Source organism: Glandiceps talaboti, chromosome 18 (assembly GCF_964340395.1).
Source record: "Glandiceps talaboti chromosome 18, keGlaTala1.1, whole genome shotgun sequence".
Taxonomy (NCBI): Eukaryota; Metazoa; Hemichordata; class Enteropneusta; family Spengelidae; genus Glandiceps; species Glandiceps talaboti.
In genome coordinates this window covers 7,289,537-7,417,500 of record NC_135566.1, presented here as the reverse complement: position 1 = coordinate 7,417,500, position 127,964 = coordinate 7,289,537, and the positions used below count along the sequence as shown (strand labels likewise).

The 127,964-nt window shown below is 35.7% G+C and overlaps 6 protein-coding genes across 8 annotated transcripts; 3 read left to right on the top strand and 3 right to left on the bottom strand.

The window, feature by feature from the left end:
- Positions 1-2,447: 2,447 nt before the first annotated feature.
- On the top strand, positions 2,448-21,128 carry LOC144449325 (5-taurinomethyluridine-[tRNA] synthase subunit MTO1, mitochondrial-like). Its single transcript, XM_078139845.1, has 16 exons — positions 2,448-2,646; positions 3,625-3,720; positions 4,823-4,878; positions 5,948-6,119; positions 6,452-6,628; positions 8,198-8,310; positions 9,846-9,958; positions 12,127-12,200; positions 13,693-13,809; positions 14,170-14,300; positions 14,910-15,114; positions 15,864-16,023; positions 16,883-16,998; positions 17,350-17,446; positions 18,304-18,358; positions 20,965-21,128. Exons 1-16 carry the CDS (start codon positions 2,448-2,450, stop codon positions 21,073-21,075), a joined length of 1,992 nt encoding a protein of 663 aa, XP_077995971.1. The 3' UTR covers positions 21,076-21,128.
- An 8,926-nt stretch (positions 21,129-30,054) lies between these two features.
- LOC144449565 (solute carrier family 35 member G2-like) lies at positions 30,055-48,016 on the bottom strand. 3 transcript variants are annotated; one of them, XM_078140118.1, is made up of 2 exons: positions 47,964-48,016; positions 30,055-31,334 (listed from the first exon to the last, which is right to left on the bottom strand). In XM_078140118.1, the coding sequence occupies exon 2, from the start codon at positions 31,325-31,327 to the stop codon at positions 30,272-30,274; it is 1,056 nt and encodes a 351-aa protein (XP_077996244.1). In that variant the 5' UTR covers positions 31,328-31,334; positions 47,964-48,016; the 3' UTR covers positions 30,055-30,271. The 3 variants fall into 3 exon arrangements, 2 of the variants coding, with proteins under 2 accessions (XP_077996244.1, XP_077996245.1); XM_078140119.1 differs by lacking the exon at positions 47,964-48,016 and adding an exon at positions 44,883-45,004; XR_013482171.1 differs by lacking the exons at positions 30,055-31,334; positions 47,964-48,016 and adding exons at positions 37,387-37,406; positions 44,883-44,994.
- Positions 48,017-53,665: 5,649 nt separating this feature from the next.
- Positions 53,666-81,472, top strand: LOC144449324 (atrial natriuretic peptide receptor 1-like). The gene is made up of 22 exons (XM_078139844.1): positions 53,666-53,990; positions 61,720-61,902; positions 64,411-64,575; positions 65,678-65,988; positions 66,633-66,768; positions 66,871-66,986; positions 67,754-67,850; positions 68,610-68,694; positions 69,604-69,751; positions 70,650-70,742; positions 72,097-72,174; positions 72,845-72,949; positions 73,771-73,842; positions 74,806-74,965; positions 75,650-75,802; positions 76,244-76,421; positions 77,222-77,362; positions 77,983-78,106; positions 78,876-79,218; positions 79,533-79,627; positions 80,300-80,382; positions 81,184-81,472. The coding sequence occupies exons 1-22, from the start codon at positions 53,666-53,668 to the stop codon at positions 81,470-81,472; spliced, it is 3,480 nt and encodes a 1,159-aa protein (XP_077995970.1).
- Positions 81,473-99,515: 18,043 nt separating this feature from the next.
- Positions 99,516-110,505, bottom strand: LOC144449323 (mitofusin-2-like). The gene is made up of 17 exons (XM_078139843.1): positions 110,403-110,505; positions 109,794-109,917; positions 109,026-109,185; positions 108,184-108,308; positions 107,401-107,509; positions 106,850-106,957; positions 106,294-106,447; positions 105,729-105,796; positions 104,183-104,304; positions 103,596-103,722; positions 102,746-102,850; positions 102,252-102,354; positions 101,701-101,927; positions 101,223-101,378; positions 100,749-100,945; positions 100,045-100,179; positions 99,516-99,609 (listed from the first exon to the last, which is right to left on the bottom strand). The coding sequence occupies exons 1-17, from the start codon at positions 110,503-110,505 to the stop codon at positions 99,516-99,518; spliced, it is 2,217 nt and encodes a 738-aa protein (XP_077995969.1).
- A 1,894-nt stretch (positions 110,506-112,399) lies between these two features.
- LOC144449545 (centromere protein S-like) lies at positions 112,400-114,688 on the top strand. The gene is made up of 5 exons (XM_078140092.1): positions 112,400-112,465; positions 112,812-112,935; positions 113,290-113,323; positions 113,594-113,660; positions 114,203-114,688. The coding sequence occupies exons 1-5, from the start codon at positions 112,418-112,420 to the stop codon at positions 114,326-114,328; spliced, it is 399 nt and encodes a 132-aa protein (XP_077996218.1). The 5' UTR covers positions 112,400-112,417; the 3' UTR covers positions 114,329-114,688.
- Positions 114,689-118,172: 3,484 nt separating this feature from the next.
- On the bottom strand, positions 118,173-120,416 carry LOC144449617 (CD2 antigen cytoplasmic tail-binding protein 2-like). Its single transcript, XM_078140189.1, has 3 exons — positions 120,251-120,416; positions 119,159-119,764; positions 118,173-118,408 (listed from the first exon to the last, which is right to left on the bottom strand). The coding sequence occupies exons 1-3, from the start codon at positions 120,414-120,416 to the stop codon at positions 118,173-118,175; spliced, it is 1,008 nt and encodes a 335-aa protein (XP_077996315.1).
- Positions 120,417-127,964: the final 7,548 nt, after the last annotated feature.

Sequence of the window (127,964 nt, the reverse complement as noted above, 5' to 3'; positions counted from 1 at the left end):
AGAGAAAGATGTCCTATCAGACATGCCATGAAAGATAGGATAAAGAACTGGACTTGTCAATTACAAAATTAACAGACAATGAACCTTGAACCTCAGACAACTATAGGTTTTAGTGGTCTGAACTCATATTAGTTTAGGGTCATATAAGTCTGGCCATTTGTTGAGACGTTTTCCAATATATATTTGAGTCGAACTATTACTATATTGATTACTTGTACATATTACTAACTACGATTACATACCTTGCTGTATACTATGAATACAAGACTTGGCATTTTAGACGATCTTATTCTAAACGGATACCTACAATAGGAAATTCCAATACCTAGTATTTTGAAAACAGCAACCTGCCTTCTAACGTGCCTAGCCACATTTTGGTAGAACGATCTCTTGAACTACATATGTTAATTCTACATATGTTCTCTCAATGTCTCATTCTACATTATGTTTCTATATGTACGAACGTACAAACCCCTTGACGGACGGACGGATCAACAGACAGACAGACAGACAGACAGACAGACAGACAGACAGACAGACAGACAGACAGACAGACAGGTAGACAGGTAGACATACAGAGAGACAGACAGACAGACAGACAGACAGACAGACAGACAGACAGACAGACAGACAGACAGACAGACAGACAGACGGACGGACGGACGGACGGACGAACAGACAGACAGACAGACAGACAGACAGACAGACAGGTAGACATACAGAGAGACAGAGAGACGGACGGACGGACGGACGGACGGACGAACAGATAGATATACAGACAGACAGACAGACAGACAGACAGACAGACAGACAGACAGGTAGACAAGTAGACATACAGAGAGACAGTCAGACAGACAGACAGACAGACAGGCAGACAGAGACAGACAGACAGACAGACAGACAGACAGACAGACAGACAGACAGACAGACAGACAGACAGACAGACAGACAGACAGACAGACAGACAGACAGACAGACAGACAGACAGACAGACAGACAGACAGATTATATGCTATTGTTCGAAATTCTATGTTTGATTTAGTCTTATATGTAGTTCCAATATGATCATTGTTACGATTTACACTACGTTTATCTTCACACATGTGTAATATCGTGAGTAACACTGATGGCATTGGCACTCCAACATGCAACACTTCAATTCACCCAACGTTGAGGATGCAACGTTCACACATTTAAATCGAATAATATTTGTGAATGTCAGTCTGACGCTGATTCTTAATCATTCTCAAAGTTAACACGAATTTGCGACAAAATTTTACAACGGCTAATCTACATTCTGAAAACACGAAAAAGTTGCCCTAATGAATGAATGCTTATATATACATTAAAGTGTGGTTGCACATTAGTACACGATCTGCCATATTCACATAGTTGGAAGAACACCAGTGCATTTCTTGTTCATACCTTTTTACGACATAAGTTCAGCGTGTCAAAGTTCATATGTCTACGTCTGCAGGCTTTGCACATGTAACGTCGGTACGTAGCTGTCTCACAGGCATTTGTTTCCCGAGTTATGTCTCAGAATATTTATATCAGAATACAATGAAATGTCGATAATATCGTTAATATTGACGTATTTAGCCAACTATATATGAAAGGGGTAAAATTACACTTGTTTCTGTGATCGCGCAGGTTCACTCACCGCGAAAGAAGACATAAGGTATGAAAGGCAGCCACCATTACCGTACATAAACATGAACTTTCAACCGGCCGTTGTACTGGGCAAACATTTCGAAAATTTTACCTTCTGTCCCTTCCCAGTTCCCAAATTTAACAATCTTCCGATAAATCGCGTCGTTGTTACAATCGGACCATGCATACCAAAGATATCAACCGATTTCTGACGCCATGTAGGGGAATTGAAGCAGATAAATTTTTTCTAACTACCTTCCGAGAACGTGATTGGATATCGATGTTTACATGGTAAATGGAGAGCCGTTATCGGCCGTAACATGTGCTGTTGTTACATAAAGGGCTAGGACAATATGCAAAATAGGTAGTTAGAAAAAATTTAAGTACATTCCTAGAGAGTGCTATTCGTTTTTTCTACTTCATAAATAAATCTAATAGAAGACTTGAGTCTGGTAATATGTGGTATGGTGTTTGAATATTTGCATCTAAAAATGAAATAGCGACCTATATATAAGGAAAATGAAATTAAACAAAATGTGAGTTATTTCGTAAATATTTACTGACAGGCAAAGATATGTTTCTGGGCAAGTAAAATATCTATGTCAATATACTAAGGGTAAAATAAATTATGCTTTCGATACCAACTTTGTGAATACACTGAATGAGTATTTACAGCCAGCCCACTGCAAATTTTAGTTAGATTTCAACTAAATGAACAATTTAGTCAGGAATCGACACCTGCGGTATTTGATATTCACCAGAAACTTTAATTTTACAGAAATCTCAAGAAGACTATGCTGCGAGCAATAAACCCAGTAAGACATTTGGTTGTGTTATCAAATTGTCAACGCCACTATTGTGTGAGTGTGCAGCAGAACTTGAGTTATGATGTCATAATTATTGGTGGAGGACATGCCGGATGCGAGGCTGCTGCTGCAGCTGCCAGAATTGGAGCCAGGACTCTGTTGCTTACTCACAAATTGCAAACTATTGGTAAGCTTAAACCCAGGGCTCGAAATTAACAGTAGTTCTATGTCCAAAGACTACCAATTCTGTCATGGAACTACAACAATTTGCAGGTGATAGCCCACTCGGGCTCTCACTGATTATGTATGGTTTTAAGGATGGAAGATTTACGGACATTATTTTAGTAACACACATACATGTATTTCCAATAGAGGAATTCTGTTTTCTGTTCAGGAATATGAGACTATTGGTCACTATCCTTGGACTGCCAATTTCTGGAATTGGTAGCCCACTGGGACTACCATATTGAGAAAAAAGTTCATTTCAAAACCTGCAAGGGGACTTGGAGGAAAAGGAGGGGCAGAGAAACATGAAGATTTTTTATTCTGTCACTTTTTTTTTTAAATCGACCGACCAATAGTTGCTATGTAAAAGTAATGAGAAACATTTTTTTTTTTAAAAATGGGGTTACTTTTAAGGGAATGCTGAATTCCTGTCTTCACAAATCTCACAGCTTCTTCTCTGTCATTTTTCAATCTTCAATGTAAACCAAATCTGGCTCGCATTGTGTGTCATTTTGCTGTCTTGCAGTATCAGATTGGAATTGGGAGATACAGTTTAAAGTTCACTTCGATGGTGTTTCCAAAGGTGTCCTAAATTTGACAACAGGTCATGGGACTGTGTGTGGTGTATTGTATGTAAAGGGGTGGGTTAGTTAATGACAGGTAATGTTTACATTATATCACCATAATCTGTATACTGTTAGTCAAAGGGATTATAGCTGGTTTGAGAATAATTTTAAACAAGGCTATTGTATAATATGAAAATATCTCTTGTATCAAGAATTGAAAACAAACAAGAAACAAGCATTTGTTATGTAAAGCACCAACTTGAATGTAATTAACATGTAACCCATTGTATCCACACTATCAAATAATAGCATAAAAACGTTTCTGACTTTTAGTTTATCTGGTCACTGAATTGTAGTTTTTATTTTTTTACTAGGAGAGATGTCTTGCAATCCATCCTTTGGTGGTATTGGTAAAGGACATTTAATGAAGGAAATAGATGCCTTAGATGGTGTGTGTGCAAGAATATGTGGTGAGTTCACGTTAATCAAAATCTATTAGGTATTAAGGCCCCCCCCAAAAAAATATATATGGTTCTGGTCAGCACACGCGTGCCCTGAATACCCTCGCCACGATCCTTTTTTTTTTTTGATAATTTTTGCTTTCCCGTTCCTTATTTATTCCTGATATCAGGAGAACAAGCAGCTGAAATCTACCCTACATGCCAAGACTGCTTAAATACAAAGCCTAAACTGCTTTGAAGAAAAAGGAATTTTTTCAAGAGATAAATATGATAGAACAGAGTATGCAAAGTGTCAAAAAAATGTGTATTTACTAATTTGCAAAAAAAAAAAAATTAGAGAAAAAAAAAATCCGCGTCGTCGCACCACTTTAGAAAGTTTACCCTGACCAGAACCAGATTTTTTTTTTTTTTTTTTTGGGGGGGGGGGCCTAATAAATGTAAAAGTAGGAGTTTGTATTAGGGTAAACTTAATCCTAATTCAATGAAAATATAGTCAAGAAGGAAGCAAGATGATATTGCAGATGGTATAATTATATCAACTTGTCAAATGACGTGAGGACCATTTCATTAAAGTGGCCATGTGGATGACAAATGGGTATTTATTTTGGATTATTTAATTCATAAAACTACTCTTGCTATGTTTTTATACTTAAAATCAATGTGAAATAACATAATTAAATCCTTGTGTTTAACTCAAAAAATTGCAAAAACATGAATTTTTTTTTGGAAATATATGTACAATAACAAACTTTTTTGAACATTTATTTCATTTTTTTTTTGTAATTTATTGAGTTACAAACATGGATTTGATCGATGCTGCTTCAGAGTGTCTTTTCCTTTAGGAAATCATAGTAGAATTGTCTAAAGACTTCAAGTCCCAGCAACGTCCCTCATACCAATAATATACAGTACTTTGCTGTGGTCATCTGACAATTCTACCTTCGATTTAACCTTGTACAATAACAGCTTAAGCAGGCGAAGTGTTTCAACTGGTAGATACTGGCTGTTACTAAACTATGCTCTGAGTTTTGAACTACTACACAACTGAATAAGGATATTTTTTATCTTTTAAATAACACTTTGTAATTTTTTTATTCTGAAATGTTTATAGATAAAGCCGGTATTCATTACAAGATTCTTAACAGAAGAAAAGGACCGGCTGTTTGGGTAAGCAATGTTATATATTAAGGAAGAGTCCAGTTGGACATATTTCTGCCTTTACTACACTTGTATTGATTACTGATTTCATTTGGAGTGTTAATCTTGTAAAGAAAGCCCTACTGCACTTGACATGCGTTCTACCATTTTGGTGATTTCCTGCATGGGTTTATGGGAAAATGCTTTGTGATGACCTCATAAAAATTACCCTAATTAATCTCTTTGTCTTGACAAATACAAACCTGACACAAAGGTAACATAGTAAAGTGGGCATATGCATATCACATACTTCTGACATCTTATCAAATTTGACCAAACATCAGCCATCTTACTTATCAGTGTCCACTATATATTATAGTTCACTGTACACATTTTGGAACAGAAGTCAAAATGATATCAAAATTAAGCCATTTGAGAATCCAATATGGCCACCGAATCCAATATGGCTGTAGAATCCAATATGGCCACCGAATCCAATATGGCTGTAGAATCCAATATGGCTGCCAAATACTGTGCACTAACTCTAAGTGGAAATAAAAGATTATCAGTTTTATTTCCTCAAAACAAGGAGCATGACCAGGCTTTCATATGCTGGCAAAATATGTAGAGATATTTTGAACCTTTGTTTTCAGAAAAGTTGATCCCAGAGGCATTATATTTCTGCATGAAGTTATATAATGTGAAGATATACTAGTATATTAAAATGCTGTTTATAATGCAGCACACTTTAGCAGACTTAATCACACAAACAATGAAATCTGCCTCTTCTGAAAGATTGGATTGTATAGATAGTACCTGTACAATCAGCTGTGAGCTTATTTAAATAGTAGAGTATGTGTAGAGCAGTGGCCATTTGTGGTCAATGATACTAAACATGGATGTGGTGGATGGGCCACTAAAAATGCCACAAAGTGTAAATCCTGGGTCACTTAAAAAATCTGGTAAATCCTGAGTCACTAAAAATGCCATGAAGAGTAAATTTAAGTCACTAGAGATAAGAGGTGGCTTAAGACAGACATCTGACCATCCACAGCTTGAAATGTTTGTTAAGATGTCCTATCTTTAACAACATTTGTAGGGTCCAAGAGCACAAATAGATCGTGAGCTATACAGACAGTATATGCAGGAAGAAATCTTGAATACACACAACCTAACTGTCAAAGCTCTACCTGTAGAAGACTTGATAGTGGAGGAAAGAAAACACACTAACAGTGATGTCATCACCAAGATTTGCAAGGGTGTTAGGACAGGTACATTTTTTATGACTATTTCAAATTGTTGTCTGCACTTTTTGTAATTTTTTGCTGCCATAGTAACACAGACAGAATCTATCCTTACATAGTTCTTAATTTGTGTTGGTTTTGAACTTGAAATTATATAATCTGGGGTAATGAAGAAGACATGTGCAGGAGTTTTATACCGTTATCAATTGCATGCACTTTTTCGTACTTTGGGTGAAAACGTGATTCATTTGAAGTTTTCCTTGTCTTTTATCTGTTTAAAGTGTTTCACATTTAGAAGTTGAAATACGTATACAGTTGCTGAAATAATCTTTAGCGTTGCATGTTTTTCATGCCCCTAGACGATGGTACATCTATTTTTGGACAAACAGTCGTCATAACAACAGGAACTTTCTTGAGGGGAGAAATCCACATCGGATTGGAAAGGCGACCAGCTGGTCGTCATGGTGACCAACCATCAGTCGGTCTTGCCAGAACATTAGAAGATGCGGGATTCAAAGTCGGAAGATTAAAAACAGGTAAGATTGAAGGAAGCCTTAGACACTTCCACCTTATGGAGATTGAAAACTATCTATTGATAACAAAGTACACTCTACTTTAACTTTGCTACTGTTATCTATAATTAGCCATTGACTTGTAAGGCCAAATAAAAAAAATTGTGTGGTTCTGGTTATGCTCAATTTTAGATTAGGTGGAGTAGGTAGATTTTTTAGTTTCTTTTATTATTTTTTTTTTCGTGTGAGTATCTAGTTCAGGTTTTCCATTGTTTTCCAAATGGTTTCTGTGTTGTTTGTTTCTTCCTATCAGATGTACAGCCATTACAGATTGGAAGAACAGTTTTATATTGTCATTTTAAGTTGATGTCAGTTTCCACATCCACTATTTCTTGTGAGACTTCATAATTTTTGCAATTATATTATTTTTTTCTCAAATACGTAAACAAAAGTTCAAGGTCAGCAGTGAAAAGCTAGGTGGGGTTGGCAAACTGGAACCAAAAAAATTATTTTTTTTAGGCCTAAGCTGCTAGGTGTAACCATGTTAAACTATTTAGTATGTGTTATGTGTGGTTCTGGTTACGCTCAATTTTAGAATAGGTGGGGTAGGTAGATTTTATATTTTATCATATTATTTTTTTTCTGTGTGAGTATCTAGTTCAGATTTTCCATTGTTTTCCAAATGGTCTCTTAATGGCTAAGTATATGGTTTTAAAAAATATTCCAGTTGCAGCTAGTGTAGCTCCAAGCATGTTTTCAATGGACAGAATTATATTCTTTAATTCTTCAGACGGAACAAAGTAAAAATTCAGAAAAAAAAATAGCCCACACCCCTTTAATTTGATCACCTGCAACCGGAGCATTTTTTAAAACTGTTTTGTTTGATATTATGACTAACTCTTGATATTGTACACCCTAATGTATATGAAATCACATGTAGGTAAAGGTATGTGTTAAACTGTACATACAACATAGAAAATGCTACCTGACAGATTGCTAAGGGCTGTATCTTGAAAGCGCCCCTAAAATATCCTCAAGTAAAATATAACAATTAAATCACAGTTTTACAAGCTGCAGTTTCCAAGTCGCAGTTGCTGTCCTCACTGGTCTTCCATAATTATTGAATTATTTGTGCATATTCATTGTTCTACCAAAATCTGATATTCACGCAAGACAGAATGTATGTTTTTTATGATCAAGTGATTAGTCGCCTGACTGAAATCAATAAGCCACCTAGTTGAAGATCAGGTGTTCACAAAAGGATTTCAATCTGCTGTTAAAATTGACAACTAATTAGCAGGTGATCAGTGTCTTGTTTTACTTAATAAAGCAATTTTCTATGGACATGCTGGTGTTTTTTTGATAAAAAAATATACTCCAGTTGCAACAAGTGCAGGTGTAACGAAAAGATGGATTTGTACATACCTTTTATTCTGTCTAGTCTTCTGTACAGTCAGCCGGATTATGTTTCTTGTCTGTGTCTGCAGAAGTCAACGACTCGACAGAATTGATCTGTATCAATGTACTTTACGTAATGTATGATTAAGTAAATTATTGAATAATTATATAGAACAACGCTCTTTTTACTGACAGGTACCCCACCGAGATTAGATGGTACATCTATTTCTTTTGATAAACTCCAAGGACATATTGCTGATACATTGCCAACACCCTTCTCCTTTGTTAATGATAAAGTCCAAATTGAGGTAAGTATATCGCAGGGCAAACATGATACATTCATGAATGTACTTTATTTTTTATAATATCAGGGAAAAAAAAGAATTTTGATTGTAAAACTATGTTTTGCTATGGTTCGGAAACTCAAGTAACAAGGGGGGGGGGGTTGATGGGTGATGTACTTTACTATATATATATAGAGAGTAAATACAGAGATGATATATACAGGCAAATGATTGACAACCAAATCCAGATGTGCTCTAGTTGGACTGGATTATTCTGATTTGTGATTTATTAATGAAATGAATGTGAAAACCAAGTAGCTCACAGATTCTCTCAGTGTAGTAGTTCAGGATAGGATATAGTAATTAAAGAGATTCACAGCGTGTTTGAAAGCAAGTTGAGGTCTAGATATGTTCTACTAAACTTTTACACCTCCACTTACATAGTCTAGTTCCTATATGGTATCATTACGATTTACACCTCCACTTACATAGTCTAGTTCCTATATGGTATCATTATGATTTACACCTCCACTCACATAATGGTATCATTACCATTTACACCTCCACTCACAAACCATGTTGGCATCCAGACTATCATTAGGGGCACTATTGAGATATTGAGAAACAAAAACTGTGGAGAGTCAATATCATTCAGCACAGCAAAAAAATAGCAATTTGTTTGCTTCAGTGAAAGAGTCAAGGGAACACTTAATGCAAAGACAGTGTTAGAAAAAAAAAAACCAATACAACTGATATACAAAAACAAAAGTTGGTATGTCTAATGTAGGTTTACATGACCCTTTTATCAGTTTGTTTATATCTGTGGAAGTTAAAATGTAACACTAACAGTTGGACCGGATCTTTATGATCAGTAACAGAGTTATGCTCATGTGGTGTTTGTACTTTGATAAGTTTAGTAATACTGACATTGTGTGTATTTGCATGAAACTTGTTGTCTCATTCCTGCTTACCACAAGCAAGCAAATGAATCAGTGGTTTTTTTTTCACAGGGTGTACATACATCCTACCAAAAGTGTATGATTATTTTGTTGGAAAACCACTGCCCTAGTACTTGTTCTGTATCCAGTAGTATATAGGTATTAGATTATCCCAGTACTGTATATATATATTAATTGCAAAATATAGGTAGTTATCCCATAACGTAACCATAGAAACCAGATGTTGTCAGGGTACAATAAGACTTTTTAGAAATTGCCTGAAATGTAAGAATGACATCAAGCATCATGTTTTTAAATGTTCTTTGTATATTTATTTGCATTCAAAATATGTCGAATCATACTACTGGAAGAAACCATCCATTTTCAACTCATCTTGTAAAATTAGTTTCTTTGAAATAATATGAAAGAACTTTATCAATGCGGTAAATTTCAAGACATGCAGAAAATGGAAGATCTATACAATACAGTTTCCATATACTTTTCTGTTGATTCTCCAATCTACTACTTGTATGATCTTTTTTTGTGTACATGTAATGTTTGTTTTGGTGATGAGTAACATTCATAATGTTTTCTTCATGCCCGTGTTTCCAACTCTATCAGCCAGAAGACCAAATTCCATGTTATTTAACCCACACTACTCCAGAAGTTGACAAAATAGTCATGGAAAACATGCATCTCAATACACATGTAAAGGAAGAAACAAGCGGACCACGGTCAGTGAACTTTTAAACTACCACTGAGGTGCAAAACTAGTCAGCAATTCAAAATTCAGGCTTTTTTTTATACTCATTTACTTCAGATATATGTTGCCTCTTTGTGCAAGTGTAGAATTTGAGAACAGATCGACATAAACATTTGAATGTTTTGAAACGTTGCTCTGGCAACTGATGCACTTTTTTGATTATTTAAGAAGAGCTCCTATTATATATTCTTCATTCTGTTCTGTACATACAGTACTTGTTATCATATCCATGAGGACTCACCACTATAATTCCAATTGTGCATGGTTTACACACGTACACACAGACAGACAGACAGACAGACACTTCTCCATGCTTATAACCGCAGTCTAGTCATGCTAAAAAAAAGTACACCCATTTGAACTAACAATAAATGCCATAAACTTTTGTTATGAATCACTGGGAAAGGAGGATATTAAAAGAACTACGCTTTAGTAGAGTACTGAATGATTTTGACCCCGACCTCCGAGAAACTAATCAATTTTTAGAAGCATGGGAGGTGAGCTTAGTGTTTCTGAATGAAGTTTGAATTGGGTTTTAAAGTCTGCAATATATGTCGAAATTCAACGTGAAAACTTATTGAAGATAGGATGACAATAAGTGACACTTCTTTTCTGGTTTTATGACTCCTAAGTCCTCATTGCCTTCAAATAAACAGTCATGAATATTCATTGCTCATCTAATTACACAAGCATATCTTCAAAGTCCCATGATGCAACAGTGGGCCATGGTTAGAACAATGGAGGTGAAAGAGAGTGACAATTTGCTATTTCTTGACAGTCACATGCAATTTATATGTGATGTGAAATCAAGAAATGACTCTACAGAACCCAAAGTTGATTGAAATACCATTGTTTCCCTGAGTGACTCATCCCCTGTAATGACAAAAGATAAACTTTTATCTTATCTCTTTTTGTACATGGCTAAAGGACAAAGAGGGCAAATAAACTGATAGAGGCACTCACGTCAAAGCTACATAAAAAAACTATGTCAGTGTAACACAGATTAATCTTGAACACAGACTGACCAAGTGAAAAAGTCAAAACTATATCAGACTACATCAAGACTATGTCACTGTAACCCAGATTAACCTAGTTAAAGAGTCAAACTTGCATCAAAACTATATCAGACTACATCAAGACTATGTCACTGTAACCCAGATTAACCAAGTTAAGAGTCAAACTTGCATCAAAACTATATCAGACTACATCAAGACTATGTCACTGTAACCCAGATTAACCTAGTTAAAGAGTCAAACTTGCATCAAAACTATATCAGACTACATCAAAACTATATCACTAACCCAGATTAACCAAGTTAAAGAGTCAAACTTGCATCAAAACAATATCAGACTACATCAAAACAATATCAGACTACATCAAGACTATGTCACTGTAACCCAGATTAACCTCGTCGATTTAGGCAAATTTAACCTGAAGACACAAATAGATGTTATCTTGGTGACATACATGTATATGATGTGTGATGCAACTATTACCAGATAGTGTTTACACTTCTCTGTTAGCACTTCATTGGAATTTCTTAAGTTAACAAGCATAATATATAAGTCATAGTTACGTAAGCTTTGTATGAAATCAAAGACAATATGCCATGTTGAAAATTGAGAAAAGGTAAAAGGTTGTCTGGTTTAGTATTTTGATATCCGGTGATCCATTACAATAGTTCATGGCATTTGCTATTACTAATAGTTCAAATAGTTATGCTTTTTAAGTATGACTGCATGAGGTTCAATAGTGCTGTAGGCATGGAGAAGTGTGTGTGTGTGTGTGTGTGTGTGTGTGTGTGTGTGTATGTGTGTGTGTGTGTGTGTGTGTGTGTGTGTGTGTGTGTGTGTGTGTGTGTGTGTGTGTTTGAGTGTCAAAAATCTAAAACTGCCAATTATCTCAATATTTAATGGAGACATTATGTAGAGTCTCTGTTTGGAAATTATTCAAATATTAAAAATGATCGCATCAAATGTGTGTTTGTGATTTGTTCAAAAAAGTGTGATGATTCACACATCCGCAGAGACACAAACAAACAAACACCTTTAGCACCACTAAATCCTACTTCCATTCTAGAATCGTGCAGTCTTTTAGTATATGTTGAATTGTTTTTTGTTTTTTTAAATATACTTGTAGGTATTGTCCTTCTATTGAATCTAAAGTAGTCAGATTTCAACACAGATCTCATCAAGTGTGGCTAGAACCTGAAGGTAAATCAATGTTTATCCTTGTATGTATGTATGTATGTCTGTGTATATGTGTCTGTGTTAAATGGTTTGTATGTTTGTTTGTTGTATGTTTGCATCTGTGTATCTACGTATGTGTTAAATGGTTTGTTTGTTTGTATCTGTGTCTGTGTCAAATGGTTTGATTGTTTGTTTGTTTGTTTACATCTGTGTATATGTGCATGTGTTAAATGGTTTGTGTTTGTTTGCATCACGTATTTTACAGTGTCCAACTTCTATCAATTTCTGTCTTTCGTGAACTCAACATATTTACTATATATGAACTTGGTGCATGTCTATCTTTGTGTATGTGTGTGTTCAGCTGCCTGTCTGTCTGTCTGTCTGTCTGTCTGTCTGTCTGTCTGTCTTGTCTGCCTGGCTAGACTGCATACATGTGTATGTCTGTATACCTTTATATTGTAATCTGGTTTGTAACTTTGCAAATTGTACAGATTCCCAATTCCTTCTGTCTCTCCCTCTGTGAACCTGTCTACTCATGTATGCTATATATGGTTCAAAGTGAGGGCGCCCTCAGTGGCCACATTTGAGAGGGAAAGTGGTAATATTACTGTCATGCCAGTGTAAAAAACAAAACAAAACAGGCTAAATTGAAAACCATTGATTACAGATTTATTGATATCTATCAAAATCATAAATTTCACATTTTTACCTACTGTCTGATCACAAAGCATTACTGGGACAAGCCATTACCCAAGCAAGTTGACTTGTTATCAAAGAGTACCAATATTTACACATGTGATGATGGGCTCTTACATAACACAAGTAAACAGCTGTAAAACCTCTATTCGGCCGTCTGCATGGACTGCAATTGAGGCAAACCTTATCTCCGTCTTATATCAGTTGTTATCAATTTATTAGGCTATTATAAGTAACGCTACAAACAGCTTTAGAGATGCATACAACTTTTATGACACCCGTTTTCGCCAGGCAAGCCCACGGGTTTGTTGCACTTGGACCGCTAATGGCTTGTGAATGTCATGGTCTAGTCAACAATCACATTTGTTATTTTATGCAAACTCTATCTTCTGCTTTGCTCAACTTTAATATTGTATGAAAATGATGTAGTACCCAATTAAAAAGCAGACAAATAATGTTATTTTAAAAAGCAAAAGAGATTTTATTCGGAAATAGTGTTTATTCAAAGTGGAGTGCTACAATCATTTGCATATTCAAAATGGAGGGCTGGTGTAATTTGCATATCCAAAGTGGAATGCTGGAGTCATTTGCATATTCAAAGTTGACTGCTGGAGTCATTTGCATATTCAAAGTTGACTGTTGGAGTCATTTGCATATTCAAAGTGGAATGCTGGAGTCATTTGCATATTCATGAAAAGGTACAGTTACTGTGCCTTAATACCTAATTTAGTGTGACCTGCATTGAAATTTCAAAAAAAAAATGATGGCCATGGGATTTTATAGCTAATCGTTCAAATCTTTGACTGATTGGATATTTCAGGTTTGAATTCTGATGTGATTTATCCACAAGGCCTATCTTGTACTTTACCTGAACATTTACAGAGAGAGTTAGTACGTAAAGTGACTGGTTTGGAAAATGCCACCTTGTTCAGACCAGGTATGTCTATTTTGTTGTGTGTGTGAACATTTACAAAGAGATTTAGTATGTCAAGTGACAGGTTTGGAAAATTTCTTTGCCGTTTCATTTGTGAAAGATTAATCCATGACAAAACTTACAGAATCATGCTGTATAAACTTCTTTCCACTTTAATATAAACTCTTCCATTCACGTATTTGTCAAATGCTGAAATTACAAGAACAATTTTCAAATGTGAAAAAGAGACATTTTATTCCTATAAACGAACAGATCATGAAATTTCCAAGTGTAAAGGCAAAGAAATTAGCACTATGAAAAGCTAGTAAACTAGAGCTATGTCAACCCACTAAAATTCTTACATTCATCTATCTGTTTTGTTAGGTTATGGCGTGGAATATGACTTCATTGACCCAAGACAATTGAAAAACTCATTGGAAACTCATCTTATTTCAAATTTATTTTTGGCGGGACAAATTAATGGTACTACAGGATATGAAGAAGCAGCAGCTCAGGTATTGAACTTACTGTTGTCTGCTTGTAGTGATTGATAGTCAGTTGTACCACAGTACATGTATATCAATCAACTAACCAGATAATAGTGTTAGTAGCTTCTGTTTGTTCTTAGCATTGTGGGGCCAATGTATTTGTTGCAAAAGGTGTGAAGTTCCTAGCAGTGTTTGTTTCCCAGAATGCCTCCCCCCCAGTGTACAGCATGCCTCACCTAACATTATTTGTTTCCCAGAATGCCTCTCTCCAGTGTACAGCATGCCTCACCTAAACCAGATACTAGTATACCAATTTTTATAACCGTATTTCTAGTGAAGTCATGCAATACAGTGAAATAGTGATGTACATTGCAAAAATACCAACATGGATGGTTAGGCAAGTGGATAAACTTTCAAAAAATTGACCCAATTGACCCATCAATGCAGTTACTGCCCATACAGTAAAATGTTGACATATAATGATAAATAACACATAAAATCTACAGTTGTGCTACAGTGCCATGGGCGCTATTTCAACTGAGGATGGGCTTGAGTTTTTTTGAGCAAAGTAACAGCAAAAGTGAAGACTTTTATTTCCCAGGTGCATTGTTTAACTATTCATGTTTGATAACACAGGGCATTGTAGCTGGCATAAATGCAGCATTGAAAGTACAAGAGAAGCCATCATTTACAGTAGGAAGAACAGAAGGTTATATCGGCGTCATGATTGATGATTTGACAACACAGGGAGTAACCGAACCATATCGGATGTTCACAAGTCGCGCTGAGTTCCGATTACTCCTTAGACCTGATAATGCTGACCAAAGACTCACAGCAAAGGGTAAAGTTACTGAAAATTTTATACACTGACAACTCCTAGATGCTGACTGGTCTTCAAATGAAATAATCATGAATATTGATATGTTCTGTTGTTGCACTGATATGCATGTCTGTCACTCCTGTGAGATGATATGTGTCCATGGTAAGGACCTCCACTGAACAATGAATGAGGAACAAGTTTCAGCTGTGTTTCTCAGCAGTTGCCTGCAATTCAAGTGATGTAAAATGATGAAATGAATTTGTCGAAACCAAAATTTGTTATGAAAATGCTTTTATTTCATGAGATGGTAGTTTCCTTGTACACTATTTTTTGAAGGACTCCATTCTTAGTTTCTGCATTTGCAATTCAGTAGTTGGAAAGTTATACAACTGCCAACTTCAGACCGTGAATGAACAGAACCTGTTACAAAGAGGCAAAGTAAACAATTGAATTGGATTAATAATACTTGGCACAGCAGAGATTTGTATTACATTCCATCCTTTGATAAGAACAATGTTATAGCCACTTTACATAATAGTTTATGTTTGCATAACATATTTCCAGTTCCCCAGGCATTTCATGTACATGTAAAGAGGCCATAAAACTCTTCTTATTAAACCATGGTGTGTAGTACAAGTCTCTGATGTTCAAACATGCTGAGCCAGGTGTTATTAGTCCAATTTTATTTGTTCCCTGTTTGTAACAGGTTCTGTTCGTTCATGGTCTGATGTCGGCAGTTGTATGACTTCTGAGACTTTCGTTGTTTTCAGGATTCCAGGCTGGCTGTGTTAGCAATGACAGGTATCAGATTGCTGATTCCATGACAACCAAATTAAGCTCAGGAATTGATTTATTAAAGTCCATAGTGATGTCAGCAGCAAAGTGGTCAAACAAACTGAATGTATATATGTCCAAGAAAGAGAAAATAAGGTGAGTTCATATTTACTGGATACTTTTTTTACTTTTTTAATATATTTTCTGAGAAATTTAATCATCATATGTCAGGTTATAAAGGTTACAAAGGTTATATAACACAGAAAGCAGTTCAAAGTTTTTAACATTCCATAGTTACAACTGACCACTAGGTGGCAGTGTGATCTGTCTTGGTTGAAGATCCTCATCAGAATGACAATTCCATAGTTACAACTGACCACTAGGTGGCAGTATGATCTGTCTTGGTTGACAATCCTCCTCAGAATGACTAATTCCATAGTTACAACTGACCACTAGGTGGCAGTATGATCTATCTTGGTTGACGATCCTCATTATTACGTTGTCCGCCATCTTGTAATCACGGCAATCATGGTTTGGGGCATGATTGTGATTGGTATTTATCAAACGCAAAATCATGATTATGATTGTATAAATCGTGATCATGATTGTGCAAATCGAACGTGCCCCTGATGAGGATCGTCAACCAAGACAGATCATACTGCCACCTAGTGGTCAGTTGTAACTATGGAATTAGTCATTCTGAGGAGGATTGTGGATCAAGACAGATCATACTGCCACCTAGTGGTCAGCTGTTCTATGGAATTGTCATTCTGATGAGGATCATTGACCAAACAGATCAAAAGCTCAATGCTAAAAAACTTTAAACTGCAACGTGCATTATAACCTTTGTAAATCAACTAACCTACCAAGCTGATGAACCTTTTTCATCAAAAACATATATTATTCAACAGTCAAACTAAACAGCGCCCTCTGGGTCTTGTGTATTTCTTAGTTGTTGTCTTATTAAAGAAACAGATTTTTTGGTTCTTTTTAAATTCATCTTTTCGTTTTTCAGCGCCTTTGAGGCCCTACATTACAGGGACGTGACAGTAGAAGGTTTGGCAAAAGTTTGTCCGCAGTTACAACACTTAGCCGAAGATACAGAGCTTGCAAATAGATTAAAAATTGAAGGTAAGAAATCTTACTTAGACAAACAAACAGACATTTATTTTTGAAAAAATAGTAAAGAAATTATGGATGTTTGTAGTGATTATCGAATCACTCAAATATTATGTTCAGACTTTAAAGTGGCCATATGGATTATAATTCAGTATGAAATTTTAATTTGTAAAAATCTTTACTATCTTTTTCTACTTGAAAAAAACGATGTGAAATAACATATACCAAGTCCTTGTTTGTAACTCAATAAAGTGCAAATCATTAAAATGTCCATTTGTATCACTACACACACTTCACTTTGTGTCACCACACACTCTTCAGTAGGGGGAAATTCATCTGCCTTTTATTGCATTATTCCAAAAGGGCATTATGCACCATTGATGTGGCATATTGAAGCTGATATGGAAGAAGTCAAAAAAGATGAAGAATTGATACTGCCAGAAGATTTAGATTATAGAAGGTAACGTTTATTGTATTACATTACATTACATTACAGTACAGTACATGACATTACATAACATTACATTACATTACATTACAGTACATTACAGTACATAAGGGGTCATAGGTGCAGAGACAGTTGTACCTATGACCATTTTTTTAAGCTCACTTGTAAGTAAGCTCACTTGTAGGTAAGCTCACTTGTTGGTAAGCTCACTTGTTGGTAAGCTCACTTGTTGGTAAGTTCACAGAGACTGAAGTATGAAGTTGAAAGTTTCAGGCCACTATTTTCAAGTTTGATACCAGCTTTGAGTTCAGTTAATTGCAAATGGTGGCTAAGTGTACTCCAGTAAGTGCAATAGTGCGAGTACCTTATACATATGCAGCATTAATACGCTCAAACAAGTGTAAACTTAACTTGTAGTTTGCATATTAATAGTAATAATAATAATAATGTTAATTTTCATACAGCGCTTTCCCACACTGTCCAAAGCTCTTTACAATTATTAAGTCTGGCACGGATTTACAGTGGCACAACAGCACTTTATACTTCCTCAACTCCCTGGGGAGCATACAATCCATTGCAGCCTTTATAAGCACATAGGATTAAAGCATTCATATTGCAACCTCTATCCTACCAGGTCCCCATTTATATAGCAGGGTTGACTGATGCGAAATCATGGTTCCAACCTTGCCCAAGGAGTTTAGCCATTCAGAGACAAATGGAGCAATGAGGCACATACCTGCAATCTGCAGATTCCAAGCCAGCCACTCTAACCATTAAACCATAATGGCTACACATATTGATGAGTTGTACAGTGCATTCTAAATTTTAGTTTTTAGTGTGTCAAATATATATTGTATGCTTGATTTCAGTATTAACGTGTCTGAAGAAATGCGAGAGAGGTTAGCACAAGTACGACCATCAACAGTATGTATTTTTATACCTTATACACAAAAACTTGACATGTTACCATCATTATGCTAGAATAGGTTTCATTACAGTGCCATCTGAGTCCCTTTATTTTTATGTGGATCAGCAGAGATATGTTGTAGTTGGCAAGACTGTATATTGTTGTCAGTGGCCGAGTGGTTAGCTCGTATGCCTACTACCTCTGCAGTCTGGGTTCAAACCCACCAATCGTCGGCTAGATTTGATTTAAAATTTAACCAGGTCTGTATGTAAGAAGGGTGATGCTCAGTTTGATCTGGCTTCCTCCTCCTCCTTCTTCAACACTAGGGCACTGCTCTCGTGGCGACCATTGAACAAAAATTTCCTAATTTGGATGGATAAAGATTATTATTATATTGCATGACTAGCAGTGTTTGATGATATGCTTGAATGTACGCAAACAAGAGATTGTGGGTTATAAAAAGAAAAGGGATGTGTTCCTGTAAGTCTCTCTGGTATGCTTATCAGTTTACAAGTGTTCTATACAAGCACTAATGTACACATTCTTAGATTGTGGATCAAAACACCAATGTTATTTTGTCTGTCTAATGGTATTTACTTGTTAAACACGCAATGTTTTTTTCATGCTGGCAGTTTGTGTAGAGCTACCGTTCATAGTTGTCATAGTTGTCGGTCTGGTGGTCCCCAATGACCCTTTTCAACAAAGTGTGTGCAGTCATGCATAAAACCCAGTTTGCTGTAAATACAACCAACTCACCTGTTTCATGCTTGTTTTGATCCTTCAAACATGTTATTTCAATTTCAAAGTTTCTTTGGACATTTCCTTTTCTGGTAAATAATTAAAACCAAATCCATTGATACTTTTCAATCAAGCTGTTCTTTGGCTCAGGATTTCTCAGATTTACTACGGCGGAAAGTAATCTATCGACAAACTTTGATAAACACAAACTAGAACTATCATTGTAGCTTGTAGTAGATGACATAGTAGTGGTGACTTGAATATGTCAATATAATCACCCTGTAATCAAGATAGTATAAAAAGTTTGGGTGTATGGCCACTTGAGGAAGACCTGCTATGAAAGACTTTACACCCTAGTACTGAGGATGTAATTACATCAATGTCCATAGATAGCTTATATCAACATGTTTCTACATTAGTTTTAGTTTGTGTCTGTCATAGTTTGCCTATAGCTTAATTTCCATAGTGGTACTAACCATGTTGATATTGATCACCTGACTGGATTTGAGGACAGGGTTTTGTAAACTGATTTTAAAATGGTCATTTTCTGCCTGACTGGATAGTGTAGGGCAGAGTTTCTCTAACATAACTGTAATGGGTTCACAAACTTTCTCACCTTGGATAATATGATTTTAAGAGTGGATCCTACATTTCACTTTTGTCTGGAATAAAAAAAAACTGTTGCCAGGTACCATTTGATTTTAAGACGGCTCAAAGGTTATGTTTTATTTGGGGGGTCATTGTATTAACTGTTTCAACACGATCCATTTGATTTTAAGATGGGGTGGGTCAAAGTGTCATCTTTAGTTGGGGTCATTGTACTAACTGTTTCAACACAATCCATTTGATTAAAAAAAATTTTAAACCTTCATCTTTTGTGTAAAGGTTAATTACACGTACTATGACCCAATTTTCCATCCCTTTGTCATCCAGCATACCTTCAAAACACACCCATTTATTAAACTCGCAGACAATTTGGGTCAAATTCCATGTCCCAGATACTATTTGACTTTTGAGAAGGGGTGGGTAAAATGGGTGTATTTTGTCCAGCAATGAATCACACTCTGGTCCAGTGTTTATCCCCATGTCACGCCATACATCATGTCTTCAACATACCAGGTCTACTGTCCTGTATTGCTTAATGAGGATGCCAGTGTTGTTGGTATTTTAGACACATGCACCAAGACATACTTATTTTAGCAAACAAGGTATGCAAGTCATGGAAATATATATCCAGGAGAACTGACTAGCTGTGATCATTCATACAAACTATGTGACTCTGTTTATGGTGCTTTCATTTAGAAAAGCGTAGTACATATCATTGTTTGCAATCTGTAGAATTGTATGTTTCTTAGCATAACTGAACTGTGTGTTTGTTTTGTTAATTTGTTGTGTATACATGTGTGTGAGAGTGAACACCACACCAAGGTTCAGTCGTGCTATAGGCATGAAGTGTGTTTGTGTGTGTGTGTGTGTGTGTGTGTGTGTGTGTGTGTGTGTGAGTGTGTGTATGTATGTATGTATATGTGTGTGTGTGTGTGTGAGTGCACACCAAGTTTTAGTAGTGCTATAGGCATGAAGTGTGTTTGTGTGTGTGTATGTGTGAGTGTGTGTATGTATGTATGTGTGTGTGTGTGTGTGTGTGAGAATATAAGGTTCAATAGTGGTAAAGGCAAGACGAAGTGTGTGTACAAGACTGCAATATACATTCAAGTTCATGATCAGATTCATAAATAAATAGCATTCCTACAGTACAGCATAAAAGAAATCATAAGTCAGCCACAGATTCAGAATGTCATCTGTATTGCAATGCCATTGTATTCCAGCAATGACCCAGGAGTGAATTTGCACCTACAGAACTATTCTTTGTTTCTTTGTGTTGTAGATTGGCGCTGCAAGTCGTATTCCTGGTATAACACCGGCTGCAGTTGTGTTATTACTACGCCAAGTCAGAAAAAGAATCTCAAGACAAAGGACACATGTATCGGTGTCATGACATCATGAACTTTGACATACAACAGAACATTTTAATTAGCAATATGTTTTCAGTTTATGCCTCACATGTTACTATTTATAAATGTATATTTATGTTTTCAATGCAATAGAATATTAAAGTTTCAAATTTTCTATTTACAGATTAATGTATTTGTAGCCACAGTGCCTTTTCATTTCAGATGTTTAGTTCAGTTGATGGAAGTCTGTGTGTGTGTGTGTGTACAGGTGTATGTTTTTTGTGCATGTGTGTGTATGTTTGCATATGTAATGTGCGTATGTATGTATGTTTGTGTGTGTTGTATGCATGCATGTATGTATGTATGCGTGTGTGTGCAAGTTTGCATGTGGTGTGTGTGTATGTATGTGTGTGTGTATGTATGAATGAATGTATGTATGTATGTATGTATGTATGTAATAAATGCCGGAGTACAAGTATGTATGTGCATGTATGTTTGCATGTATGTGTGTGTGTACGTGTGTATATGTTTGCATGTGATGTGTGTATGTGTAAGTGTATGTTTGCCAGTGATGTGTATTTGTGTGTCTTTACATGTGTTGTGTGCATGTACATATGGTTGTGTATGTGTGTATTGTAGAATAGTTAAAGGTTGTTGGGGTTTTTTTTAAATTGATAGTATACTACTTGTTAACTATGTCAAATTGAATTAATTAATTAATTTAATTAATTCAATTTGACATAGTTAACAAGTTAAATTAATTAATTCAATTAATAAATAAATAAATAAATATATATAGATATAAATCCAGCTCACTACTGGTATTTAATATTTTGAACTGTGACTCACAACGTCTCTAGAGGTCTTCAGATCTGTATGATATAAATGCATAGTAAGCTCACCTTGTACACGTTCATTACATAAAACAGAACGGTACATGTCTGAATCTATAGGTAATTACTCATTTTCATTCTAAACAGCTGTTGAAACTTCTATCAGACTTTAGAGTTAATATTTGTCAAAAACATTCATATGCAAAACTGTACACACTTATCAACCTCCTTGCTATGTCGACACCTGTCTAGCTTCGGATGTTTAACTGTCAGCACTACCTTACTTATTTCGCTGTTTCTCAATTGTGACTTGATGGATGATTGGTGCCGCTTTAAAAACAAGAAAACAAAATATTGTGTATGTGTTGGTGATGTTTTCAATGCATAAATGTTGCACAGCTCTGTCTGGTGTGATCGGGTGGGGGAATAGACGGGGATTGTGACGTCATATGTATAATAAGTATCAGTGTTATGAACTTGTCTGAACTATTTGCTCGTTTTATGTAGGATTTTATAAACGAACAGAGATATTTTAGCAAACGTATTCCTTCCCGTGGAATCTGAGTCTGGGCGTCTTAGAAATGACTTAGAGTAAAGAAGGACAGTATGGACCGTGTAATTTCTTAAAGGTCTTTATTCTCGGCAAAAAACATACTTTTGCCCAGATATACTTGCAGTGTCGCTATCCTACCACCAGTGACATTGCGGTCTCCTCGCATCAGACCGTAGAGGGTGTCAATTTTATTTGTTTTATGGGTCGATCAGGTTCAAGAAATATAGGATAGGTCGCCCCCCCCCCCCCCCCCTGGGTCTTCAAAGATTTAGAAATAAAAAGGGACGCCCAACAGAATTTATTACAAATGTCGTAATTTTATCGGCTTATTACATCGGCAACTATGACAATATGTCGGTTGTACAACACCCTCATACATTACACTTTCACACGAATAATCATGTGTGAAGCTCGGCAATGCAAACTTCCAATTTCATTCGAACAAGACTTTCAATTGGCATTTCCCGCCAATTTTGTTTGAAGAAGACATCTGTTTTCAATGTCACTTTTGTGGATAGTTCATTTTTTGTTGTTTTCAACCGGAGACGTAAAGTGTTCCTTCTATAGTTTACGTCGACGGTATTTTTTAGTGCAAATAAAAACGTGTGTCGTTTTTTAAGGTACCATATACTTTTTCTTCACATCTCTGGTCGTTCGTTGCAATCTCAGTGGAGCAAACATGTTCATTTGTAAAATTTCGCTGCAGTTACTTCGTGTATGTGTATGTTTACTGGGAAGTTCTGTGCTCATTCACATATAAAATTTTCATTCATTCCCATGCTGTATGCATGCCTATGACAATCTCTTCATGTGCAGAGTGTTTGATATAGTCTTATAATGTACATATTGTGTGAGAAGTGAAAGAAGAAATATCACATCGCACTAATTTATTCATATATCCATTAATCAAAATGTTAGTTTTCCCATAGAGTTTTATCTCAACTTACGGAGCATATTGAATAAAACGCGAATTTCAGACGGTTTTTTAGTCGGGTTGTCTTGTTGAAAGAATCGCGCCGTGTTCGAAATAAAAACAATTTAGTACCTTTTATTTTTATAAAAGTCCAGAGTTCAATAAATAAATAAATAAATAAATAAATAAATAAATAAATACAAACATTTTACATATTGATAAGCTGATTTGCATAATCATGGTGATATATCATATATTCAATCGGTACATTTAAACATTGAAATGACTTCAAGGACTTTTTAGCTCCGCTGTCAGCGAAAGCTGAAAGCGTAGCTTTAGGTATAGGTGGGTATTGAGGTATAGAGAGTAGAGTGAATCATAGGTGTCCGTCAAACTTTTATATTTTTACTATCTACTCCATAAGTGACAGTCGGAATTCTTCGATATTTGGTGTGCATGTTCCCTGGGGGGAGGCTATTCAGATTTGTTCATGCCAAGTTGATCTGTGCCATTTTCAATTTTTTATGATTTTTTTTCATAAAATGTCATTTTCATCAACTCCTTGAAAACCTCTTATTAGATTGCTTTGATATCTGGCGTGTTGATGCGCAGGGGGTAGCTTACTCAGATTTGTTAATTTCAAGTCAGCACATCCTCATTTTTATTTTTTATGATTTTTTTTTTGTAATTTGAAAAAAAAAATGAATATGTTAATGAGCATAATGACCGACGCCATATTGGAAATCAGTCGACGAGACTTTAAGTAAACTGCCACTTTTCAAAAGACACTATTGACGTCAAACAAGCAATGTAATATGTGCTTTAGTCATAATTCTACGCATTGGGCGCCCAAATGACAAGCGTTTGTTCGAAACAGGGTTGTAAACTTCAAATCCAATTCTGCATCCTAAGTTCTACATAATCAGCCAGTCCGCAACATCCTCATTTGCATACTCTATCCTGATTCGACCAGAAGCTGTAGGTGACCTCATTTGACCGAGCGATTTTCCACAGCAAGTATCTTGAGTATCAAAACAGGACGTTCTTGGTACTCACTAAAATCACACTTCAGACCCACTATAAAAGTGTGATGTTTTCAGATAACATGTAACTTGTGGTTAATTCTATATTGTCGTGCAATTTGGAATGACAGTGAACCAGAATTCAGACAACTTGCGTAAGGAAGGGCATGCCAGGCATGCGGTTAACGGTTGAAGTTATGGCAGACAGTTTACATGTAAAGTTAAACGACATGAACGTGTCTTGCCTTTCCAAAATGCAAATATTTGGCAAGTAAAAATAATTAAAATAATTACAACTTTAATTTGGCTTCAGACTTTGCATTATGTTTTGCGTATCTTTCCCCGTTTTACATGTAAATCCGAAAAGGTTCTCTCTCATCATGTCATGAGTGTCAGTGATCATACCGCGCGGGGCTGCTTTGAGTACGAGCGAAGTGAGGCATGTTGAGGTATTTTGTTGAGAATTATAAATATTGCGAAATGTCAAGTACAAGGTTTAAATACAATGGAATGATGAAAAAAATGGCAGAGTCTGCTGACAGGCGCCGGTCACAAGAAACACTGTGAATTAAAATATCAGACGATGTATGTATTAATCGCCGACAATCCACCCGTATGCACGAGGGACTAACCCGGAAGCAAGTCGTTGTCAGCCATACGTTACAGTGGTAACATCGTCCGAGAAATCGCTGCGTTCAGAGTGTCATTATTCACAGAATTGTTGTTTTCGAGTGAAAACCCGTCTTGAATTGTATAACTCTAACAAATGAAGACATGTCAAGTTATATTTTGAAAGTTGTATCGCTAGTTTGAGACGATTTTCTCACGTACTATAGTACTATCGAGGCTTACTTGGAAGTAGTAGGACCTTACTCCAGTTCATCGGGAAGTTTAGCCAGTCCGATAATTCTTTCTGGTTTAGTTTACAACACTTTTGATCACGCAGATTTTGTTGTTGTGATGAAAAGAAATTAAAAAAAGATCATTTCAACCATTTCGTTGTGTTTTCTTTGTGAAAGGTAACCGAACATGAACGAGTGTTACCACTGTAACGTATGGCTGAGAATGACTCTCTTCCGGGTACTTGAGATTGTCGCCGTACGGAAACTAAGATGGCGATTAATACATTTCTTCCCAATATATATCTACCACAACTAGTACAAGTTGAATGTTGTTGACTTTGTAAATTTGTTAGAAAATTGAAATTCAAATTGCCTCAAAATTATTTTAGATCCCTAGTTTATTTCATTCATCATTAAAATTTTCCAGGGTTACAGCTGTAAGACACTGGAATTATTTATAGCCAACCTCAAAATCCTCTTTTTTTCTTTTTCTTGTGTGCATTTCCCAGTCATTTTTTTCTGAGATTTTGTGCAATTTTTCATAACAGTAGATTTTTGTCATAAAATGGTGACTATGGTATAAAAGTACAATACATTACCAACTTCTGTGTAAAATGTGTTTTATAGTGAGACATCATATGAAACCACTAACCACTTTATTGCATCGCTAAAACAAAACTGCATAGTGAAGAGCTGAAGACCTGAACCACTTCTACATGTCACCAAAATAAAAAATTAAATTAAAAAAAAAAACAGCGGAGCTATTCTGACCGATAGGTCGCTTGTTGTATTTTAGAGTCACCTTCAGGGTGTTAATTTACAGACTGTAAACAGAATGTTAGGCCAAATATGGATTATGTAGTCACCATAAAACAAAAGAAAAACTAATGGTCTCCTCAAAACTCGATTAAAAAACTTCGAAACTTTGGTTTAACTTTCTCCCTGTTCGCACAGTATTACTAGTATCTGTAACGTTTCTTTCTCAGAACGACACGAGTTAATACCATTTGACCTTAAATAAACTACACAATGGATTTTTGTTTTGTGAATGTCCGAATGATGGGAGAATGTGTGGTTAGAGAGGCCGGCTTGGAATCTGCAGATTGCAGGTACGAGACCCGTCGCTGCCATTTGTTCTGTGAATAAGTAAAGTCCTTGGGCAAAATTTGAACCACGATTGTGCCAATCAACCCAGCTATATAATTGGGGTACCTGGTAGGATAGATGTTTCAATGTGAATGCTTTAATATTATATATGCACACACAGGCTGTAAATGCTCCGCAGGGAATTGAAGTATAAAAGTCCGCAATGCCGCTATAGGTCGGGTTAAAAATTCAGTGTAAAGCGCTTTTAGCAGCGTGGGAAAGCGTTATATAAAAACTAGTAACATTATTAATATTATTATTAGTAGTAGTATGAGTATGGTTAATTAGAAATTAGAAAACTACAAATGTATAAGGCTACATTTCAGGAAAGATTTCGCTACGTTAGGGGCGAGATCTAAGAGTTGGATAAAAAAAAAACACTAAATTCTTTTAGTTTGGTCTCAGACCGCCGCCCCTTAATTGGACAAAGGTGAAAACTGTTTCAGACACCACAATCAATTATTTCAAATTAGTATGTAATAGTATTTAGTTATATAAATACAATTGCCAAAAGTGTGTAATAAGAAAAAATAGCCCTTTCATTAACACTCGTGTATTTTGGTGTCATTCATTTTTGGAAATATTCCATTTCTCATTTTTATATTTCGGGGTATGAAACAAAAGTAAAATCGTTTTTGGAGGATGAGAACTACCATGGTTCAAACCTCCACCCCCATCCCACCCACCCCCGCCACCCCCAAAAAATTAATTTCTTTTTATCCGATTTTGAAATACTGATTCACCCTTTATTGTTATTAAGTTACGGCACTTACGTTCGTTTCGTCGATATCATTCAACTAATCCTATTGGGGTTATGATTTACCGTTTCCTGGTCAGTTGATCAACTTGCCACTGGTCTCCTGACAACCTAGTCTCGTAAATCGGGGAAGAGATGCACGGCATTTATCAACTTTCAAAGAAGGTATAATAAGAAAACAGACTATTAATCTTGCATACTCTCTCCACTAATGAAGAGCAAGATAGTGTGTTTTATTTTAAATATTTGTACATTATATGAAACTTTATTAGTTGCTATCAATTATCATGGCATATTAACCCACCAGAGGCGAATGCATCATTACTATTTCATTATTAATGCAATAAGGTTGAAGATTCGTTGATACTCAGCGTGTCAATGTTAAAATAACAAAAGTGAGAACGTAAATTATAACATCCAATTTGCATTGTTACTGTGGAGATAATACCGTGTTCACAAACATGCATCGTTGTAAATCATGTTGTATACTTTCTCCTCTGTAAAATGTACTCCGGTGCCCTTGACTTACAAGACGTGAATTTTTTTTCTCCATCCGCTGGGATATCAGGGTTTTTTTACGGTGATAATTACTGCACCGACAATGGACGTTTTAAAGTGATAAAACCGCCAATTCCATATTCCATATTCGTCATTAGTTGCAACACCCACGACACGCTTCGCACATACTTTAAAATAAATCTCTTGAAAAAAAACCTCAACTTGACAGATTTTATGGGGTATAAAGTTGAAAATATTGCTTTGGCTTCCCTGTGGTAATGTTGAACACGGAAATGGTTGGGTAGCAAGTGATAATGAGAATCACCCTATTAGTTATATCGAACACTTCTTCACGTCGCAAAACTCCCAACATTTCTGAGTTTATATACACGCTACTAGGTTCGGAATAAGAATTTTTTTTTAAAAAGTGTTACGAAAAAATGTCCTAGGCCCAATAAAGTTGAAAGTAGGGTTCACGAAACATCAGCTGTTTGTAACTTCAGGACCGAGAACATTTTACATGTATCTTAACAAGTTTTTCACATTTTTGCAGACTGACGCCTAGCCTATCGTTTGCATGTCATTCCTCGTCAACCTGTCGTTACATCGCAGACTATCGGCGTACTGTTTAATTTATCAGAATGAGCCCAATAATATATATATATTGCCATGGGAATAATAATTTGTAATTGCATAATAAGCGTATGATTTTCTGTCATATCTAATTAATATAGCGGATATAACAGCCTCTTTTACGGCACTGTCGCAATTCGCAGTGTCGCGGAAGAAATACCAGCTCTGGTTTGAGAGAATGAAACTTTTTAACCAATCTCAACCCCATTCAGGTCTTTCAGACCACAAGTTGAATTTATACAGTACACAGCGAGGTTTCTGAATATTGTGTTCGTTTACTTCACAAATAGAATTGTCTTCATTTACAGCTTTTAATCTTATTAATACCACGTTGGCCCTGACAACCCATCAAAATAACCTGGTTTGAGTGTGAATGTGGGTGTATATGTGAAAATAAGAGATGGGGGATGCAGTTGTAGATTTGAATATCATCAATTCATCACCTCAAAAGGGGCTGTGGCATTAATAGGCTATAGAACTCGGCATTTACACAACTCGTATATCCTTTCTTAAACGATCACAGCAGGAGTACTGTGACCGACGAGTGGGTAGAAACAATCCCCCAACAACAAAAACTTACAAATACAAAATTAAAAAATCCCAACATGCCTACTCTATTTTCTAAAGGAATGCAATCAGAAATAAGCCTATATATCACATTTTTTTACCCTTGCCATGATTGCAGTGATTTTTTTAGGATTCATAGCTACTTAGGTAATTGTCCAAGTTAATGTAGAAATAGAGACAATTTCAGTGGACTGAGAGTAAGTTTAGGGTTTCTTACACAGACAATATGTATTTCCTGAAGTTCTTGTGACTCACAGAGTAAAAAAATAGGAAGTGCATCCCAAGTGTCAGTGACATCGTCTTCAGGGGTGAATTACAATTACTAATTAGTTGTTATCACGTGTCTTGGAAGAGACACCCGGAACAGACTTGAGTGAAACAGATGGGATCTTGACTCATTCTAGCCCTGGTGAGTGTGGGTCGATCGATGACTAGATTCTGTCTTGTCACTCCACTCCACTCCTTTGTGTGGAGTGCAACGTAAACTACAGCCATGCATACAAGTATATACGTAGGGCTGGATTCCTCCCAGGAGATTCTGACGATCGAGACGTCAGCGAAATTTTAGGACTCGCTTTCAAAAAGTTTTAACTGGGGGTAAAATTTTCCATTTCTGACTATGAACTCTAGCCATTTCTGACTATGAACCTAGAGTCCAAGAACATGCATGTTATCTGTTATTGGGAAAAGACACTGTTGGAGAGTAGCAGGTGTTGATTTGGAACTGCCTGTAAGCTGCTCTTGTTTCCGCTTTTCTTACTCCGTCTTCACCTCACTATCTCGAAGTCGATGGATGCCTGGAGCAAAACCGGTGATTGATATCGGAGAATGGATTCAACAGGGACCTAAGAGATATTCGATTAGTATAGCATGATATTTTTAGACAAAACAAAGATCACTGATCTGGACGAAACGGGGGCTAAAACAGATAAAGGATATGATGAAGCGTTGAAAAAGATATCGAAATTTGACCGATGATGACACTACGAAACATCTAGGCTCTGACGAAGAATTACTCCAGAATCGTCAGCCATTTATCAACTTTTTTTTTTGGACCGAGTACATTTTATTCCTACAAAACGTTCTTAAAAAGAGTAAACTTAGTCTCAAGAAGGTGAACACACCACACCATTCACTTGTTTTAATTTAATGATATTTATTTCACTTCTGTCATAAAAGTTTGATCAATCTTAAAGATCCAATAAAATTATATTCAAAATATTGAAGAAGTACTTTAAAAGATACACATTGTTCACATGATAAAATTATTCTCCTTTTTCTTTTGCATTGCTTTCAAACACGACTCCCCGCAAAAATGTTCAACTTTGACCGTTGCTAATGACGACAGTGTAGATTAACGACTTCCCGCATGCGCATATGCTAACTCAGAATAGTTCATCGTACCGCGAGCGTATTGGGTAATTAATAAATATGTAATATGGTATCGATAGTAAACTACGCGTAGTTTTAAGTTCTCTAGTGGAAACTGTCGCTTAGGAACGTTTTCTCTTCCTCTTCTTCATCCTTTTGTTTGGAATTGCAACAAGCAGATATCCCAACAACGGCAGTACTGAAAATCACTAAAACCGCGCCAATGATTTCAAGTATTGTAACTCCCCTAAGTAACAGAAAGAAACTTAAAATGTAAGCCATTACGACTTCCACGTTTGATAAAAGAACCACAGTCGCTGCTTCTTCCGTCTGTAGACTGTAAAAACACAACCAAAGTTCAAACATGTCAAACATGATAACACCAAACAATAACGCGCCAGTTTCCGCATTCATCCTCCACTGAGGTTTACCAACGATATACATCAGGAAAAAGTCTAATATAGTACTAATGGCTCCTTGATAAAGTACAACCGAGGAAACATTAACGTCAGTATTAATTGCTCTAACACAGACGGGTGACAGTGAATAACATGCGGCACATACAACTGCTAACCCGTAAGCTATCAATTCGTATTTCATCGTAGATTCCTCCCTCAAGTCTTCACTTGTACAATCCGAGGGACAAATTTCGGCACTAACGCGAAAAATGAATGTCGGGCATGTTATAAATACTATTCCTGTAACGTTGATAACTGTGCATACAGCATCTATTGGTTTCCACCGTTCCTTGATAACAATACAGGCAGTGAGGGCTGTCAAGATCGGCATCACAGCATTTATAATGGTCGTGACGTTGCCCAGTGGTGCCCAAACTACAGCATATACATAACTAGTATCGCCAATAAATAATAATATACCATTGACGAAGAGCAGTACATTAGTTCTTGCGTCTTTGACAAGCAGGCTTTCATCCTGTATGCGTAGAATTATAACCATTGTAAATGATACACACACTGCAACGAGGAATAGAACTTGGAATTCTGATATACCAGCCCCGATTACTAGGACAGCGAAGGCACCCGCCACAGCATGACTCACTCCCGAGATCAAGGCAGCAATAACTGAAACAACAGTCCTCCATTGCACATTGCCGTAACATTTCTTCTCACAAAACTCGTCAAATTTTTCCAGTAATGTCATGATTAATCTGAAAGGGAGAAAAAATTAGCTTATATTACTGGAGTGATAATTGTGATAAATGACTGTATGCCGCTTTTCGACACGAGGTATCTGGTCCTCTCTCATGCTATCTTTAACCCACTAGAATCTTACCTCGTGTGTCGCGTACCTTAAAAGTGGCACAAGCTGAGTTTATAAACTTTTACTCGAATGAAACTACTAACATAAAACTTCGATTAACTGTTCTACTATAATCTTAATGTCAATGCGTGCCTTCAACAACTTATAAAATCTCCTGGTGTTGTTAGACCTGTTGATTACATAAAAAGGATTGCCTCTACATTTTTATACGTATGAAAAATTACGTCATCGGATCATTTATCAGTTTTATCTGAACACGTACCGTGGTTGAGTTCAGTTAATTGGAACCGATGGTTAAGTCGGCATTATCACAGACAAGTAATCTTCATGTTACTTGTCTGTGGCATCATTAAGACCTAAACAAAATTATTTGGTTCCGGTTACCCGACCCCAACTAGTTTTTCACGCCGACCCTAAACTTCTTTTTACTTATTCAAGAAAAAAATAATAAAATCATGAAAATCGTGTGAAGTCTCGCAAGAAATAGTGGATGCGGAAAACTGAAATCAACTTAAAAAGACGAATATAAAGCTGTTCTTCCAATCTGTAATGGCTGTACATCTGATGAGAAGAAACCAATGACACAGAGACCATATGGAAAACTGTACAACGGAAAACATAACTACCGCATATAATAGGAAAAAAATGATTTAAAAAAAAATAAAATAAAAAATCTACCTACCCACCTATTCTAAAATTGAATGTAATCGGAACCACACAATTTTGTTTACGCCTAACCGAGGTTCTTATACTTACTGGTGAATTTACTGAACTGCTTGGCTTATATAATGATCATCAGAAAATAATTTATTCCTTCACACTACTTAACATAAACGATAAGCAGGAAGAAACTCACAACGATATTAGAGTTGATTCAGATGAACTGATGAGGCTAAAAAACTCGTGCAACGGGAAAGATAAATTACTTACTTAATTACTTATTTAATATTCATTACAAGAACTTGTAAACTGTCAACCTATAGATCAACTTATTGACTAAAGATTGAATCTTCGTAATTAATGAGAAGGGTCGTAAATAATGAACAGTTTTCAATTCATCGTTAAAGGTTCAATCAGCTATAACCGTGCGTATACTCTGCTTTGCAAGAAATAAAACAGTTGATCTATGATCGATGTCTAATTACCACAATACAGAGCTTTTTACTGATCGGAGGTTAATGTACATCGATGCTTGAAAGGATCGAAAATGAATGGTGTTTGATTTCCTAGGATATGACGATAAATCGTCCCGTTCTGTTTTATTCTTATCAATACGTTGTCATTTTTTTTACTACTCCTATTATCAGAGTTAGAGACAGCAGGGGTGATCAAATATCCATTAATCTTGTCCACCGTCTTCCGTCTTCCGTCTTCTGTCAACTTTTTTTTTATAAATATCACACTGCATTTGTAATTCATGCTCTATCTTGAAAATCAAATGTCAACACTCCTACCCGACATGTCTTTATAGCGACGATTTGGCCAGATGTTACTCTCAACAATTTTTTTTTTTTTACTATATTTTTTCATATGTATTTCCAGTATGCATCTAATATTACGTTTATATTCAGTATTAGACTTTCATTTAATATATCAATGTCGTTTAGTATTCGATGACTTCCTTAAGAGGAGTAAATTATCCTTAAATATTCTGTTTATACAGTGGCTGAACGTATGTGATTGCAATGTTCATGACGAGTCATGTTTATAGTCTAATATTTTATGTGTTCTTTGTTCTTCGTCATTTTAAATATGTTTTGTTTTTTTGTAATTTCGACTTCAGAAGTCTCCAAACTTATCTATTGTCTGAATCTTGCTACATTTGTAGACTGATTCTCTCAGCTCTACTGAACGAAAATATGCACAGACATGTGCATAATGTAACAAATATCCCATAAGTAATTTTATACGTGTCAGATACAGTTTACATCTTGGGCCATTTAACAATGCATTTGACATGACTAATTAATTACTAAGTACTCTAAAAACTAACAATCACCCCACCCCCACCCACACATACATACATACATACATACATACATACATACATACATACATACATACATACATACATACATACATACATACATACATACATACATACATACACGTACGTACGTACGTACGTACATACACATACATACATACATACATACATACATACATACATACATACATACATACACACACACACACACACACATACATACATACATACATACATACATACATACATACATACATACATACATACATACATACATACATACATACATACATACATACATACATACATACATACATACATACATACATACATACATACATACATACATACATACATAGTAAGGAGTGTAGACACATATAACTAGGTACCACTAGACACTTATGGGGCTCCTCAAAATCTATAAAACTTATATTTGTCCTTAGAGTGCATGTGATTTTCTATAGAAACGAGTCTGTTAGCATTTGTTTTTCCCATATGTCGTGAAAAATAATTCGGATTATGATGCGGAAAGGAAAGGCTCTTCAACCAAATCCACACATGTATACCTTATCTCCATCACCCAATCTACAAGTTGCAGGTAACACGTATAGGAAGCTTGGTGACTTTTGATATTCACATCTGAAATAATATTGAATTTCACTATAGTATATGTCAACGGTTCATCCCACGAGGGGTACATACTGTAATACAGTTCAAAGCACGCACGGTCAATCCAGAAATAACGTGTCACTATGGCGTCTAGCTTATTAAATACTTTGAAAAGGAAGTGAACCTGATAAGCCTTTTCATCGTCTCTTGAGTGAACTGTGTCATTACATAGCGAAAGAAGAAAATCGCACCCAAGGCTGTGAGCGATCACTCCCTTAACTGACAACAGCAATACACACATACAATACAAGTCAGTTTTTCTGCAACAAAACGTCGCCATTCTTTACTCTTAGCCTGTGACTCTTAGAGCTAACGATCTACATGTATGTTTACTTGTTTCGAATATAACTTCTTAAAAATTTAAACATATATTTTTTGAAGACGAATTCACCGCCGTGATCATTACTGTCTAACGAAGGTATTTCTACCCGTTGAAGGATTTGGGAGCTGACAACTGTTACGAATAGAAACAGATGTTCATTTTAAACCCATCCACATTTGCTTTGTAAATGTAGCCTTATTGAAGTTTTTTTTTATGATAGATCATTTTAGCTACATTTTCTGTGTTCCAACTACCCATAGGTAATCAACATACTCACCATTAAACCTCCACTATCTGCAACTGGTGTATTATTTTTTCGATCAGACACCAACAATATATTCACTGAAAATTGTTAAATTACCAATAATGAGACACTGCACACTATTTTATCTGAGTAGTGCAGTAATAACTTGAAATCATGATTCTTCGGGGGTGCTGATTTTTGGGTGCGAACCCAAAAATCAATTTGATCAGAATTACTTTTCAAGTACTGTACTGTACTGTACTGTACTGTACTGTACTGTACTGTACTGTACTGTGCTGTGCTGTGCTGTGCTGTACTGTACTGTACTGTACTGCCACACAGATATGTTTACCCACAAGTGATTCAATACTCTACATGGTCTATGATATAAGTAAGTTATTTATATCAAACAAAACAGTAATTGTTTTAAAAAGATTAGATAGAATATAACCATTTTTGCCGCACCAGACGATAAAATGTAGCAATGAATGTTAGTGAGATTTTTGTCCCATCAGACGATGAAATGTAGCAAAGTTAGAAAGAGTTCGTCAAGCCAGACGATAAAATGTAGCAAAGTTAGTAAGATTGTGTCAAACCAGACAATAAAATGTAGCAATGTTAGTGAGATTTTGTCCAGTCAGACGATAACATGTAGCAAAGTTAGTGAGATTTTTGTAGAGTCAGACGACAAAATGTAGCAAAATCAGTAAGATTTTGTCAAGCCTGAAAATACAATGTAGCAATGTTAGTGATATTTTTGTCAAGCCAGACTATAAAATGTAGCAATGTTAGTAAGATTTTTTTTGTCAAGCCAGACGACGGTCTGTTTCAAGTTGCATGGCCCGGCATCTATTGCAAATGATAAATAGTGGGCGAGTAAACTTTAACATCGACAATGCCTCGTCCTAGACCGTCCAGAGTTCTGTCATATTTATGATTGTTATCATGGACTATCAACAATTTACCATGATCGTGTCAAGCTACAGAAAACATGGCAATTATTCGGTGAATAATTCACAACTCTCAGTTTAACAACAGTACCGCCAACACATCACAAATTAGAAATTACGTCGATTTTAAATTAAATGAAGTACACATTATTAGAGGTGATAATTTACTATTGATGAGGTGAATTTCCGTATAACACCCTGCCACCATATGGTGCATTATTATAGAAGATAGATACATGTATATGAAAAGCGGTTAGAAAGCCGAGTAAGACAAAGTCTAACATATCCTTAAAACCAAAGAATATAACAAACCTCGTTATTTCTCTCGAAAACGACCAGTTAATGATAAAGTTAATATCCTGTCCTACAACAATTCGCCACAACCAATGATGTCACTACAGCCTGTCATCATGGCCAGGACAGACCCGGATAAGATTACATTATGATAGCGTGTTTAATTAATACATACGATCAAAATTAATCTATATCAGGGGAAATAAACTTTATCTATGTCAGAGCTCTCCACATATATCTTCCTGTCTAGCTTCCTGTATGTATGTATGTATGTATGTATGTATATGTATGTATGTATGTATGTATGTATGTATGTATGTATGTATGTATGTATGTATGTATGTATGTATGTATGTATGTATGTATGTGTGTGTGTATGTATGTATGTATGTATATATGTATGTATGTGTGTGTGGGGGGGGGGGGGGGGGGGGTAGGTGCGTGCGTGCGCACGCACGCATGTAACGACGTACGTACGTACGTATGTATGTATGTATGTATGTATGTATGTATGTATGTATGTATGTATGTATGTGTGTGTGTATGTATGTATGTATATATGTATGTATGTGTGTGTGTGGTGGGGGGGTAGGTGCGTGCGTGCGCACGCACGCACGCACGCACGCATGTAACGACGTACGTACGTACGTATGTATGTATGTATGTATGTATGTATGTATGTAAGTGCTTCTCTCTCCTCTCCCTCATTCCTCCTCTCTATCTCCCTCCTCCCTCTATGTGTATCTTTGTCCGTCTGTGTATCTTTGTCTGTTAGTCCGTCTCTGTCTGTCCCCGTCTCTGCCTGCCTGTCTTTCTTTCTGTCTGCATATTTGTTTCTTTTTAGTTTGTTTGTCTCTTTCTCTTGTTCTCCGTCCGTCTGTCTGTCTGTCTGTCTGTCTGTCTGTCTGTGTTTATACGATTCGTACATAGAAACATATGTAATAATATACATCGCATGTTGAGCATTTAACATCAAGCATACTCCAACGGTTTTGATATACTCTATCCAAAACACTACTTGCAAATAACAACGTATCAAAATGTTAGTATTTGTTCCATGAAAATCAGACGGCTGAAGATTTTGTTTAATTTCTAGAAGTCATTAGAATTTAAGTCACGATGATTGACGATACGTTGTATGATTTATAAATAATTATTTGGTGTGATGGCGGGCTTCAGTATGTGAAGACTTTGGCAGAATCATGTACCAAGAAATAAAATGGTTTCTTAAAACTACTTTTTATACTATCTGAGTGGTGTAAAACACTGAAAACAATGCAATTACCTTTAATGGCAGAGAACGGCCGAACTTTGACCTACTACATATATCAAATTTATCATAACAACAAACTGTACACTTGAACAAGTTGTGACTATTAAGTAATGATATATAGATAGCGTTTGTTAAAGTAGATGTTGTACTTTGTGAGTTTTCATTCATGGTTAATTTCCCAAAGCAGTGGACTGAATCCATCACCATGTCACCACATTCTCTTCGGAGGGAGAGAGAGAGAGACCTTGAGAATTCAATTCTTTTCAATATGTACGTGTGGTAGTTTAGTAGCCATGGATTTGTGTAGTATAAGTAGTCATGTATATAATTTAGGAGTGCACTTCCGAAGAATACCGAACAAGCCGAATAACAACAGAGTCACGGGACGCAGCCACTTTTTAAACAAAGGGTGAGACTGGTTTTATAGTGGCTGCGTATCTTTACGCTTAGGGATCTCAGAAAAGTCGTTATCACCAACCCTACAACGTCAACACCAAGCCAAAAAACGTTATAACAATTTGGCAAATCTGGCTTAGACGAGGCCTACTATAGTACACTGTGGCTAGGCATTCTGGGAAACATACACTGCTAGGAGGTCCTTATCGCTTTAAAAATAGCTCCAGTACCATTTAGGCAAGGTTAACGAGATTAGAAGTTCCTAACTTTGTTTGTTTCCCAGAATGCTTCGCCCCAGTGTACGGATTTGTTAAGTTTTGTTATTCTTCTTTTTAGAAACTTAAGGTTGCGCGATGCAAGCTTAATGAAAATGATTTTTTCTTGGTCCCTAAGAATAACCAAATACAAACAAAATCAACCTCGCATTTTTTTTCCTCTTGAAAGAAAAGTAAACCTACTTATGAAGTTTACATTCCACACTGTATTGAATTGGTTTGCTGCATATCAAACATTTGGAGGTCGTAGTTATGGCGGGTTTCTGTATTCTGGTACACACTAGTGTATTGATAGACTTTATCGCGTGATTTCGCCTAGAAAGTTTGACTCAAACCTGATCACGCAAGTCACGGTATGGTTCTATTTTCTGCGTTCTTCATTTGACCTCTATTGCTTAGGGATGAGAAAATGCCACTATGATATGCGAGAGGAGTTGTCCATGCGTAAGCTTACAAGAGTCAATTCTGTGCGCTATATTTGTCAGGCGAGAGATAATATCCAGAGTTCACGTTTCGCAAAACATTTATGAATACACCAAACTCCATGTGATCCCACCCACCCATCCTTACCTTCAGCTATTACAATGTAAAGGATCGAACGACCCCACTCCCTGTCCTTATTGTACACGTGTGAAACTAGGCAACTTTCGTTTGACACGACACTGATCGCAATTTTAATGGTTTGTTAGTTTGTTAATCCTTTGTACAGACAAGAAAATAACTTTAATAGACTATATTAGACTCGTATTCTTTTCCATGTCTGTGTCCTTAGGAAGACGACAATTGCAGCGGCGAGAAGGGGAATTGTCATGATTATAGAGAAAAATATTTTGAGATCTTTTAGCCAAATACAGGATAAACCTCCTTCCAAACGGACATGATTCGCTTATTTGTCTTATTCAAACCCCGAGTGTGGTTAAACTTTCCTTCCATGCTCCGACGATAGCACCATTGTCGTAAATCACGGGTCGCAAACAACGAGCCTTTTTACGACACAAGCCAAGATGCACTGTGAAGAGGCAATACCACGTCAGAGATATACATGTCCAGAACTAAACCGTGACACGAAAAAGTCATGCTTTACATGTTATAGTTATCCAAGTAGTTTGTATGCTAACGATTTATTTCCCGAGAGGCAATATAAAATTAATCATTATTGAATTGAAATATTATTTCCCCCAGAGACTCACTACACGAAAATGTCATATAGTATAGTCAATGCAATGATCATTAGTGTCATATTTATAGACCACTACCATTCGTCACTTGAAAGAAATCAAACGTGACTTGGAAATGATAACAATATTTTACCTATGAAAGTATAAGATGCACGCGCACTGTTGGTATGTTCATGCTAACTTCCCATGTGTTTCTATCAACTTGTTGTATTTACATTAACTAACAGCTTAGACGTGGTGGTTTGAACTGATAGTTATACATAGTGCGATTCCGAGTGGGTTTAATAACTTTAATGGCACTTTTGGGCAAACGTCCATTATTTGATCTGAGGAGAAACCGAGGACGAAGCATATTAATGTTTGCCTAGAAAATGTTCTGTTAAACCCATTCAGCTACCAAGGAGACGTACTACAATGAAGTTATCAGTACGAATTTAACAAGTTTTTAATTCTCTCAGGACTTTTTCATTGAAAGGGACGTTACGACCGACCGACCGACCACTGCTATTACGCAACGTACTCGTCACTCTTTCAAATTACTAGTTATCATGGTTTGTTAAGAAAATAAATATGGAAACAATTTTTTTTCACAAATCGTGGATCGCTCCAAAGCTAAATGGTTATAATACGAATGATGACTTGTACGTCCTGTGGTCAATCCCTAATTGATGTATTTGACGATCAATACTCAACCGTTTACGCACACTTTAACAAAATAGGAAAAAAAGATGCACAACGAGAATCAAAGGTTGATGCATTGATCTTTTAACGATAGACGAACTTTATAAAGGCCCGGGATTCAATCCTAGGTTCTCGGATTGGTGTTATCTTATCAATGAAGCCTTAAGGGTTACATAGGAGCATTCTTTTGTTCTGAACCAACTTTCTGCATAGCTCTGCCATACACCTGGTTTTTATCACCTAAATTTTAATCTTGAAGGACAAAGGAAAAGGGGGGGGGGGGTTGAGGGACGGTTAACAATTTTTTTTTATGAATACATAGGATAACAGCTTACAAATCATTACAATATTTTGCATTAGAAAGATGTATGTGTTTAAAAAAAGGCAAAAGACTACAACGATTGACAATGTCACAAGTAGTTTCTAATCAGAGGAAATGCCAGGAGTATTGTATGACTGATTGTCACAGTGGTTCAAAAATTATACAAAGTGTAACTTGGCCCTTAGCCATTAATTGTAATGGATAACGAGTTTGCGGACAGTTTTATTGTGACAGTTAACAAGAGTGTGAACACTTCCATCGAAGATTGATAAGTTTGCAGAGTCAACTTTTATAGTGACTTACAACGAACTAAGTCATATTACTTTTCAATAATGGGGACTAGACGCAGAGACACATTGTGCAAACTGACGAATAAAATGATCATAATTAATACACTGAAAGAACTTTGTCTTTCATTTAATGACATTCACAACTGGCCAATGAAGATGTCTTTCACTATATTTTGTTCACAATTGATAAATATGCGTGTATTTTTCTTTGTTGTATTCATGATTGACCAATGAACTTGTCTTTCCCTTGTTTTCCATTCCAAATTAACCAGACAACTTGAGAGAGAGAGAGAGAGAGAGATCAGAGAGAGAGAGAGAGAGAGAGAGAGAGAGATCAGAGAGAGAGAGAGAGAGAGAGAGAGAGAGAGAGAGAGAGAGAGAGATCAGAGAGAGAGAGAGAGATCAGAGAGAGAGAGAGAGAGAGAGATCAGAGAGAGAGAGATCAGAGAGAGAGAGAGAGAGAGAGAGATCAGAGAGAAAGATCAGAGAGAGAGAGAGAGAGAGAGAGAGAGAGAGAGAGAGAGAGAGAGAGAGAGAGAGAGAGAGAGAGAGAGAGAGAGAGAGGGGGGGGGTATAGTAAGGTCTCAATCACAAGTCCTCATCCATGCATCCCACGGAACTGTACGTCCCTCTGATACAGTTATAGACGAGCGATCATCGTCTGACAAATTATATCACCCTAACCTTTTTGTATCACCATAGAAGACGTTGTAGAAAGAAATTGATTTTGAAAAATTGAAGAAAACTTGTCCTCAATTTTCAGCATCAATTCCGTTTTAGATTAGGATAATAATTGAGGTGAGAAAACCAGCCGTCTGGCAGATCAAGAGCAGATGTAGAACTATAGAAATCGTTTGCCAAGAACAAGAGAGTGATCCCATGTAATCCTAATGGCTTCACTGATAAGATAATATTAATGTGAGAACCTGGGATTGAAACCCTCGCCTTGAAGTCAACCCTGCGAATAGGGTTTCTATCATTTTGCAAATGAAGACAAGATTCAGGGTGATTGCGTTCCCCTGGAGGAGTTGATATCATGTGATATTTTCAGCACGATTCACATTTCCCTGATGACAACGCAAGAAAAGGTTCCTGAATCTCAATTTTTGAAGTAATAAGAATGTGTACACCTTTGAGTTGAATTTTCATAAAGAGCTATAAACGAGAATTTCGCGAAGGTTCCCGTGAACTTCGGAGGTTCGCGTAAAATACTTCAAGGAGATGTTCACCGAACAGAAACACGTTAAACGACAATGGAGTAAGGTATAGTTTATTCGTTCCCAAAAATGAAGAGAACAAACATCTGTTGAATATTTATCCTGCCAAATCAAAGTACCTCCTTTAATACCGTGATCATAGTCTGCTATTTGTTCAAAGAAATTCCCTGCGGTGAAGTCGTGTCGATCGAACAAACGCTTTCAGGAAACATGTTTCTTCTTTCAAGGTATATTTGGCATCACATGTAGGAAGGACTTATCTCTGGATCTAACATTGTATTGCTAAGCGCCAGATCACGAATGCTAGCTATATTGGCATATAAAAGAGAAACCTAATACAATAGTGTCGTAGAGTTCGTGGACATCAAAGCGTTGAATAACTGCTGGGTTAATAAATCACTAGTGACGTAAAAAAAAAGGTGTCACACTTTTTGAAATTGTCTTCACACGAGTTGATCGCAATTCTAGCCGTGTTGTCGTTGGATCCGTCCATTGTCACAACACATGTATTTGTAGGAAACAAATGCACGTCAATGGGTAGCTTTCAGTACTATGTGATCTCAGTTGGTAGAATCGGATATCATAAGGTAGTCGTGCACGTTTATTGAGAATGAATTCAATTTGATGTATGTATGTATGTATGTATGTATGTATGTATGTATGTATGTATGTATGTATGTATGTATGTATGTGTGTGTGTATGTATGTATGTATGTATGTATGTATGTATGTATGTATGTATGTATGTATGTATGTATGCCTACAAAGTCTGACTGTGTGTGGATGTGTCTGTGGGTGTGCGTCTCTCTCTGTGTGTGCGTGTGTGTGTGTGTGTGTGTGTGTGTGTGTGTGTGTGTGTGTGTGTGTGTGTGTGTGTGTGTGTGTGTGTTTTTCGTTGTTTAAAAAGCTAACAACGCACAGGTTACCATCGGGTAATGAATCGAAAGATTTATCTTTGAAGTTCTATTTATATAGTGAATCTGTTGTTCTCTCTCAGTAACCAAGTGTCATAAAACCCATCCATATAAACACATAAGCAAACTCCATGGCTACGGACACCTTTATGTCATTATCTCTCACCTGCCATAAACGACGTATGAACTCGACATGGTTGAAGTAATCGTCGTAACACAACATGTCCTTTTTACGGCAACATAGAGTGGAAAAAATACCAGTACATGTATTCTGACTGACGCAAAAGGGTTAAAAAAATGTCTTGATTTAGCCTTTCTTCTACCGGTAAAATAAAACATTCTGCGTGGATTATTGTAAATACATACGATCTGGGACAAACATTACAATCTGTTCATTGTTTGGGGGGGGGGGGTATAGCAAAAGAAAACCAAGATACGGGAAATGACTCGCGCCTTGACTGTCTTTACTTATTTAGTGTCCATCAAAATATAACATCTTATCTCCATTTGATATGCATCTCAGAGTAGTGGATCACTCACTGGTTGATAAATATTGTATGTACACATACGTACAAACGAAACTATCACTCGAGAGGGGTAGTTACACGCCTCGTTCTATAACTTTAACCATAGACAGTGAAGAGGAATTTTTCCCTCCACTATCTGTGCTAATAACATGGCTACAGTGCCTCGGCATTGTTTTTGTAAGTGTTAAAGTGATGTGAAGCCCCTAACTTTCTTTGTTTCCCAGAATGTCTTGCCTGTGTGTACATCAGGCCTCTTCTAGACTAAGTCAGATTTGCCGAGTTTCATAAATCTGTTTTACAGAGGCTAGCGATGTAGAATTGTGATGTACATTGAGAAAATGAAATTCCTGGATCCCTACAAAACAGAGAAAAACGCAGCTAACACCACCAGTTTTGTCTTTATCTCTCTTTAGCCCACTCAAGTCTTTCTAAAAAGGTATATTCACACACAATATTTTGTCAGTTTCGTAAAATCGCCGCATTTATATTTCTAGATATAAATTCATTGTTGATATCTTATATAATTCTGTCACGTTTTTTTTTCTCAAACCGGATGAACTGTGTTGTCACATTTAGAACAAAGGAATCGGCAAAGAGAGATAATTCCAATATCTGCAATCCTCTTTGAAGCTACCGCGACTTCTAGCGCCATGTGACTTATCTAGGGGACGCCGACACATAGGTACGTGAATTACCCGGAGCATACAACATGAATAAATTTCTCAAGTGAATTTTTGAGTTGATCCGTGAACCTACTATAAGATTGCATTGACCGGAGAGGCAAACCATATCGGTATGTAGGGTGCGCCGGACGAACATGCGACGAAAGGTGTATTTCATTTTGTTAAAATACTGTACTGGAAGGACCAAGTCTATGACGTAGATCGTCTGCCGCACCTTACTTACGGCATAAAGGTTCAAATATCGCAAATTAGAAAGTGAACCAAAATTTTGCTTAACAACTCCAACTACCAGAGAAACGTGTAATCTCTTGAGAGAGAAACAATAATACGTTTTCAGTTTTTGTAATTTAGCCATAAAGACAGGAAACTATAGATAGACTACACCCTCGGCTGAATTAACGGAAGTTTATCGTCGCAAAAACAAAGCCCATTTACGGCCGGCACCGTACAGGACACGTCCTATTTGCTTCAACAGAAAAAAAAAATATGTTCTGTCTCGCAAGAATCGTGATGATTGGGGTCAAAAAGTTTCACACGCATTATTACTTAGTTTTGGAATATTATAACGTGAATAAAACGAGTGAATACCAACCATCCGTGATTTACGCAGTTTTCAGGCTTCGAATACACACACTATGACAAGGTTTCTGTATATTTATTAATTGCCGTAGTTTCATGAACCCATTGCAAATTGAAATGATAAACGAAAGGGGTGGGGTTGGGAATGTCCATTTAATACATGAAATTCATAGGTTTGCAAATAAATTTTTAGCACTCATTTTTTCTGATTTTTATTTAAAAACAGATTTAGTCTTTTTCATGGTTACCGTAATATTCATTTTCGTGATCGGCAACATATGACCCCCATCGATGAAAATGAAAAATGAAAAATGAAAAATAAAGAAATGAATGCATAAAAATGTATAGAATTCGGCCCTGAGTATGAGGAATTTCAAAGTTTCTAGGAAATCAAAAATGTTCATCACTATCATTCAAGTCCATCTACCCATAAATCCAGTTCAAACTACTTCCATGATCGTTACCACCACAACCATTGTTGTCTTCTCGATAGGAGAGAGAGAGAGAGTTGACTGAAAAGTGAGTAAGCGTTGACATGACAGGTGGAGTAACAACGCGTTGTAAGAAGAGTGGCATCGCCGTCGCCCCTTGGAGGTAAAAAACAAACAAGAGGGAGAGAAAATGTCAACTTTACCTCTAATACGCAGTACGGGAGCTGACCTTCGCCAATATCTCACCTAGAATGCCACAACCGTACCAAGGCTTTGACACCGCGGGTGTCTGACGAACAGCCGATGTTTGCCGACGTTTCTCCCAGATTGCCGAAAGAAGACTGATTCTTTACCATCAGCTATGACACTTATATATTCAGTACGAAGCTGAGTCTACCTTTCAAAAATTAGATCCATAAACATATCATCACACGATCGTCGCAGCTTTCAAATTAATAATTTGTTGGAGTGTATGCACTATGGATACATAATTGCTTCATTTTTGAATTAAAAATTAGTCGCTCTAATTTTTATAGACTAATATCATTTTGTTTTCAATATCAACACTATTTGAGTGGTCACCGTCAAAAGAAGCGCCTTTTTAATTTGCATTGTCGTCCCAGTACCTCGAACCGCCGACATTTTCACTTTCCTTAGTTCCGGATGAAACGAACTCGTGTCCCTAATCAAACATAGTCATAATGCTTTCCTGTTTGATGACAGTGAATTGTCGTATTGGTCTAAGCTCTCATTAGGCATCGAATAATAATCATAATTAAAATCTAATAAGAATAAATAAAACGCTCATTTTATATTAAGGATTGAGAATAATTATAGGTGTTTCCACATGGGACTCTGACGTCATTGCTAATCAGTCCACGGACCGGCGTTTACTGACTTTTTCAAAAAAAACAACTAAATTGACGTACATCCAATTGAAAACGTGTATTGGTCGTTAAGTCATCAAATCTCCCCAAAACTCTGATTAGCTAAATATTAATAACTATAAATTTGTCTTAATGATTTAGTCAAATTACTGCAGCAACATTCATCACCATTACAACCCAAAAACACCCGATGGATGCTTTCAATAATCAATATTAATTTCCATTTCAACGTCAGAAATTATTGTCCTAATGTGACACCTGAGTTCTTTTACGGAACAAAATTTATTACAGCGGCCGCTTAGATATTTTGTGAACGATCTCATTAATGCCTGACATTGTTATCTTAAAATAATAATAATAATAATGATATCATTTTAACTGTCAATTAAACTTTATTAAGAATTCACTCAGTTCATACTAAAAATGTGTATTTAGGTGACGTCACGCCGTATTCATATTCGACAGTTTCTAAACGTTCTTCACCAGTGCTTTCGGATTCATTGTGTTTCTAAAAAAAAGAATCAATTGTGGCATATTTATGGAGTCCTTGTCATAGCTCACTCCTTTCATTATCATGCTATGAAGAGAAATCGTTGAATGAGTTCTCGGTGCATGGTTCGTCCTTCCACCAAACCGTAATCTTTGTCTGTAAAAACGAAGGGTGCGACGTATTGCTCGCAGTGTATAAAGTTGTGCGGTTGGAAGTATAACATATGAACGCGTTAATAACACATTTCACATCAATCATTTTCACTGACATTGATTATGTTTACATGTTTGTTGTAGTTACTGTCGTCATGGTGATGAAACAGGGTGTGTAATTGAAATGTGGTCATAGACACGATAAATAACGAGCATTATCCTAAAAATAGGACTAAACTGCTCCGTGAGAAAACAAGATATCGAATACGGATGACGACATGACTTTAATGGGTTTTGGTATCTCAGTGAAAGCGAGTTCATATAACTTTCTCCTGTTGGGTCTTGGAAGGGAAGTTAGGGGGTACATTCCCCTTTTGGGACAGGGACCCACTTCTATACATAGATATTTCTGACAAGTATTCGGATGGAGAACAGATATACAAGTGTCAATTAAACCTTCAAATACTTTTTGGGGTACCCGAGGTCACATATTGAATCACATTCACAAGCTGAGTCACGCTGTAGTGTTCTAGATGGGTACAACATGGGCGCCAAGTCCTTTTGTAATTGTTGACATGCTTTTCATATACAATGAATAGCGCACTCCAAACAAATCATTTTATACTGAAATTATTTTCTAAAAAATACAACTATCATGCCACAGATCATGTTTTTCTTGTGTACATTTGGAAACTACAGAAGGTGTTCCTTGTCTCTGAACTCTCGTATGAGAAAAATAAGGACAACATTATATTGGGATAAAGTTTTGAGTCTCTCATATGAGTGAGAGATGAAAATTTTTAAAACATGTACGCTGAACGGCAATATTTCACAAAATGCCACTTATTCCATCCCTGTTGGCCATTTTCAATTAGTCCATGGTTAGAATGCCACAATTTCTCTCGTGTACATTTACAGACATTTTCACCTGCACATACTCACAGATAAGGAAGTGTGTGACATAATATACTTCAATGTCTTAACCTGGGCTTTTAATTACCCATGGTGTAATTATTATAACTAACACGTCATTCATGAAGTCTGACAAGAAATTCTCACTATTTGTATCACAGATATTCTTTTGTGTAATTTTAAGAAAAGTGAAGGAAAAAAAATTAGGGAAAAAAAGTTTATTTATTTATGGGTAAATCGAGACGGTTTCTTACAGTAGGGTGTAGTGATCGTGAATGATCAATGGGTGTACACGTGTTAGCAAACAAATTTTCACATCCACACCACTGGCAAACTGTACAGGAATGTGTCGAGAATTCCAAGTCGAACTACACTATCTTAGTGTCTACAATAACCGACAACCACTTGTTGCACACGACAGATTTCTCTGAAGTTGAAGTTCAGCAGAAAGTAATGTCAACCAAGGCAACTCAGGCGTATATTTGCACGTTTCGATATATCACCACACACAACTGCTCAGCGGCCTGTTGTTCCCTTACAGAATGGGTGACCTCAGCAAAATTGGGGCCAAGGATGTGAAATCGTTTGTACGCGTAAGGTTTCTTTCTTAGAGTACTAAAACAGAAACATAAAACAGGGTATCCTATATACACCGGGAAAATGGTGGAAAGACGAGGGAAAAGTGGGTTTTGAGTATACTGTTAGGCTAAACCTCGGGTTAGACAAATAGATTGTGATCACGTGTTAGCCTACACACCCAAATGTCTTCCTCGATTCTTGCGTTAGCTTTTCAAGACATCAAACAGTTTTAATAATAGTAAGATATATGAACAAGAGACCTACCTTCACAGTTCACTCGTTATGTGTTTTCCAGATATCACATACCATATTCGCCAGAGATCAGTGCCAAACTGTCTACAGTCAAAGTACACATGTAGTACTCGTAAATTCCAAACCATACATTACCAATGTGATATTATACTAGTACTAGTAGTAGTCTGAAAGTGAAATCAAATACGTCAACGTCCATGCCTCCTGTCCTAATGACGTCAAATGGTCTCACTTTGTGTCAAATACAAGTGTAATTAGGTAAATAAACTACAAAGGGATAGTTGAAGACTCGGCTTTATGCTGTCGAATGACGGTATTACCTGCAGTATGGGATATGTGTGACGACACGGCGTACTCATCAACAGTGCTAGAGCGTACATTGTTAAACTGTTGTTCGAGACACTGTCAAATACGCTGTAACTCACACAGGACCTTTAATATAGTCGTGTGGTGTTTTGTTGTTGTTTTTTTCCACATGGTTTAAATAACTCGTACATGCCCTGGTTTATGCATGAACGATCTCATACAGCTTGTGTAATTCCTGTTCGCGTCGTGATAATTTACTACATGAACGAGTATTATTGCCATAGTGTTGGGAACAACAAAGTTATACTTTTAACGGCAGGACAAGTTTGACGATGTATGACAGGCTTCAAATGTATCAAAATTTAGGTATTCTACTCCTAATTTGCATGATAATATGTGGAAATGAAGTAGTTAAATAAATCAATGAAATGTTTTCATTTTTCGTTAGTTGACTTTCGATCTATAGCTTTCTATGGCGTTAGTTTTCTTCTGCATCACTTCATATTCTGACTGTAGTTGTTTAAGTTCTTATACATGCACTCGTTTAAATTTAATGTCATTGATTTCGTCTGCATTGTTTTTTGTGTGTAAGAAATTACAAAATGTACAACGTTTTGTTAAGTTATAGACAGACAGACAGACAGACAGACAGACAGACAGACAGACAGACAGACAAGGCAAGCAGGGAGGCAAGCATATATTCATACATACATACATACATACATACATACATACATACATACATACATACATACATACATACATACATACATACATACATACACACACACACAGACAGACAGACAGACAGACAGACAGACAGACAGACAGACAGACAGACAGACAGACAGACAGACAGACAGACAGACAGACATACATACATACATACATACATACATACATACATACATACATACATACATACATACATACATACATACATACGTCTGTATTATATATTGTATTGTCACTAAACGTATTATCGCGTAGAGAAGCAGGAGAAGAAAGATCCAATATTTCAAGCTTTAAAATTAAATAGTCGAAGATGTGATTGTCGTAGACAAATGGAGTACAGTGTGATTCCGGATATTAACGACACCGTTGTTTATGGCAGGAATTTAAACTTAGCTATTCTTTACACAATATACAAACGGTCTTAAATCATGAGAAAACAACGATAGTAATATATATAATATCGTAATTATGTTACTTGCCGATAAGCGATGAAAAACGGTTTGAATCCACTCTCTATATGCTAACACAAGCTCCACCTCGTATGAAATTCTCTATAACGTTACTGTGTTGTGGACGTCACGATTATCAATGTATTTGGATCGATTTATAGTAAGTATCAAGACTACACAGTGACTCAGGTCTGTTTAGCCGTAATGTAGCATACTAACTTTTCCCACACGTCGGTAGGCGTATCTTATGAAATTACATATGATTTACATATATTATATTGATTTCTGGCTATCACCTTATATGGGCGTTACATATTCATGAAGCAGAATACATACAGATGATCCTTATCTATACTGACAACACCTTACATGTCGAAATGTATAGAGAGGGCAATAGGAAGCGGTTCTCAATTTAACACAGTTCACTGAGAACGTTCACGCGTTACATCATGTTGCCATCATGCTTCGGTGAGAAAAGTTGTTTGAAAGGTCACTGTCACGGGCTACTAGTCTAGGTGATGCAGCAACAGTTACTGTAACTTACGTAGTACATTTATCGGGCATGCAGGAGTGGGTGGTATGTAAGGGTACCTAAACATTAAACTGGGACCATGACTTGAACTGAGGGTCTCAGTTTGCAAAAAAAAATAGTCATCTGAGACCAGTCTCGGAAGGCAAAAAATTGCCATCTGAGACCAGCCTCAGTTTGCCAGTCTCAGATGGCAAAAAAAGTCTACCTGAGAATAGTCTTAGTTCGTGAAAAATCGTGATCTGAGGCGATACAATTGAGACCATTGTGAACACTGAAGACTTTACCAAAGATTATAAATACAACACACATTACTTGTAGCATGGATGCATCCCTAATACATCCATGCACAGACTCGTAATTTTCTTACTTGTCTGTGATCCAAGTTAGTAGCAAAATGAAGTACTAGTACACTAAGCAGAGCACAGACTGGAGACAATCTGATCAGCTGAGACCGGTCCCAGTTCCAATCTCAGCCCGGTACCTGATTGGGTTTTGGCGACTCAAAACGTAAAGTCTCGGTTTACGGTCACAGTGTGAGGTTTGAGTTGTGCCGTACATACCAAAATGTTTCATGAGACAAAATTACTGGATACCAGCAATACCAACACAAATTAAAAATAATTTGATCGTAAACTGGATAAGAAATTGCACGGTATTTCATTACATGCAATTAAAGTGAAAACTAAACTTGTCAATGACCATATTTGAGTATACTCTACTAGAAGCAGTCAACATTTATACTCTAAAAATCATTAAAAATCATAGACGAAATAATATAGTGATTTCCGCTCGTACTTACAGAGATGGAGAGCATCATCTCTGTAAGTTTGAGCGGAAACCGCTGTATTAGGACTTATCATTATTCTTGGCAATGGAGCTAAATGTATGTGGTTTGAAATCAGGAAATAGCTCTCCAGAACCCAAAATTTATTAAATTACCTTTATTTCCTGGGGTGGAATTTCCTTTCAAGAGCTTTGATAGATAGAAAGGTACTTGTGTCGTTCCGAATTCTCGCTTTTGAGATGTGTAAGGTCGATGAGGGCTCCCGGACATGTAATGACCAAACTTAAAGACTGTATGATCAGTGTGTCACTTGCGTGTCAGGAGATCGACAGCGCCACCAGCGACCGACATCTCCGATAGGGCGTCACTAGTACGTGCGGTCAGACTTTATACCCACATATTGTTATAAGAAGGCGGTAAAATCCTCCATTAAGATAAGATGAAAATAAATGAATTTATGGCCGTTATTGAAGAACAGAGATCGTCGTTATCTGTTTACTTTTAAGTCAATCATCGCACCAAATTGAATTGTTTGGCAGAACCGTTGTAGCAACAGATAAATGTCTGTAATGGCGGCAATTAGGCGTCGAGGATAACTTATTCTTCTAGTTCAACGGTTATTTCGTTCATTAACCTTGAAATATCTATACTTGCTATTTGAATATCACACGGCACCTTTCTTTTTTTTTACAAAATACTATTATACAGACACGGCTGGGCATAGAAACACTATGGAATGGGCCATTAAAGGTCTCATTGATGTAATCCATGGACACATTTTTAAAAGATCTCTAGTGTCGCCATGGCACGTTACACCATAGACAGTGGTCTATGGTTACACGCTGTACAGTAGTTAACATTTGTTGGGTTACTATATACTTGAAGCAACCACCAAACTCACTTATGATACTATGAGATGTGAGTGAAAATGCACAACGTTCTAGTTATTCATGTTATCTTGTTTGATATTTTTTTTTAAATATCAAATCGACACATTACCACCTAGTAGACGCTGAGATACGTCATATCTCCGTTTCCGTCCTCATCATAGCACCGTTCTTGTGAGCGTTGGTTGATACAGCTGAGTGAAACCACGTGTCGTGTATCTCACAGACTAGTGACGGTACCAAGAAAACGGAATAATGTTTTTCAGAGAAAATTTCGTTTTGTGAACTATATTTTTTGTTATTTACCTCATGTCGTTAAGAGATTCTGAAACACGTTCCGAATTTCTACAATTTGGTTCACCGTTATTTTCAACAAATAAATAGCGTTCACTCCAGATTGTCAACAACAACAATAATAACAACAACAACAACAACAACAACAAGTTAATTTAGCTGCTCACTGAATTATGATCATCAAGTAGTCAAACTTATTACTATATTTATTCTGTATCAGTGTAACCGATATCGTTGCTTTGCGGAGACTTGGTTTAATTTAAAGTAAATTAAGTTATGCGACATTAAGCCAGATTTTGACGTTCGAGGAACCTTTATTTTTTGTAATATTGTAAGTAATTTTACACAAAATTTGTAAATGTGTTTTTATCGCAGAACATTTTTTTTTTTAATTTCCAATATTTTGGAATCTGTCACTCGGTTGTTTAACGGACAGTCCTTTCCTTTAGGCTAGGTTTCTGAATAATTCCACTTAGTACGTCGCTACCTCATAGAACACACGTAAAAGACTATAATATACATATTAAACTAACTGGTTTTATTAGAAACAGGACTCAATCAACTAGAGCAAGTAGCTCATTCAGGTCTTTACCTTTGTAGTTCGTTAAATTGTTGTTTTGCTTATTTTTCATCGACATCATTGCGAGCACCGAAAATCTATCACGTGACAATACGGAAGATAACAGTGCTTCTGTCATATGCAGAAGACAATAGGGTACAAATAAAAGGGGGAAAAAACAATACTTTTGTCGCCGTGATTGACGAGGAGGTCGCGTTTGATTTTTTTATAGACTTCACACTTCACTGTGTGTGACTAAGTTTAGCTTTAGGGTTGGTAAAGTTTTGTTAAAGATTAACTCCAGAATCATGATCTACGTGTTTGGTATTATATCCTCGACTTCGAGCCTTCTATTTTGAATTTATAGCACCTATTTGAAGGACGGGAAATGACAGTATTGCCGGCATATTTCTGTTCCATTATCTGACTAGATATTGAAGGCTTCATTTGGAAGATGAAATGATTTGCTTTGATTGTCAGCAGATTAAGAATGGATAGATGTTCGTGAGATTGCCGCGATACCAACGAGTTTTATGGTCTTCTAAGGGACATATTTTATAGTTGATTAACTGGCCCTTGCCGCATTTTTGTTGCCGTCCATAAAATCGCAGCTTATCAGACAACACCATTTAGTTTTGGGCTGTGAATTCAATACAGTTCCTTTAAAAGACAATGCAAGGCGATTGTCCAACCTCGCCTTGACGCAATCCAACGTCTTTTTTGGACCACTATCAGCACAGTTACGCCAGGAATTAAGATACTCAAACACCACAGAAGATAAGTAACTTTTCGCGTGATTATTTTTACAATTCGCGATTTGCCTTTTGTCAAGGTCTCGAAGTTTGTGTTGGACTCGCTAAACGCCTAGGTGTTATTTCGTAATAATTAGTTTTAATATCATCTTTGTTTGCTCTTGTTAGTTGAAAAACAAATTCGGAAATTCATTTCAACAAAATGTAAATATTACTAAATTCGTCGTATAGAACTGCCTTGATTATAGATATCACCGCGGTATCTATGTACGTCTCTAGTAAATCCGTGTTGACATTACTTGTGATATCTTGCTACGTAAGAACTAGATGGCATGAATTCGGACAACGCTGTGTAAATTTGCACCTCGTCGTTTGGACAGAGAACGGGTATTTTTAACAGCCTGTGAAACCACAACATGGTGAGACCGCTCGTCTTATGGCCCTGCATTGTTGTTCTGTGCCTAATAGCTACCAAAGGTACAGGTAGTAACACCGTCTACAAATTAGGCTTGCTAATTCCATGGGATCCGGCACCCGGCCGTGAGTATTCAGGTCAAACATCGGCAGGTGCTGTGACTGTAGCCACCGAAACAATCCATAAAAATGAAACAATTTTACCGAATATAACCCTAGAGGTTTTATGGAGGGATACCGAATGTGACTCCAAGACTGCAATGGTTGCTGCCTTTGACCTAGTCGCGGAAAATGTCTCCGCGCTCATTGGACCACCTTGCGCAGAACGTAAGTTTGAACTGTATGTGTTATCTTCCACACGACATTTCACGATATTCACAATAAGACATCCGGTTACACCAAAAAATGCGACACGTGTATTGTCCATTAAGTCCCGGTAACCACGAAATTTGTAACTTGTTTAGTGCGAATTTTCATCTTCAAAACATACCATTGGAACCGAGGAAGCTAGATCCATCCCTGGCCAAACATACTTTCCCGATTTAATGTTTATAAGCTATACATCTGTGGAATATAAGTTAACATGGATATAAGAATAATCTCAATCCGAAAGTTTAAATTCTGAAGAAAAAAAAGCGGCACCTTTCTTGAATCAGACAAAAGGGTATATGCCAGTGTATTAGGTGAAAAACGACAATCTTGTATCTAGGTTTCCACTTCCCTTGTCAATCATTTTTTTCTGTCCTCTTTTTTTGTGTCGTGATATTTGGATTTGGGAGCATCAGATTGTAGCTTTATCCACGTTCACACTCATACCAACATATTATTAAAACTGTAAGTTTGCATATTATTAAGCACTGATGTATGTGTTTACAGACTTGTTATGCATAGCTTTCACGTCATATTTTGTGGATTATGGTGGAATGGACTACTCGAGCAGTTATGATGAAAAAAAGTTTCTTTGGCGAGTAGAAAAAATATAACGTTCTGGCATAGACTGTGATTTTACCATAACATTGTTCATAATAAGGTGATCAGAAAAAAAACTAATAAAACAATGGCGCTGGTTGTAGTCATAAGATATCCTGCCCTGTGGCTTCCCCCTGTAAACATTTATTGGGTTGCTCAGTGAACGATTTACAAGTTGCCAACACAAATCTGTGTTGACTATTTTCTCAAGCAATCTTTTGTGACACAAAGTGTATTTACCCTAGGATAAGGAAAATAACAAACTTCGATGGGTGCACGAAGTCAATATGCTACCTTTCTACGCAGAACACTAAAACGTGTGTGTTAGTGTGGACACATCAACAGTTGTTTGATGGTTCACCAGCACCTGATTGCTGTAGCTGTGTTTCATATCTGTAATGGTAAATACGCTTACAGCAACCCGTCCTGTCGACCCAACTACCCGAAAATCCACCCAGTACTGTCAGGTACCGTGACTGACAGACACGACCTTTCGAGTTGACTTGAAATTCGGTTGCTATTCTTAGAGTCATATTTTGTTAGCCCCTATGCCTAACACTGAGAAAGAAAACCATCAACATCTGAGCTTTGAACAGTTGATATAATTCATGATAAGCATCGGGTAAACAAATTAAAATCCGAACTATCCAAAAATAACAAGGTATAGGGAAATTAGGACATAACTCCATTTGTTTGAAATCGATTTTCACTTAAAATATTAGCATCATAAAGTTCAGCTTAGCTGTGATAAAATTTGATAACCTTTGACCTAGAGTATGTCCCCCCGACATCCAATTAAAAGACGCGTAGTTAAAAAACTAAGCAGTCCTGGTATTGCTACTTCTGTTTTCTTCACAAATGTCGTTGATTTTATTCTGAAACAATAAAGTCGCTTTAAAGAGCGGCCTCCAGGTGCACTGAACAAAGTAAATAAGCATTATAGCGGAAAAAATGTACTCGAAGACAGCCGTGACAATTGATGATTTAATAGTAAAATTGTCAGAGACGCCAGTCGCCTTCCATCCTTGACATGGGGTCAACATCCATTCCATAAAACTTGGGACTTCAAAGACGTAAAGATCAGATGTGGAGAGTTAATGAAAATGACGAATTTATGGATCAATTTATCCAGAATGTTTGTCTTTGTAACTTGACAACGGTAACATTACGCCGGTAACCAAAATCCACAGGTGGTAGTTCTCATTGGGCCATGGGGATTTGTGTGTTTGCTAGTGCGTGCATGTACGTATGACTCTGTGTGTGTGTGTGTGTGTGTGTGTGTGTGTGTGTGTGTGTGTGCAATATATGCCTGCATGTGGGTGTTTGTGATTTTTTTTATGTACACGTATAACTTTTATAATTTATTTCGTTCTGTCGTTATTTTCTTCTGAACTTTCTGATTTTCACATTGATTATTACAGAATATCCGACCTTATAACTCGTAAAACAATTAGTTGTATGTGTAATTTTCTTATTGTCTTCACAAATATTGACGTTAATCTAAATACAGAATAGGAGTTCTTCACCTGATCTACACAAACAAACCTGCGAGGACACCAATTCCTGAATATTGCTGATAGTGTGGCCTACACTAATTCAATGTGTGATATTCTATACCTGAGAGACAACACAAACATCGCCCGTCGTCCCGAATCAATTCCACATCCTTCATACAACGCCATCAACACCCACTTTTGTCCCATTTGATTCGTCACATGATAAACATAGTACATGCGACAAGAGGTTTATAGTTGGTCACACCATCTGTGGTTACACCAACGACACCGTATGTACATATACAACAATAGTTGTCAGGTTTGTTTTAAACCTCATTTCTGGGTCTTTCCGGCTCTTTACACTTTGGATAGTTCAAAGGTTTTCTTTAAAAAAAAAAGAACATGTGTTGCATTTAGTGTTGTCCGCTTGGTTTTAAAATGCAGTTGATATCTTTAAGTTATCTCCTAGTTGGTTGATTAAAGTCCGTGACGGGAGACATCGCTTGGTTAGTATGCACGCGGTCACTTGGTTGGTTGGAGGGAGATAGATAGCTAGATAGAAAGAAAGAGAGAGAGAGAGGGGGGGTAGAGAGAGGGAGAGAGGGTGTGTGTGTCTGTGTGTGTGTATGTGTATGTGAGAGAGAGAGAGAGAGAGAGAGAGAGAGAGAGAGAGAGAGAGAGAGAGAGAGAGAGAGAGAGAGAGAGAGAGAGAGAGAGAGAGAGAGAGAGAGAGAGAGAGAGATGATATTGCTTGGCTGCCACTCAGCTTATCACTGAATATACTAGTAGGTTTTAGAAGTATTGTCATTCGTGTCCGTCCACTTGTGTTGAAAAGATTGCAAAACTGCACATGTTAATTACTGAAATCCCTAATGTGTTACAGGTCAGAGACCAGGAGAGATAACTCTTCGCCAAAATGAGTTGTTTGGTGATTTAAAATCTAATTTAGGGTTTTTTGTCAGTTAATGGCCACTTGTCCATATAAACATTCGCATGTTTAAAACTGCACAACCAAGTTATACTCTCAGTACTTCCAAACCCAAATTACAACATTAACAAAATATCCAAAACTTGATGTACACGTAAACAGGCATACTCCGACAAATTAACTATCCATACCAGCCACACTACGTAATATATCCCTGCACTCATGATATTCAAACCAGGGCCTAGGATATTGTGACCCAGTGAAACTCACTCTAGACCTCTGAACGTTATCTGGATGAGTTAAGACACCCATACATACATACATACATACATACATACATACATACATACATACATACATACATACATACATACATACATACATACATGCATGCATGCATGCATGCATGCATGCATACATACATACATACATTACATACATACATTATACATACATACATACATACATACATACATACATACATACATACATACATACATACATACATACATACATGTATGTTATTGTTCTTGGCCTATCTATAAAACCCAATTCAAGATATAAATGTAAACTGACTATCGGGTTGTTATTGTGATATAAAGTACAAACTATTTTGTAAGAAACTTTACAAATATTTGGGTGTCCATGGAGGTTAAGCCTAAATACACATGTCCATACACGAGTCGTTCATTTAACAATGCCACATACATCCAGTAAATTTATCTAATCGACGTGTCTCATTTATAAACCCTAGTAATCTTATTTGATACGTAATGAAATCTACATCAGTACCCCATGTTCATGCTCTCAGATCATAAGCCACGGTTCTCTAGTCTAGAGCTTAAAAAAGCTTAACGTCTGACACCAGGTGTTGAGAGGTCATATCGGTGGATTTAGACTTCAATCGATAGCTCTTACTGTCTTTATCGACAATTTGAACCACGTGGATTCCAGGAACCGTACGTGTTACAGACAAACACAAACAAAATAAATGAACACACACACACACACACACACAAACATGCACGCACACATAGAGCAAACAAACAAACAAACAAACAAACAAACAAACAAACAAACACAAATTTGCTCAATATGTAGCTCCATTATGTATACATTTAACCATATACACGATTATGTATTATTTAACTATGTTACCATATATTTACTAGTCGTATCAACTCTTCAAGAACATAGTTTATTGTACAGGCCCGTGTATACTGATGTACATAATGGTAAAGAAACATCGAAGGGTCGCCGAAAGACTGTGTATATCATAAACATGTTCTACAAGAACAATTTAGATGGATAAGAAACATGCTTCCCATAGACCACTCACTACAAATATAAACAACATCATCCGACCCCAACTGATACACAGGCACACACAAAGTCCTTGGAACAAAGAAGGTCATCACATTGCAGGCTCAGATTTTGACACATACAAATTGATGCTAGCAAGAACTTGAGTCTGCTTGCATGGTTCCTGTGGTGACATGTGTGTACACGTAGTGCCTACTTGTCGGCAGGAATGTGGTGTTGTTTATATTTGTAATAACTGGTCTGTGGGAAACCTGTTCCTTTATATCTGTCTATTTTTTTCTTGGGGAACATAAAATGTGTATGTTACGCACAGTCTTTTGGCGATCCTTCAATATTTCTGCTGTAGCTAGGTAGTTGCTTGTGTGATTAATAAAGATTCATAGATTCGCACATATTTTGAGTAAACTGGTGTAGGTGTATATCTATTCGCCTGCCTGCCTGCGTTTGTTTGTTTGTTTGTTTGTTTTGTTAGTTGGTTGGTTGGTTGGTTGGTTGGTTAGTTGTCTCGTAATACGACCCCTGTGCTCTTTGTGCCTGCACCATCCAGTTCTGCTAGTTGAACCAGTAAACTGTTGAAATATGACTGTAAGCCATCATTTATACATTGTTCTTGGAGAAAACAGGGTCTGTGGTTTACTCTAGGATTTGTTTTGTCGGAGATAGTGATACATATCTGTGGTTAACTTGTCACCAATTGTCTGATGGTTTACTCAGGGTGCATTGTAGGGTACTTCTTCTAACTGACTACTCAGCAAAATTTCAGTTAGAAGACACATGTAACCTTCACAATAAAGCTTCATCAACAATGGTTGCAAGAAACGAACTCCTTGAAAGAGCTCATTCACAAAATATACCACGTTTACTTGAAATCCTTTGATATTTTGTCTCTAAACGTCTTTGTTAATTAAGTTTATATGGTACTGGTTATTTTTTGTATGTAATTGAAATTATGTATTGTTATGTATGAAACTTTTCAAATTCAGAAATAAAATTAATACTTAAAGAGAAAAAAAGAAGACACCTGTCTGACTTTTGACCTTTAATTACCTTGCATAAACGTATGTTCTAGTTTTAAGGGACTCCAGTCTTTATCAAAATAGCCTTGTAAACCTAATTTGTTACATCAATCCATAGATTTGGATCTCGTGCATGGTCTCAATGTAAAAAATTAATCACCAAAAGTGACAAAAAGGGAGCACAGTGGCAAGTGCATGTTACTGAAAATGCAAAAACTATGTGATGATGTCACGATTCATAACGATGGCATAGTACATTCTGGGAATGCATTGGACTAGGCATCGAACAATTGAACAATGAGTTTTACCTACAGCGTTACAATAGTCAGGTTCGCATTAATATCCACACATAGTTTCGTTTTTCTCTTGTCAGTAAGAGGTTGAACTTTACGACGTGTTAAAAATCACTTTACATCTAAGTGGTGAGGAAAGTGTGGCATTATCATTTTTATTTCTTTCCCCAGTTTTCGAGAGCGACAATAACAAGACAAAATCTAAAAAATACACGAGCGGTACCGGGTGTACGTCACACAATTTAGAGAGAATTAGAAAATACGGGTTATATGCTACAAACTATTCCTTACTATCGCACGTGGACCGAATTCCATTCTCAAAGATTAGAAGATGAAATTATTAAAACCGATAACCCACAGTCAGAAATAAGAACTACTAGTATTTGTTTACTCTTTAACAGTTACTATTTACATAAGGGCAAGGAGAAACAAACCAGTTTATTGCAAATGTCAGGAATACAAGAGTTCACAATCTGTCCTCCTTACTTTACGACTGAATGGTCTTCAGTTCAACCGACATTAAGTTTATTTTTGTCTGTCATCGTAGAGGAAACAACGAAAATAAGATAAGATAGTGTCAGAATCATGTCATTTGACATTGTAAAACTTGGATGTAAATCACTATCGTACCAGAATAAACTGATAACAAGGAATGTATGAAGTACAAATATGAGGAACTGATAGCCAGAAACTATTTTCAACATCCGAACAAGGTTAAACTTAGTCTCTCTATAAATTAGTCTCCATCAGGAGAGTCAAAATCGCCGTTACATTTCCCGTTTTTTTCACAGACCATGCATGGGCAGCTATTATCCATCAATAGTTTTCTTCATGCAGGCTGGAAATACTCTTGACCTTAGGGGTTTTTTTTGGTCATAACTCGTCTTCGATTCGTAGTGACAGTTCTCTTCATCTTTTGTTTCGATGTACGCTTTAATTCCTTCTAGTAAGCAAACACCTGAAATGTGGTCGTGCAGTGTAAGGCCAGTATCTTCTATAGAGACCTTACACTATACTCTTATCTTTCAGCACGGCGAAAAAAAAACACCTTAAAATTTTCTTTGAGATTTGTATTTCTTTGTTTACAATCCATAGCATAACTGTCCGACTACTTTCACTGTTCATCTTTAAATAGTTATGTTGTTTATTGTTTATTACCATTGTTTCTATAATTTGTCAGCAAATTTTATCTCCTGACTGAGTACTTGTAGTACGGTGTGTAGTATGGTGTTAATGTAGTATCAATGGAGTGGAATACAGTGTGTCGTAGCTGGATTTGAAAATGTAATCTCTTCTGGTGTTTTATAGAAAATTGCTCAATTGAGCATTGTATTGTAATATCATAAAGTATAATGTGTTGCAGTGTAGTGTAGTGTGATCTAGTGTAATAGTAGTCTGGAGTAGTGTAGTGTAGTGTAATGTAGTGTAGTGTAGTGTAGTGTAGTGTAGTGTAGTGTAGTGTAGTGTAGCATAGCGTAGTGTAGTGTAGTGTGATCTAGTGTAACAGTAGTCTGGAGTAGTGTAGTGTAGTATGGTGTGGTGTGATGTGATGCAGTGTCGTGGTATCGCCTAGTGTAGTGTAGTGCAGTGTAGTGTAGTGTAGTGTAGTGTAGTGTAGTGTAGTGTAGTGTAGTGTAGCATAGCGTAGTGTAGTGTAGTGTAGTGTAGTGTGATCTAGTGTAATAGTAGTCTGGAGTAGTGTAGTGTAGTATGGTGTGGTGTGATGTGATGCAGTGTCGTGGTATCACCTAGTGTAGTGTAGTGTAGTGTAGTGTAGTGTAGTGTAGTGTAGTGTAGCATAGCGTAGTGTAGTGTAGTGTAGTGTGATCTAGTGTAATAGTAGTCTGGAGTAGTGTAGTGTAGTATGGTGTGGTGTGATGTGATGCAGTGTCGTGGTATCACCTAGTGTAGTGCAGTGCAGCACAGCGCAGCGTCGCGTAGCGTCGTGCAGCTAGCAGTGTAGTTCAGTGATCTTTTATATTTTCCCTCGTACTCCAACTGTAACGTCGTTCTTTTGATTATTTATTTCAGCTGCAGCTACGGTTGGGATGATGGCGTCCATATTAAATATACCCATCGTCACGTGGCATGGTTTTACTGATGTTTTAAGTGACAAAACGGTCTATACTACACTAGCAAAGACTTATGCACCTGGGAACAAATATATAACCGCTTTTCTGTCAATGTTTCATTACTACCATTGGGATGTTGTAGGTAAGTGCGTATAACGATAAACTCTTACACACAACATTGGAATATTGTTGATAAGTGCGTATAACTATACTAATCGTTATCATATACCCAGTATCGATTCTAGTGCAATTCAATGAAGAGCACGCGCATCGAACCCGGGCAATAATTTCCGTATCACGACCAGGCACACTTTGCCCAAATATGGCCAGTGGCGCGCTCATCGATATCCGTTCGCTCAGTTATTTTTCTTCGCTATTTTTACGTTTCTGCGAATAAAATGATATTTCAGTGCCAATTTATGTTTCATGCCACTACTTGGGGCATTTGATAAACTCTTATACACAACATTGGAATATTGTTGATAAGTGCGTATAACTATAAACTCTTATACACAAAAGTGCGAATCACACGTCATATTAGTCTTGCTGCTAGACGTTCGGGCTTTCTTTCGATACTATAAGCGAACGAAGTTCGCAGTGAGGGCTTGCCCCTCGATAGCGATGTTCGGTCGTGTGTCGTATTGTATCGGAAGAACATCCGAGGTCTCGCAGGTAAACTAACGTCAAATCTGAAGTCATAATCTTCCACTACTTCTGACCGAGAGAACCCTGTACACTAATGTTAGCTATTATTTAAGTGGTCTTAATCAGAATGTAGTGTAAATATTACAAGTAAATTGTTGGCGGTGGCTTATCTGAAATTATTTTGCCTTAAGTATGGGTCCTGACAACGCATAAGGAGACGAATGTATGTATCAAATGACAACATGTGTGGTAAGGTTGGTAGATGGTAGTGGTTTAATTAAAAGAATACAGATTCAGATAAACTTCACACCTTTGCAAGGATATGTTGGTTAGTCTTTAAAGAGTGTATACGATATATAGACTATAGTATAGTGAAGGAGATGTTGTGGTCCTTGTGCACCTTTACTGTTTTAGTTTAGTATCTGTACAAACGTCGCCAAGGCTGGGGGGGGGGGGCTAGAAATTACACGTTACATAAAAGTTTCAAATATTGTTTATGATTATTTATGAGGAATACCACTTCAGGAGGTAAAGCGATTTTCAATAAATTTTGAGTTCTGGAGAGTCATTTCATGATTTCACATCACATTCATTTCCAGTGTTCTAGAAGTGGTGCACTGTTGCATCACGGTCTTAGTAGACATGTATTCAATGATGAACAATGAATATTCATGACTATTGAATATTCATGACTATTTATCTGAAGGTAATAAGCACTTAGGAGTCATGAATACTCATTGTTCATCTAATACATATTCTTTCTAACTGTCGCCAAAACTGGCCTTCATTTCAAAAATTAAAGTTGGCTAGGCATACCACAAAGTCTCTGAAATCGTAAAAAATTCTAATGAATCCCTAAACGATTATTTTCTGATTGTAACGCAAACTGCAATGTTAATAAAAAGTTACTTTTTTGGTCACCAAGGGTTAAGGGACGTTAACTGTCTTTCGCCAAATATTTCATGACTTGACTGTGCATACTGAGCACGAACTTGTTTTCGGCATATTTCAACATTGTTTGGGCTAACAATAATTGATAAAAACACTTGCTTTGATTTTTAAGTCATCTTGTTGACAAATATTTCGTTGAAAATCATTTTTGATCCCATGTTCATATCTATAGACTCACATGGGTAGAGACGAGATATGTGACCGATTGTGACCCGGGTCAACGCTTTTTACTGATTCAATGCGGTGTCAATAGTTCGTAATTAGTTTTGAGGACGGGACAACGAGGTTTAATTACTTGTAATTACAGTGCTGCAGTTTTCATTAAAGGTGAAAGGTCATGACTTGCAGTATCATTTCAAACTGATAAAATACACATAGCACAAGTAGGCCTGTTATAAAGAACGTTAACTTAAAACTTCCGATAAAAATACAAAAATCGCATACGTAACATCTGTCTGCTCACTAAATTAGAGAGTTGCATCAATCTACGCACTTTTACAACGACTTCTCCTGGGGAAGGATTTTGCCCAGTGAGAGAACGCATCACGCAGATAGTCGTAAAAGTCATAAACTACCTTTGCGCATTCTCTGTACCGTCGAGCGCCATTCTTTGATATCCTAACGAACTAGATTCTTTCCATTCTGAATCATGTGTTGTTGTTTTATATATGTGAATCTGTTTTAGGTGTTGAATCACTATTTGCATGACTTAAATCAGTGAAAATGTGTTGTCAGATTTAAAGGTGTGATAGGCGCTAAAAATACCATGCCAGACTATGATGTTATATTCGTGAAATGTGACGATCATGATCAAACGGATCTATAGTGGCACAATGTCCCTTTATACTTCCTCAACTCCCTGGGGAGCATACAATCCATAACAGCCTCAATATATGCGCATAGGATTAAAGCATTCGCCATTCGCATTGCAATCTCTATCCTACCAGGTCCCCAGTTTTACAGCTAGGTTAACTGTGTATTGTTTTTACATGTAAAGTTTATTCCACTTTCGTTCCATTTCTATAATCTAACCACAAACGTTCTACTATTACAGGTGCTCTAGCCGTCTCCGTTGACGAGTGTGTTCAGGGACTTGAAGATATGCAAGATAGGATGGAACCCTACAACATGACCCTGACTCGCAAAGTTCTGTTGTCACGTACACCCTCGAAAGTTGAAATTCGAGACGCTCTGAGAGTAATACAAAATTATGCAAGAAGTGAGTGTTTAATAGTGTATGTAGATGAAACCATGGAGGTAGACTCACAGAGTCCTTCCTACTTCAATGATAAACCCGATGGAGATTAATACTGTCAATCTTTGTGACACGGATACAGGTTTATGAGATTAAGATTGTAAGGCAGAAGTCCAAGTTATGGGTGCATAAATCCACCTTCCATCTGTTAATGGCATTTTATAAATGGCAGTCTGCAACTGTCCAATTATCAGTCACAAACCTATTTTATTTTTTTAAATCTATCAAATGGATTTTAGAAAATGAAAATTTATGAACATGGATATTGGAGTGCCAATTTGTTAAAAATTGTCCCGAAAGTAATAGTTAATACAAACGTTTCGAGTAGTATAACAAGTCTGCAATGTTAGGCCCCGTTTTCGGTCATAAAAGACCCATCTACAACATTTAGATTCACTGCCATATATTTATCTAATAGAACTTTTGGTCCAAAGCATACCCAAAAATAATCCTCCAAAGTAAGAATGACAGCACACGATTTGCAAACAAGTATACATGTACTGATATGTTTTGGTTTAAACTGAGGTATGCATAATTCGGCGTAGAGGGGTGAGGGGGTTCAAGCCAAATTATTTAACTAGTAATACTGCTATGTGTACAAAGTCAATACCACTATACCTACAATGGCGTCTTGGTTATCTGATACAGTGGATTTCAAAATACCATGCAGTGGCTCTGTATGATACAACCACACAGAAACTACCTAAGAAAGTATACATGCTAACACTTTAAGATATCAAGTTTGAATGAATACAGTTTCTTGTAACATTTTGTCTAAATGAATTGAACTAACATTCCACCATGCAGACATCAAATACAGACATCTAAACATTGGCCTCAGCGTGTCTGCATCTTGTCGCTGTACGTTGGTTTATTATATTTTGTCTAAATTACAATCTTGCTATTGAAGTGTAGCATGTGTAGTTTCTTATTGATTTCTGCGTGGTTGTATCAAACAGAGCCACTGAATAGTATCATGAAATCCGCTGTAAATGGAAAAAAATTATGAAATAACAAACAAAAAATTATGAAATGCTCACAAATTAATTCGCCTTATTTATTCCAGTCATCTTGATCTGCACTGTTCATAATGAAGACCTGACTCGAGACATAATGATAGAGGCAGAATCCTTAGACATGACGAAGGGAGAGTACGTATTTATAGATGGCGTATTAACCGTGGATTTAAGTAATGAGAGGTCACCATGGATACGAAACGACGGTCGTGATGATGAAGCCAAACTCTCCTTTCAAGCCCTGTTTACATTCACATACATGGCCAGGACAAATAATGACACTTACTATGATTTCATTGACGAAGTACGGAAAAAAACGGCCGAAAGTCCGTTTTTTTATGCGATGGAGCCAGAACAGGAGGCAAGTTAATAATTGTGTAATAGTATTATACACACGTCAATGTTTGACCAGCTATTTGGCCCACCTTAATCTTGGAATTTTTAGTTACTTAATTTGTTTGTTAGTTAGTTGATTACTTGGTTGGTTGGTTAGTTGGTTGGTTGGTTGGTTGGTTGGTTGGTTGGTTGGTTGGTTGGTTGGCAGGTTGGCTGGTAGGTAGGTAGATAGGTAGGTAGGTAGGTAGGTAGATGGGTGGGCTGGCTGGCTGGCAGGCAGGTAGGTTGGCTGGTTGCAGGCTGATTGATTGATAGATAGATTGATTGATTGATTGATTGATTGATTGATTGATTGATTGATTGATTGATTGATTGATTGATTGGATTGATTAATTGATTGATTGATTGATTGATTGATTGATTGATTGATTGATTGATTGATTGATTGGTTGGTTGGTTGGTTGGTTGGTTGGTTGGTTGGTTGGTTGATTGATTGATTGATTGATTGATTGATTGATTGATTGATTGATTGATTGATTGATTGATTGATTGATTGATTGATTGATTGATTGATTGAAAATGTAGTGGGATAAAACGAAGGGACTTTAAAAATAGCTAAGCAAGAGCACTAGAATATTAAAATTTGATCTGATTTGATTTGATTTACAGGTTGATTATTTTGCTGGTTTTCTACACGATGCTGTCATATTGTACGCCCTTGCCTTACATGATGTACTAGAATCAGGTGGCAGTGCCTCTGACGGTGAGGATGTCTTTACTGCTATGACATTCCAGCAATTCAAAGGTTTGTCTTTGTTAATCTTTTCTGTTCGTGTTCTCGACTTTGCAAGCAGTATACACTGGAACGATTAGTAAATCTAAATTTCTAACACTTGTGTTCTTATAGGCATTACTGGACGTGTTGCCACTGATGTACAGGCTGACAGAGAGCCAGACTTTTGTATATTTCACCTACAAAATAACGATTACGAAGTGGTAGCATTCGCCTTCAATGTGGAACAGGTAGTAATATGTAGTTTGTCCAACTACAGTGGAAGCCAGTTAGTAGTAACCTGACAGAAACAGACAAATCTTATTAACATTACTACATTTTATCATCTAGCTCTACAAAAATGTAACTAACATTGCTACATTTTATCTTCTGGCCCTACAAAACTGTTATAGATCATTGTAAGGTTGCGGATCACATAAAATGTAGCAATATTAGTAAGATTGCTATCGCGCCAGACGATGAAATGTAGCGGCATGGCTTAGATTGCTGTCCTGTCAGATGATAAAATGTAACAATCTTAGTAAGATTATATTTTGGAGGAGACAGACGACGTTCTGTTTCACGTTAACTTGCTTCTACTGTAGCACCAGTTATGTTTCTGTTGTCACCTCTATGCTCGACGCCAAGCACAATGTAGTCGACTTAATCTGTAGAATTGTTGTAGTTCATTTCCATTAATGCAATATAGCTATGGGATTCAGTCTAACAAAAATTCGAACAGTACATGCCCTTTTCACTGAGTTCGTTAGAGTTCTAGAGGCTAATCTAAAGATTTAGTGACGTTCTTTTTACGATTTTTATACGAAATAGGCTATCAAGACAGTTTCAAATATCCCATAATATATTTTAGGAAAATGTACGGCTGCATCATTTTCATAACATTCTATCAAAAGTGAATGAATATGTTACGATAACGATACCCTACGTTCAATTATTAGAAAAAATAGTCGACTGTTCATAAATCATAAATTTACCAAGTTCATTATGTTTCATTCAGATGTATGAAGAAAAGCCAGATATACAGATAATCTGGCCTGGTGGAAGTTTAATCCCGCCACCTGCAGTACCGGAATGTGGATTTCGAGGTTGTCCATGTGAGTCGTAAACTTGTCCTAGTCTTCTTTACCATGGTATCATTACTGCAATGCTACAGTCTGTTTCAAGTTGCCGTTCAGCTCTGTTTGATACAACCATGCAGAATCCAATAAGAGACTGTATATTCTACACTAAGATAACAAGATTACAATTTCTTGCTACATATTCTTGAAATGAAATAAACCATGTCAGCGTACTGCAACCAGACGCAGACACACTGGCGCCAATGTGTTGACGTCTGCATATTATGATGTCTGCAAGGTGGTACGTTAGTTCATTTCATTCAGAAAAAATGTCGCAATAAACTGTCAATTTTGCTATCTTAAAGTGTAGCATATGCAGTTTCTTATTAGATTCTGCCATTGAACAGTAACTTGAAATGGGTTGTAAATCATTTGTACCTCTTAACAGCTTATATTGGGTTTCTTAGCAGTATTGCATCCTAGGCATTTGTCATAAGTTTTATCTTGTATACGACACTGTTGACTAACCCAAAGAACTCGTTTTAGATCAAAGATTGTTGTCATCAATAATCTTATCAAATAAATCAAATAAAGATATCTTTTATAATGTGAATAGTGAAACTGGTAAAATAACGACTGGATCTATCATAAGAAAGTCAAGTGTGATGGTTTTCGAAAGCTAGCACACGACATATCATTTCAAGGGTGATTATTGAAATATGGTATAGGAAGATGTGTATTCACAAACTTTTGCCAAGTTTTAAAGTTTGTTGTATCTTTTTTTTTCTTTTCCAGTTGATTATTCCAAATTCACAGTTAGTGTACTTTTACCTCTTATCATCATTATCCTGTTGTTTATTATTCTTATCATACTGTGGAGGTAAGAGAATAAATAAACTGTTTGTAAATTTAATTTAGTCCATTTTAACGCACATTGGAGATATATTCAGAACACGTACACGATACAAACTTGAAGCACACAGACACATGAGAAGGCACATACACATATACATATACATATACATATACATATACATATACATATACATATACATATATACATATACATATACATATACATATACATATACATATACATATACATATATACATACATATATACATATACATATACATATACATATATACATATACATATACGTATACATATACATATACATATATACATACTCATACACATATACATATACATACACATACACATACACATATACATATACATATACATACACATACACATACACATATACATATATATATATATATATATATATATATATATATATATATATATATATATATATATATATATACATACACATACACATACACATATACATATACATACACGTGCACGTGCACGTGTACGTACGTACAGACCTATCCAGACACAGGCACAGGCACTAGCACCCATGCATGCATGATGCATACATACACACATACATACATACATACATACATACATACATACATACATACATACATACATACATACATACATACATACATACATACATACATACATACATACATCGAAAATTCAAAATATTAAATACACAATTGCAATGTGTGATCACCTACCTGAATTTGTTCGATCACTTTACACGATTATTTCAATCAAAGTGTGCCGTAAGTTCATACCAACAGAATCTCTGTAAATCAAGTAAATACTTGAAAAATAATTGAGATGCTGAGATCAAACAAGGAGTCTTTGACAATGTACAATCAATCAGAATTAGACCGTTGAATATTAAATATCATTTTCCAGGAGGAGGAGAAGAGACAGGGACATTCTGAGTATGTTATGGAGAGTGCGTTATGAAGACATTCAAATTGGATTTCCAGCCTCAGCGTCACTTACAGGGTCAAAGTTTGCAAAACTGACAGGTCTTGCTTCGAGGAAAAGATTAGGAATCGTAAGAAATTACACTTTCACTTATAGCAAGCAGGCCTATACTGCATATGATAGGTACCAGTTAGCCTGAAACACAGCGTCGTCTGACTAAATAAAATCTTACTTGCAAGCTATATTTTATCGTCTTGCAGGACTACATTTTATTGTCTGGTGGCTCCACAAAAATAATATAATAGTTACATTTGATAGTTTCAATGATGCGGATCACGTAAAAGGTAGTTCACCCAATGAAAATGAAGCAATTCTTGTCTCGTCAGACAATACAATGTAGCAATGTTTGTAAGAGATTTGTCTAGTCAGACGATAAAACGTAACAACGTTAATATAAGATTTTTGTCGGGCTAAACGATAAAATGTAGCAATATTAGTAAGACTTTAGCGGGGTCTGGGGGTCGTTTTGTTTTTAGGTTAATTGCCTTCTATAGTCGACGCTCTCGTCAACATACATTTGAAATCGAGTAAAGAACCAGCCGAGGTCACTCTTCACATTTTATTTGAATCGACACGGTTTTTGGTGTGCCCCCGCCCTGTCAGTTTTGCACAGAATAAGGTCAAACTGTAAATGCGAATTATGTCGAATACGAAACATGTATGGCGTGTTTGTAAAGCACTTCTATTCATGGGTGCCAGACAATTAACATTTTTTTTTGTGTAGAAGAGAAATAATTTCAGTTCTAAGAATTGAATAATTTTCCGTAAGATTTTAATTATTTTAATGGCGAAGTGGTCTCGGTCTACAAGTCATGGCTTTGTGTCACATAACCAACACCTCTCAGACAACTCGTTTGAGTACATACAGAAACACACCACATAGTTTTCTTGGTATATATTTCAAATCTGTCATCTTAACATATTCTTCAGCTTGTATCTGATACTGCCTATCTGTTTTTGTTGAACAGGAAAGTAGGTCTACGATGAATGGTCATTTTCCATCACTCACAAGTTTTTCAGCCAATCAAAACCAACTTTTTGCACCCATTGGAACATATAAGGTAAGAACCAGACCTGTGATGTAAAACATGCTTGTATTGGCTTGTACTTTTATCCAGTGCATGCACATGTGCACTACTTTGGATAATAGTGGTCGCTGTACATGTGTATATAATGAATACTTTTGTTATGTTATTTTCTTGGTTAAAGCACAGTTATATATATATTGCCTAACTTTAAAACATGCTCTAAACCGTCCTGGGAATATTTGCAGAAAAATATAGTTGAAAATGAAATCTTCGAATTATCTGATAATTCTGTATATGAAAACAAAACTGTCAAAAGACTGCTACAAAATTATAAAAATATTTGTAGCTACCCACTACATACACAATATGAATATCTCCCATTGGCTTCAGAGTACCACATGCACGTACAAACAGGTTTAAGTTTAGTTTCGTGCCAAGATCAATTCAACTCATGTAATCACTGCTACATGCATGTATTTATTTGCACGTATTGTAATACTAGCTTTTCATTGATTTGTCATTTGTGTCGAATCTTTGTGTCTATGTAGTTCCTGTCAATGCAAAGGAAATTTCACGACTTCATGACACATAAAGTATCAATACTAATAATAACAGTGTCAGATGCCCGGGACTACATGTTGGCCACTTGAGAGTTGAACAAATTGTTTGACATTGTCTTCATGCATCCTGGTTAATACTGGTACGGTTCACTACATAGATTAATACAGTAGAATATTGGACTCAGTATATGTTCAGTAATTGCCCTATAAATGTGTCGTTTCGACAATTTAAGGCATCTCTATAATAGTTTTATAATGTCGTAAATATTTACGTTGTTGCAACCACATGTTGTTGTACAACTGTGTTTGCTGAAAACTTTGGACTAACTTATTGTTCAACGTGTCACATAGTTTGTGACAGCAAAACCATTGTATGAATCGTCCTCTTCCTCCTTCCGAGGTTATCACAACAACCTATCGTAGAGTTTGAAAGCATAACATATTTCAGTGCAGAAACATGGGTTTGCTACCGTATGGGTGCATTCTGAGTCACAGGTACTTGTGAACCGAAAAATGTGTCGAAGTAAGAAAGGTTCAATAATTTTGCTGTAACACTTGCAAAGTCTTTGAAAAGTTGTAGGTTTTTTAAAATTTATTTTAAAGTACTTTATTCGTACATATGAAGTTTATAAATGATACCTGTAAAAATGCATCAGAATAACACACAGATAAATTAGGTGTGTGAAATACATGTCGGGTCACAAATGCCAGTGGTCTGTCCAGTACCTGATTTACATTGCGTCGGTCGGTGCTTCGCACCAAGCTATAAACCGATCACTACAAGTGTGTTACATAGGTTTTGACTCGTACTGTATGCTATTTTGTAGAGTACAGTGGTGACCATTAAGACACTGAACCCAAAACACTTCAAATTGACAAGAGACTTATTAAAAGATTTAAACACGGTAAGTGAGGGCGCACAAAAAGGCAATAAATGCCATTCACACGTACACACACACGTAAACAACAAACAAACAAACAAACTAACTAACTAACTAACAAACAAACAAACAAACAGACAGACAGACAGACAGACAGACAGACAGACAGACATATATATATATATATCAGTAACTACCTTCGCCAATTTATTGAAGAGTTGAAATATATATACGTACCATAAAACTTCACTGTTTATCAAAATGTAGTCTATACTGGGCATTGATGACGTAACATTATACTTTTAGATACATTGAGATTAGTATCCTTGCTGACCTTTGTAACGGAAAAGTATTTTAATGAAATGGCCATGTCAAATCCACCACAAAACCAAATGGTGTGTTTTACCTCAGACCACTTTCTATAGTGGATTGGGGTTTTAACAAATATAGTTTGAATATGAAGACCAACAGTTTTAACTTGAAGATAGAAGGACTACTACCCCTATGCTTAAACAATCAAAATTTGCCTTTAAAGGCTAGAGAGACACAGATGTCTCCGTAACATGACTATCTCCTTCGCTGATGGCCAGAAACCAAGTGAATGTATTTGACACGTCAATTAATATCAAAACACATAAGTTTTCAGGAGTGAAACACCTTAATTATATGTCACAATACTATGATCTGGTTTTAGCTTCGTCAACTTCAACACGATAATATTAACCCATTTGTTGGCGCCGTGCCAGATGGAGACCATGCTTGCACCTTAATGCACTATTGTGCAAGGGGAAGTCTTATGGTAAGTAATTTGAACACGATCTCAAGTTGACTATACAATGGGCTTGACCTTGATATGTACATTCATGCACCTACCTTTCGCAAGATCTTGTGTATTATTAGTCCATTATTATGCTTGTTGTGGTCTCTCTCTCTCTCTCTCTCTCTCTCTCTCTCTCTCTCTCTCTCTCTCTCTCTCTCTCTCTCTCTCTCTCTCTCTCTCTCTCTCTCTCTCTCTCTCTCTCTCTCTCTCTCTCTCTCTCTCTCTCTCTCTCTCTCTCTCTCTCTCTCTCTCTCTCACCTACCCCCCCAAGAAAAAGATAAAAAAATGAATAGAAGTCTGAATGTAGGGCTGATGAGTTTTTTAATCGTCAATTTCACAGGAAAATTAATCTAATAATTGGCAAATGAATTTACAGAGGCTAATCGGTTGTTCTTTTTCTCGCTCAATGAAACCTGCTGTATGAATCACAGGGGCTGTAGATGACTATAGACCAAACACCAATTGTTTAAAATACTGGTAGTCAATGCATGTTTTCAGCCAACTTCCGAAGCTCAAAATAAAAATTGATTTTTTGGCGTTTCAAATTAAGTAAATGTAGCACATAGACAACGAGGGTTTGTTTTATTGGTAGGTAGGTAGGTAGGTGGGTTGATTGGTTGGTAGGTTGGCTGGTTGATTGGTTGGTCATTGGTTGGTTCGTAAGTTAGTCCGTCCTAAGTTGGTTTGTATTTCCATCATAATGATTCCATGTACAAACCGACGATCATTTTGTTCTGTTGCTAAGCAACATTTTCATAGTGACTAATCTCTCTTTTTTTCTAATTTATTTTTCCTCCAAGGACATTATACAAAATGACGATATTAAAGTTGATAAGATGTTTAAAGTGTCATTTTCTACTGACATAGTCAAGGTAGGTACAGTGAATCAAAACGCTTTAGTTCCTAATGTTTTTCGTTGTCTGTGTATTCTCAATTTATTGCCAGTGATCTGCCATCTTTGATACATGCCATCTATACTGACAATGGCAGGTTGTGCGCAAGCGCTAGTTTCTATTCAGGTTTCAGTGTTAAAGATCAATGGTCGTCCAATACGCATGTCCGGTTGACGTACCTTTTGTTGTCTTTTGCAAATCATGTAAGTTTCTGCTCAGACTCAAAAGTTTTGTTTGAGCGTCCCTAGTTACTAACGAAGGTTTTTGTTGTGTGGGACCCTGAGGTCGGCGCGTGTTTGATGTGGACGACGGCCGCTCTTTACATGTAAAACTACCGCGACTTGTCGAGGGGCTACTCCCTAGATGTTTGTCATTTTTATCTTTTTCAAATCATCTTGAGTAAGTCAATATTTCATGGATCATCGTACAGCACTGTCGTCATTACGGCAACACTGCCTTACTTACTTAGCCGAAAAATATGCTTTGGCTAGTTGTAAACTTGCATTATGTCATGTTATCACAACAATAAATAAGTTTTGTAAGTTTTAGATATTCCAAATAATGAAATGGTTAATACCACACGCAAAGCAAATTGCATGCGTGCGAACAAAAAAACAGGATTTATATCCAAGTCATTCTACGTCACGACAACGCGTGAGTATGTCACTCGGCCTACGGTGGTCGAAACGAGTCGTAATTATTTATCTCGATACTTTTTATATAAATTATTTGAACAGTAAGTAGAGTTATATTATTCCTCAATATTTTGCTTCCTCGACCGAGCCCGGAAATACTCGTGACCTAGGGTTGTAACTTTGAGTCGAACCATAGGTCACTGTATTTTCTTCGGCTGAACGGGAATAACGTTTTTACTTACACTGCAGTTCGATAAGCTTGATCACTGTAGTGTATACATAATTTTTTGTTGATATTTTTACGCAGGGTATGGAACACCTTCATAAAAGTCGCATCCATTCCCATGGCAACCTAAAATCAAGTAATTGCGTGGTTGACAGTAGATGGGTTGTAAAGGTAACAGATTTTGGAATTTTGAAAACAGATTTGGACGATGACAGCATGTCAGAATACCAGTATCATAGAAGTAAGTAAAGAGGTCGTTACCATAGATACTTGTCAAAACGGTAGGGTTTCTTCTAAAGACAAAATATAAGTGGAGAAATTAATTGAAATTTCTATTATTGAACACAACACAACACAACACAACACAACACAACACAACACAACACAACACAACACAACACAGCATAACATAACATAACACAACACAACACAACATAACATAACATAACATTAACACAAATACAATGCAACGCAACGCAACACTGTACGACACAAGGGTTTGCCAAGATCACACTTTTCGACATAGTTCATTAACCTTTGAGTTCACACTGTAGGTCTAGAAATATAAGTCTTTGGAAAATATTGTTTCCGAAGGCTAAAGGTTAAAGGTTAGAGTTAAAGGTGAAGGCAAAATATGTCTATTTTGATTAACCATAGGGCTCATTCCAAAACCAAAACTTCAGCTATTTCTTTAAAACACTTTTTCTTGGACCTAGGACATTTTCTCTTACCAAGCCTTTGTTCACTTCGAGAGGTTGTCCAAGTCTTCAAAGATATGTGACGTCAAGATGGATATTTATGATACAAGACAATGCATTGCTAGTAGAATTGTTTGTTTTCAAAGAACGAATTCGCAACATGTGAGCTAATTCCAGTGTAGTTTTCCTTTTTTATTAATTCGATATGTCGTTTTTGATGTATTCAGATTTACTTTGGACAGCACCAGAGTTGTTACGTATGGAGAATAACAGACCAATGAAGGGTTCTCAAAAAGGAGATGTGTACAGTTATGGAATCATCCTCCAAGAGCTTGCTTATCGTAGTGAACCATACTACATGAATGAAGAAGAACCTAAAGGTAAGTCCGTGTTGTCTCTTACGTATTTATGTGGGTGCGTCTGTCTGTCTGTATGTATGTATGTATGTATGTCTGTCTATCTGTCTGTCTGTCTGTCTGTCTGTCTGTCTGTCTGTCTGTCTGTATGTATGTATGTATTTATGTATGTATGTATGTATGTATGTATGTATGTATGTATGTATGTATGTATGTATGTATGTATGTATGTATGTATGTATGTATGTATGTATGTATGTATGTATGTATGTATGTATGTATGTATGTCCTCACGCACGCACAAATCAATTTGTCCATAGTTATTTCACCAGTCTATAAATCTCAATTTTAAAGTTCTAAGGTTTCACTCGTCTTTTATCACATATCACTTTCGGAATTCTGGTCAATCTCAACTTCTCAACTTCAAACCAATGTCGTGATATCCCCATTCTGTGTTTGTCACAGCTATTATCGAGCAAGTCAAGATGAAGAATAATCCCCCTTATCGTCCTTACATGCCGATTGAAGCCGATGACTTGGGAGACGTACAACGGCTCATTTTAGCCTGTTGGACTGAAGATCCCGAACAACGAATCGACTTTCCCGGGATTCGTAAAAAATTGATGGTTATCAACAAAGGAAGGTGAGGGGTGTAATGATTCTATTCGTATCATTGATTTGTTCAAAAGTACGAATGCGATGATTGGTCGCATGTTTCAAATACTTGTTGCTGATTGGTCCTCAAGTACAAATATGGTGTATGATGATTCGCCATACCTTTCAAATACTCGTCACTGATTGGTCAACAAGACGTACGAATATGACATTTTATGACGCACCTGTAATATACATCTCTGATTTGTTCAAAAGTTCGAGTCCAGTTTGTTTGTTTGTATATGAATATTTGTTGTTGTTTTATTTAATTGTAAATATAACAACTTTGTTTTCGTGACTGCAATTCGGTTTAGATTATGGCATCAGTTAAAGCTTCCAACAGATACAAATACAAAGGAGCCCGGGAACCATGTAAACAAACCATACAACAAACAAACAAATAAATAAATAAATAAATAAATAAATAAATAAATAAATAAATAAATAAATAAATAAATAAATAAATAAAACAAAATGTCCATTAGTAAATGAAAATACCATTTTAAACATATGAATAACTAATTTATACATGTACATACAGGCCTGTATACTATTTTATAAAATAGTCAGTCATGTATTTAAAATTGTATTTTCAGTTACTAATGGATATTTTATTAGTTTGTGTATATTTGTTTATTCATATTCTTTTCTTTGGTTGCTTTTTTGTTTGTATACGGCTCCTTGGCGCCCTGTGGACAAAAATAGTGAACGTGACATCACTTGAGTATGTTCGAGTACTAGTATCTTGAATCAAAATCAGACTCTAATATTACCTTTCCCATTCCCTAGAAAAACACATATCTTGGATAACATGATTGATATGATGGAAGCTTACACTAATAATTTAGAAGAAATAGTGGCCGAGAGAACGGAGCAATTATTACAAGAGAAGAAAAAGACAGATACGCTACTGTACAGAATGTTACCACAGTAAGTTTGGTTTATTTACTGTTGGTCAAGGTGTACACCTTGCTGACTTATGCAGCTATGGTTATCGTCATAAAAAGAATTTGGTTTTGTAATTGTATCATGCTAGCTGTAAATGTAGGTAGTATTTTAAGTACATTTTATGACGCCTCCGTATCTATACAGACAAACTGGCAGTGTACAGATTGAATCAAATCGTGCATTGAGAGAGAGAGAGAGAGAGAGAGAGAGAGAGAGAGAGAGAGAGAGAGAGAGAGAGAGAGAGAGAGAGAGAGTGTGTGTGTGTGTGTGTGTGTGTATGTGTGTGTGTGTGTGTGTGTGTGTGTGTGTGTGTGAGAGAGACTTTTCTTCAAAATACTCAAATACTCAAACATTCAATATCATTAAGAAGCTACACAATTTTCTTAAATTTGTGTCAGTTTGTCTGTCTGTCTGTCTGTCTGTCTGTCTGTCTGTCTGTCTGTCTGTCTGTCTGTCTGTCTGTGTCTCTGTGTTACTTATCAACACAGGGTTTAAAATAACGTTTAAAGTAGCCAACAAGATTTAGAAAATAATCTTGTACATTCAAATGACACTCAACATGGAACCCTTACAAAGACCGTAATTCTTGTGTCATTTTGTAGATCGGTTGCTGACCAGCTAAAGATGGGACAAATGGTATCAGCTGAGAATTTCGACGGCGTTTCTATCTTCTTTTCAGACATCGTTGGTTTCACAACTATTGCCGCAAGCAGTACACCAATGCAGGTAGGGGTTCATTTAGTTTTCATATGATGAAAATCTGTGAAAAGTTGAGTTGAGATAGGTCTGTTGGATTGCGTGGCTGTTGATTAAACATGTAATTTCGACTTCACAGCTACAGTAAACATGGCCTATGTGTATGAGACCTTAGTTTAGCAGAAATATATTTAGGAACTAAACTGAATATGAATTAATGATATGAATAACTTTTTTTGGCAACTGAAAATCGACGGGTGAAGATTCAGACATTTTCCCGAACTTTAGCAATTTTTGATGAGTAGCTGGGTGAGTTGTACCAGGGTCATTGTAGATTAGGTTTGGACTTGGTGACGTCACTATTTCTCAGCCTGAGGTCAAAACTGGCAATTTGGATATACAAGACTGTAAAATTCATCACCGGGATCGTCCTTAACATCCCTCGTTTGTGGAAAGGGATACAGAAGAGCGCCAACAACGACTGATTTTCATAGTCCTACACGAACTTGAGAAATCGAAAATTACAAATTACTTATTAAGGCTATATAAATGATAATTAAATCAATTAAATGTCAAAAATCAACTGTCAAATATGTTATAGTCTAGTTCCTATACCTGTTGACGTTCTTTGTGATCACTATCATTTCCGGTGGAGATGATCGTAGTCATGGTAACACTCCTAGGAAATTAGACTACATATATCATTGATCATGATCATTAATAATTTACCAGTCATATTGTCGTCTGGATGAACTTTCCTTGAAATGAAATACTTACATAATGTTGTCATTCTTTTCAGGTTGTCGCCTTTCTCAATGATCTCTATATCACGTTTGATAGTTTGATTGAACAATTTGACGTGTACAAAGTAGAGACAATAGGTGACGCCTACATGGTGGTGTCGGGTTTGCCAGTTCCAAACGGCGATCGTCACTCTGCAGAAATTGCCTCCTTAGCTTTGGACATGTTGAGCTGTACCTTAGACTTCAAGATAAGACACATGCCTGAAAGACAGTTACAGATACGTGTTGGTCTACATACTGGTGCTGTCGTTGCAGGTGTTGTTGGAGTAGCCATGCCTCGATATTGTCTGTTTGGGGACACGGTCAATATGGCGTCTAGAATGGAATCACATGGCAAAGGTGAGTTAGATGAAAATAAAATTACGTTGTTGTTGTTGTTGTTGTTGTTGTTGTTGTTGTTGTTGTTGTTGTTGTTGTTGATGATGATGAATGAATGAATGAATGAATGAATGAATGAATGAATGAATGAATGAATGAATGAATGAATGAATGAATGAATGAATTAACGAGTGAGTGAATGAATGATGAGTGAGTGAGTGAGTGAGGGAGGGAGGGAGAGAGGGACTTTGGGAGGGAGGGATGGAGGAATTGAATTATCCTGCGCTCATCAAATCCAATGTACATTTTACACAGTTTGATATATTTCTTTACAGCACTCAGAATTCATATCAGTTCTAAATACAACGAAACTTTAGTACAAAACTTTAGTGAGTTTGAAACCAAACTGAGGGGAGACATTCTAGTCAAGGTAAAAATCTCAAATTATATAATATCACACATTAAATTTTATTTATTTATTTATTTATTTATTTATTTATTTATTTATTTATTTATTTATTTATTTATTTATTTATTTATTCATTCATTCATTCATTCATTTGTTCGTTTTGTTTGTTTGTTTGTTCTGTTTGTTTGTTTATATTAATACACTCCATGATTTGGAATATTATTTTAGGAATTTTGATATCATATTTTTATTTATATACAATATTTTATTTAAGTTACAACTTTATAAATTTTGTGTATTGTTTTAATATACATACACATCAGACATACTCGTATTAATATAGTGTACATGCGTTTGTTTATGTTCAAACCACTCTAGCTAGACTTACATCAGTTCCTTGGGATACTTGATTTTTTGATTTTTTGCTGCTCGTTTTCTTCGAGCTTGTTAGTTTTTCCAAAGGAAAATATCCTCAATTTTTAAAATTATTTTTCCCAGTTAATACCAGTAGTCTCCCGAGGGGCTTACGCGCTCACCTTCGCAACCACTCACTCAGGTTAATTATGAGGCAAGTCTACATTCTAGCTAGTAAAACTATCAAACTGTTTTACCACTATAATGGTATGATGGCTCACGTACATTACACAGGCACTTTAGCAAAATGATGACGTCAGCATTTGTAATTGATTGCAGAGTAAAGGAATGCAGACGACTTACTGGCTGGTTGGAAAGAAGGGTTATGATAAGAAGTTACCCAAGTGGGAACGTGACAGTTGGTAGGCAAGACAATAAATGTGCTTATTTTGTCTGCTTTGTTTTATAGCTGTTTCCTCACAGTCATTTTATTAGAATATACATGTGCACCTACGTACAAAACATGCGCACACGATGGAGCGAGCGAGCGAGCGAGCGAGAGAGAGAGAGAGAGAGAGAGAGAGAGAGAGAGAGAGAGAGAGATATATATATATATAGAGAGAGAGACAGACAGACAGACAGACAGACAGACAGACAGACAGACAGACAGACAGACAGACAGACAGACAGACAGACTCACTCACTCACACACACACACACACACACGGACGGACGGACGGACGGACAGACAGACAGACAGACAGACAGACAGACAGACAGACAGACAGACAGACAGACAGACAGACAGACAGACAGACAGACAGACAGACAGACAGACAGATAGACAGACTCACTCACTCACACACACACACACACACACGGACGGACGGACGGACGGACAGACAGACAGACAGACAGACAGACAGACAGACAGACAGACAGACAGACAGACAGACAGACAGACAGACAGACAGACAGACAGACAGACAGATAGATAGATAGATAGATAGATAAATAGATAGATAGATAGATAGATAGATAGATAGATAGATAGATAGATAGATAGATAGATAGACAGACAGACAGACAGAGTGAGGGGGACTTTTTTAATGAACTTGATAATTAATGTTCTTGATTAATTAACTTATTGCACGACCAGATAACAGTTTTTTCTTCGCAAATTAAAAACACGTTATACTTTCTATTGTTTTCTTGTTATATAGTGACAGTTCAGATAGTGCAGTGGCCAGTATGAAGGCAGATAGTTACGTGACGATTCCAGGTAAACAAGATTTGAATGTACAAAAGCGGCCTAGTGAAACCAAAATGGCGACCAAAGATGACAAGACTATAGTTGTGCCAGGGAATCCAACCAACAACGGATCGGCAGTGTCTGGCAAACCCATCACACGGAAATTTGGCACATCCAATAAAGTCTACCCTACTACAGATAACACCATGAGTAGATCAAAGACAACGCTTTCTATGACAATGTCAATATCTGAGGTATGATGTAGGATTCAAGAGAGGACGAAGTGGAAACGGGTGCAGAATTTACATTTCAAAAATGAATAATAGAAACAATGGCATAAAATCAACAAACTGTGAGGGCGCCATATACATCACGGCTACACAAGTATACCCCAATTTTAGAGCATATTAGAAGAAGTGGAAAACTGGTGCAGAATTTTCATTTTCTTTAATTTGAAATTTAAAAAAAGGGTATTTCGCTATTACTTTCAAAAGTAACTCACAACTAAGATATTCTAGAAACTATACTACATGTGGTCGTTTTCTTTCTCTCCCTCGTGTCTCTCTCTCTCTCTAGCTCTCTCTCTCTCCCCCCACCATGCATGAGAGAGAGAGAGAGAGAGAGAGAGAGAGAGAGAGAGAGAGAGAGAGAGAGAGAGAGAGAGAGAGAGAGAGAGAGAGAGAGAGAGAGAGAGAGAGAGAGAGAGAGAGATAACGTAGAAATCGACCACAAGTATGTTTCTAGACCACAACGAAAAAGGCACATCATTTAGATTTCACACTCAAAATAGATGCGGGTGTATTCTTACTTATTCCAATAGCTAGAAACGTTCATTGTATGTAAATAGGGTGACTAGCTTTGCCAAAAGAAATCACCAAACCCTTGTGCGATAAAACATATCAGTATTAGAACAGGTACACAATGTAAAAAAAATGACATTTATATAGTTACTGTAGGATTAGTACTGATGAGATAGCGATGACTCGAGGCCGAGTACGCATGATATCCGAAATTATAAAAAGGGCCATTTCGTGTTTTGCTAAGTTTCCGAACAATTTATCGCCACAGTTTGACAGATTGAAGTTGTGGACCTGCTACCCCAGTGTTCCTCATTATAAATTAGTATAATGAAATATTCTTGACGTCACCAGTGGTTTGTTTATTTCGATGAATTTAACATGTTTGGGGTTGGGTGCCTCCTTGAGTATCTAAGGTTTAATGTAATGTTCAATTTATTTATGTGTAATATTGGTCAAGCTGTGTGTTTTTAGTCATTTGACAAAGATGAAAAGGAACGATCTGATCAATGAGAGAAGTTCAACTGAAATTATCAATATCATGCTACAACAGAGCGCCACCATCGACAGGACTCACCACAGTCGTAGAACTGTACATGTGTATGTTGACAAAAATAGACTTGTGCTCATCGGTTTTGTGGTTTTACAACGTATTGTGGTCACGAAGATGCGTTAAAAATTGATCAAGGGCAACGGATACCATGCGGGGAATAATATTCAGGGAATTTTCTGCAATTATTCGTGCGAAAACCCGACGACAAAACGGCAACGCATATCATCAAAATATGTTTGCAATGCATTCAAATTGCCCGACGCCTTTAACATCATGCAGAACGTAAATTTTATTTAGTTCTTTAACTAAACTTCCATGTATGGTCAATAAACTTCCATATATGGTCAATAAACTTCCATATAAAGGCACGACATGCATGATTGAAATAATTGTCCTGAAAAGATTTGGGATTCGCGAGTGCGCCCCTTGGTGATGGAAGTACTCTATTTAACAACTTACATTATTTGTCTATCCATGCAAGACGTTCACTTGCTCCGGCAAAGAAAGTAAATCATTTTTTTCTGCCATTCATCATTTCATTTTATTTGCAATGTATAGTTTACTATTTCAATGTCTAAAATTATAATTGGTGAAATTTATACAGATTTTAACTGATTTTTATATCAAAACTGTCCAGGGTAAATATCGAAATATATACACAAATCCGTCAAATTGTATACAGTAATAATATTCAATTTGTGTGATTATGATGTAACTAAAATAAGTCGCACTGACAGTGACGTAGTTGTAGATTTTCAGAGATTTCCAGTGACGCTATTAATATAGCCATGGCAACGGAATTTTGAAAGTTGAACCTCCGCATATACAATATAATTACATGTATATTGCTGTAGTGTAAAATTATTGTTTAAATCTGGAGAACAAAATTTATCTTGTTTTGATATTTTTCTTGATAACTGAGCAAAAATATTAATTACAACAGTGTAACTTTCTTTCCGTATATATGTATTTACAGTATCTTTGAATGTCCGTCCTGATACTTATTAGTTATAATTGACTTTGAAAACTTACATTAGTAAATTTCAACCATATTTCATGTACAGATTTGTTAGATTGTTTGTTAATTATTTATTCTTGAAAATGTTGGAGATGTATATTGTATGTATGTATGTAAGTTGGTTGATTCGTCAATGCACATGCTGTATCTATATGCTTAATATATAGAATATGAATTTTTCCATCGATTTATGTATTCCGTGTATTAAATGTAAATAAAATGAACTCTAAAAACATGCGCCTTGTGCCTTCCTGTAATTTTCAAATGATACATTATTTTAAAATGTATATAAAATTAGGATCGGATATTAGGACATTTATTGACGCTGAAGTGAACGCTACGCCAGCCTGAAACAGACGAGGGTAAATATAAGGTCAACTGTAGATGGCAGTATACATGGCCAAAAGTCGATTTCTTCACAAAGGTCAAAAAAGGCGAAATTGGGTCCGTTTGGACTGCAAAAACGCATTATTACGTAATAGTTGAAAAATGCCGCTTTTTACTGTTTTACCAAGAATAACATGTCCACGGCCAAACCAAATCATCTCTTTTGCGTTTCATAATATCAAACACGTTATTGAGAGTGGTTTTTGAAAAATTAAAATAAATATTTCTGTAAAAATTAATAGAAAAATTAATGAAAAATGACATACTTTCGATATAAACTTAAATTCAATATTTCTTACAACTCGCAACTTTAATTTATGCATGTATAATGATAGGTCAACTCTAGATGGCAGTATACATCGCCAAAAGTCGATTTCTTCACAAAGGTCAAAAAACGCGAAATTGGGGCCGTTTGGACTGCAAAAACGCATTATTACGTAAGAGTTGAAAAATGCCGCTTTTTCCTGTTTTACCAAGAATAACGTGTCCACGGCCAAACCAAATCATCTCTTTTACGTTTCATAATATCAAACACGTTATTGAGAGTGGTTTTTGAAAAATTAAAATAAATATTTCTGTAAAAATTAATAGAAAAATTAATGAAAAATGACATACTTTCGATATAAACTTTAAATTCAATATTTCTTACAACTCGCAACTTTAATTTATGCATTTATAATGATAGGTCAACTGTAGATGGCAGTATACATCGCCAAAAGTCGATTTCTTCACAAAGGTCAAAAAAGGCGAAATTGGGTCCGTTTGGACTGCAAAAACGCATTATTACGTAAGAGTTGAAAAATGCCGCTTTTTCCTGTTTTACCAAGAATAACGTGTCCACGGCCAAACCAAATCATCTCTTTTACGTTTCATAATATCAAACACGTTATTGAGAGTGGTTTTTGAAAAATTAAAATAAATATTTCTGAAAATATTAATAGAAAAATTAATGAAAAATGACATACTTTCGATATAAACTTAAATTCAATATTTCTTACAACTCGCAACTTTAATTTATGCATGTATAATGATAGGTCAACTCTAGATGGCAGTATACATCGCCAAAAGTCGATTTCTTCACAAAGGTCAAAAAAGGCGAAATTGGGTCCGTTTGGACTGCAAAAACGCATTATTACGTAAGAGTTGAAAAATGCCGCTTTTTCCTGTTTTACCAAGAATAACGTGTCCACGGCCAAACCAAATCATCTCTTTTACGTTTCATAATATCAAACACGTTATTGAGAGTGATTTTTGAAAAATTAAAATAAATATTTCTGAAAATATTAATTGAAAAATTAATGAAAAATGACATACTTTCGATATAAACTTAAATTCAATATTTCTTACAACTCGCAACTTTAATTTATGCATGTATAATGATAGGTCAACTCTAGATGGCAGTATACATCGCCAAAAGTCGATTTCTTCACAAAGGTCAAAAAAGGCGAAATTGGGTCCGTTTGGACTGCAAAAACGCATTATTACGTAAGAGTTGAAAAATGCCACTTTTTCCTGTTTTACCAAGAATAACGTGTCCACGGCCAAACCAAATCATCTCTTTTACGTTTCATAATATCAAACACGTTATTGAGAGTGGTTTTTGAAAAATTAAAATAAATATTTCTGAAAATATTAATAGAAAAATTAATGAAAAATGACATACTTTCGATATAAACTTAAATTCAATATTTCTTACAACTCGCAACTTTAATTTATGCATGTATAATGATAGGTCAACTCTAGATGGCAGTATACATCGCCAAAAGTCGATTTCTTCACAAAGGTCAAAAAACGCGAAATTGGGGCCGTTTGGACTGCAAAAACGCATTATTACGTAAGAGTTGAAAAATGCCACTTTTTCCTGTTTTACCAAGAATAACGTGTCCACGGCCAAACCAAATCATCTCTTTTACGTTTCATAATATCAAACACGTTATTGAGAGTGGTTTTTGAAAAATTAAAATAAATATTTCTGAAAATATTAATAGAAAAATTAATGAAAAATGACATACTTTCGATATAAACTTAAATTCAATATTTCTTACAACTCGCAACTTTAATTTATGCATGTATAATGATAGGTCAACTCTAGATGGCAGTATACATCGCCAAAAGTCGATTTCTTCACAAAGGTCAAAAAACGCGAAATTGGGGCCGTTTGGACTGCAAAAACGCATTATTACGTAAGAGTTGAAAAATGCCTCTTTTTCCTGTTTTACCAAGAATAACGTGTCCACGGCCAAACCAAATCATCTCTTTTACGTTTCATAATATCAAACACGTTATTGAGAGTGGTTTTTGAAAAATTAAAATAAATATTTCTGTAAAAATTAATAGAAAAATTAATGAAAAATGACATACTTTCGATATAAACTTTAAATTCAATATTTCTTACAACTCGCAACTTTAATTTATGCATTTATAATGATAGGTCAACTGTAGATGGCAGTATACATCGCCAAAAGTCGATTTCTTCACAAAGGTCAAAAAACGCGAAATTGGGGCCGTTTGGACTGCAAAAACGCATTATTACGTAAGAGTTGAAAAATGCCACTTTTTCCTGTTTTACCAATAATAACATGTCCACGGCCAAACCAAATCATCTCTTTTACGTTTCATAATATCAAACACGTTATTGAGAGTGGTTTTTGAAAAATCAAAATAAATATTTCTGTAAAAATTAATAGAAAAATTAATGAAAAATGACATACTTTCGATATAAACTTTAAATTCAATATTTCTTACAACTCGCAACTTTAATTTATGCATTTATAATGATAGGTCAACTGTAGATGGCAGTATACATCGCCAAAAGTCGATTTCTTCACAAAGGTCAAAAAACGCGAAATTGGGTCCGTTTGGACTGCAAAAACGCATTATTACGTAAGAGTTGAAAAATGCCGCTTTTTCCTGTTTTACCAAGAATAACGTGTCCACGGCCAAACCAAATCATCTCTTTTACGTTTCATAATATCAAACACGTTATTGAGAGTGGTTTTTGAAAAATTAAAATAAATATTTCTGAAAATATTAATAGAAAAATTAATGAAAAATGACATACTTTCGATATAAACTTAAATTCAATATTTCTTACAACTCGCAACTTTAATTTATGCATGTATAATGATAGGTCAACTCTAGATGGCAGTATACATCGCCAAAAGTCGATTTCTTCACAAAGGTCAAAAAAGGCGAAATTGGGTCCGTTTGGACTGCAAAAACGCATTATTACGTAAGAGTTGAAAAATGCCGCTTTTTCCTGTTTTACCAAGAATAACGTGTCCACGGCCAAACCAAATCATCTCTTTTACGTTTCATAATATCAAACACGTTATTGAGAGTGGTTTTTGAAAAATTAAAATAAATATTTCTGAAAATATTAATAGAAAAATTAATGAAAAATGACATACTTTCGATATAAACTTAAATTCAATATTTCTTACAACTCGCAACTTTAATTTATGCATGTATAATGATAGGTCAACTCTAGATGGCAGTATACATCGCCAAAAGTCGATTTCTTCACAAAGGTCAAAAAAGGCGAAATTGGGTCCGTTTGGACTGCAAAAACGCATTATTACGTAAGAGTTGAAAAATGCCGCTTTTTCCTGTTTTACCAAGAATAACGTGTCCACGGCCAAACCAAATCATCTCTTTTACGTTTCATAATATCAAACACGTTATTGAGAGTGATTTTTGAAAAATTAAAATAAATATTTCTGAAAATATTAATTGAAAAATTAATGAAAAATGACATACTTTCGATATAAACTTAAATTCAATATTTCTTACAACTCGCAACTTTAATTTATGCATGTATAATGATAGGTCAACTCTAGATGGCAGTATACATCGCCAAAAGTCGATTTCTTCACAAAGGTCAAAAAAGGCGAAATTGGGTCCGTTTGGACTGCAAAAACGCATTATTACGTAAGAGTTGAAAAATGCCACTTTTTCCTGTTTTACCAAGAATAACGTGTCCACGGCCAAACCAAATCATCTCTTTTACGTTTCATAATATCAAACACGTTATTGAGAGTGGTTTTTGAAAAATTAAAATAAATATTTCTGAAAATATTAATAGAAAAATTAATGAAAAATGACATACTTTCGATATAAACTTAAATTCAATATTTCTTACAACTCGCAACTTTAATTTATGCATGTATAATGATAGGTCAACTCTAGATGGCAGTATACATCGCCAAAAGTCGATTTCTTCACAAAGGTCAAAAAACGCGAAATTGGGGCCGTTTGGACTGCAAAAACGCATTATTACGTAAGAGTTGAAAAATGCCACTTTTTCCTGTTTTACCAAGAATAACGTGTCCACGGCCAAACCAAATCATCTCTTTTACGTTTCATAATATCAAACACGTTATTGAGAGTGGTTTTTGAAAAATTAAAATAAATATTTCTGAAAATATTAATAGAAAAATTAATGAAAAATGACATACTTTCGATATAAACTTAAATTCAATATTTCTTACAACTCGCAACTTTAATTTATGCATGTATAATGATAGGTCAACTCTAGATGGCAGTATACATCGCCAAAAGTCGATTTCTTCACAAAGGTCAAAAAACGCGAAATTGGGGCCGTTTGGACTGCAAAAACGCATTATTACGTAAGAGTTGAAAAATGCCGCTTTTTCCTGTTTTACCAAGAATAACGTGTCCACGGCCAAACCAAATCATCTCTTTTACGTTTCATAATATCAAACACGTTATTGAGAGTGGTTTTTGAAAAATTAAAATAAATATTTCTGTAAAAATTAATAGAAAAATTAATGAAAAATGACATACTTTCGATATAAACTTTAAATTCAATATTTCTTACAACTCGCAACTTTAATTTATGCATTTATAATGATAGGTCAACTGTAGATGGCAGTATACATCGCCAAAAGTCGATTTCTTCACAAAGGTCAAAAAACGCGAAATTGGGTCCGTTTGGACTGCAAAAACGCATTATTACGTAAGAGTTGAAAAATGCCGCTTTTTCCTGTTTTACCAAGAATAACGTGTCCACGGCCAAACCAAATCATCTCTTTTACGTTTCATAATATCAAACACGTTATTGAGAGTGGTTTTTGAAAAATTAAAATAAATATTTCTGAAAATATTAATAGAAAAATTAATGAAAAATGACATACTTTCGATATAAACTTAAATTCAATATTTCTTACAACTCGCAACTTTAATTTATGCATGTATAATGATAGGTCAACTCTAGATGGCAGTATACATCGCCAAAAGTCGATTTCTTCACAAAGGTCAAAAAAGGCGAAATTGGGTCCGTTTGGACTGCAAAAACGCATTATTACGTAAGAGTTGAAAAATGCCGCTTTTTCCTGTTTTACCAAGAATAACGTGTCCACGGCCAAACCAAATCATCTCTTTTACGTTTCATAATATCAAACACGTTATTGAGAGTGGTTTTTGAAAAATTAAAATAAATATTTCTGAAAATATTAATAGAAAAATTAATGAAAAATGACATACTTTCGATATAAACTTAAATTCAATATTTCTTACAACTCGCAACTTTAATTTATGCATGTATAATGATAGGTCAACTCTAGATGGCAGTATACATCGCCAAAAGTCGATTTCTTCACAAAGGTCAAAAAAGGCGAAATTGGGTCCGTTTGGACTGCAAAAACGCATTATTACGTAAGAGTTGAAAAATGCCGCTTTTTCCTGTTTTACCAAGAATAACGTGTCCACGGCCAAACCAAATCATCTCTTTTACGTTTCATAATATCAAACACGTTATTGAGAGTGATTTTTGAAAAATTAAAATAAATATTTCTGAAAATATTAATTGAAAAATTAATGAAAAATGACATACTTTCGATATAAACTTAAATTCAATATTTCTTACAACTCGCAACTTTAATTTATGCATGTATAATGATAGGTCAACTCTAGATGGCAGTATACATCGCCAAAAGTCGATTTCTTCACAAAGGTCAAAAAAGGCGAAATTGGGTCCGTTTGGACTGCAAAAACGCATTATTACGTAAGAGTTGAAAAATGCCACTTTTTCCTGTTTTACCAAGAATAACGTGTCCACGGCCAAACCAAATCATCTCTTTTACGTTTCATAATATCAAACACGTTATTGAGAGTGGTTTTTGAAAAATTAAAATAAATATTTCTGAAAATATTAATAGAAAAATTAATGAAAAATGACATACTTTCGATATAAACTTAAATTCAATATTTCTTACAACTCGCAACTTTAATTTATGCATGTATAATGATAGGTCAACTCTAGATGGCAGTATACATCGCCAAAAGTCGATTTCTTCACAAAGGTCAAAAAACGCGAAATTGGGGCCGTTTGGACTGCAAAAACGCATTATTACGTAAGAGTTGAAAAATGCCACTTTTTCCTGTTTTACCAAGAATAACGTGTCCACGGCCAAACCAAATCATCTCTTTTACGTTTCATAATATCAAACACGTTATTGAGAGTGGTTTTTGAAAAATTAAAATAAATATTTCTGAAAATATTAATAGAAAAATTAATGAAAAATGACATACTTTCGATATAAACTTAAATTCAATATTTCTTACAACTCGCAACTTTAATTTATGCATGTATAATGATAGGTCAACTCTAGATGGCAGTATACATCGCCAAAAGTCGATTTCTTCACAAAGGTCAAAAAACGCGAAATTGGGGCCGTTTGGACTGCAAAAACGCATTATTACGTAAGAGTTGAAAAATGCCGCTTTTTCCTGTTTTACCAAGAATAACGTGTCCACGGCCAAACCAAATCATCTCTTTTACGTTTCATAATATCAAACACGTTATTGAGAGTGGTTTTTGAAAAATTAAAATAAATATTTCTGTAAAAATTAATAGAAAAATTAATGAAAAATGACATACTTTCGATATAAACTTTAAATTCAATATTTCTTACAACTCGCAACTTTAATTTATGCATTTATAATGATAGGTCAACTGTAGATGGCAGTATACATCGCCAAAAGTCGATTTCTTCACAAAGGTCAAAAAACGCGAAATTGGGGCCGTTTGGACTGCAAAAACGCATTATTACGTAAGAGTTGAAAAATGCCACTTTTTCCTGTTTTACCAATAATAACATGTCCACGGCCAAACCAAATCATCTCTTTTACGTTTCATAATATCAAACACGTTATTGAGAGTGGTTTTTGAAAAATCAAAATAAATATTTCTGTAAAAATTAATAGAAAAATTAATGAAAAATGACATACTTTCGATATAAACTTTAAATTCAATATTTCTTACAACTCGCAACTTTAATTTATGCATTTATAATGATAGGTCAACTGTAGATGGCAGTATACATCGCCAAAAGTCGATTTCTTCACAAAGGTCAAAAAACGCGAAATTGGGTCCGTTTGGACTGCAAAAACGCATTATTACGTAAGAGTTGAAAAATGCCGCTTTTTCCTGTTTTACCAAGAATAACGTGTCCACGGCCTAACCAAATCATCTCTTTTACGTTTCATAATATCAAACACGTTATTGAGAGTGGTTTTTGAAAAATTAAAATAAATATTTCTGAAAATATTAATAGAAAAATTAATGAAAAATGACATACTTTCGATATAAACTTAAATTCAATATTTCTTACAACTCGCAACTTTAATTTATGCATGTATAATGATAGGTCAACTCTAGATGGCAGTATACATCGCCAAAAGTCGATTTCTTCACAAAGGTCAAAAAAGGCGAAATTGGGTCCGTTTGGACTGCAAAAACGCATTATTACGTAAGAGTTGAAAAATGCCGCTTTTTCCTGTTTTACCAAGAATAACGTGTCCACGGCCAAACCAAATCATCTCTTTTACGTTTCATAATATCAAACACGTTATTGAGAGTGGTTTTTGAAAAATTAAAATAAATATTTCTGAAAATATTAATAGAAAAATTAATGAAAAATGACATACTTTCGATATAAACTTAAATTCAATATTTCTTACAACTCGCAACTTTAATTTATGCATGTATAATGATAGGTCAACTCTAGATGGCAGTATACATCGCCAAAAGTCGATTTCTTCACAAAGGTCAAAAAAGGCGAAATTGGGTCCGTTTGGACTGCAAAAACGCATTATTACGTAAGAGTTGAAAAATGCCACTTTTTCCTGTTTTACCAAGAATAACGTGTCCACGGCCAAACCAAATCATCTCTTTTACGTTTCATAATATCAAACACGTTATTGAGAGTGGTTTTTGAAAAATTAAAATAAATATTTCTGAAAATATTAATAGAAAAATTAATGAAAAATGACATACTTTCGATATAAACTTAAATTCAATATTTCTTACAACTCGCAACTTTAATTTATGCATGTATAATGATAGGTCAACTGTAGATGGCAGTATACATCGCCAAAAGTCGATTTCTTCACAAAGGTCAAAAAAGGCGAAATTGGGGCCGTTTGGACTGCAAAAACGCATTATTACGTAAGAGTTGAAAAATGCCGCTTTTTCCTGTTTTACCAAGAATAACGTGTCCACGGCCAAACCAAATCATCTCTTTTACGTTTCATAATATCAAACACGTTATTGAGAGTGGTTTTTGAAAAATTAAAGTAAATATTTCTGTAAAAATTAATAGAAAAATTAATGAAAAATGACATACTTTCGATATAAACTTAAATTCAATATTTCTTACAACTCGCAACTTTAATTTATGCATTTATAATGATAGGTCAACTCTAGATGACAGTATACATCGCCAAAAGTCGATTTCTTCACAGAGGTCAAAAAACGCGAAATTGGGGCTGCAAAAACGCATTATTACGTAAGAGTTGAAAAATGTCACTTGTTCCTGTTTTACCAAGAATAACGTGTCCGCAGCCAAACCAAATCATCTTTTTTATGTTTCACAATATCAAACATGTAATTTAGAGTGGGTTTTTGATAAATCAAAATAAAATATTTCAAAAAATTAATAGAAAAATTAACGGAAAATCGCATACTTTCATTAAAAACTTAATTTAATTCAAGATTTCTTACAACTCGCAACACATGCGCGTGTGTTTACTTACATTTATAATGCTAGTTTCATTTTCAGATGATACAGTATTTACAATTAATTGTAAAGAAATTTAGGATTTCCATTGCTTTGGACAATTAATTTACTATTTCAATGTCTAAACTCATAATTAGAGAAATCAATATAGATTTTTTAAGTGATTTTTTATATCAAAACTGTCCAGGGTAAATATCGAAATATATACACAAATCCGTCAAATTTTATACAGTACTAATATTGTGTGATTATGATGTAACTAAAATAAGTCGCACTGACAGTGACGTAGTTGTAGATTTTCAGATAGTTCCAGTGTGGCTATTATATAGCCATGGCAACGGCATTTTGAAAGTTAAACCTCCGCATATACAATCAAATTATGTATATATTGCTGTAGTGTAAAATTATTGTTTAAATCTGGAGATGTCCGTATATATATGTTCAAGCAACAAATATTCTCTATAATATATGGGACGATTTTCGTGTTTAATATGTGCTCAACATCAACCAGACTACGAAAAGTATTGACGCGTTCAATCAGATTTGTAAGAAATTTTGAAAGTATAGGATTTCCGTTTACACTTCAATGATTTTTTCATGTATTTATCTATTATTTGTGTTTAAGCAAAATATGACAAATGTTTGTTTCTGATATCAAACATGACTTCAGGAAATAGGGTCTGAATTTTATTTTATTTTACTTTAAATTTTAAAAATTACTTCGCCCCAAGATAAGATTTTCGTTGGTCACAATACTTTGGTGAGAGTTTGATAGGGTGTAAAGGAATTAAAGGAAGAGAATTATAAGTTATGTTGACAAAGACGTTACGCAGGCTGTACTGTTATCGTCTAAAAAGACATGGTTTCTCTCGGGAATAGGATTTTTTTTAAAAGTGACCACAGATGAGGTACAGGCATGAAGGTGTACACAGAAATAATGGATGTGGAAATAAATTACCATTTTACCTTTTAGCATGCAAAAAAATGTTCAGGGTCGAGGCCTTAAACTAGAATCGGTCGAGTTATCAGAAACAATTTTTTTATTTAGCCCTATTGCATTTGCAGCCCGGGAATGAACCATGTGATATGGCGATCAATTGCGCCCTCAAGAAACACACAAAAAGTTATTAGATCCTTTGTTTTTTGTGATCAGCGACGAGATTTGATTCCTGCAGACCTACTCTCTACATTGCATTGTTTGAAAGCCATATCATGCATATACATAACACTGACCAAATTATTGATGAGTCCTCCCTCCTTGGCTCTCGTGTGTCTGTGTCTAGTTGCAGTACGTTTAAATAATTTATTTCATATAGACAAACTGTAGCTAGAAATTAAGATCTTGTTATCTTCAGTGTAGAATATACACTTTCTTACTGGTTTCTGTGTGGTTGTATCAAACAGAGCTGATATGAATTGTTACTGAAAACGGGATGTTTACAACTAGTAACACTGAAGTAAAACACTTTCTCTATGTACTTCAATTGTTTATAACATCCATATCAAGTGTAAAATTATAGTTTCAATTGGTTTATTTATAAGCTCAGCATGTGGCCTTTCTAATGTGTTCAATTAGCAAATGAAACAATATACTTTTACACTTGCTATGGATGCTATAAACGATTGTGGTACACACAGAATACGTTTTACTTTGGTGTTATGGGTTGTAAATTGGAACTGCGGATATTGTTTTCATTGATCTGCTTGTCTGATCATGCTGTGTTGCTTCCTGTCAACGTTAGCTTACCATATCTGAAAAATACTTCACAAAATGGACACAGGTTTTTAATATCATACAACAAGATTAGTTTCATTTTATTGTGTGATATCTTTAAGATTTTACATGCACAGTGTTTGTTGCTATGGTTTCACACATTGAATCGCAGTAACAACAATGGGTAAATATGGAAAATCTCATATTTTTAAGTTACGGTCTCCAAAAGTCAAAAGACAACAATTGAGTAAGTTTTGTATATATTTTACCCCAGACCAGTACAGAGGTCTTAGGCTTGATCTATCTCCTCTATTTAAGAAACACACTGATGTAGAGCCTGACTTTTGTATGATGGCATGGCAAAGACAACATTACCAAAGGGAGTGGACACTTGACCGAGTGATGAAATGTATCAGTGTTAGCAAGATCTTCGTCAAGTCACACGATATTCCGTTTCAGGTTACATGGCTTCCATTGTATACTAAACAAGTTGTTTTTTTCTGCAATACTAGGTGTACGAGAAGAATTCATCATTTAAACATCTACATTACATACATATTACTCACAATACTTTTTGAATATTCTGCCAGTAACCATGACAGCATGAAGATGAAGAACCAAGAGGGCCCAGGACACTGAATTTAATAGGAATCAATCTATATCAACATTTATGTTCATTACAGCAGATAATACATATATATAATTATGAGAGATAAAAATTCTATCAGTGGAATACACAAAGGCACACTTGAATTTGTAGAGTTGACATCCTTGCAGAGACATCACAGCTAATATATATATATACACAGAACACCACAAATCAAACCAACAAAGAGTTGTTCTCTCCATATATTGTTTTGCTGGATCTCAGAAGACCTAACTCTCTAAGAAATTCTGAACCCAAAATAATAGTGTAAAATCTGAATATTTCGCTCAATAATCCATCTTTGCACAAAAATACTTAAATGTTTTAGGCAAGCTTAAATTTCACAACTAAGCAGTTCATTATTTGTATTTCAATTCATGAAAATATACAATAGTAGTTATGTATATTACTGGTATGCTGTCGCATTCCGTGGTATTTTCATACATTTTTGGATGATTTAACTGTTACATCGAGGTCTTTTGCACTAAAAAAGAAATGAATTGTAGTCACTAGCTACTTGGGGTATGAGGAAAACTCAAATCATTTTGAAACAAAAAAATGTTGGGTTTTTTTTGCTAAGGAATCACATTTTGTATAAGTTCTGAACTCAGGTTGTAAATAATTTACCTAGTAGATTTTGACTGAATCACTCGGCCTTCTTCAGTGAAAGAAGACATCATGATTACATAGTATCACTAACATTGTAACTGGAATGAGGGTGTGAAAAAACCGGTAGTGTACGACACCCTCGTCCAGTCATATAACAAGTCTATGGCAATGAATCGTATAAAATAACGGCTGAAGATGGTCAAGTGATTAGCCAAAATATACTAGGTAACTTATTTATACTCTGAGTTCAGAGCCACTACAAGAAAATTAATTTGGGTATTGTATACATAGACCATATTTTATCCTTGCTTATAGCATGAAGAAGATTTGTCCTGTAATGTGTTTTGGAGTATCTTACACAGTGATTTGTCTTTTTTTTTCGTTTGTGTTATACACTACATATTAATCAATGTGCAAAAGAAAAAAAAATACTTTGGTCACTCTCTGACCTGTAAAATAAACTGCATCATAAAATGAGTTGAGAAAGATTAACAGTACAAAAATTAATTCCTTATAGGTTTGAAATTTGACAACGTCCCATTACTGGGACAAGCCATTAGCCAAGCAAGTTGACTTGTTATCAAAGAGTACCAATATTTACACATGTGATGATGGGCTCTTACATAACACAAGTAAACAGCTGTAAAACCTCTATTCGGCCGTCTGCATGGACTGCAATTGAGGCAAACCTTATCTCTGTCTTATATCAGTTGTTATCAATTTATTAGGCTATTATAAGTAACGCTACAAACAGCTTTAGAGATGCAAACAACTTTTATGACACCCGTTTTCGCCAGGCAAGCCCGCGGGTTTGTTGCACTTGGACCGCTAATGGCTTGTGAATGTCATGCTAAGAAAAAATAAGCACAAAATTATAACAGGCAAAAAAAAAACATATCACAAACACTTCTAAAAGGAGTTATGCTACAAACAATTGCAACTTGAAAGTATATCGAAGTATTCAACATAAATCATGACTGAAAACATATAAATGTACTATTATCACTAGCACCCAGCATTTTCCCGCCAAAATTATCCGAACAAAAATTGTTGCAGTTCAGTAAATTTTTGGTGAATTGCAAAAATATTTTAGACTTGAGTAATAAAAATGATCTGGCATTTTTCATTTATGTCAAAATTTTCCATAAATAGCCTCCAAAATTATAGAAAAATGAAAATAAGGACACGATAATTTGTTTTATTTGGTAGTGTAGCGGTTAGCACACAATCCTAGCAGTGCATTTTAGAGTTTAAACTTTAGCAGAACGCCTGCAAACATAAATTTCTAGACTTGAAAAGACATAATAAATCCCTGGACACATACAGGACAGCAGTAGTAAACTATTAGATACATTAGAACAGAAATTACACTTGATCTGTTCAATGGTTTATAAAATTATGAATAAACTCATCAGAAGTAATGAAAACAATTCTTATGAAAAATTCATGTTATTAATACCCATTAATCACTGTTCTTTGGGTGAAATTAATTCTATTTGAAAATATTAAAATATTAATTTAAATAAATATCTACATATACATGATGCAAATCAACTAATTAATAGCTATGTCCTTGTATCAATTAATTAAGGGGAAAGTGTGTTCTGAATATTTGATATTTTTGACCAAGTTAGGGGGTACATGACCATCCAACAATTTGGTACTAAAGCTGCACTAGAATGTATTTTTGAAACTGTTTTGTCAGCTATAATAATGACTTACTTGCATATTGTATACCCTGAACAGTATTCAATCATCTGTCAGTAAACATATTTGAGTAGTTGTACACGTAATACAGTACAAAATAAAATGTAATCAAATTGATTTTTAGGTCCACACCCTAAAATCCGTGCCCCCAACACAATCATGTTTCAACCTGTCCTACAATAACTATGGATAAAGTTGGCCATTAAATGACATGTACAGTGTCTAATTATTTGCATTTTAATAAAATGATTGTTGGTTGTCTGGTCAGAAAAATAATACTCCAGTTACAGCAAGTGGAGCTTTAAAGGTAAACTTACAGAAAATAAAATTTGAGAGATAAACATGATTTTATTTCATTTAGACTAATTTACAACGTACACTAGTTCATTGCTATGGACTTTTACAGTTTTACTATTGAATTATGGGTTAATTTGTAAAGGTAACTTAGCCTTATACAAAAATACAAATGCAAACATAAAGTTAAGGTGGAAAGCAGGAACAACACACATGAAGAGCACTGCACCAAGCCTTCACTGCGATATCATTTTTGGTTTGAATCACCTCAGCTACAACAGTTATGCAAACCAGCCTTGGTTTCTATCATCAATAACAATAATTTCAATGCCATTTCACTTTGCATTATATCAAAAATAAGTATACATAACCATTGACATTCACTCTGGGGTCTATAGTGTGACAAACATAAACATAGACCCAATTTCTTCAGTCTTTCTGCAGCAACTTTGCATACAATACTTTGAAGTAATTTTATGTTATATACATGAATTCAAAAACAATTTAAATGGTATATGTTGATAAACTTTTGTAATATCTTTTAAAAGGTTTATTCTGTGAACACTGAATGACTTTCTATGCAAGCTGAATGACTTTCCGTGAATGCTGAATGACTATGCAAGCTGAATGACTTTCCGTGAATATTGAACGACTTTCCATGAACACTGAATGACTTTCCATGACTGCTGAATGACTTTCTATGCAAGCTGAATGACTTTCCATGAATGCTGGATGACTTTCCATGAATGCTGAATGACTTTCTATGCAAGCTTAATGACTTTCCGTGAATATTGAACGACTTTCCATGACTGCTGAATGACTTTCTATGCAAGCTAAATGACTTTCCGTGAATATTGAACGACTTTCCATGACTGCTGAATGACTTTCTATGCAAGCTGAATGACTTTCCGTGAATACTGAATGACTTTCCATGAATGCTGAATGACTTTCTATGCAAGCTGAATGACTTTCCGTGAATATTGAACGACTTTCCATGACTGCTGAATGACTTTCTATGCAAGCTGAATGACTTTCCGTGAATACTGAATGACTTTCCATGAATGTTGAATGACTTTATATGCAAGCTGAATGACTTTCCATGAATGCTGGATGACTTTCCGTAATTTCTCAATGACTTTCCGTGATGCTGAATGACTCTCCATGAACGCTGAATTACTTTCCATGAACACCACGAGATTACACAACAATTAATGTCTAAAGAACAAGATAATCTGGTAAATGTTAACTGACATTTATGGCAAGTTTATAAATGTTCACAGACATTTGCACCAAGTTTGTATCAGCCACATGGCAGACTCAATACTTAATTTCCACACATCCATGTTATCCACTACTTGTTCTATCAAATCACAGCGACAGCAATTATACATATTGTCTTGACTTCATATCTTAGCAGGACAAAGGTCATATATCAAGTTGATAGTAGCAGGTCAAAGGTCATCTTGAGAGTGCTTCTCTGATAAGATTGAAATTCTGGATAATGGTGGTTGTTACTTCATACATATCTGGTGAATGTTCATTGTTCTTTAGTAGTACCAGCAGTAGGAGTAGTGTCCATATACTGTTTGATGAAATCATCTAAATCTCTGTCTAACCAACCAGACTTATTCCTGGAAAAAAATTGAATAAATAAAATGAATGAGCAGTTACAAAGAGATCTGACATAAGGTTTGCTGTTAAAAATGTCTGAATCATTTTATAGTGTGAGTCTAAAATCGATTGGAATTAAATCTGGTTAAGACACTGTGAACCTAAATATTTTTGCCAAAGATTTTATCTATTTTTTTTGCAATTTTATACTCTTCAACTGATTCTCCACTCTTCAACTAATTCTCAAAGACTAATTTTTATGCATTTCCATACCTGATAAACTGTTTATGAACAAAGGGATATTTAAGTCAATACTTATTTTTGTGTCTTTGCTTTCAAGTGAAATATTAAGCAAAAAACAAATCTTTTGCAAAAATGTCAAGGCTTACAGTGGTAAAGCAATCAGTGACAGCATTCACATAATTCTTTTTGGAGAGGATATTTGCTCATCATACCTCAGAACTTTGGCATCGTTTTGAACTGTTTCAAGTTTTTTGACTTCTTCATTCAGGGCAGAGATTTGTTGGTTGAGATCTGCCTTAGCTGCGTCTATCTGGCGACACAATTGGGCAAAACCACTGGACAGCTCTCTGAAATGAAAAGTATACAATATATTACCATTATACCTTCAACTACACAAAAAACAAAACAAGAAAGATAGGATACAGACATACAGTTTGAAAACTATATTTTTCAACAATTTGCCAAGTCTGTACAGTTAATGACCCATTTTTTAGTTAGGATGAGAATTTTACCTATGCACAGTAGAGACATGGCTAGACGAAACCACCAAGTGGATGGAATCTATTCCTATAGCCCAAAGACCTTTCAACCAATTTTTTGGAATAATATAACTATGGAAAATGTGCTATCGGCAAACTAAGATAGACACAAACTAAAACAAATGTTGTTACATGTGGTAGATTATGTGAGTGTTAACAATGCCTTGGCTATGGAGATGTAATCATCTTTGAATCAAAAGAGTGTAAACACTGAATAAGGTTGAATATGTTGCCACTTGAGGAAGACTTGCTATCAGAAACACCACTACTGTGAATGTAATTACATCAACTCTGTTGCTAGTTTACATCAACATCTCACAATTGTTCCTTTTACTTTGTGTCTGTGTTAGCTTGGCGATAGCTGATCTTGTACTTACTGCTGAACTTGATGACTGCAATTGGAACTGGTATAACTGACCATCAGCTGTAGTTTTTCAGTAGCGTAGTCTACAAACTGTGCTTTGAAGCTTCTTTGTTTAGCTTTGTTGGTCCAGGTAAGTCTCTCATAGCAGTACACACACCCATATAGTCCAAATCCTACAGCAAGGAGACGCCAACCTACAGCCTTCCACACCTGGTATGTATCAAATCATAACAGTGATCACATTACAGATCTAGTATGTATCAAATCATTACAGTGATCACATTACAGATCTAGTATGTATCAAATCATTACAGTGATCACATTACAGATCTAGTATGTATCAAATCATTACAGTGATCACATTACACACCTGGTATGTATCAAATCAGAATAGTGATAACTAATTCATAGTTGTTCTAGGATCTCAAACTTTAGACCACCATTACATCAAGAAAACATCTACTAGATAGTAGTGAGAGATACTCACAATACCACCAACCACCATAAGTCCCATTGATGTTTGTGATGTTAAAGCCGACAGTCCTGTCATCACAGATACAGCCAAGTCATCCTGATTTGTAGCTTCCAATACTCCATTTGATGATGATGATGATGATTGTGGTGCTGTAATTGGTCTTGGTATCTGAAACATGGATAGAACAATAGTATTGTATATGTTTAGCAGAATAGGTCACGTACACTGTATAGTTATACATGGTCCTGATCATATATGGTTATGCAGCCTTGCCCTGGTCATATATGGTTATGCCTGGCCCTGATCCATAAACATGTATGGTTATACAACCTGGCCCTGATTATGTATGGTTATACAGCATGGCCCTGAACCAGATGTAGTGGTGCAGCATGGCATCAAACATGTTTGGTCATATACATGGCTCTGAATCAAGTAGTTATACAGCATGGTTTTGCACTCAGTATACGATAAACTCTTATCAACTACTTACCACATGATCCAGACCCATCAAAGCTAACTTAGCATTCTTAGGTCCAAGGAATCTGTTAACCAATGCTGTCCATCCAAGGGAGAATTTGAACTCCAGGTCTTCCTTGAAGTCTCCACATAGATTCCTACAATCCAGTCGATAGCTGAGATCAAAGTCAGACCGTGGAAATACTATTACACTCAAACCACTTGATTTCTGTTCTTCTGGCAGCAGCGCTGTTAGTTGTTCTGTGAAAGGAATATTATTACCGTAATTATGCAGGTTAGTGCCCTCACACGGCCAAGTGCCCAGTGCTTTTGTTTAGACAATGTCTATTTTTAGAATAGTTGCGGTTTAACCAATCACATGCTTGCATCTAGAACGAACGACCATTTCCTCATTTGCATACCATTTGCATGCAGGTATAATGTGCAAATAAAACTGCAGTGCAAATACCACTAGTATACATGAGCAATGGTGCAAGTAACCTCTGGTACATACGTAATAAATGTCATTATCCTACAAGTTTCCCTCATAAATGAATATTACAGAAATTTCGGTAGAATTCTTACCTTTCATTTGTTTGCCAGTTATCTGTACTGCCTGTGTCAGATCACTAGATACTTTAGCAGATAGGTTACGCCCAATCCCTTCCTCAATGTAGTTTTGTAGTTCCTATGTAAATAACAACAATTCATTTAGTAACAATGTAGCAATAAAATTAACAATTCTTTTCAAACTTGATGGTTTGTTCACAGCAGTTATTTCATATTCAATGAACTTTTTTTAAAGGCCAGATATTCTTTAGTAGGTAAATGTTGAATACAATACACAAAGAATTTTAGGACAGTACAATTCAGTTTACTACAAACTCAACCTCCAATTTGAATATAAGTGAAGTGAGAATGTAATAATGTCATTTTGTTATTAAAGCTCCAATATCATAAAATATTGCTGAAGGTGGTAAAATGGGAATTCTGTTCTAGAGAAATCCATTTGACTTTATGATAGAGATGATCGTAATGCATATAGCACTAGACTAACTAAAAACAGATAAATAACTTACATCTTTATAATGTTTGACTACCAATGGGTCTGGATGAAAAGGTTTATCAAAGTGGTCCACTAATACAGATAAACGTCTAATCTCTTCAATCAAAGCACCAGATACCTGTAAATTATGATATCAAGGTAAATGTCCTAAATCACTGATCAGGACAGATTTGAAGTTCAATGCTAAAAAACTGTTTGTCTTATAATCTTTGAATTCATGATATCAAAGTGTAAACGTCCATCATTGAGGACAAAAATAAAGTATAGACTAGCTTTCATCAAATAATGTAGCTTGATTCCATGCAATATGTGTGTGTAGATATGCATGTTTGTGAGTGTATGTTGGTTGTGTACATATGTATGTGTGTGTGTGTGTGTGTGTGTGTGTGTGTGTGTGTGTGTGTGTGTGTGTGTGTGTATGTGTGCGTGCATGTATAGGTATGGCTGTGTATATGTGTAGATATGCATGCATGTACATGTATGTGTGTGTGTGTGTGTGTGTGTGTGTGTGTGTGTGTGTGTGTGTGTGTGTGTGTGTGTGTGTGTGTGTGTGTGTGTGTGTGTGTGTGTGTGTGTGTGTGTGTACACACGTGAGTGTGTAGGTATAAGTGTGTGGGGCCGGGGGTCGTTGGAAGGGTTATTACAAAAAAAAATTGACAAAAAGTAAATCTTACCCTTACTAAATTTCTCAGAACTTCTCCACTGCAGCAAGTCATTTTTGAATATGAAAGGAACCAATCGTATAACTTTGCCATGTATTGTACGAAAAATGACACATTCTGAATCCAAACCAAGTGATTTCGCTACACTGACTTACAGTCACAGCCATGTGTTTGTGATATCAAACCATAGAATATCCTTACCCTTCTCTCTACTTCTTCAGACAGTTCTTTGATCTTCTCTCGACATTCTTGTGCCAACATCTTCAGTTGGTTTTCCATGTAATCTAGCTGGTCTCCTTTCTCTTTGCGAAGTTCTATGCAATCCAACCTTTAATCATAGATATTTATGACATTTCATTACTATAATTGTTCAGGGTTTTCTTTCATCTCACAAGTTGAGGTTCTGTCATATGGTTTATTTTATGCCGACATACAAGATCACAAACAATAGACTGGCTCTTAGTCAGGCAGCCTCCATCTTTGTTTGGTTATTTTTATCCCTTTTTTTTTTTGGCACCAAATAATTTCTGGACGTTCAGATCTAATAAGTGTAAGCCTTGATTAGAAATTTGATGCGAATTAATTTGTAGGATTCAAAAAACAACAAAAATAATTTTCATAATATGATTTTCTCTTGTTTTTGATGGCATGAAGGTTCTACGGCTATAGAGTGAAAAAAAAATTAGAAGTATGAAAATTTACTTCCCTTGTATTTGTGCTTTTAATTGAAAAGATGTCATTTTTGTGAGAAATGATTGTTTGTGAGTTCAATGTTTGGTAAGTCTTACCTCTGCTGTGTGGCTTTTTGGAGGATTTCATCCATGATGGTCCTAATGTGTTCTACAATCTGTGTTCCTTCCTTACTGTGTTGTTCAAACTTGGTTTTTACAGCAGTCTCAGAAATACATTCCTACAGATCATGAGATTGGACAACAGAAAAAACCCAGCAATTACGCAACCACAAAAACTTAAAGCAAAAAAACACAACTTTGGAGTTTTGGTGTTTAAAATTTGGTTGCGGTTTTCACAGCTGTCTCAGAGATGCATTCATGGAAAGAATGAGACTGCCAAACACACCATCAGCAATTTAAAACCAAAATACTTACTTAAGGTTTTCACAGCTGTCACAGAGATGCATTCATGGAAAGAATGAGACTGCCAAACACACCATCAGCAATTTAAAACCAAAATACTTACTTAAGGTTTTCACAGCTGTCACAGAGATGCATTCATGGAAAGAATGAGACTGCCAAACACACCATCAGCAATTTAAAACCAAAATACTTACTTAAGGTTTTCACAGCTGTCACAGAGATGCATTCATGGAAAGAATGAGACTGCCAAACACACCATCAGCAATTTAAAACCAAAATACTTACTTAAGGTTTTCACAGCTGTCACAGAGATGCATTCATGGAAAGAATGAGACTGCCAAACACACCATCAGCAATTTAAAACCAAAATACTTACTTAAGGTTTTCACAGCTGTCACAGAGATGCATTCATGGAAAGAATGAGACTGCCAAACACACCATCAGCAATTTAAAACCAAAATACTTACTTAAGGTTTTCACAGCTGTCACAGAGATGCATTCATGGAAAGAATGAGACTGCCAAACACACCATCAGCAATTTAAAACCAAAATACTTACTTAAGGTTTTCACAGCTGTCACAGAGATGCATTCATGGAAAGAATGAGACTGCCAAACACACCATCAGCAATTTAAAACCAAAATACTTACTTAAGGTTTTCACAGCTGTCACAGAGATGCATTCATGGAAAGAATGAGACTGCCAAACACACCATCAGCAATTTAAAACCAAAATACTTACTTAAGGTTTTCACAGCTGTCACAGAGATGCATTCATGGAAAGAATGAGACTGCCAAACACACCATCAGCAATTTAAAACCAAAATACTTACAGCATGACAGATAACACAACTTTAAGTGACTAAATTCAAATGGAAATACAACCAGCAAGCATTTACATGCAAAACTTATTACAAACAGGAAAAGTAAACAACTGAATTTGATTAAAAACACTCGGCACAGCATGTTGGAAGTACAGGGGGATTTTGGTATCATGGTGCATGACAATTACTGCTAAAATGTTTGATTTCTCAAGCGATATTCTTAAAAGATTTTGTTATGTCTACTTCTACATATCTTTACAGTTTCTACACTAGACTTGAAGCCAAAAGGATTAAATGGGAACATTCTTTTTGTTCAGGTCCAAACTTTTTAAGAGTTATGACGTACATTTTAAAGCAAATCTGACATTAGACCTTCACTCACTTCATTTCATATACATTCTCTATGTACAAAGCTTACCTCAAACTTTCTTTCAAAATCTTCAAACGCAAACAGTCTAGTCTGAAAACCCTCAGCTAACGCTCCACCTGACAACAGAAACAAAATTATAACATGGTTAGATGCCATCTGTGATTATGTCAGGACTCTCTTTCATTTCTCATTTTCATTCCATTGTATTTCACAGTAACAAAATTATAACATGGTTATATGCTTTCTGTGTATACTTTCAATCTCTTTCAATTCTCAATTTTAATTCATTGTATTGCATGATAGTGATACAATACAGTAACATATCAAACCTTTATACTAAACACTGACAACAAAGCCATGGTGGATACCTCGTGAAAGCTTTGGTACACTACTTGGTGCAAAGTGAAGTTAAATTTATGTACATAGACGGAACGTTCCCACAGATGAGCTTTCATTTTACCAGATTTCCCTTCTATGCTACCAGAATTCCCCACCAAAATGATGGTACATGGTATTAAAATCTATGCCACTTTTACTAGATTTCCCTTCTCTGTTAATACCAGGGTTACCATATTTTACCAAAAACACAGGAATGTCATAAATAAAAACGTACCTTCTTCTGGCATGCCTTGTTGTTTCTGTATCCTACACTGCAAGGCTTCTTTCGCCGAGACAAAGAATACTCTATTCTCTGCCTGTTTGGTTGTCACTACTTTCAGTTCATCTACCAGGAAATTTATAGATCTCTCTAAATGCTGTTTCTTGACCTGTAAAATATATAACACCAAGTATTTACACTCTGTTACTTTGGATTTTGATGTACACACATAGCAATGTTGTTACTTCTCACTTCAACTCTGGGAACATTCAATCTGATTTTTTCAAGGCAGTCACTTGATGTATAAACAAAAGAGAACACAAAGGCCAAACACAGTGGAGGCAAAATATGGAAAACTGAATCAAGCCTCTTGATCACATTTTAATCAGAATTTGGGAAGATTTGTCTTGTCCTTCTGTACCATACTGTACTATTTTGGTTGTCCTGTACTGATTTTTGCATTCACATTATAATGTGTCATTTTTATCACCACTTTTAGTTTCTTCCATGCTACAATTAATATTTCCCAAACAGATACAATGTAAGTGTAAAACATGAAAGACTGACTTACATCTTCCATTGATTCTGGTTCTGATGCAGAGGCATCCCAGCGATTATTTAGAATAAAGATGTTTGGTTTGGACAGTCTTTCACTCACTTTGTGAAAGAAACTCTTTTCCTGCAAGTGAAGAACAAAGATAAGAATGTATGTTATATCAGAATGCCAATTATCAGTATAGAGGTAAAGACCGCACATGCATGCATACACACTAGCATGTACACACTCAACAACACAAATACACTCACACTAACATGTATACATATAAACATATGCTCAATTGCTAGTGCATACAGTTTAACACAAATACACTCCGACCGAGAGACAGACAGACAGACAGACAGACAGACAGACAGACAGACAGACAGAGTCATGCACACATGCACGCACACACACACACATACACATACATACATACACACACACATACACACACACAAACAACAACAACAACAACAACAACAACAACAACAACAACAACAACAGACCTTGTCAGGGTGACTAAATCCCTAACTGTTCTTACAAATGTTGACAGACGGTAGAATAACTATAAAATCACTTACTGTTCTCATAAGTGTTGATTCAGCATTGGCAACCAACACAAAGACATCAGCATCCAGACAATGTTTATCTATCCAACTATCTAAATCAGCTGTCACATCTACCCCAGGACTGTCAGGAAGGAAGAAATAACATTTTTGTTACACAGCTGTTTTAGTAATTGGCCACTACACAGTGATAGCATAGAGGCTACAGTAACTACATTTACTCATGGATAAGTTTGCCAAGTGGAATAGGCCACGGTACAGATTTTTCAAAATAATATGAAGCCATTACAATTCTTGCCTTGTAAGACTCTATATTGCCTATAGGTCTGTTACAAATTAACTTCTTCTTTGTTCACACATTGCATCAGTGATAATCAATATTACTGTAGCTGATTCAAACAATAAAAATAATAGAAGTTGAGCACTAGTGAATTTCATGTACATAAAGTTTCAAGGGACACGACTCCAGAAAATAAAGACATTTTCATAAACTATGGGTTCTGGAGAGTCATTTCAAGATGCTTTATCTACTAATTAATTATCTTTAATTACTTGCAATTTCAGAGACACATCAAGTTGATCTTGTAGGGTATCTTTGCTAACGGCTGAGGCTGATAGCATGGCATGAATGTCATATCCTACAGACTATTTGACATTGAAATGAAATTCAAGTATCTTGGCAAAACATTGCTTACTCATCTTCTAGTTTCTTACAGGTAAATTTACTAATGTTGTGCTGAAACTAGTATTTTGCATAAAGAAATTAAAGGTAGAAATGTAGCAATACTGTGACCTTACCTGTCTACTAAGACCAGATCATCTTTTAACATTGCACATCTGCTCTTTGGCCAGAACACACGAATTAGGCTGCTTTGATCTTCCAACCTCTGACTGCTGAGTGCATGAGCCAGTTGTCCCACAGTCTACTCAACATAAAACATAAAATATTATGATATAACTATTATTCAAGTATCTGAGTCTATCTACAGAAAAAGAAGAGTAGTTATACAATGAATTCCACTGTTGATAAAGAAGACTGCTAATAATTCTGTAATATTATATCTCATAATATATACTGATTTATACCAATCATTTTTCAACTGAGAGAATGTCGAATCTAATTAATGTAGATTACGCAACCGAGATTTCTAGACTTAGTAACCAGTGTGCCCTCTAGTAATAGCCAAATTTTGTTGAGTCAAAATGATAAAAACTGGGATTTCTGGTGAGTCACCATATAGTAAGAGATAGGGGAACACCAAATTTTGGTACATCACTAGAAATTGTGTGCGTCAGTGGCATGTCAAATTGGCTTAGAGGGCACACTGTTAGTAATCAATCATATCTTTAGATTAGTATCCAATCAAAACCAAAATCCTTCTCTCATATATTAAAGATCATCATTCTGGTAATAAAGCTCTAACCTTTAGACCTGCTGTCAGCCTTGTCATTCTGCCAAGAACCCCCTATCTCATGGTACATTCTATCATAAAACGGCAACTAATAGAATGGTTTCTACATGTATTAACAATGAACTTCATTGGATACTTGCCAGAAATCTAGCTGCAACATTTGATGATAAGACCAAGCAGAGCATGTGATTTACAACACATATTCAATTCTCATTCTCCTTCACTCACCTGAACATTTCGTCTTTCATTTGAATGTGGCGTAACAAGGTAAGCATCACCATCACTGCCAGCAATACTTAGAAAACAATCCGTTGTGTGCCCAATACCAGTTGGTACAACTTTGTCCTTTAACATTGCATTGATAGCTGTACTCTTACCACTACTAGTCCTGTCAATCAAATCAACAAGAACACCCCAACTTAATGTAAAAAGCAAAATTACAAGAATGCCCCAAGTCAATGTAGAAATAATTTCGTGTGCATCCAAATACCAGTTGGTACAACTTTGTCCTAGCAGTACACTTACAACTATAATTATGTCAATCAAATCAACAAAAACAACCAAACTCAGAGTAACAAATCAAAAAGAACTCTCTCACACCCTTAAGTTAGTGTAGAAACAAGACCCCAACAGGAAACGTTCTAATTCAGTGTATCATTCATCAAATTTGCCAGATCCCTTAACTTATTGAAGTACAGTATTTAACTTTAGTATCTATGATCTTTATCAACCTGTATAGTACAAAAAATACCTTATATATAAGGGTTGGGTGGCTGTAGACAGATTCCTGGGTGGATATCAGGGGATGGGGTAGCTATAGACTGATTTGTGGGTCGATATGAGGGGAAAAGGTACCCCCACACATCGATCAACAAGACGGAGTGACACGACGTATCTCACAGTCTATAATCTAGACATCAGAATGACATATGTACAATGTACATTCAATGTATATTCTAATACAGCCTAGTTTTAGTACAGTAAATATGTGCTTACCTTCCAAAGAAAGCAACCTTCATGTGGTCTCTCGCCAAAACTTCAAGAATACCTTCTACTTTGTTTTTATATGCAGTAACATCGTCAATATTTTTTTGAGAAACAGTTTCAGGATCAGGAACTTCTACAACCACAAATTGATAATCAAATTATTATTATGTCACTGTATCAGCTAGCACCCATGGAAAGAGCTGACTACTGAGGGCAGAACCATGGTGGGGTACACCCATAGAAAGATGTATGGGTATGTGCTGGCAGCCCATACGGGTAACTTTTTCATGAAAAAATCCCTAAACATGCCATGTTGGGTCAACTTTTCATCTGTGAACTCTCAAATCATGGGTCGATAACATAGGAAACATCCCCACACTTTAGGAGAATCTTCACAGCAAAAGAATAAAGGTAAATGACTAAGATTTTCCGCTCATGACAATCTATGATATGCAGGATGCAATACAACCCAGGAGAAGCCTTACTAGTCTGTACATGTAACTATGGGTGTGTTTGTGACTGGAAATCTCTAACAATTGGCCTATTTGGATTGAACATGGGGAGATGTTTTCAATTTGGGCCGCACATCCTCATATGAAAATGTTGGGAATAACGCACCTCCCAACCCCCAGCAGAACAATATGAGATATCTTGAAAAGTTTTGTATTCTATTATTTCCATTGACATTACATTTATAGATGTTGAATAACACTAATTCCATAATTCTTTACTTCGTATTACATGATCAAAATCAATGAAATTGTATCTCACCGAGATAGATTATAAAATTTTAAAATCCTCATCCTCCTGAACTAAGTGAAGTAAACTTGCCGCCAACTTGGAAACCAAAACGAATAATTGATCATCAACATTCACCTAGATTTAATATAGCTGTTGGTGGCAATTTCAAATTCAAGTTGTGCTATCAAATGTGAAATGCTCAGTTTTCTATCGATAGCTACTTGAGATAATAATACCAAGACAAGTTTCTGGGCTAATTGTAACTTACCTTGTAGAAATGTACAGCTTTCACTGAGATGAGTAACTATTTGTTTGAAGACTCCATTAATTTGTTTCTTTGCTTCAACAAACCGTTTGAGGGGTGAGTGTTCTTCATCTTTGTATTTAAGTGAATGGTGGATAGTGTTACTACGTTGTAAATTTTTAGTAGCCATTCTGTCGTATTTTTCCTGCTACACCTTGAACATCAAAGAAATTTTCACAAATAAGGAATTATGACAACAACGTTTCCATTATCCTTGGCATGATGTACATATTTGTCTGCCTGTCAGATAAAAATTGCTGGTTAATCACATCTTTTGGGCTCATGACAAAAATAATGCAAAGGTTTCTCCAACAATGTGAAGTAGGGCTGCATGAATGGCTAAATTCTAAATCACAACAATACAGATTACATAAGCCAAGTTGGAAGTATTCAAACCAAAAATATGGACTTTATACCCCAGTTTTCTGCATCACAACAACCTGTATCTGTACCATTGGTTCTGTGGTGATCAAAATATCAGTCAAAACATTCAAAATTATCAATATTTTTTCATGTTTTTCATAAATTACGCTTGTGCACATATATGCATAGTTATCCAATATTTTTTCTTCATTCATCCTGAAAATATTTGTCACTCTAGGGTTTGTTGTCACTATTTGTCTTTTAACTTGTGGTGGCACCTGGCATCATTAGCTCACTCATATTTTCCATGGCAGTGCAAAGAAAGATAATGGAGAATAATATCTGTAGGGCAGTAGATAGATGTACTTTTTGCATTTGATAATGGATTTTTAAAATAAAAGCATTTCATCCATTTAAAGTCAGGATTATGCCATTTTAGCTTACAAACCAACCACAATTAGAAAATGCCCCCCCCCCCCAAAAAAAAAGATACACAATTTCACAAATTATTATTAATATTATCATAATAATATCAACATAACAACAAAACCATGCAAGATCTTTGCTTTATGAACTTTTTTACATTTTGACATGCAGAACTTGAGGTTGGCTGTTACATGATTTCCTTAACTTGACTACTATAAATATAACCCAATGTGAAACACTATAAAGTAACGGTGCTTGAAGGTCAACATTGTCTGGATTCCAAATGTAGTCTGCAGACTCCTGTGGCTTTGACTTGACTGATCTGTGAATACGTGATGAAACGTCTTGCTTACTGTAGCTCTCCGGTCTCCAAAGTCGCAATACTTACCTTTTTTCTTGGGGTTTTGGTTAGTTCGTCTTTGAAGAAACTATTGGTATTATCTCCTACATTAATACTAATGAATATGTCATCGTAATAAACAATAATTTCTCACACGTGCATGGAGACTAATATCGCGCAACACGAGTAGTTGACCTATGACCTCTTATGAAAGCTGTGTGCCCGTTGTCTCTTTTCACCAGGCTGATTGCGTTGACGCCTTTTAGAAGATATTTCAACACATGTGAAGCCCAAATGATCTTAAACACGAAGTGTTTGACGTATCAGCGTTATCAAAATGTGTCAAATGCTATATGCTCGGAATTATATCATATCATGATGGAAATCACAATACATATAATATAAGCTGACGTAACATAAACACAGTGCATTGTGGGTTGAAATAGCGGGAAACTCGAAATGGCGGACGACGACGACGAGAGTTATGATCAGCTGGCGTATAAACAGGTAAATTAGAGAGATGCTATCTTATAAATGTTCAGATGATGTTTTCAACCATATGGCAAAGTCTTTTCTCTTCCAAAATGAGAATGCTAGGTTTTGAGAAGCTGTCATGGTTAATTGTTTGTTTAACTGTTTTCGTGTCTTTGTTTTGTTATTAAATTTTCTCCATTTTCCTCATCATCAGTCAGTGTTTACTTGTAAATTTATCAATGCACAACACCACTATTAGCCAAACTGCTAACTGTTGTTGTGTTATGGCATATGATAACTATCCGTAAACAAGTGTTATTTTAGATTATGTTTCGAATTTTTGTAGTAATTTGTAGGTGTTTTTTTTTTAACATTACAGAGATTAAAAGCAGCAATTCATTACTCTGTGGGTCAGATATGCGAGGAAAGTGCTGAAGAAAACGATGTAGTATTTTCAAGACAATTCATTGCAACCTTAGCAGAAGCCACATTTAGACAGTGCGGTAAGATATTATCAACAATTTCTCCTTGTTTTAAAAAACAAAGTACCCAACTTTGTATCGTTTGGTTTGCTTCTGTTTGTTGTTGTTGTTGTTTTTTGTTTTTTGTTGTTGTTTTTTTGTTGTTGTTTTTTTTTTTTTGGGGGGGGGGCATTTTGTTGTATTTTTAAATTTAACTTATTGCTATGCAGTGTAGCAATCTCAGGAAGAAATGACATGACAGGATGTAAACATAATAGTGGATAGAAAAAGGAAACTGAAGATCATGCACTAACAGACATGAATCTAAAGTAAAATTTGATTTGTATATATATAAACATACATTTTACCTTTTGTAACTTCCATTTATTTGTCTAGGTATATTAGCTACAGACTTAGAACTCTTCGCAAAGTAAGTACAATTATAGTTTTCATGATACTTGTTAATTGAATGATGTATTGTGTCACTTTTGTGATTAATCTCATCGGCAAAATCAAATCAGTGCTCTCAATTCTGTATAAAAATCACAACTCAAAAAGAAAATGCGTAATATGAATTAAGTGAATAGGGAGGCACTATGCTTATTTTAAATTGTTTGCAGGGGATCTAGGAAAGTAGTTAGAATATGTATATAAACAACAGCATGTAGGCGAAATCATATCTTTGTTTCTTTCTTCGAAGACATGCCAAAAGGTCAGTTGTTAATGCAGAGGATGTAAAATTAGCTGTCAGAAAAAGTCCTTTACTGGTAAGTATTGTGTAATGCAAATGGTTTCATTTGTTACTTGTAGAATAACTTTACTAGAGCTGCTCAGAATTGTTATGGGGGCATTTTCCTTTGTCCTTGTCATGGATCAAAGAAACACATAGTCTTAGTACACTGCATAGTTGAGCAAGGCATTACAATGATTAATATGTAATAAACATCAAACTGGAACAATTAAAATTAAAATGAAAGAGAGCTTGATTCTACATGAGTACAGATGGCCACATTTTTTTTCTTTTTCGTTTTTAAATTACTTTAAATCACAAGTCATCAAACTGTACTTAGTTATGCATGATGATGTTTCAACATATTAAGAAGTGAGAGATGCATGCATTGACTTTATATGGTGTAGTTCCAATACGACCCATGTTACGATTTACACTACATTATCTTCACACATCACATGATGATAAACGTAGTGTAAATCGTAACACGGATGGTATTGGAACTTAGACTAGCATAGATATGGCCAAACAACACAAATTACATGTCATAATTTCCTGTGTTTTCCTTTTGTTGATCAGTTTGAGCATCTGAACTCAATAAGTCAACAACAAGCTGCTGTAAATGAAGCTGAGAGAGAAAAGAAACGAAAGAAGAAAGCTGCAAAGAAAGCTGAGCGAGAGGTAGAAACCACGGAAATGGAGTGAGGCGAGGAGGCTGAACGAGTTCACCAACCACTATATGAACTCATACTTCGACTATCTATGAAATATGTCATTGGAGAAACAAATGACATGACTTTTTAGAACCTGATTCATCTATTTTTTCTTGAAATTAAGATTTAAGAATTCTGTGACAAATATTGGCAAGTTTGCCATGGTCCTTACCAACCCAAAAGCCGAAAATGAGACGATACCTTGTGCAGTAAATCAGCACACAAATATATGTACATGTAACCGTCTTTTACCACAGTGTCTGTGGTCTTACCATGTTATGTCTGACCAGGTTTTGTATTCTTTGTCATGAGGATAGAAACACCAAAACAGTATACGATAGTTGACTTAAACCATGGACAAGACAACTTTCTTTATTATTAAAACAAAGTAAAACATATTTTTAGTTGTATATTGATATCCTTTTTTAATGGAAAGGGGGGGGGGGGTGAAAAAAGTTTTCCAAACTAACAAAAATAAAATAATGTCATTTTTATGGCTGATTGTCCCAAAAGTATCATTGCAATACTGCAGCCTATTCACTTCACCAGTAAGTATATACACTTGTGTACTGTGAAGCAACCATGGAAAGCATTGGGTCCATGTCTGAAGCGAGCATGTTAATGATGAGTTGATATTTTTGTCATTGAATAAAACTAATTTTTCTGATGTTTTCCTTTCCCTGGCTAGTCATTTCTTACTGCTGAACATTCACTCCCGTTTTTGACAGTGAATAAAGACACTTTGTGCCATTTCTTCTCTTCAATTCCCTTTATCTAAATGTAATACTTCTCACCTTATATAGTTACCAAGGTACTTCACTCACAGTTTATCAACCAACTTATCTTCTGGGAGATTATCACACTGAATACAACAGGTAACACTGAAGTAAAGCACTTTGTCTATGTGCTACACTCAGTTTATAGCATTCATATCAAGTATAAAGTATACTGTTTCAATTGGTTTATTTACAAGCCTAGCATGTGGCCTTTCTAATGTGGTCAATTAGCAAATGAAACAGTACACTTAATATGGATGCTATAAATAATTGTGGTACATACAGAAAACACTTTACTTCGGTGTTAGGGGTTGTAAATAGCAATAGCATAACTGATGAAGTGTAATGTAAATATCAGTTTTATTCAACCACAAAAAAAAAATCAAAATCAAATAATCACTAAAAAGCTCACTTTGCCGTGTGACTACCATCATCAGTTCATTGACTGTATATGTAAAAACAAAATAGAAAATGCTCCTGTCTGTGCTATGAATGTTCATTCTCTGAAATATTCTATCGTGATCAATATCTATATACCTACTTGTGCATGTACACTGAAATCTTCCAAATCAAATCCCTTTTTGAAATGTGAAAAAAAATAATCTTTTCTCTAATAAGAAAGAACCCTTGGTAAACTGATACTTCATTTGGTATACTCAGGCAGTGTACAAAAAGAACAATCAAATTTGCTAGATTTGTCATATATAATGAAATATTTACATAAATTCCTATTACGTAAAATGAAAAAGACTTTAGCAAAAGTATCAAATAATCATTTTTCTTGCTAACTGCTAAAAATGAGATAATATCCCTATATTCCTACAAAGGGGAACAAATTAACTATCAGACAAAAATATAATACATGTGAAATTTAAAGGTATTCACCCAAATTCCGTTGAAAGTATTCTTAGCTCTCTGAACAAATAATGGATATCAAAATGCATCCAAAAACATATAAACTCAGTTCGTGTCTCTTTAATTTAATGAGCTTGATTTACAACAACTAAGAATGAACACATTTGAACATACAGCATGGTAGAATGGTGCAGTATGTTCAAAGAATTAAAGGAAAATGATACCTTGTCAATTCACTATGTATGATAAAAAAAAAACTAGGATGTTAAAACTTAAATAAAACAAAGTTTGTTGGTTATGTTCACATTCTGTTTAATAATCACGGAGGTAACATCGGTCAGTACTTAGGCTGAAGTGACGTACAAGCCTTGGTAGGAAACTTCCATAAACATGTTGACTGCTTCTACTGTTATTGTATTGTATTGTATTGTATTGTATTGTACTGTATTGTATAATTTGTATTGTTGTAAGTGAAAGTGAAGAAAACCAACAAATTTTGTCTTGTTTACTATCCGAGTTTGAATTTACAAGGTATCCTTTGGCTGTACACCTCACACTGTTTGAATCTTTTAAGTGAGGTACGTACCACAGTATTATATGGTGTAGATCTATTATTGTATTTTCAGTTTGGGAATCTTAGCAAAAATGGGGAACACTGCTAAAATTTGCATACATATCCAGACCTGGAACATGTACTTTAATTTGGTGGGGAATCAATCTCTGGTAAAATAGCTTGGGTACCCAGGTAGATTTGACCTACGTACCACCCTTAGGTAAGACACTACCAATACAAATAAAGTATACAAGTTGACAAAAGACAAATCTTGGAAAAAAAACTATTTTTATCCATGTCATCTCAGTCACAAAGCAAACACTGAAACAATTTCTGGTCTTTACATTATAAAGTACATTATATATATTTTTTTCTACAGGAATTCCTTTATTTCCTGACATAATACTCATTTATTGCTCACGTTTCTTTGTCTTTATATAAAAATGCTATCATTTGAATAATAACAAAAAAAAAAAGTTACAAAGTTCATTACATTTCAAAACTTTTACTCAAAATATTACCAGTAAATAACTTAGGATCTAATTTTAGCTGGTAATGTTTGTAAAATTGTGGAGTTTATAAATTGTCAAAATGACTATTACTGACTCAAATATAACCAAATATATCCAGTTAGTAACATTGGATTTCTCTATCTATAACAAACGCATAATGTCAAAGGCTCATAGTATTCAGAACGACCTTCCCATCCACTCTAAGCAGAATTCTACGACTGTCGTATTTCAAAGAGTGATAGATACTGTGCTCCAGTAGCTAAAACCAATCATTTTAAATCATCTTTCGTCCCATCCGCTATCTCAGTTCTTAACAGCAATCATTGTCATTCTTTTTAGCACCATACTGTTGTTTTCAGTATGCCTGTCACTGTGTAATATACATAATGCTATCTTTTGTATTGCAAGAACTGTCATTTTAATTTCCCCTTAGTAGTGGAATGAATAAAGTAATTCTGATTCTGATTTTCAGCAGAGAGCATTTGTCTTCATCAATTTTAAAACTGCAGTAATTGCAACTGGAGCATTTTTTAAAACTACTTTGTTAGATAGTATGACTAAATCTTGATATTATACATGTACACCCTAATGTATATGAAATCACATGTACGGTAGATAAACATATGTGAATAAATGTACACAGAACAAATCCATTTGTTCTTGAGTGTGGGGGACTCGAAAATCAGCACCCTCAACACCAACAACACAGCAAATACGAAATGTGTGAATGAGTATGATCTTTCATTGGATATATCCTGCTGAAATCTAATTCATCCAAAAGAAACATTATGTCTTCATGATCACGTGATTAGCTTTTCTGCCTGTAATCAACATGGCACCTAATTCAAGACTGAGCAGTCTTGCAGATAAAATAGACCACTAAGTGATTGGCACAATGATTGGTACAATCACTAATTGATTGGTACAATGATTGGTACAACCACTAATTGATTGGTACAATGATTGGTACAACCACTAATTGATTGGTACAATGTTATTGTTTATATGCAACTCAACAACTGTCTGTGAAATGCTTCAGTTGCAACCAGAGCAGTTTTATGTTCATAAAACAATACATCTTATATTGTAAAAGTTAGGTCACATGATTAAACTTAGGTCACATGATTGGAATGATAGTTATTACATGTACAAATCAAAATCAATTCTTTTACAGTTATAAAACTGTTGTGTGCCAATTCTCCGCACCCAAGATGGGTTTTCAAAGTAGCCTTGCTCCACCCATTCTTGCATCTGTTCACTGCTGTATGGGCCATATAATTCAGAATCGTCTTTCTCCTCCCATTTATATTCCCAGTATGTTATATCATCCACAAGACTACTACTGTTGGCATCTTGCTTGGAATCTTTACCATTAGCTGTTGAAGAAGACAAAAATGCCATCATTGATAATTTATATTGATCCAAAGAAATTCAGAAATTTGTTATGATGCACTGTGCAGTTCTCTGATGTCCTAGTTTCAAAGCAGGAGAGAACTGACAGTACTCCGGGGGAAAACTTACATTGTTCAGTAAGGTCAAACTGAACATTAGCTTCTAATGTAGAGCTGGTTAACTAAAGATGGCTCCTGGTAGCTTTGAATTCACATTAGACTAGTATGGGCACTTGAGGTAAATGAGCTAACCATGTGGCTATATTGGTCATTATGAATTGTCCAGAATAGTTGTTAAAAAATTATATTGGATAACCCTCACAAACATTAGACCCAAAAATATGCACCCCATAGTGAGCCCAAATCTACTTGAAATCACGATGAAATGTATATATTTGCCACTAGTTGTACATATTATACAAGAATTCATGCAATTAAAACTGACTCACTCAACTGTATAAATTAAAAGCAAGGAATACAACTATATCGTACACTATAATATTTGGCATTTGTGCTAGATTTGTTTGAAATTTAGTTGTAGGTGTCCAAGACATGGTTGTCCATGGATATAGACAGATGGATGGACATGCGTACCGGGTCATTTCTAACCACCACCCCCCACCCCCAACCCCACTACCTGTCAAGGCTAAAAAAAAGGATAACTACAGTTAGTAAACTGAGACTAAGTTCTACAATTGTGTCTGTTGGTTGTGGTTTCTTTGCATAAGTATTTACCTTCAGCTTTTGTTGATATCTTCTTGTCATCTATTTCATCTGCAAACATGTCCAGGGCATCATCACTATCATGATCACCATCATTATCCTTGGTTGGTTTGGTACTCTTTTTTGATTTCACGGTATGTTGGATTCTTTCATATGTGTATGTGTATGCATCGTACTGTCCTCTCTGTACCAACTGATCAACAAGTCCTGTTAATTTCAACATTTCTTCTTTCTTTGCCTTTTGTTCCTCAGTGTCCTCTGTTTTCTGTTTCTTAGCCTGCCACTTTCTACTACTACTGCCACCACTTTTACCCCCTCCCAGTCTATGAATTCCCTTGGCGATGCTTTCCCCAGGGTTCAAATAAGTCAAGATTTCACTGTACACTTTGTGTTCATCAAGAGGTTCATCATTACTATCATCATCAGCCAAAACTGGTTGTTTTCTTTCTTTGATTTCAACCCAGTCAATATTGTCAAGCCAACTGTCTCTAATTACATCCTCTTTCTTTTCAAAATAATTTCCTTCGGCGTCAAAGTGCCCATCTTCCATCTCCTCCTTCATGTTGAATGGCATGATCCGAATTCCTTCCTCATAAGTGACTGTTCCATCTTCCTGCCCTGTAATGTCAAATGTAATGATGCCACTAAATGGTAAATTTTCAAAGGAGAGTAAATTTTCCTTCACACATGGGTTCTTGACCTTTGTTAGACTACCCCAATGCAAACTCCCTGTATCTTCATTTAAACAAACTTGAGCAATGATTGGTTATTGAAGCTCAACTACTGCTTAACAGCAGGTTCACCCTCCAATTCTCTGATTTGACCCCTACTCAAAAATTTAGCGTAAACCCTGACAACTTGTGATAAGTAGCCCAACATTGAACAACCATGATACAACACAGATAATTTCTACATATCTGTAATTCCTTCATTTCTCAGTTCACACAGGCCATCTATATATTCATCTACTATTTTCCGCTGAGAGACTTGGTGATCTAGCATGACACAGTTGTTTGTTAGAACAAAATTAAGTCAGTATCTGAGATAGCCAAGTCTCTCAGCTACCAGTACTCTAACAGTAATAACGGGAAATTGTCAACATACCTTCAATGTCTTCATCTCTCAGTTCATACTGTCCAGTGTCATTGTCATCATCTTCTTCATCACTATCCAGTGAATGTTTGGCTTTAAATCGTGTATCCTTGTCTTTCAGATCTCCACCACCAAACTCTTCATTCTCATCAAAACGAACTCTCCGTGACTCAGTCATTGTGATATACAGTATTCACAAATTCACAGCAATAACTGGAAGTAAAATGTGTGAGTGTTTATCCGTTTATCCTCTTTCTATCGGGAGGGGGGGGGGGGATAATGGTTAGTACACAAATACTACAAGTTGGAAAAACAGGATTAATTAATTCATCAATTGAAAAACATGAAAGACAAGACTATGGAACATTGGCATAAAACATGCGATATCGTAATGCCTGGTTTCGTATTACAAAAGGGTTGCGGACTAGTTAAAATAATGAAGGTGAGGCAAAGAAATAGAAAAAGACAAAACAGGGATGAGAGCTGATCGTCATCAATGTTACTATGAACAACAGCAACGTACATTGTAAGTTTTGCCACTAATACATCCATGGTTTTGCATACAAAACTGTCTGCTGGTACATTTTAATACATTTAGAATCATAGTATACGAAATGTTCATTTTAGCCAGTTCGTTGTTATTGGATTAGACTCGACATTCTTATTTGCACTGTTCCTTTCATTTATTGGTGTAAAAATAATGCAAAGATAACTTACTGTCAGTAACATTAGAATGGCAAGCACATTATCATGGTACACAACACACAGTTGTGAATTTGTGTGTGAATGTCACCATGTGCACTACGTTTACTTTTCGACGATCGAATTATATTCATATAATAATATAATATATATGTTGACGTGGGATACTTTGTCTCAGTACCGGGGTTCGTGGGGCATCAGAATTACTCGTGGTATTTACGTGTAAACGTTTGAGATCACGTGAGTACTTACCTTTTGCACAATTAATTTGTGTTGTCGATCGTCCAGGGGCAGGGACTAGCGTGTTGCTTTGCACACTCAGTAACGCGATCGAGCGTATGCAATGTTTCAGACAATACTCACCGACTTTATGTCATGCGTTTTACCAGATTTCAACTAATGTTATCTTCTACTAGTATTATACTCGCTTACGCAAGTATGTTTGTACCAAATGACGTCGAAATATGGTGACTTTAAAGCAAGATTATTTCGCTGACATCGTTCAAAATACGAGCGCAATATGGTTGACGGAAGTTGACAGATCCTCTAACTTACTAGGAATTTGTCTAAATATTTTCCAATCACTGAGTTGAGGGTGCTAAAAAGAACGCGGTAAGCACAAAATATTAAAGTATTGAGTTTTTGGCGATAGTCTAAATCCCCCAAAAAGGTACTGGCGACCATGGAGTGATGCACTTTTCATGATACAGTTGAAGAATAACGGTGATGTGAAAACCATGACAATTCTTTATTTGAAAGGCTTGCTCACCTCCCACTTGGTGGCGCTGTACTTGTCGTCTGTCTAGCAGCAGACTGTCTGTCTAGCGACAATGAAATAGTGAAGTCTGAAGAGTCTCAATTACTACTTGAAATTGTAAATTGTAATAGCAGTTCCTCCGTCATATATTTTTGAAGTAGGTAAAATTAATTCAATTTTGATTACCGGTAGTGTACAATATACCCTTTCTCCTCCACAAATTTCATTGTAAAATCATAGATAATTCATTCTCCATAATATTTCAGATTCCGAGTTTGACATTTACTATGATTTAGTAGATATTTGTGACAAGATGTCTGATATTGATGATGATGGTGGTGGTGGTGGTGGTGGTGGTGATGATGATTACACTGTGGTGCAAGACTCAATTGACTCTGACAGCACTGTTGGACCATCACCCTCGATGCTAAAGGGAATTAGCAGGTAATTTAAACTATTAAGGAGTACCTTGGGAAATAAAGTTATGTTTGTAAATTTTGGTTCTATTTTCTCATAACACAATCATGAATATTCTTCTTTTTTTTTGCAATTAATACATGTTTGCTGACTCAAATGAGACATTGCATACCCATGGCAATGGCCAACAGGAATGTTTTTTTTTTTCAGGGCAATAGTGCACAATGTACCATGCAATGACTCTCCAGAACGAAGTGTCTTTACTTCCTCAACTGGTGGCCTCTCAGGTGTAACTAAACTTAATGTAATTAATTCACAAACTTGTCACTATAATATAATAGAAGGTCATTCAAGTCAAACTAATGCAAAGCTACAAAGCTGGAACTACAGTAAACTTTACACTTTTATTACATAGCTATTTTTTTAATTCTAATGTTTTGCAGCAATATATATATTTTTAATGATTCAAAATTGACCTTGAGTAGGGTTTAATTTACCGTGAAATGTTTTATGAAATGAAATATAAACTTTTGGGAGGGATGTGTTTAATTTTTAGGCTGAAGTGGGCAAGTGCAAAACCAGGACCGTTGTATGAACAAAGCATTCAAGTTCAAGATAAGTTCTGCAAAGAAACAAAGAATGCAATAGACAGCTGTGATTTTGAGATGTCTGACGAGTCCCAACTATTGGTAACTACAAGGTATGGTACACATGTTGGCATGCTGTATTTCTATACTTGGACATTGTCACATAATAGTCTGTTAGATACTAGTAGTAGTAAGCCATTTTAGGGAGCCCTCATGCATCATCCTACCCTCTCAGATCCCTATCGACCCATAATTTTAAAGATGTTACTGTGAGAAACATAGCATTAAGTATGGGTGCACTAAAGAGAAGACCATTATTTTGATGTTCACATATTAAAGTATAGTGTCAACACAAAGGTAACTTTACCTTTATTCTTTCATTTGACAGTAATTTCCAAAGTTTTAACCCTATAAAGTATGGTGGGGACACATTTGGTGGACAAGATGAACAGCGTCAAACTATTGAAGACAGGCATTCACAAAGATGTAAATCTCCAGAATTGGTGACTCCAAGAAAACTCAGAAAACTGAATGGTTTGTGAGAATTTTTATGTCAAATAGTATTCTTACAATGATGATCAGGAGTATGTCTTGGGATGGTATAGTACAGAACTTTAATGATAGTGTACTCAAAAAGTTCTTTCATCATTTTAAAAATAACCAGAATCATTGAGAATAAGGGGAAAATATATTTGGCTAGGGTAAAAACTGCTGTCCTTAAATATATGAATGAACATGACCTATTGTGATTTCATTTATGATAATTTGTAGAACTGAACTGCAAAGATGTTGATGATCTCTCCCATGATAAAACACAAGACTTGTTATCCCAACATCCTTCCGTTTCTGGTAGTAGGAGAGACAGTTCTTTTGGACAACCATGTGTTGAGAAATCAGATAATGAAAAGACAGGAGCCTGGTTAACGTCAAGTCAGAGTAGTAGGGCTGATCATGATGCTATAAGGATACCATCTACCCATAGATCAGATAGTGAAAAGACAGGAGACTGGTCAAGGTCGAAGCCAAGTCAGAGTAGCAGTGCTAATGATGCTGTAGGGCCACCATCTATTCATAGATCAGACAGTGACACTGAAGGCAGCTGTCAGGTTATACCAGATAGTAGTAAAAGTAGCCAGAGTAATAGATGTACAGAAAATACAAGTTCAGAGAAGGTAAAGTGTGGTAGTATAATGTAGGAGGAGTCATCTCTTATCGCCTGGCTATATAGGAGGGCACTAGTAGACAAGCCTGAAAAAATAGCTGCTACATAACAACATGAGGGTTAATATGACATCTACTTATGCCCAAATAAGACCAGACAATAAGTGCTCGCAGAACTATCTGCACCCGTTACTGCATGTAATCTTTACTCAATAACAATTTTGTGGCTAACTAAATGGGATTGAGACTGTCTGTGCCAGTACAAAATAGAAACAAGTATAATTGTAACATCCTCATATACAGTTTCATTTGCCTTAATTTTTTTATTGTGTGTGTATATATCTATGCACACATTTTGATGATAAATATTTTCGCAATAAATGTAAATATGTTTCTTTTAGCAGAACACTGATAAACTGGTGGAAGTTGAAATGTTACAACACAAAGTAGAAAAACAATTACAGGATGGTAAGCCAGGAGGTAAGAAATACTAACTAAATACTAAAATAGACAATATACACTGCCATGCCCATTATTCAGTTAGTACCAGTTTGCCAGACACCTTGAAAAAAGTTGTTTTGTTAGTTATTTTTGTAACAGCTGTACTTTCACTGTTTTTGACAATCACAATCCTGCAGACTGGTCATGAATAAAATGGAAGTATAAAAATAAAATATAACGATACAAGTTTTTTTTTTGAGATGTACAGCAAACTATAGACTGTAAGTGTAAGATGCGTCGCGTCACTCTGCGCTCACCATCCGTCTCTCTCTGAGAGGAGTTGACCGATGCGTGAGGGTGCCCTGTCATGGTGTACCTTACAGACTGTAAGATGTCGTGTCATGTCCCCCTCACTGGCCTGCTCTATGAAAGGGGTTGACCGATGTGTGAGGGCGCCCTGTCATGGTGTACCTTACAAAGTGTAAGATATGTCATATAACTTCGCCCTGACTGACCCACTCTATGAAAAGGGTTGACTGAAGTGTGAGGGCGTACCTTACAGGCTACAAACTCACCTACAATTTACAATGCCTTGTGGGAGTCAACAGAAATGTATTCGTGGTTGAACAATTCATGACTTCTAAGTCCTTATTTTCTTCAGTATTCATTGTTCAGTCTTGAGTAATCATTTCTGATGACGCCATGGCATAATGTGGCCTATAGGAAAAATACCCTAAAAATGGCACAAGATGAACGTGATATTTCTCTGAAATCACAAGTCATTGTTGGTGATGTAAATTGACGAAATGACTCTCCAGAGCCCATAGTTTAAATATCTCAAGTGTTAGTGTTTGACTATTCTGTCTATATGTTTTTAATTTGTTCAATATTTATATTTTGGTTTTGACAGATGTTATTAAGGAAGAACTGATGAGGTTACAACTGACTCTGAAGTCATTAGGAGAAACTCATAAGAATGAGAAAGTTGACATATTGAATCACCACAGTCAAGCTATGGACAATGAAGACAAGATGGAAGTGAAAAAGAAACTAATGTCACTGGCAAACAGACAAAGAAAATTCTTACAACTGCTTCAAAAACAAAAACAACTATCTACTAAGCTTCAGTCTGTGATCAGTAACAGTCAGAATGGTTTAGCCACGGATTTAGGTAAAAGTTTGAAGACAAAGTTTGCAGAGGATAGAGAAAGGATTGATGAAAGTGGTGGGACTACTGTTAGGAATCATGAGTTAGAGACCAAAATTACCACAGATGCAAGTAGAGAGAGGAACAAGGAACCTCAAGATAGAGAAAAGAAAAAGCGAGGAAGACCGAGAAAGAAAGTGCAGCAAGATGATATGGAAAAAGAACAAAGAAGAGATTCTGAACCCCAGAAAACAAAACCACCTGAAACGAAATCAAGCATTGATGGTGACAAAGCTAGGGAGATAGTAGGGTCCACACTTTCTGCATCAACTATGTTGTCTAACAGTAATAGTTCAGGATCTCAGAAATATAGCGATTCACAAATTGAATCTTGTGAGGTTCAAATCACAATGGATACAACACCACTGACCAGCACTACTAATCCTACAGTGTCTACTTCATCAGGTTGTAAGACTCAGACGTCTGCAGGATGTGTTAGCGCTGAAGCAGCTCCTTCTACTGCTGTAGCAGCCACCTCTGCAGCTATCACCTCAGTCGGCAATGCACCAGTCATGTCCACTACAGGTGTCGAGGTGAGAAAGATGGTACCATCTCGGAACGTGTCAACTAGGAGAAGTCAGAACATACAGTGGACTCATATTCCATCAATGTGTACTCTTCCAGTGAGTGGAGTCACATCGTCTATAAAACGGAATACATCAGATACTGTAGTTCAAACCACATCAGGAAAACCAGTCACTATGAATTTGGTAAGGCAAGCTGATCAGAATGTCAACACTACAACCAATAAAATATTGCCTGGAAGTGAAGATAGGTACCAACAGGGGACAGCAACCTGTCATGATTTACCTAGGCCAGTACAAAATACAAGAAAGCCTGCAAACAATGTTACAGAGACCTCTGTGTTGTCAGTAGTATCCAAATCTACACCAATCTCAAGTACTGCTCCAAAGGTATGTGCAGTCAACAATGTAAGTACAAATGTTGTATGTGCCTCAGAAATAAAAATCTAAAAACCTGTGCTGTTACTTTTTTCAAGAAAACTCAAACCTATTTCTCAGTTAAAATTTTGAAAAATTATATAAAGTTTTTAAATAGAGCTGTATGATATTAGACTGTAGTCCCTAGATGTATACGGTATGTTAATTAACTCTGGGAAAATGATAGGTTGAAAACAAAATAATATTAATAAATCCCAAATTTCTTCAGTTACTCTAAAAGTACCAAGAACAAACATTTGTATGTCAAGGTTTGGAGAGATTTAAATAACTTTGGTTTTCAGACCTTTTAGTGAACTTTTCACCCTTTGTGTGTTGTATAGACCCTGACTACAGAAGGACGTAGCAAACAGCTGATGAAGCACACCTTATCTTCACTCATTCAAAATAACATAATTCAGCCAGGCACAAATCTACTATCCATTACCAATCATCATGAGGTAATTAGATATTATTCTCGGAATAATTCCCTAATATTTTTCATCAGTTAACGTAGGAAAACATGAGACCTTGTCAATATGAGTCAAAGATGAGTAACATAAGGGGCCTTGTCACTATGAGGTCAAAGATGAGTAACATAAGGGGCCTTGTCACTATGAGTCAAAGAAGAGTACTGACAAAACCTTTATGCCACAAGTGTCTTCTGGCTGAATGAAGAAGTATATTGGTGAATTATGTAATTATGCATACACAAATTTAATTGTAGACATGTGGAGAAAATAACAGATTCTGAATGGTTTCATTCAAATTTCACACTGCAGAAATAATCACTTAGATATGTGTTGTCACATAGAACAACCAGAATATATATTCCACATTTTCTGTCTGAACATGTAAATTTGTCTTGTGCAAGATATGGATAGTGGAAATCGTGAATTAAATATCATTTGGTTTGAGTTCAGGATTTGTTAGATTTGACAATATTATTGTCATGAGTATTTCTTTTAAACATAACATTGGAAAATGAACTGTCTGTATTTTTAGGACATTTTTGTTGAAAAACTATTACTCAAAGTTCATTTCAGGTTAGATGTAGGAGTTGGTATGTTTATCATTTCCAATATTGAAATTGAAATTGAAATGTATTTCACATTTTGAGGCCATCGGCCCAAAATATGTGTATCATTATGATTTCTAATAACTAGTCTTGAAAGAACTGAACATTTTGAAATGTTCAATAGTGGATAAATATGTATTTTAAAAGTTCGTTCTATCCCTCTCATCTCAGAATAAGACATTCTATGGTAGTTTACTATCAACTGGTGTAATTCTAAGTAGTGGTGGAGAGTGCTTTATCAATCCTTCACAGTGGGCTAAAGCTGTACTGAGAATGAAGAAGATAGGAAGAGTTACTGCATGGACACAGGTCAGAAAACTCCTCATTCAGTTTTTGAAAACCATGTGTGATTTATGTATGCAAAATTATGAAATGACTCCCATTTTAATATGAAAATACCTGTACCTCCTGTTGCAGTGTTCATTATTCTGATATTAT

What these genes read in the sequence shown, in the direction of transcription:
- LOC144449325 (XM_078139845.1), top strand. Translation starts at nt 2,448, where the DNA reads ATGCTGCGAGCAATAAACCCAGTAAGACATTTGGTTGTGTTATCAAAT. An exon ending in AGTCGGAAGATTAAAAACAG is followed by an intron (nt 6,629 to 8,197) that starts GTAAGATTGAAG and finishes TTTTACTGACAG; the next exon opens with GTACCCCACCGAGATTAGAT. An exon ending in CACAAGTACGACCATCAACA is followed by an intron (nt 18,359 to 20,964) that starts GTATGTATTTTT and finishes TTTGTGTTGTAG; the next exon opens with ATTGGCGCTGCAAGTCGTAT.
- LOC144449565 (XM_078140118.1), bottom strand. Translation starts at nt 31,327, where the DNA reads ATGACATTACTGGAAAAATTTGACGAGTTTTGTGAGAAGAAATGTTAC.
- LOC144449324 (XM_078139844.1), top strand. Translation starts at nt 53,666, where the DNA reads ATGGTGAGACCGCTCGTCTTATGGCCCTGCATTGTTGTTCTGTGCCTA. An exon ending in GACATTCCAGCAATTCAAAG is followed by an intron (nt 66,769 to 66,870) that starts GTTTGTCTTTGT and finishes GTGTTCTTATAG; the next exon opens with GCATTACTGGACGTGTTGCC. An exon ending in AGAATACCAGTATCATAGAA is followed by an intron (nt 74,966 to 75,649) that starts GTAAGTAAAGAG and finishes TGATGTATTCAG; the next exon opens with ATTTACTTTGGACAGCACCA.
- LOC144449323 (XM_078139843.1), bottom strand. Translation starts at nt 110,505, where the DNA reads ATGGAATTAGTGTTATTCAACATCTATAAATGTAATGTCAATGGAAAT. An exon ending in CTGAAGAAGTAGAGAGAAGG is followed by an intron (nt 102,851 to 103,595) that starts GTAAGGATATTC and finishes CATAATTTACAG; the next exon opens with GTATCTGGTGCTTTGATTGA. An exon ending in TGCAGTCATCAAGTTCAGCA is followed by an intron (nt 100,180 to 100,748) that starts GTAAGTACAAGA and finishes TTTTCATTTCAG; the next exon opens with AGAGCTGTCCAGTGGTTTTG.
- LOC144449545 (XM_078140092.1), top strand. Translation starts at nt 112,418, where the DNA reads ATGGCGGACGACGACGACGAGAGTTATGATCAGCTGGCGTATAAACAG. An exon ending in ATCAGCTGGCGTATAAACAG is followed by an intron (nt 112,466 to 112,811) that starts GTAAATTAGAGA and finishes TTAACATTACAG; the next exon opens with AGATTAAAAGCAGCAATTCA. An exon ending in AGCCACATTTAGACAGTGCG is followed by an intron (nt 112,936 to 113,289) that starts GTAAGATATTAT and finishes TTATTTGTCTAG; the next exon opens with GTATATTAGCTACAGACTTA.
- LOC144449617 (XM_078140189.1), bottom strand. Translation starts at nt 120,416, where the DNA reads ATGACTGAGTCACGGAGAGTTCGTTTTGATGAGAATGAAGAGTTTGGT. An exon ending in GAGAGATGAAGACATTGAAG is followed by an intron (nt 119,765 to 120,250) that starts GTATGTTGACAA and finishes TTGACATTACAG; the next exon opens with GGCAGGAAGATGGAACAGTC. An exon ending in GATATCAACAAAAGCTGAAG is followed by an intron (nt 118,409 to 119,158) that starts GTAAATACTTAT and finishes CTTCTTCAACAG; the next exon opens with CTAATGGTAAAGATTCCAAG.